Source organism: Pecten maximus, chromosome 14 (assembly GCF_902652985.1).
Source record: "Pecten maximus chromosome 14, xPecMax1.1, whole genome shotgun sequence".
Classification (NCBI taxonomy): domain Eukaryota; kingdom Metazoa; phylum Mollusca; class Bivalvia; order Pectinida; family Pectinidae; genus Pecten; species Pecten maximus.
In genome coordinates, this window is record NC_047028.1 from 27,426,456 (window position 1) to 27,570,634 (window position 144,179).

The 144,179-nt window shown below is 35.5% G+C and overlaps 5 protein-coding genes across 5 annotated transcripts in view; 3 read left to right on the plus strand and 2 right to left on the minus strand.

Moving 5' to 3' along the window:
• LOC117342202 (protein slit-like) overlaps window positions 1-3,823 on the minus strand; it is a 7,774-nt gene extending 3,951 nt beyond the window's left edge. The window contains exons 1-2 of the mRNA XM_033904255.1: window positions 3,670-3,823; window positions 1-90 (exon numbers count right to left, since the gene is read on the minus strand). The exon at window positions 1-90 is cut by the window's left edge and continues 3,951 nt beyond it. Of these exons, the coding sequence (XP_033760146.1) occupies window positions 1-79 (79 nt within the window). The 5' untranslated portion in view covers window positions 80-90; window positions 3,670-3,823. The remainder of the gene's footprint in view (window positions 91-3,669) is intronic.
• Window positions 3,824-11,475: 7,652 nt separating this feature from the next.
• Window positions 11,476-33,248, plus strand: LOC117342516 (glutamate receptor U1-like). The gene is made up of 7 exons (XM_033904695.1): window positions 11,476-11,653; window positions 26,218-26,259; window positions 28,151-28,351; window positions 29,044-29,273; window positions 30,242-30,330; window positions 30,547-31,283; window positions 32,314-33,248. Exons 1-7 carry the CDS (start codon window positions 11,570-11,572, stop codon window positions 32,386-32,388), a joined length of 1,458 nt encoding a protein of 485 aa, XP_033760586.1. The 5' UTR covers window positions 11,476-11,569; the 3' UTR covers window positions 32,389-33,248.
• Window positions 33,249-44,984: 11,736 nt separating this feature from the next.
• On the minus strand, window positions 44,985-50,230 carry LOC117342769 (emopamil-binding protein-like). The gene is made up of 4 exons (XM_033905010.1): window positions 49,949-50,230; window positions 47,304-47,373; window positions 46,614-46,796; window positions 44,985-45,845 (listed from the first exon to the last, which is right to left on the minus strand). Exons 1-4 carry the CDS (start codon window positions 50,126-50,128, stop codon window positions 45,601-45,603), a joined length of 678 nt encoding a protein of 225 aa, XP_033760901.1. The 5' UTR covers window positions 50,129-50,230; the 3' UTR covers window positions 44,985-45,600.
• A 381-nt stretch (window positions 50,231-50,611) lies between these two features.
• Window positions 50,612-66,278, plus strand: LOC117342768 (importin subunit alpha-4-like). The gene is made up of 14 exons (XM_033905009.1): window positions 50,612-50,779; window positions 51,569-51,613; window positions 52,673-52,836; window positions 53,279-53,374; window positions 53,675-53,760; window positions 53,972-54,058; window positions 54,582-54,796; window positions 55,565-55,696; window positions 56,440-56,568; window positions 56,988-57,092; window positions 57,503-57,574; window positions 57,759-57,921; window positions 58,233-58,324; window positions 59,197-66,278. Exons 1-14 carry the CDS (start codon window positions 50,714-50,716, stop codon window positions 59,290-59,292), a joined length of 1,548 nt encoding a protein of 515 aa, XP_033760900.1. The 5' UTR covers window positions 50,612-50,713; the 3' UTR covers window positions 59,293-66,278.
• Window positions 66,279-73,217: 6,939 nt separating this feature from the next.
• Window positions 73,218-95,622, plus strand: LOC117341629. The gene is made up of 3 exons (XM_033903489.1): window positions 73,218-73,411; window positions 90,499-90,576; window positions 95,165-95,622. Exons 2-3 carry the CDS (start codon window positions 90,507-90,509, stop codon window positions 95,389-95,391), a joined length of 297 nt encoding a protein of 98 aa, XP_033759380.1. The 5' UTR covers window positions 73,218-73,411; window positions 90,499-90,506; the 3' UTR covers window positions 95,392-95,622.
• The last annotated feature ends 48,557 nt before the right edge of the window (window positions 95,623-144,179 follow it).

Sequence of the window (144,179 nt, forward strand, 5' to 3'; positions counted from 1 at the left end):
TTCCGGTACAACTAATAACCACACTGGAGGAAATACCAAACACGGTTGTTAGGCACAGCAGTAGGAGCACGGTCGCCATTTTCTTCGGATCTGAAAATAAATGTAAGTTATATATAAACTGTGTTAAGAAGTTCTACAAGTGCATAGTACGTTTATATTAGTTTTGTTCTCCTATCGTCTAAATAGATAAGGCATTTGGCTAAAGCACAGTCGTCTGCTTCTGCTTAGTATCTATAGAAAAAAAATATTAGCCCCTACTCCTACTATATCACTTTAAGATCAGACGATGTATCGGCTGTGACACGGAAGTAAGCTATTGATTGGTCGACAATTAGAATTCGTATTTTTACAGAGCTGTCGACCAATCAGATTGCTCCTTGCATACCATTTTCTCATCTTTAAATCATTGTCTCACGTCCAAAGTTAACATGCATTTATATTTAAGGATTCCAAACCAAGGTACGTTACTGAACTTAGTGTGCATTTGATATTTTAGTCACATTTAACTTAAATTCAAAGTAGATCGAAGCTTACCCCTGACTTCCGAATTTTCAAGTGTTAAACCTTGTTGATATAGCAGGACCAGGGACTATTATTTTGTCTTTGAATATTAACTAGAAGCAGACGCCTGTGACTATAGCATGGGGAAACAACAAATTTATCATACGAAAATTACACATTGTTACTATAGATTAAGCTACATTATAAGTGTCCATGTGTTTACCAGGATATACTGGCGTAGTGACTATATACATGTATATACAGGTAAAATTTCAGGGATTTGACACCAATTTTTTCCTTTCCTTTCCAACGTTTTATGTTGTACAAAGCTATGCGTTGTATATTTAATGCACATCTATACTCATTGTGCACAAGGGCCAGTGCTAGCAATGACTATATGGCTGTGCTCTTACGTAATTTTTGTTATTATTTTTATTCTTATGCTATATAATCGTAATACCAGCCCCTGTGCACCTTGAGGAAAGGTCAAGCTCTTTATTAACTTTGAGTTGTCCGACTCAATATGTCTAGTAGAAATATGTATCGGTTCCCTGTAAGCGAACATTATAGAAAGAAAATACATTATGTACCTTAATTTCAGCGCTATTGATTAAATGTAACTTTACATTTCAGATTTCTTAATTAGATCAGTCTCAAAAAAATCCAAAATAAAGGTACATAATATCTACATTTGTATATCAACATGAGTTCGTACTCATAATAGTACAATATTTATATCAACGTGAACGCCTCGTGTTCGGCAACCCTTCCTATGTCGGGTGGAGATTCACGATTAATTAAGACTCTGATTTAGACGTGAATTATCAGTATATCTTTTTCAATCTTCACAACTTAAATACAATTATTCAAGCAGAAAGAACAGGTCCACATCTCTGGTTTTAAGGTATCGTTTTGCCAATAAGAGGTCTATAATCGTTTTTTTTTTCTGAGGCTTAATTAGAGGCTCAGCAATCTCTCAATTCGAAGTTGGTGAATATATTTACTACCTACACGAATTATCAAAATGATGTCTCAGCGTGATTACGTACCCTATATTACACAAAATGAAATCATATTGAATTTATCTAAATGAAATGTATTGTGTCACAATGATGTCTGATCCTGAGTACCAATACGTACCCAATATAGCACAATTAATATGACATGTTTGAAGGTCACATTTGGTCGACATAACTTATTAATCTTGTCGGGAGTTTTTGTTTAAACTTTATTTCAAAATCATTGCAAAACATGTCATACCAATTGCAACCGATATTCAGCACACCTATTGGCCCGGGATGAAGCGCGCGGGGAATCTTACTCTTAATGTTGGAAGAAACCAGATTACCCAGGGAATATCACGTGGTTGGGAAGGTGACCCAATACCAATTCACGTCCGAACACGGAATGGAATCGAACCTCGGTCGCCCAGGTGAAAGGCAAGTGATCAGTTACCATTGTGCCACCCAACCACCCTTGTTGGAGTTGATAAATCATTTAAAGGTCATCGATGGAAGTTAATAATTGTACAATAAATGTCATCTGTAGGTAGCTTTGGACGGTGAAAGGCAATTTTTCATTTTTGAAATAAGAAAAAATAAAAATAGGGAATTTTAAGTAAAAATGTATAGAAATTCAATAATCATCAATAAATTACTGTCATGAATGTCAATTTTATAAATATATTTTGGGAGAACCCTGTGTTAATTTCAATCATAAACTATCATTTTATTTTACAATTTCATCAATCATAAACTATCATTTTATTTTACAATTTCATCAATCATAAACTATCATTTTATTTTACAATTTCATCAATCATAAACTATCATTTTATTTTACAATTTCAGAATACCTATGTGGGTATTCTACACCATTATTCAGTGAATTAATTGATTAAGCTATTTATATATCTATTCATATACAGTGTATCTCTAATTTTAACTATATCGACCCGGTTGTTATGGCGTGGTTACATTGAATTCTATGATAATGTGAAGCCGGTCCTAAATGGTCAATAAAATCAGGATAACCTGTTTTTTACTTTTTGTAAATGTTAATACAAAACTGAAAAGCATATCTCAACACCTTTCATTGTTCAATATATCACGTGACACAGCAACTTGGTTTTTCCTACATCATAACACAGGGACCTGAGCAGTTGTTACAGTCTAGGTGTATTGAGAACGCAGAGGGTGTCATTTTTATCGATTTTTTTATCTAGCTACCCCCACCCCCCAACTTCATCCCCAAAGCCTTAAATTGTGCTATACAAACTAAGAAAGGTTCACATACACGTAGATTGTAACAAATTCTCAGGTCCCTGTGCTTTAGAATAAAATCTTTGTAAACAGCAAGCATATATTTTAAAATGTGTGAAAGTGAAACTGATCGATAATCAATTACCTTTAAGAGGGACACTGTTGACGGCCATAGGGACATGAGAATGGCCTAGGTTTGCAGGGACATGGTGATTTGTTACAACCCTTTAATCAGATGTTTGGGGGGTGGATTAACGTTCTGTAAAATGACACCTCCTATTCGTTATACAGAACCAACAGGTTGGCATTGTGTACGGCATGAATGTTCCCCTTCAACACGTCCAAAAATGTCACAGGCCTCTGTACGATCTAGGATCCCAAAACAGAGCGACTGGCTGTAGCAAAGACCCAGGGCCCTGTGTACATCCGATTCCATTCCATGTCCGCGGCCAATTCTTGGCAAGAATCAATTATGTGAATGGCCCATTGTGTCCTAATTGTTTAATACATGTACGTATATGTATAGCTTATATATAATATTAGATAAGCACTTGGCCCCAGGGCAGATGAACATACATGGGACACCTATACAATTAGTCTAGACTAGTACTTGTATATATACTTACCTATGACTTCACTGAATATCTCATGTTCATGACACCGTATTGTAACTAGATACCAACTATTAGTCAAGTGTAGCGGAGTCAGAGATCTTAGTGTAATGTATTGTAGGCCGCAGAATATAAAGACTTCTATAGTTATATATTATTTATAAAATCAATATCAATGAGACAGTATATATGGTAACATTCCCGTTTACCAATTTAAAATCGAGCAATATGTGCTCCAAATCACACAGGTGACATCACCCGGTACACAGCACACTTACTTAGCACACCTGTCTTACCTGTGTACACCTGTATGTTGATTAGCCTTGTAAGTATCTTTTGGTTCAGACAGATCTGCAAAACGTGATGCTATAAAGCTACCTGGTAATGGATGTTGTGAACGTGACGTGATGCCTGGTCTCTACATAGCGAATTACTACAACGCAATCCTGCTCGGAGTCGATCAATAAAATGGCGACATCTTCCGGTTATAGGAAAGGGGCCCGCGGAGGGGGAATTAAATGTCTTGTCATTTTGATGTCCCTGTGAAGGAGAGAGTATTTTCTGATTACCCTCCAATTTATACAAGTGGTTCGAATGTAGAAAGTATACTTTACACGAATTCCACGCTAAATACAAAATGTTAAGGGGATAGGACAACTTGAGGAAATAAAGAACTGATTGTCATGAAATTTGACACGAGTGATCTTTGTGCCATCATTTTCTTTGTAAAAAAATGCTTTTCTATGCTGATTTCTGTCTTAACATTTTGTAACAGGGGAAATTCTATTTCAATTGGTAAATTATTATCTTAGGGGCATTTTTATCTCGCTAAAATATGGTAATTTCAACATTTGATGCAAAAAGAAAATATCGTCATGCATGTAATTAGATCCATATAACACTTTTTCTGCAGTGAAAGATTATGACAAATATTATATCAAAACGTTAACAATCTGTATTCAAATGTAGGTCTGACGTTCGGTCGGAATTATTTTTCTCCAGAGATGGCATTTTATGACTTTTTCACATCCCATTAATACGATGGCCGATATCGGACGGGCAAAACAGTCTTACTAGTAGTACGTTTTTGACACAAAATTTGTACGTACATATTTTTTTGTACAAATTTATTTAATACTTCTAAATATCAATTAACATTCTTTCCTATCTTGATTGATTGCCTTGTGGTCGTATGTTGACTGCATCCGATAGAAATACGAGAAAACAATTAACTTTTGTCACATTCGCACGAGGTAAACCAGACATATTTCGGTTTCGTGTGATACCATTCTTCCATGACGCTGGCTGAATATTAAAGCCAAATACTTCAAAAGAAATGATTACATTTCGAGATCTTAGCATTTTTCTGACTTAATATACTGTATATCAAACATTTTATCGCGAATCAAAAACTGGAGGAAAATGTGTATTTATGAAAGTAAATGGGATATTCCCAAAAATAATAACTGGGTCCGACAGACCAAGAGTCATATAATGCAACGGGCGTGTTATCAGTCAATACAAAATGGCAGAACGCCGAATGCTTGAGCCTGCCAAAACACAGACAGATTCTGCCAAAAGAAACGTAAATGGGACTGGAATCGGCAAAACCCGAGTATTTCCTAGGATGTATCACACGTCTCTGGCTTTTGAACATTGTCAACTTCACCGATGTTTGTTTATTTTGTTGAGTTATTACGCGCATATTCTGTTGATATGTTTAAATTAAAGCATTAACAGGCAAAATTCTTCACGTATACTCGATATGTAAACAACGGTCATGTGTGTGCAGTGCACGTTCTCATAGCCTCGTTCTCGGCTCATGACAAATCTTACGATAAAAGAAATGCGGCGAGTTAATTTTATACACAGGTCCTCCCGTCAAGCGTCCAGACCAGTGGTCATTTTAATATGAGAGCGTGAATGAGCATCTTGGACTGCCATTAATACATGTGTGCAACTAGAATTTTAGGTTATTTGGGAGTATGTGGCTTTAAATTCGAGCAGATAATTAATTGGGTTCTGGCTTTAATTACCTTATGAGGCAAAATCAGCATACGACCGCATGGTAATCAATCAAGAATAAAAGGAATGTTAATTGATATTTGAAAGTAGTAGATGAATTTGTACACAAAATATGTACGCTACAGATTTTGTGTCAAAAATGTGTTACTAGTAACAGGTTTTTGACACAGGATTTGTACGTACACTTTTTGTGTACAAATTTATCTACTACTAGCAGTAGATATTTTTGACACACAATATGTACGTACATTTTTCGTTGACAAAAACGTACTACTAGTAAGACTGTTTTGCCCTCACGATATCGGCCATCGTACAATAAACATTTATATTGCCACTTTGATTCTGATGATATTTATTCATTTTGTCAGATTTAATAATTTGAGGATAATTTAGCATTATTTGGAATGAGTGAGGTTCCAATACTCATTGTCACAATTCTATATCAGCAAATACAACTTAACAAACAACAAATATCAATTTGGGAGAAAGTGTGGGCTGGGCGGCTCATGGGGTCCTTGAGCCCGATTGATAGTTGAACCTTGGGTACTGTTGGGCCTTTTCGTTTGAGCGGAGAAAGGGTCATCTATATAGAAGAATACTGTTGAATTTCAAACACAAATGAATATATTAAAATTTGCATAAAACTAGTCATGTTATATATCAAAATGTTTGTCTGAAAATGTAGTTTCTTAAAATTACCAATAGTTCCCTGTTAGATCCTAACAGTTTCTTCTGTAGTTACTTTCTGGTAATATGTAGCATGGAATAATTCTAAGTCACACAAATAACCAAACCTGAAAAATAGCCCAAGCTGTTATGCTCACAAGTATCTATAGTATAGGGTAGGAACATTTGTTTGACAGGATTTGATTTAATGTACGTATATTGTTTTGACCTTGAAATGCAAATGGCGGCTGTAAATGATATTACACAAACATTGCATTAAGAGAGGCATTTCTATCAATACAAATCCCCCTATATCAAACTTTAAAGACACTTGATCATAATAAGAAGGAACTTGTTAAGACAAATTGTTAAACTGGTGAGTTCGGGGCCATTTTCAGAAATAAGCATATTTTACCCCAAACACAACGGTTGAAAACAATGTTTTCTAAAATCAGTCTTCTAGCCATATATAAAGTTCTTTGTAGTGTCTAACAAGAGCATTTGTGATGTTTGAAATACCTCCCTTTTTTATCCTAGATAATACCTCCTTATGTGCCATATTTGTGTGATATCATTCATCACCACCATTCGCATTTCAAGGTTAAATTAAAAGCAATGTTTATACGTCAAATATGGTCAAACCAATGCTCCTATTTTGTGCTTTAGACACTTGTGAGCAAAACGACATGGCTATTTTGTGCAATATATGCGATACAAATCAGCTCATTATGTCCCCCGGAAACATGCATTTTTCGCATGTTTTGATGCAATTTATAAACAGCTTAACAAATTACATGGCTAGTAATGAAACATAGTTACTAAATTGCACCATAGTAGGAATTATTAGGCTTGTAAAACATCACTGTTTTGACTGGATTTGCTGTTTGGATGCCCCTCAAGGCTCGTCTGAATCCAACATATACTAATCAGGTCCGCCCGGAACCCGGCCATGACCATGCGTGGACGGCCATCTTCGTTCGTCTTACGCTCGCTGACACGGGTGAACACATTTTTTATGCACGATTTTCATTTCATATCAAATGTATTGGCCAGACTTCAATAAAAGATAGGATAATATGACATTGTGCCCTAGCTGTAAATGAAAATGAATCCCGGCATTTATAAAACTACAAAAACATGTATATACCGCAGTAACTCAGCCTAACTACATGTATATATATAGCTATCCATTTCACCACCTTGGCCAGTTTACCAAGGTAGTATAGAATCTCCCCACTGCCATGTGAAACCTGCCATAAATCCTAATATGGATGGTCGGGTGGCACAGTGGTAACTCATTTGCCTTCACCTAGGCGGACGGGGTTCGATTCCCTAATCGGAAGTGAAAAAGGTATGGGGTCACCTGCCCGACCGCGTGGGTTTCCACGGCTACTCCGGTTTCCTCCCTTAGTATGCCCCTCGCGCGCAACAAGTGTGATTAATATATGTTGATAAAAAGTTTTTTCGCAATTGTTAAATAAATGAAGGTTGCATAAATGAAGGTTACACTCCTAATGTAAATGTCAATACTGATCTAAGATAAGTGAATATTTATTACAAATTAAACTTCATCACTACAGATAAACACCTAATTAATAGCTTTATTAATTGTATAATTATAATGCTCCCCATCCAAATGTCCCACTGCTCTGATTTGCTATTTAAGACATCAGTTTCGGAATTGGAGGACATCAAGATCTCATGAGCCGTTAAATTGGTTAATTTACAGACTCGCACGGGCCTAACAGCTGGTGTGAAGTTACACTTATACCCTCAGTGTTGGAATTTCGACAACCAACCTTCCCCCTCCCCCCATCTTCATAGAATCCTCTGTACCAAAGTCGCGAATCATCAGTGGGTCTGCGCCTCCTAGCAGGGATAATATATCTGGGTGATTAACTCTGGTTCTCATCTGAGTTGTCAAAGTGAGCTAGTTGGAGAGTAACTCTCAATAGAGTCTATCCTAGCCTTCTGATGATTTAGAGTTTGTCTCCCTTGGTTCACGAGTGCCCTCTGGTCGTCATGGAAGCCACGGACGATGACGTCCCTATGTACTATTCTATAGGTCCCTCCCGACTCCTTCCGGATCTTGTATACAGACATGCTAACATTTGGCACACTAAGGATAGTTTTGGTTCCTTAGCTGATTTGTCAACCAATTAACCACATATACCAATGTTCCTCATCAAAACTTGATCACATACCTCTAAACTCGGGCGTCATTGATATACCGAATTTTAATCTAGCCCCCCAAAACGTCTGAAAATGTGCTATACACACTAGGGGAGGTCCAAATACATGTAGAATGTAACTAATTCATTTAAAAAAGAAATAATTTCCTGTTGATAACCCACACTAAGATACCATCCGTTCTATTTGTGTATGTTGGCATTTGGAAATGTCACTCATGTATATGGGACATCACCGAATTGGTGTTGTTATATAATTCGTCTGTTTGCTGCGGCGAATGTCCAGTATTGACGGTATATTGTGATGAATTACTGCTATCACAAGTCCGTATCTTACATCACGGTAACTAATGGTAACTAATGTCACCGCTTTCGGCTATCTCGTGTTGTCACATTGTCGCGTTAGTTGGGGCGACAACGCGACAAAATCCATCCAATCATCTTCCATGGTCGATATAACAGAAAGAACATCGCAAAACCGGTTTGGTAACGGTAGCATTGGAGGTCTATGAAGTCTATGAAGTGTATTAATGCGATATGAATCACTCATAAATGATACATTACGAGATAAAGGATTTGCAACCGAGCATGATATCTATGTTTTAATACAGTTCCTAAGAGTTATCCCCCTTTGAGCCCTGTACATATAATGTAGTCAAGAGCCATGCCAGTCTGTGCACAGGCGTCTACGTCTAGTTAGAATTCATAGTTCAAGTTTCAAGTTATCTGAGTAATCAAGTTAGTGTTTTTGATTATATAGTGAAAAGATTGGTCGGAACCAACAAAATACTTCGAATTAAACAGGGTCTTCGAGTTATATGATTTCGAGTAAACAAGGTTCAACTGTACATATAAAAATATTTCATACTGCGAATTATTTGTACAGAAATGCAGAAGCCTGTTTGTGGTCTGTGTTAAAATGTTAACTGTAAACATGTTCAGTCGGTATTAATATTTTGTGTCTGTATACGTGTATGTCACATATATCAGCACGTCTGCTCTGAACCAAGGTAAGATCACGGGAGCAAACCTTAAACTCGCAGATATGGCGGCGTTATTGTTGTGTAATGCGGTTTGGTTAGGATTTTTTTTTATCTAAATGTATTTTCTTATATTTACATTATGATTATTTTATATTTTATCTGTTAAAGCCCCCAATGATTAAAGAAACAAACAGTTTTTTTACCCAGAAGTGACGTCGGAGAGAGAACAGCTGTTTTTGCGGGAAATTGTCAGACAGTTCTTCGCACGGTCTCAGCAAACGTCATAACAACAACATAAACAAATTAAAGTTCCATCTACGACACTTATTCTGTGAGAACTTTTTGGGTGATTTGTATGTTTTGAACATTTAGGAGACTGTAACAGCATTGGATTTATGTAAATATGACATGGATCGTGTTTATTAAAAAAAACCACGAGAATAAACAAAACTCCGACGGCAGAGCGTACTAGATTATGTACCCGCGATAACGTGGTCCCCGGCATTACTACACACTATGATGAGGCCAATGCTGTTATGAAAAATGAATACAACTTTCGCCAATGCTTTCAAGCATACTGAATGTAAATATTTTTCTGATTAACTACACATTCCGCCAGTATACATACAATACTAACAACTCAAGAGAAAAAACACACGCATTTGTTTGTTTGTTTGTTTGTTTCTGCCTTTCTTTTCATCACACCTATGGCCAATATATAGATGATATATCACGAGAAGTAGCCAGTGCAATGAAAACATGAAGTTATGACGCCCAACACATAGTAAGATATTGGCAGAGCAACAATAGACAGTAACGGATGGAAAACTAAGAAGCAAAACTCATATAACAGGGCGCAAATTTTCCAGAAGGTAAAAAATCGAGAAAATAAGTGATTCTCACAGATACTGTACATATGCTAGCTAAGGTCGCTGTTTACGAAAAAAGGAAACTAAAGAGAGAGAGAGAGAGAGAGAGAGAGAAAGAGAGAGAGAGACATGGAAAAAGCAATGATACGCTTAGGTAGTGTAGCAGTGAAATTAGACAAAATGCTTCAACCTTGAAAACCATATTTTTGTAAGATATATACGAGAATTATCGTTACCAGGACCAAATAGGCCTATATCAGCACACTAGTTCCACAAGAACGGTCTGAAACTGTTGAGAAGACTGCAGTGACTCATTTGTATAATATGTAAAAGAGATCAGTTATAGCAAAATATACAGGAAACAAACTGGAGGCAGTTTTTGTTCCTAAGGAGAAAGTTACAGCATCTGTGAGGGGAATTATTGAAGACATGTTATATCAGTCAGGGTCGTATGAAGACGGATGTCAAGGAGACAGCAACAGTCAGGGTCATATGAGGATGGGTTTCAAGGAGACATCAAATGCCAGGGTCTTATAAGGACGGGTTTCAAGGACATAGCAGAGGCCAGAGTCATAAGTGGACAGGTGTCAAGGAGACACCAACAACCTGTGTCAGATGAGACGGGTGTCAAGGAGATACCAACAGCCAAGGTCATATGAGGATGTTTGGCTTGGAGACGTCAACAGTCAGGGTTACATGAGGACTGGTGTCAAGGAGATACCGAAAGCCAAGGCCATGTGTGTACATGGGCCAGTGAAACAAGAAGTCAACAATAGAAGGAATCAAAGCACAAAAATAAGAGGCAGAGCAGCGAAGAAAGTGTCTGGAAGGTTGTTTTGCTTTAAATGCATATCAACTTGTCTATTGTTTTCCGTCTTACATACAACTTCACTAAATATTATATAATAACCTATACATTATTTAAATGTGAATGACTAATTGAAAACAGTTCAGACTGCCTTCAAATAATTCCGGCTAAATGATACTGCCTAAGAAGGATACATTGCAATTATAACATATATTGGATTTCTATCGTTTATTATTGTCGCAGGGTATGTGAGAGCACAACTTGTAGTATTCTGCCCAAAATGAAAGCTGTAAAATAAATTCTTGATAGTTTCATCACATGAATCTTCATTGATGTGTTAAATAACTTAGACCGTCATTAAAAAAAATAATAACAATACATTTTCCATGGTGATATACAATATAAGAGATATTTAAGCACCCGAAAATAATGCAGTAAACGACAAAACATGTCTACACCATAGAATCTAGTTTTTGTCAGATCATTGTATTACGTAATAGTATAAGCGTGTCATGTTGTATTTGTCAAGCAGCCAGTCACTGCACTTCGGCTGTGAGCGTCCATAATCTGCATCCTGTCGACATTGCCTTATCGCCGCATCACGTATACGCTATCTGCTCCGCGCAACAGTGAAGGTGTGGTTTCTCCCATTCAACATGGCCAGAGGAATGTCAGCATGCTTGACGGCCATTTTCACATGCACAGTACTTTTGTTAGCTGTCTCTGCCCAAACCCTACAGGTAAGAGTATTTAGTATTCTCCCGGAGTTCTTTTTTTTTAGATTTGTTAGATAACTTGATCATTCTAGGGACTGGTATCACCTGCCCAGCTTGTAAAGTTTTGAAATTTTTAATTCTGTTCTATTTACACATAAATATATCATAATATTTCGACGCGTTGCTGATACCATAAATGTGTGGATGATATAAAATCACATTTGGGCAAGAAAGGATGGTAAACATCCCAATTTTGGACATAAATTAAGGTTGGAAAAGGCTAAAAATAAGATACCGACTCGATCGCTGCAAAAAGTTTAGATCAATTTCAATGCATTGTGCACGTACGCTACATTGTGCCCCGACAGCGTAGCTGGGGTTGTCAACCGGCGTGTGTCGTTCTGACGACTTAAGTGTCACCGATATATGAGAATAAAGTTGCATTTTAAACACGAATAAATATCTACAAATATTGCACTTAAAATAGTCATGTAATATACCAAATGTTTGTTTGGGCATGTAGTTTCTTAAAATCACCAATGATTTGCTTTGTGGTAAGATGTTGCGTGGCATGATTATAAGTCACACAAATGATCAAACCTTAAAAATAGGTAATCTGCTATGCTCACAAGTGACTATAGCACGGGAAAAGAATATTTGTTTGACCGAATTTGACTTTATGTACGTATAAACACATTTTGTATGACCTTGAAATGCAAATCTGGTCAAACCAATGCTTCTATTTTTGCGTTTTAGACAGTTGTGAGCAAAAAAAGTATGGTTATTTTGTGCAACATATGTGATGTAAATGAGCTAATTGTGTCCCCCTGAAACATGCATATTTCGCATGTTTTGTTGAAATTTACAAACAGCTTAACAAATTACATGTACATATCAGCAGCGAGGCCATGGGTTTGCCATGATACATACTAAATTTTTATCAAGCTGCTTCTGTTAAATCACACCATAGTAGGCATTACAGGCTTGTGCAAGAAAAAGGTGTATAACTACCGTATGTCTTTGCGGTAATTAGTGATACCTCGGGTCGGATTAAGAATTTTCAGGGCTTAATACTCGAAGAACTTTGATTTATCTTGAGAGTAATACTGCCGTATAAATGTTAAGATTATCTCTTTTACTACTTTGAAAAAAAAAGTTTCCAGTAAGTTTATTTTTGACGACCTAAACTTTACTAAAACGAAGGAATGCCCCCTTAATGCAGAAATTAGGATTATGATGAAAATGACAATTATTACAAACTCGTTTTCAGGCTTGATTAAACAATATTTACTTGGTAAAAAGTTAAATGGCATCAGTGCAAATTATGAATTAGTTACACTGCAGATTACGAACATAACCCACCAGGCACAGATTGCCGCGTGGAACGAGTAAGCCTGCGTATTATTTCAAACAAATGTACATACTTGACCTAGGTCAGGCGTGGGGAGCACCAGACTGATTCTGTCAATCATAACAAAACATATGTTTCTTTGGAAAGCACAGACTGAATCTGTCAAGCATAACAAAACCCATGCTTTATTTGCCCCATCAAAGATAAATAGACTGCCAGGGTTGGGGAGCTATGGCGTCAACTAACACAATTAATACTCTCGTTCAAAATTAAATGTTCATCTTATTTAATTGAATTTTGCTTGTAACAAGCATTTTCATTGGCTGAGAAATTTATCAGTCCACAACGTAGCAAAATGACGTCGCCGTTTCATAACGTCACTTTTGATTGGCGGATGGAGCAGCGTAATGATTTTTAAGAGAAAAGAGTTCACCAATAAAATGAAATAATTTTTTTTCTGGAATTATAAGGATTAACTTAAATACATCTTTTGTGTTTTGGAGTTATTTAAAAAAAAAAAGAATAGTTTCAAATTTAAAAACAAAATAGATTAAAGAAACTTTCCTGGTATGCTCTCTACATTGTTATGCACTTTGCAAGCCATTCTGTCAGATTTTGGGTCGAATATTGATTATGACTTCCTAAGTGACGTCGATGATTTTAGATTATCCTAAGTTCTTGACACGTTTGGATTTGTGTAGCAGACATGTACCCTGTTTTGTTTGGAATCTTTAATGTGACGTTGCCTAAGGAAAGACCAGAACCAGTACGGGTAACACATAATCCCGATTTAGCCCGCCGGTGAATGAATAAATAAAGTTTATCAATTCAAAAGAAAACTAGAATACCAGAAAACAAACAAACTGAGCAAAACATGTGTGGAACAAATAGACACAAAACAGATGGTGTGCTCCAGATATGCTTACCATGAATGCAATATAGCTGAATCGGCGGTAGAAAAGGGAAGCTGACCAGATTTCTCCAGGAAATAATGATAAAAAAAAACGTCTTGTAAGAGAAGGAACATTTAGTGGGCAAGTTGTCCTAGTCATTAATCTATGTTTTATTAATATTGCAAACGTTTTGGTCTGCGAGCAATTGACGAAAATCGTGGCTTGTGCGAAGAACAAATTTTGCTTGGAAGGACGAGTTGGGAGCTTTGCATTGAATACGAACTTTTCTGGAGGACTCAGTCGAAGCAAAAAATACAAACAAAATGTGCCAAGCATTATTGTGAATCAAGAAATTACATCTACGCTTCTAATCTGCTTGAACTCTATCTCGAAAAAATAGGAAATTGGGAGCATTCTTGAGACGTCCGAACCAGGGAAAAGAAATTATATTTTCCAGTCAGGTTATTGGTGTCAACAAGCACTCGGCTGTTCGAACAATGTAATCCAACGTAACATCGCCAATCATTCTGGGAAAATAACTTGCACCACATCTATTTTCCAAAATTGTGTATATGAGCACAATTGGTTATGCAGCTTGCTGAGTTCAGCAGCCATTGACTACAAGTGGACATCTTCTATTCAGTAAAGATTGATCAACATCCACGAAAAAAAAAAAACCGCGACATGTGCACTTCTGAGGATATCAATCATGTATTGGCAGCAGACGTTACCAAATATGGCGGTGAAATTGACACCAGAAACGTATATATTTGTATACATGTATATGTATTTGAGTGAGGCCGAATATTTTTCTTTTTAGATTTCTTAATATCAAGATACCTCATCGAACTTTGTTCTCTGTTCCTCCCCAACACCTGAGTTCAAACTGGATCTTGACAGTTGATGCACAGGTCAAAAGAAAGAATCTTGTGTTAGCAGGCGAGAAGAATTCAATCTGAGAACAAGTGTGTATTAAATGCAATGTGTTTTATACACATTTGTTAGTTGTAAGTCATTATTCGCCGAATGTATTTGTACCGGACGCGAGAAAAGTGTACAGAGTATTAAGGGAGCAGTTTGTATTTATGTTCGTTGTTCAGGTATTTGTTTAAAATTTGTATGACGTCATCTGCCTTTTTCCTAATAATCAATTCAATAATCAGATGCATTAATTTAAGCAAGACTATAGAATTTCAACAAATGAGCAAAAAATCACACAATGTGTGTCGTAATTTTTTTCTAATTTTTCGATGCAATTCGGTAGGGTGCCCCGAAAAAGTATTGATTATCTATTGATTTCTGTTTACCAGTAGAATTAGTTGAAGTTAACAGATTTACCTATCGTCGTTATAGAGTTTCAAAAAATATCCATACTGAAGGTTTTTTACGTTTATCTTTTGTATGACATTTTTTACAAGGATTACATTTTAGTTGACCATTTTCGAGAAATATGGAAAAAGCTAACCAGCAATCCAATAAACGTCCGTTAAAATCAGAATTGGGGTCTATTCCTTTTTCTTCTCTGGCTAAATTCCAACAAATCAATTATTTTCCTAAGGAAAGCCAGGGGTTTGCAGATTCCAGTTCCTTTTTGTGTTGCTTTTTAGCAGAATCTGTATGCATTTTGATAACCTGCCCGTTGCATTGTGGGACTAATTTGCATAGTCGGACGACCCACTTATTATATTTGGGAATTTACCGTATACCTTCATAAATGCACATTTTTTTTCCAGTTTTTAATTCGCGATAATTTGTTAGGTATGTATTAACTCTGAAATCCGTAAAGAGGCCAATATGTAAACATTTATATAAATATTTCTTTTGGAGCATGGGGCTTTAAATGACCCTGGCTGTTAATAGGATGTTAAACTAAATAAAACAAACCGTAACACTAACATCACTGTTATGAGTTAATGTTAGAAAAGGGCATGTCGACATTCGGTACTAGACATTTTAGCTGTGTGGGTTTGAGTGTGTAACGAAAACACTTCGGTGTAATGTTGGCCAACATCCTCATATGCCAAGCCTACGCGTCTTGTCTCTGTAATTCAAGTGCTTTCGAGCAGACATAAGAGTAAGGTGTTGTATAAACCGGGAAGAATCTTAGATATTGACCTCGAGCTTCATCCTCAGTTAATATTTGATTCTACCAGGTCGGTACATTGCATGACACCATATCAACCTCAACAAAGTTCCATAGTTGATAATTATGTTCCGATGAAGTATTATGATTTATAATGACTGCCTTTTTGTTGTTCAAAAACTGAATTATCTATACTACTTTTTAAGTGGCAAACTTAATTCTGCTTCTTAACTTTAACTTTTATTTTCAATAAATAGTGTTGATTTTTTTCAACCATAAGTTTCTCCATGCTTTAGATAGAGTCTAATTGATTAAGTAATTTTTCCTTGAATAAGTCTGGCCGGCGAATTGATGCTTTACATCAATATTATCTAGTTTGAATTGAGAGCCATTTGGAAACGGAAACATTTCAAATTCGAAACAGATCACAAAATGTCGATAACAATACATGCAATATGAATGAATGGCTACAGTTCAAAATCGACACGAATAACAATTAAATGTCGACAAGAATACATTCTACAGTGACATCTGACTTTACCGACCACAGACTTTAACGATAATATCCAACAAAACGACAACATACTCCTTTGTCATCGCCAACACTGACTTTACTCACCACTGACTTTAATGACATCATGTAATATCCGACCATATCCACTAGAACAACAACATTCTCCACTGTCATTGCCGACACTGACTTTACTGACCACTGACTTCACCGACATCTGACGCATTGCCGCGGCCCTATACAGTGTCGGTAAAGTCAGGTTTCATATATAAATCCATGGTAACCAAGATAGTTAGACTAGCCGGAAATAGCACGGAGGACGGTAAAAGTATGTCCAGCAAAAACGGTACTGTACGTGTACATATTTAGCGAACTCATATTTTAGCTCTCCGAGGGTATGTAGACTTATTAGCGCACTCTTGAATTCGCGCAATCGTCAATATTTTTTCTTAGATTAGCGGCAATACACTTTTCTGTAACAAATACATGCCATCCAAACTTTGAATTCCCTTCAGACTCACATATAACGCTTAGCGAAACAATTGGAGCAATGTCGGAGTATATAGATCATGTTATCATTACGTACGTCAAAAACGTCCAAGATAAGCTGCCGCTGAATGCATCGTCACAGCCTGCTTTATGTATATTTGACCTATATAAAGCTCAATGGGTGAAATATCATATAGCAATTTGTCGTGTATGCACAATGATAGGTCGGAGAAATTTTAGCGCTGCACTGAATTGGCGCAATGACTTGAGCGCGAAAGGCGCTAATATTACAATACCGCTAAAATAAGTACACGTACAGTATACCAAGGTGGGGAAAAGTAATCATGAAATGGATCCTAAAACTGAAACAAATCGGAATCCAAAAACAACATTTAACCACTCGAACACTCTCTGTGATGTTATTGTTGTAAGGAACGACAAAAAGTGAAAAAATATATATTTCAAAAATCACCTTCACCTTCATGTCTTCATATTTAGAAGTTTGTCTTAGGACGAAGACCGATGTTCGTCGCAAAATAAAAAGTTTTCTTTAAGATTACATAAGGTATATCTCTTGGACGCTTCTAGAACATATATGCACATCAAACGCAAAGTACCGTTGGGATATATGGTTTTGTGGTCATCGGTCAAGGATGGGGGGGGGGTCTAACTTAATCATTATGCTTGATGTTTAGATAAAACCAACAAAATATATGTAGAATAGTGACTCTGTATATTCACATCATATACGCTAAGTTCTTAAACAGATGAGAGCTTCGTGGTCATCTTCAAGGGCCAAAGGGAGTTCAGATTTGCTATTATGACAAAACAATACATATGTTTGGTGTAATTTCAAGTCATTTACTACATATAAGCTCACGATCACATGTTATCCAATTGACAGTTTGTGACAAAGGTCACAAAGTATAAGACGAAGTCTTCTTCAACTCTAATAATGCTACAATAAGAAGGTAATTGCGTAACGTCTTCTCTCCCTCTCTGACCTTGGCCTTCAGCTCTTAATCGCATTGTGGTACATATGTCTTAGGCTGTCATGAGTTCCTTCCCTAGTCCTGGGTATCTGTCGTTTGTTAAACGTCCTGCTATGTCCTCAGTTATATCGAAACTGCTGTAAATCTAGTCTGGCCAAATAATGTACAAAGTAAGTCTGTCTAGTCTAAACTCTAGCCTACACTTCAGCTGATGCCTAATAGACGCCTTCCGTGACTGGCAACATTTTATGGCTAGCCCTACTTGACCAGGGCTGTCAAATTATTCCCGATCTTTTTTTATTTAGCTCCAGACATCCTGGTACTAATGGTGCAAAACAATTGGCCTGCAATTTGGCCATAACTGATGATAGATGCCGTGTATCAGAAATTATCCATACAACATTGTGAACAAAACTCATCAGTAAATTCAGTCACATGAATTAACATGACTCATATGAAAAGCTTGCAATATTACTACGCAGTAAATAACGTTTTGTCCCTATGTCTAGTTCCACTACATAGTACAGTACCCTGATAATTCTATAATACATACAGATGTTTAAACATACACTATGCAATAATGTCATTGTTTCATTTGAAATACATGTTTATATATGTAATTAGTGAGCAATCTGTTACCTTACGCCGTGCTCTATGAACTTCATAACACTCTGTAACAAAGCCATTTTACCACAAAAAATATACTAAAACTTTTACCTAGAATAATAACTAACGGTCAACTTAGTATGGTATAGTTATATAGTGTAATATATTCAAATATTACGATAACTGTCAGGACTATAGAGTCAATAAGGGTAACAGATGTCCATTTCTTAGTAAAAGACAATGTGACACGTATATTGCACAGCGCCATTCATATATCTTAGTACCTACTTTCAGACAAGGTAAGCACACTCATTTCATATTAGCCACATAATTACTTCCCGTCAAGGTAAAAACGCTCATTTCTTATTTACGTCTTACTTCCGGTCAAGGTAAACACATTCATTTCATCTTTATGACTTACTTCCGGTCAAGTTAAAATACTCATTTCATGTTTTTTTTTTTTTTTTTTTTAGTTCCAGACAAACATATACATCGATACTCTCTTAATTATGTACATGTAATCAATTTTTATGAATACTCCTACATTTTTGGTGTATTTTAAATCTATTATAATCTACTATTACATTCTTAATTATTGGGCAGTATAGTGTATGTAGAATTGAAAACAATCAACCAATGAATATATTGCCTGGAGCTAATTGAAAAATGGGATTGGGGGATAGTTTGGATAAAAAGTAGAAGCTGATTTTGAAAAGGAAATACAAAGATAAGAGAGAAAGGAAACATAAAAGGAAGAAGAGAAGAGGGAACGAGATTTCCGACGAAAGCAAAGGCAATTTCTGAAAGGGTGACAAAAAAATAACTGACTATTGCTAATAAAAACATTTAATGGAAAAGAAACGAGTCCAACAAAAACACAAGCAAATTGAAAAAATATAAAAATTAATTACGTTGGTAAATTGAAATCTATTTCATAATGAAAGACACTACCTTAATGTAATGGTTATATTTATTTTCTAAAAGCTGAATGGTAAGCACTGAAATCCTCAATAAAAGTAGCTTCCTTGTCACATTTTTTTGCTAAGTATCTCTCGATGTTATATGAAGTTTTAAGGTTACTAATTAGAGTGGGTAAGTACAGAGCTTTACCTAAACACTTTTGACAATAAATATAGTGCTTCATATTTAGTATTATAATATTTTCTGCTCTGTTATTTTGGTGTGGGTTTTGTGACATTTTACCAAAAATGAAATCTTTTTTACATACATTAAATGTCTCATTACAAGTAGCTTGCAACCAAATTTGGAAAGCCATAATTAAATTTTGGACTTTATTACATTCCCAAAGTACATGCTGTATTGTTTCTTTTTCTATGAAGCAGAAATTACACAAATCAGACTGAACAAAATGAATCTTTTTCAAATAAGTGTTTGTAGCTAAGACATGATGATTAATTCTAAATTGCATCCATTGTAGTTTTGAATTTTTATTTGTGTCAAAAGGCAATCTGTATATTTGTTTCCATTCCTCAATAGGTATATTTCCAAATATGGTGTCCCACTTTGCTTGGCCTGTAGGCAATACATTATTTTTATTCAATACATTATACATATCTCTTGTACCTTTTTTACTTTTAATAACAATATCAATATACAGTGGTATCAATGGTAATGTAAGTGTTTTTTCAAAATTCCATCCTAATCGTTTGACTGCCAATATAATACCATTATAATCAAGGAAGTTAGTATTTAAATTAAAAGCTTCATTAAATTCATTCTGTTGAAGAAAGCTGCCATCTTCTTTAAGTAAATCATTTATAAAAATCACACCTTTATCAAACCATTGCTTATAATATACAGTATTATTACCTATTTTTATTAAATCATTATACCAAATTGGTAGAGATAATATTTGTTCTGGCATAAATATTTCAATTTTCCCTCTCAATATATTCCACGCATTAAAAACATCAATCCAAAATTTGTTATGAAGTACATTTTTGATATTATATTCAATATATCTATTTCCTAACGTTAAAAACTTATTTCTATTAATTTTTGTAAAAAGAAGTGTCTGCCAATTTGAACTTTTAAGACAAATATTTCTAATCCATGTTGATTTTAAGGCCATTTCAAAATGTTGGATATTAACCATTTTCAAGCCACCTTCTTCATAACATTTCACAATAATATCTCCTTTGACCTTTGCTATTGGACTTCCCCAAAGGTATTCATTGAACATATTTTGAATCTCTTTCATAGTAGATTGGTTAGGTGATGGTAATCCTATAAATAAGTGTGTAAGTATTGGTAGTAGCAGTGTTTTTATTACGGTTACTCTACCTATCGGAGTTATATATCGTCTATTCCACTGTTTAATTAGTGCCTTTAATTTAGCAATTTTTTCTTTGAAGTTAGACTGAACTATTTTACTGAGGTCAACATTGAAGTTAATTCCTAAAAGATTAAAATGTGTTAAACCCCATGATAGAGCAAGATTATTGACTAATTTCTCTGAACTGTATTTTTTACTTCCTATCCATATAACTTGTGTTTTTGTGTAGTTTAATTTGAGTCCCGATATTTCCCAGAAGTAATTAAGTTCTTTTAAAGCATACCTAAGTGATGTTTCAGTACCATCAACATCGTGAACAAATCTCATCAGTAAATTCAGTCACATGAATTAACATGACTCATATGAAAAGCTTGCAATATTACTACGCAGTAAATAACGTTTTGTCCCTATGTCTAGTTCCACTACATAGTACAGTACCCTGATAATTCTATAATACATACAGATGTTTATACATACACTATGCAATAATGTCATTGTTTCATTTGAAATACATGTTTATATATGTAATTAGTGAGCAATCTGTTACCTTACGCCGTGCTCTATGAACTTCATAACACTCTGTAACAAAGCCATTTTACCACAAAAAATATACTAAAACTTTTACCTAGAATAATAACTAACGGTCAACTTAGCATGGTATAGTTATATAGTGTAATATATTCAAATATTACGATAACTGTCAGGACTATAGAGTCAATAAGGGTAACAGATGTCCATTTCTTAGTAAAAGACAATGTGACACGTATATTGCACAGCGCCATTCATATATCTTAGTACCTACTTTCAGACAAGGTAAGCACACTCATTTCATATTAGCCACATAATTACTTCCCGTCAAGGTAAAAACGCTCATTTCTTATTTACGTCTTACTTCCGGTCAAGGTAAACACATTCATTTCATCTTTATGACTTACTTCCGGTCAAGTTAAAATACTCATTTCATGTTAACGATTTACTTCCGGTCAAGGTAAACACGTTCATTTTATCTGGATGACTTACTTCCGGTCAAGTCAAAATACTCATTTCATATTTAGGATTAACGTCCGATCAAGGTAAATACTCATTATATATATATGACGTACTTTTGGTCAAGGTAGATACACTCATTTCATATTTACGATTTATTTCCGGTCAAGGGGAATACACTTTTTTCATTTTAACGACTGACTTCCGGTCAATGTAAATGCACTAATTTGATATATAAAACTTACTTCCGGTCAAGGAAAATAAACTCATTTCGTATTTACGACTTAATTCCGGTCAAGGTGAATACACTCATTTCATATTTACAGCTTGCTTCTAGTCAAGTATCCACTTAAAAAAAAAAATAACCTACAAATATCCCAACAATTTAAAGGCAACTACTTCCTATTGTAACATGAGTAATCCACAGTCATTGAATCGCTTCCAATGTCTTACGCTAAAAGTGTATAATGTTCGACGCGAGGACACAGTTTAATATCAGGAATTCCGTAACTTAAAACAACACCAAGATAGTTTAAAGTCCATCCAGGGTCGTTTTTAACACTTGTAAACACAGAACAGCTTGTCAAGTAACAACACTGTTCAGATGTCATCTAGGATTCGTTTTCAATTACATTGTTCACAGTTCAACAGGGGTCAATGAATTACAACAACGTCAACATTGTTTAAAGAACATCAAGTATATTTCCATCTCAGTATAGCCGTATAATTTAAACGTTAAACATTTATCATTTCGATACGCAATCTTTATGAACATAACAAAAAAGTTTTGTTTTCATTTCATAACAACAGATCTTCACAATATTATATCAACTTTGTTATCTTTATAACATTAAGGATAGATTCTTAATAGTTTCATTTCGTCATGTCACACGTTTTAAATCTCTTTGAGAAACTTACGGATGTAGGCATATGAATCATGTATTATTACGTGTTCACTTCCTGCTTGTGACAGCTATAATGGACTAATAACTTATTCTATTGTGGACATCCCTTTAAATTCTTTAACAGGTTGATCCAACACGCTAGTCTCGGCGAATTTGCCAGCTGCAGGACATTCTCCTAAAAAAAATACAAAGTTCTGCATTTCTTCTTTTAATATACCGATCTCTCTTATAAATAGCTCTGCTAGTTGTCTCTCGTGCTTGAAAGATCGTCAAGGTCAGATGTGCTATGCTGATGTAGCTATCATCTGTTGGTGAGATCTTCTTTGCTTTTATTCTATGTCCTCCTTCGGTGCTATTTCGCTTGCAGACAATCCAAATCCAAATTTCCTTATTGCACTAACCCTTCACTTCTGCAAATCACTTATATTTCGCGTTGGATTTATTTTCGCGTTTATACGCGAGGAGAGTCAATCGCAAATTCCAATCCTTCTGAACTATTTGTTCGAAACTAACATCTACGAAGTTTGCGATTAAATCTTATAAATTATGTATGTTGGTGTTAGAGCTATTTGGGTATTATATTTTGCATCTGTTACGTTGTAAAAACAGGGAAATAATTGTGTTTGTATGTCTTAGGCGAGCGATGGCCACCATCTTTAGAACTCATTTCAAATTGAAGTGTGCTCCATTTTACAATATCGTACCTATTTAGTACAACTGGTACGAACCCGATAAAGGAAAATATAGTATGTGTAGGAGAGTGAAACCCACAGTAGAGTCGGACGCTTCCGATACTCTGATTTATCACAAATTGCGTCTTGGCTTAATAACCTGTTTTCGCCTTTGCTTCAATTTTGTAAGATTCTAATTTTATTTTTGTTTTTGATTCATCCGAAAACATTGAGGAGGAGATAATGTAAATGTACACACTAGCCTATATCTAATAACGGTATTGATATACGTACAATGGTACTCATACCACAGACATGTGTGGTAGATGTCATTGTCTTGTAAAATGTCCATAGGTCAGTATCAGTGTCAAAAAGGACTGGTATATTTCCGTCAAGGCGACTCTTGCTACACACACTCGACGATACACAATTTAGATTTTTGTTGACGAAAGTTTAGCAAATGGATTTTACAATCTAATGTGACGCCAACATATGTACTGGTATGATGATAAACAGGATGACATATACTTCGGCATATAATGACGATAATTTTGTTAATAGTTTACAAAGTATGTGTCGGATATCGGGCACAGAAGGCAAATGAGTATACACAGCTCCCTCCATCATTGAAAATGATGCATTTAATGCTTATTGTTATTTATTCTAACTATCAGGAAACAGGTTACTATAAATGTACATATTTTAACGGTAGTCTTATTTTAGTGTTTTTCGCGCTGCAGAAGCATTCCGCTAAATTGTGATTTTGCTAAGTGTAGTTTATTTACCTTGGTTTCTATGGCGATTACTGTTGGTGTGCTAATTCATCATTCCGTTAATCTTTTGTATCAGGGGTTTCCTGTTTGACGAATGTCGACAGTCCTCTTTTTGATGGACACCAACTCGCCCTGAAGGGCACCTGACAGTCCGTCCTGACAACTCTGGTCATCAGTTCTTTAAATGTATTCCTAGGCGATTTTAACATGTTTGATGTGAATATATTACAAACAATGCATAGAGGGTGGACTCAAATGGACATATTTATGTGCATAATGCAATTTTCTCGACTCTTAAACATTCAATAGTATCCGATTATCCGATTATCCCCATTTGTGTACATTCGTCACACCCAAGTGGACCTTTTCAACACATTCCGAATCACTGCACACTGATTGTTGTTTTGTCAGTGATATGTTTCCCATATTAACATATACATCATACATCATACATGTTACCTATATCATGTTTTTGTCGATCTCAATCTGATACATTCCAAGAGTAATTTTGTACAAGACACACATTGTCAAGATATGTTACCAAGTAAGGAATACAGTAAACCCAAATATAATCAAGTCAATTACATCATACGGCTGGTTCGTGGAAACAACCATCGTTGTCAACATTGCAGGTTGAAGAAGCAGGAATGATACCATTCAGAAATGTTCGTGCACATGATGTATTGAAAGTACTTGAATTGATCAGTACATGTATTAACATCTCATCCATGACAGAATATTTCGATATTTTTCACTCGTGCTTTGCACTCGTGAAAATATCGATAGTCATACTCGTAAAATATGTTATATTCAACTAGAAACCATTTAATATCTTCTTTATATTTTCAACTTAAACAGTTGATTTCACAACGACGTCAAGTTTACAAATCTGTGTAAAAACGTGACATGCAGCTATGTCACAGCAAATATCAAGGCTTAATTTCTACCAGAGTGTCTATCCCCTTCAATCCCAAAGGAATGTACAAAAGACACACAAGTCATTAGCTCATTTTCGCCTAAATTGATAGAACAGTACATCATACAGCTGTTTCGACCTTCAAGGACTCGTCAGTAATACCAACTGTATAACGTTTTGATATCTAGGAGGGGATGGATAAAACTATTATAGGTAAAAATACTATTGTATGGTGAGGCCCCATTATTAAAGGAATTTCACCCTAACATTTTCGAAAATATAGTCATGCTAAAACATTATAATCTGCGTACCTAAAGATATTACGTTTCCGGACTCTGTCTGTTGTATGATCCGGACTTTGTCTGTTCTGTAATCCAGTCTCTGTCTATTCTGTAATCCGGTCTCTGCCTATTCTGTAATCCGGTCTCTGTCTTTTCTGTGACCTGGTCCTATTCATTCTTTACATTGTTAGGTTTCGTTCTGGTCCAGTGTGTAGCGATGGCTACAGTCTTAATAGCTCTACAGGGACATTATCAATTGACCCTGAAATGCAAGGCAGACACGTTCAGCCAAACACCTCAACTCCTTCCTGGCATAATAGCTGGTGCAAGCGCTTTACATCATTATTTCGGTTACAATTACAGATTTGAGATTTCCTCTCGAGAACCCGCGTGTGGCGGAATCATGGGAATACTCTTATGAGAAAATAGATAGAGGATTATAAAAAGATTTTCCACCTCCAGGCCTACTGATATTTACTCGAAATCCAGAGTAATTCTTCTGAGTGGGAATATACAATGTCTGACCTATATAAGCGGAAAATGAAAATGAGATGAACTTGGCAACAGAGTTGTAAGCTTGGGGTTCCTGAACTGAGTTAAGATGAGATATTGGTTACGTACAGCAATTCTGCATATAAATGTGACTTGTAAACATTTGCATGAAGATAAACCTATACCTGAAAATATAGAATAATATAATAACATCTTAGACATTTCCCTCGCTTAACCACAGATCTCAGCGTTTTGAAATGCTAAAGGTCAAATTTGTTATTTCTACATTTTGGTTTTATCTTACTACATGTATAATAGGTTTTTTTTCTGTTTTTTTCACAGCCGGGTTCTTCCATACCAACATATACCGTCACAACAATACTGGTAAGTAAATATATACCATATCAACAACTTATATAATTACAAGTACAATGTGTATATCATCTGTAGATATACATCATATAACGAAACGAAAAACCACAGCTTAATTGCTATACGTCTCAGTAACGAAAGCCAGTGTTGTGTAATATTGCCTTAAGTGTTCTCAGTGTGTCATAGAGCTACGAAGTTAAGTAGATATTCGCCGTAACAATCTCATGAACTCGGCCTATCCCAGTTCAGGCGTAGTCTGATTCCAAATTAGGACCGAATTGAGTGGATGAATAGCGGTTGGTTTCAGGTTCAACAAGCCTGGTAATTTGAAAGTCCTTTCATGCAATTAATGACATGCAAAACTATCCTATGATATCATCATATATCAGTAGAATTGTAGAATATAGTTTACAAAAAGGTACTTAGTTCTGAAAACAGTGTTGTTGTAAATGTATATTGAATCTTAAAATAACTTTTTTTAACATGTGCTCTATTCTCCATTGCTCTTGTATATGGAATAAAACTACTTTTTATACCTAACAAGCATATGGATATCCTCCTATATTTAAACATAACAAGTTGGTACTATTCATGCACAATATAGTGATTTATGTTATAGTGTCTTAAAGAAACACGAGGGTACGTTTCATTGCACTTACTATATAGATCATCATCTATAAGCAGATTATAGATCGGTAGCATATTTAATTTTTTGTCTGTTTTTTTATATTTTTGTTGTTGTTTTTTTGTTGTTGTTTTTGTTTGTTTTTGTTTTTGTTTTTTTTTTGCTTTGCATGTGAATTTATTATTGTTTTTTTATTTCTTTATTACTTCTTGACATTTTTATTTCGATTCTCACATAAAGTATTCACATATTACAGAAAGAAATAAAGACAACTTTCACACACACACATGCATACATAAACTGTATATACATATATATATATCTTGAATACAAAGTAGGTAGCTTAGCTATAGCTAATAGGTGAATAAAACAACTTTCATAGAAGGCAGCATAATCAGTATGAAATTATGTGTCAGAAGTGATGACAAAAATGCATGAAACAGTTCTTTTCTGTCTATTGATCAAAAAGATTACGAAAAAGCCTCCATTTGTGAGTGAATAAAGTGTACCTACCATCTATGGTTGATGTTCATTTTCCCATATTGTAATAGTCCAGTTTAGTAAGTAAATAGTAAGTATTCTCTTTACACATTCAAATATGAGTTGTTCCCCTTTACCACACTGTTTATCAATATATTGTTTAATAATGGGTATTATAAGGTTATGTTTTCCAAACAATATTGGCTTTTTTGACAGATTTAAATATAAAGAGGTTTTTTTCAAATATCCAATTTTCAAGTAATATCCAAAGCCTCTCAACGTATTCACAAACACAAAACATGTGTAAAAGTGTTTCAATTTATTCTTTATAAAAGGTACAAGAATGATCATCATATATATTTATTTTAGTTAGAAGGCATTTGTTGTCAATACTTTATGTATAACTCTGTACTGGAGCGATCTCATCGAGACATCATTTGTTGTTCTAAACACTGTTATTTGAATTTTCAATTTCACTAGTTCTGCATGTGAATATTGTGAACTATTATTGAATCAATGGGACCCCCATTTCATTTTCGTAGGGCGCTTGTTGAACCTTAAGGAGTATTGCCGACTGAAATGACCGACACCATCGAACAAAAAAGACAAAAACATAATTAAAAATATTTTATAACAAATAACGTATTTGTCCAAGCAAAGAAGTATAATAAAATACCGAAAGTGTTAAGTTAAATGAATTAATATAATTTTGGGGTTTACGAAAAGAGTTTTAGTGTTTGATTATTATTTTCCTTCTGGATAAATAAAGCACTAACATAATTAAAATGTTATTCACAGCACGAGCCCTACATAATGATGAACCCCAAATCTACGGACAATTCCACTAAATACATTGGCATCGTTAAGGATATTCTCGACAGGATCGGTCAGATACTCGATGTCAACTTTGAGTATATCCATGTGGGGGATGACGATTTCGGTCATAGACACCGCGTCTTCGGAAACTGGAGTGGCATGGTGGGTCAATTGATTCGTAAAGTAAGTAGCAAACATACTCCTCCGTAAAGTAGGTTTTATGACCTTAATAACATTTGCATCAAGTCGTTCTTGTAATAGAAAGTTTCAAGCACTTTTTTAAGCAGATGAAAATTCCTTTGGAATGGAGCTCTTCGTAAGGTAGGTACCCCGTTCTTCAGTAAGAAGGTGTTACGTCCTTCGTTAAGTAAGTATAAGTTTTGCATGATTGGCATCAAGTCCCTCGTTAAGTAAGTATTAAGTCATGCGTAAAGCAGGTATCGCGTTCTTTAGTAAGAGGGTGTCAAGTTCTTCGTAAAGTGTTTTTGTAAGGTAGGTATAAAAACGTTTTCAATATTGTAATCAGTTGAGTAATTTCTTCAAACCTGTTGTCTGTTTATATTTTTCGTATGAAATGTACCAGTCTATACCTTCTCATTGTCCTACTGACCTGGCCACATTCAACAACAGCATATATAGAACTAAAACCTTAGTTGCTCAACTGGTTAAGTATTTGTCCGATAGAATAAACGGTTAGTTTTACTTGAAAAAGAGTGATTAACATAAAAAGAGGGTTGACTTCATTGACAAGGTTTGGAAACATTACTATTGGAAGAGATTGCATTGATAACGAGTATGATTACAATAGTGGGAGAAACTTTAGTCCACATTGCGCATGACGTCATTTATGACAGATAATTCCACTTTTCTAATAGGAAGCTGACATCGCAGCGTCACTGAGGGTAACATCTCAACGGGCCAAGGATATTCACTACTCACAGACGTTTGCAACAAGTGGTGTGAGCATTTTACTAAAGAAGCCAAAGATCCATTCCCAAGCACACAACACCGCCACACTTCCATTCCAACCATTCACTGTTGGAATATGGGTGTCCATCATCGTGGCATTCGTTATTGTATCACTGGTATTGTACGCTATTGGCAGGTAGGTTCACTTTGTTCAGAAACGCTTCGGTATTGTAATAATAATAATAAGAATCTTTTACAAGTAAACACATAAATGACATGTTGATTAAGATGTGGTAGGCAATCTCGTCATGATAGAAGCTAGAATCATTCCTTATAGAGGCCACGGTGGCGAAGTGGTTAAGGTGTCCCAACACTGTATCACTAGCCCTCGACCTCCTGGTCGCGAGTTCGAGATACACGTGGCAGTTGCCTGATAATGACCGTAGATCTGTGTTTTTAATCAGGGTACTCCGGATTTCCACCACCTCCAAAACCTGGCACATCCTTAATGACCCTGGCAGTTAATATGACGTTAAACAAAGAAAAACTAAAGCAATCCCGTCCTTACTTGTTATTTATGCCGTTGTATTGTCATACAATTATATATATTACATGGAAAATGCAATGAACGGTCTTGCTATAGTATTAAAAGTCATGATAAATGACAATGATTGTATTGAAACTAATAAATATTACATCCTTAATAACGTATAGTTCTGTAAATTATTAAGATTCGTGTGCGATTAATTTTCGCGTTAATACGCTAGGAAAGTCAATCGCGAATTCAAAACCAATTATTTGTGCGAAAATAAAACCTGCATGGATGGAGGCCAAGCTATCAGTTACCAATATAGGAGTATTGTAGAGTCTATGATTATAAAAGTTCATCATTCTCGAAGTTTAAGTCATTTCTAGATCAACGTTCGCGAAATAATTATTCGCGAATATATCTGAAAAGTTCGGGAAATAAAGTATTCGCGAAATCTGAGTCATTTAAGAACTTCAGTAATGGACATCTTAATTGTACTCAGATATCGTGAGTATTCTCTTTTGCCAATCGTGCATTCTCGGCTGTTACTCTGATAGATCAGAACGCCAGTCCTCTAACTATAAAAGACTATCGCTTAAGGTTAATTTGATAACTTATATGCTACAAATTTGTAGGCTTAATCCGGAGGAGCGAGTTACTGAACGTGGGGAAAATAACATTGCTACCGCCTTCTTCATGACCTTCAGCATGCTGTCATTACAAGGTTAGTAGTAAAGAATTCACATTTTTTTTATTATTATCATTAAAAAATTCGCATATTAGCCTCGCAGAAGACTTCTATGGAGCGCAGATTCATTATTACTTCTCATTTAGCAGTAAAACTTTAATATAATCTTTGTGGTATTTACTTGTTATCTTATTATTTCGAATTAGTTTTCAACTTAAAATGATCTATAAAAGCTGTATATCTTGATTTCAGGATCTCGTTTGACTCCTACCTCACATGCTGGCCGCACCTTGGTGTGTTTCTGGTGGATTTTTGTCTTGGTTACGCTCATTTTGTATGCTTCCAGTCTCACGTCCATTTTGTTTTTGAAGTCCCCGGATGTTGAAAATCCACTTCCATTTTACACCTTTGAACAAATGACAAAGCAATCTAAAATAAAGTACGGCACCGCCAAATCTGGTTCTGCGAAAAGCTACTTCAGGAAGTCCTCTGGAGCGCTCGAACGACAAATATACAAGCTTTGGAAAAGTAATCCAGACCTTTGGGTGCCGTCGATTGAGGAAGGGGTTGCCAGGGTGAAAAATGGTAACGGGGATTACGCTCTGGTCTTGGATAGCGAATTCGCATATTACACGGCGGCAAAAACCTGTGGCTTGGCTGTGACAGGCAAATTGTATTTGGAACGGTCATACGCCTTCGCCTGTGGACCAGACACCGATATTTGTCGTCAGCTCGATCATGCTATTCTCGATATGAAGGAAAACGGTGAGCTACTTATGATCGCAGACAAATGGATGAGTGGACCTTGTGGCAGCTATGCCGACCTATCGACGCCTGAACGCTACATCCCGCCGACGTTGGATGCTTATCTAGACGTGAAACACATGGATATAACACGATTCACGTTGCCACTAGCCAGCATATTGTGTGGAGTGATAATAAGCATTCTGGTAGCTGCAATAGAGAAATTCCGGTCCAAGTCCAAAGGGGTAAGTCGTCAAGCACGCGTAACTTTACCTCAAGAGGCATGAGTTTGTGTAAAGTTCTAATATTACAAAAAATATAATCGTAAAATTTTACCGTTTTTTTCTTAATGTACTCATTTGAATTTTCTGGTGAATGACGTACTGTTATATATGGCGACATTTTATCTACTAAACTTCGGGTTGTCGCAGTTTCTGAAGGCGACAAAGCGACAAGGCGACAAGGATTTTATTTCTTTACTCAAGACACCATCATAAAACAAATTTACATTTTCATCTCGTCTAAATTCATTAAAGAGTGCATATCAAGTATCTGTTTGTTTACATGTTTGAGGCTTTATTCCAATAACCTCATCACAATAGAATATCCCTGTTACTATGACAATGGAAAAATTAGGTATTTACTTACAACACATAATTGGGGGAAACAGAATAAGGAAAGATTGTGCAAACCCGGTCCCGGATGTGGTAGGTGTGTAGGAATATATCAAGGAATCATGTATTTTGTTCGGCGGACATCAATTTACTCACAAATGATGCCGAGCAAAATTCGATCACTGCTGTTGAAATTAATGAATTGTTATAATAAAAAAAAACACATACAATGTATTTGAAAAAAATTAGATTTTTCTCTATGAGAAGAATGATTGTCTGTTAATTTTACCTTAGCCCGAGTTTTCTCTGGCCCTGTCACCATGTCTGGTGTAGGTTGGTGACAGGGCCAGAGAAAACTCGGGCTAATAGTACCTCTGACTGCAGAAAACGTGATTTTGTTTTGAAAAATAGTTCCCTAGTTACAAAATGGAATCATCTCACCTTACGTTCGAGGTTATGTGACTGACGTCACATTCGCGATGTTCCGGGTAGTGAACAGATCCAAAATTTAATTTAAGCTGCAAAGGAGTACTAGTAAAGAAGCCCTCACAAACCTTTTGTTACGAGGCACACGTGTTCTTACAGTAAACATGTTTTATATATACACACATGTATTGTATTTCTATATATTTATATCTTGTATTTTGTCCTTGTGTTGTAGATTGCCCGGGGAGCACGTATTCCTGCACAGGAAGATAAACAAGGCTTCAGCAACAGCCCAGACATCGATATGTAGTGGGCAACCGGGAATCCTCAAAAATGGAACTCTTCGATAACTTCAGTTTTGACAGTATGCAGCTCTCAAACGTCTCCAGTGAACTGTAAACGTCAAAAATATAAAACGAATAGGTGCCTTTTATATGTATATCTATATTTCACAGTCACGAAACATCTAAATATGGTTATAATATGGACACTTTAGTGTATAACCATCAAACTGAAGCAAGGCTAATACTTATTCTTGTTTGAAATTGATTACGTTTTCAACCTTTTAAATAATGTAGAAAACAAAGGTAACTTAGGTTCGGCATGTTTAAACAGATTTATTATGCTGAAGAAGATACACAGTATAGCTTGGTTTGACTGCTCGCTTCGAGTCTCCTTTCACGGCCGAATGCTGTGATCAGAGGAGGCTGGATTTACCCTGCCTTTCATGGGTCTAAGTCTTGTTTGTACGCCATGCTCGAATGTTCCACGGTTTGCTGAGCAGCACTTCTGTTGTCAGATGCCGCTGCAACAAACTCTTCCAATCTTAAGATGGCTGACCTTTACGCGTAACTTGTGTCGCCATATTTGTGATTTGATGACGATGCTATAAGCACCTCCTAGCCTATTGCTGCCGTACATTGCATACCCACAGCGTTAATAGGAGTACAAAAGAGCAGCATGAGTATGAGGCGCCGTTTTACTATCTAATCAGTATTTTACATCAAGAATTGGACTTTCTAACATAAAAATAGAGAGATTTCGGACTATATGATTTAATTGTGAAATTATATTACATAGTGTCATCGTTGCTTGATTTGATTTCATGATTATTTTACTAGTATATGATTTGATTGTATCATTACATTATATGATGTCATCATTGTATGATTGGATATGATCATTATAATATATTATATGATTGGATCATTACATTATATAATTTGATTTTATCATTATATTATATAATTTGATTTTATCATCATATTAAATGATGGCATCATTGTATGATTTGATTTGATCATCATATGATTAGGTTTTATCATTTTAAAATATGTTGTCATTATTGTATGATTTTATTTGATCATTATAATAGATGATTTGATTTGATCATTATATTATGCTGTTTCACTAATACATTTCCATGTATCGTTTTATCGTTATATCCTTCTTTTCGTTATATCATTCTGTCTCAACATTATATCATGCTTTATTCACCATGTGTTTTAGTGTAATCGTTTTCATGGTTATATAATTCCATATTGTATCTTTCTACCATCCCTTCGTCATATTATTAAAGCTTTTATCCATCTTTACTATTCAATCAGTATTGTATATCAAGAATCTGACATTTCTATCATAGAAAATAGAGAGATTTTGGATTGTATGATTTGAGTGTATCATTATATTATATGATGTCATCATTGTATAATTTGATTTGATCATTATTATATGTCATGCCGTGGCGTCCAGCCTCCATCCGTCAACAATTGACTTCTTCTTCTGAACCGCTGATCAGAATTTTACCAAATTTTGTAGGAAGCATTCCTAGGTGGCTGGGATTCAAATTTATACAAATGATGGGGCTGACCCCGTAGGGGCCTTTGGGGCGGGGCCAAAGGGGGTCTATTTGGTAATATTGATATTAATGACTTTTTCTCTGGATCTAAGCAATGTATGACATTGATATTTCAGCGGTAACATCCCTAGGTGGTTGGGATTCAAATTTATTCAAATAATTGTGTTGACCGAACAGGTGCCAGAGGGGCGGGGCCAGTAGGGGTCCATTTGATAATTTTGATATTAACGACTTCTTCTCTGGACCTAAGCAATGTATGACATTGATATTTCAGCGGTAGCATCCCTAGGTGGCTGGGATTCAAATTAATTGCATTTTTGAAACTCAAATGATAAACACATTCATGTTGTAAAAATAGAATCAGGGGTCTTTCCCCACCGTTGAAGATTTGTTTATTTTGTTATGTCTTTGAAACCGTTGAGGTCTTCATCCCAAAACCATATATAGCATTACTGGGCATGAAGAGATGAACATAATTGAGATGTAAAAGTAAGCCCAGGGGTCTATCCCCAATCCCATGGGAATTTGGGTTTCTTTAAACACAATCATGTTGAGTCTTGACATCGTTTCCAGATTATATCTTTGAAGCACCCCGTAATCATACATATAACATTGTTAGACGTTAACAAATATAACATGAACATTATTTTAATGTTTGCTCAAATAAACCAAGTGAGCGATACAGGCCCTCTAGGCCTCTTGTATGATATGATGTCATCATTATATGATTTGATTTGATCATTATATTATATGATGTCATCATTGTATGATTTGATTGGATCATTATATTTTATGATTTGATAATTATATATGATTTGATTTAATCATTATATTATACGATTTGATTTGATCATTATTTTATATTAATTGATTTGATCATTATATTATATTATTTGATTTGATCATTATATTATATTATGTATTCTTTGTATGATTTGATTATTTTATGATATGATTTTATTTAATCATTATGATGTCATCATTGTATAATTTGATTTGATCATCATATGATATGATTTTATTTGATCATTATTTAATATGATGTCATCATTGTAAGATTTGATTTGATCATCATATGATATGATTTGATCATTATATTTTATAATTTGATTGGATCATTATATAATATAATTGGATTTTATCATTATATTATATCATTTGATTTGATCATTATATGATATGATTTTATTTATTCATTATGATGTCATCATTGTATTATTTGATTTGATCATCATATGGTATGATTTGATTTGATCATTATTTAATATGATGCCATCATTGTTTGATTTGATTTGATCATCATATGATATGATTTGAATTGATCATTATTTAATATGATTTGATCATTATATTATATAATTTGATTTTTTATCATTATATAGTATTTTTTGATTTGATCATTATATTATATGATTTTATTTTATCATTATGATGTCATCATTGTATGATTTGATTTGATCATCATATGATATGATTTTATTTATTCATTATTTAATATGATGTCATCATTGTAAAATTTGATTCGATCATTATAATATATGATTTTATTTGATCATTAAATTATATAATTTGATTTGATCATTATATTATATGATTTGATCATTATAATATATGATTTGATCATTATATTATATGATTTGATCATTATAATATATGATTTGATTTGATCATTATATTATATGATTTGATCGTTATATTATGTGATGTCATGATTGTAAGACTTGATTTGATCATTATATTATATAATTTGATTTTATCATTATATTATATGATTTGATCATTATATTATGATTTTATTTGATCATTATATGATTTTATTTGATCATTATATTATATGATTTGATCATTATAATATATGATTTGATCATTATATTATATGATTTGATCATTATATTATATGATTTGATCATTATATTATGATTTTATTTGATCATTATATTATATGATCTGATTTGATCATTATATTACATGATTTGATCATTATATTATGTGATGTCATGATTGTAAGACTTGATTTGATCATTATACATGTATTACATAATTTGATTTTATCATATTATATGATGCCAGCATTATGATTTGATTTGATCATTATATTATGCTGTTTCATTAATACATTTCCATGTATCGTTTTATCGTTATATCCTTCTTTTCGTTATATCATTCTGACTCAACATTATATCATGCTTTATTCATCATGTGTTTTAGTGTAATCGTTTCCATGGTTATATTATTCCAAATTGTATCTTTATACCATCCCGTCATCACTATTAAAGTTTCCATCGTATATATATCTTCGTAGCGATTAGCATATATTATATTCATGTATATATATACATGTTATGCACGGTCAATTATGTCAGAGTTTATACCAGTAACTGGTAATTTCAATACATATTTTATGTTATGGAGTCATACACAAAAAAACAAAACAAAAAAAACAACAACAAAAAACCGAAAGCATACGCATCATAAACAGCATTATGGTTTATTCAGAGTACACTCCGGTTTTTTTTTCTATTATACCGTCATAACATAAAAGATATATTCAAGTTAATCCTTAAAAAAAAAATTAAAAATGTATTAATCCATTTCTGTTGTTCAGTGTGTTAAATATTTTAACGATTCGGTCATGAGAAGGGAAGCTTATCTACACCTGACTTACTTCATGATTTTCAGATGTCTTCATCAAGATATCATTTCTGCTTTGGAGAAAGTACCTGAATATGGTTTCGTGAGCTTCTTATAATACTGAAATACGAATTACATAAACCCAACAGGCCAAATAATAGAAAACAATAATTAATTACATGTAGTTAATAAATTCCATTGCATGAAAGCAACACCTCTTAAAGAAATACATCAGCCATATTTCAATGCAATTATTCCAAGCTCGTAAATTATTATCAACGTATTTTTTAGTATTAGTCAATATATTTATGTAAGTCACAGTTAAATGACACTTACAATAAATGCGGTCACACTAAATTCAAAGGCAGCACCACCATGAAGAAAAGCTGACAACTTTCTGTATATTGTTCCGAATGGTTCCTGCAAGCCACAAGAATCAAGCTACGACAAGCTCCATGGTTTAACGGACTATAAATGTCAACATAAACTACAGGAAAATATTATCTAATGTAATATTTTTAACAAATATGTCATAAAACAAAGGCTTTTCCTTAATTAGGAAAATTAAAAATGTCCCCAACAATATTTTTAAATACCCAGACCAGTGCATAACATTGTTTACAAATATTATTCGAGATAAACAGTGCTTTAAAACCAGAAAACATATATTTACAAAACACGATATATGCTGGTGTATCGTTATATCTTATCAATATACTATTTCACTATTTATAAGAAGACATTGTCGTTTCATGAGTATGAAATCTACAGTTATAGTCGCTTTATTGACGACCTAGAATGTTGTTACTGAAAGTGTGATGGTAGAAAATTCAAAGAGCTATGTACTTAAATTCAGATCGGTTAAAAGAAATCCAAGACCGTGGTGGCCGACTGGTTAATGTGTCCCGACACTTTATCACTAGCCCTCCACCTCTGGTTGCGAGTTCCAAACCCACATGGGGCAGTTGTCTGGTACTGACCGTAGGTCGGTGCTTTTTCACCGGGTACTCCGGCTTTCCTCCTCCTCAACAAGAGCTGTTGGAGAACAGCATAGCTCGTCTCGCAAATGTTTGTCAATAAATAATTAAAATATATTAATTGGAATGGTTTCGCAAATTGCATTAATAATATTTATATTGTTTACTTGATCAGATTATGCTTTGTGAATTCATGCAATTTTCAAAACCATACCAATTTATATATATATAAATTATTTATTGACAAACATTTGGGAGACAAGCTATGCTATTGTAGATTAAATGAATATATTAAATACAAATGTAATTGCTTTTGGACATATTTCTTCATTTTTTTGACAAAATATTATCCTAATGAGAGTTGTCTCCCTTGAAAAATGTGGACCGGTATAAATATGTCTATTGTGAGCATTTTCACATTGTTTTATTTTCAGTTTCACCCCAAGAATGGATAGTGTAACTCCATAGGGACTCTTTTACCAAATATCAGCACCCTAGTACAATCATAAGGTGATGTGTTAAATAGCTTTCAACATTTGCACAAAAATTAAAAAAAAAAAATGTGTTTTTTCCCCAAAAAAATATTTCAGTTGAACTCGGGCAAGGGATAGTTTAACCCCCACAGGGAACCTAATACCATGTATTACTATTCCTTTCAACACTCACAATATAAACTTAACACAAAGTCCAAAGATTTAAAAACAAAAACAAAAAAACAGATTTAAAAAGAAAAATCCAATTTTTTTTTTAAAGTTTTACTCCAGGAAGGGATTGTCTTACTCCATAGGGACTCTATTGCCAAATATCAGCACCCTAGTACAATTATAAAGTGATGTATTAAAACCTCTTAACACTTAACCAAAAACTTGACGCAGAAATATTCTAAGTCCAAAAATTTGAAAATTCTGGTTTTTTCCCAAAAAAATCTTTTAGTTTAACTCTGGCAGGGGATAGTCTAACCCCAGAGGGACTCTATTGCCAATTATCAGCACCCTAGTACAATTATGAAGTGATGTATTAATACCTTTCAACACTTGCACCAAAAACTAAACGCAAACATTTTCTAAGTCCAAAAATTTTTCAAAAATCTGTTTTTTTTCCAAAATATCTTTTAGTTTAACTCCGGCAGGGGATAGTTTGACCCCCACAGGGACCATATTACCATAAATTACTATGCCTTTCAACACTTGCACCAAAAATTTAACATTTGGAAAACCAACGCCGACGCCGTAGTGACGACATAAGCTCTCACTCTTCTTCGAAGAGACGAGCTAAAAACCTGGCACGTCCTTAAATGACCTTGGCTGTTAATAAGACGTTAAACAAATTAAACCAAACCAAACCAAGAAAAAACTATCGTATCGCTTTGATGAATCTTGGATCTACCATTCCAAATTTAAATAGCTTTCTTTACAAAAACGTGCAATCAAAAGAAAGGCAAATGATGCTATGTACATGCACGTGATTGGAAAGTGTGAGGGTAGAAAATTTAAAGAGCAATGTACTTTAATTCAGATCGGCTAGAGGAAATCCAAGAGGTTGTTCGATCAGCGATTGTGGGAAGATTTGTTGAAATATTCTCGAAGAAATTAACATCCGTTAACCAGACAACTTCAATTCCTTGTAGAAAGGCACAGGTACTTGGCATGGACTCCTAACCAAGTCCCATTATAATACATAGTTAGGGATGTCATGTCCCTGTGTTACACTGGGACTGTTAAATATTGCCTTGTCTTATCCATTAGCGAGCGACTGAAAGCATGACCTGATGAAAAGCAGCAAAGAAAGTAGATGACAGAGAAAAGATGAGAATCTGCCGAGGTATGCTATTGACATACTTGTTCTTTCACTCAATGTACAAGGGATGTTATTTGTGATCTAATAATTTGTCTTCATAGTCACTTTTTGATATTTTCTGAAAGGGAATCGTTGATGAAGAGATACAAACCTCACAGAACAAGCTCTACTGTGGTTAGCCAAGAAATGGTTAAAACATCTACAAACAATATCATATATTTCATCATAACAGACTTGTATATGAAACGAACAAGGTGACAATTGCAATGACAAGCCAAAGCAGTTAATATATTTTTCAAAATATTTTAATTCTTAGAAGAAAATGTAACACATTCTTGTTGTTTTAGAGAGGTCAGTGTATTCAAAATCCATTTATAATAAATTTACCAGAAATTTTCATATAATACAAAATTTCCCGAATTTTATCATAATGTGAAACCTTTAAAATCGTCCAGAATCAAATATTTGGTTGATTAATCATTTCCTTACTTGTGGATCCTATTAATTAATTTACCATTTTCAAGCCTCCAATTTTGAGACAGTAACAACAGTTTGACAATGGGATTATCACATTTTGTCGATGCAAATGGTGAAATGTCAATTACGTTTTAGAATATCAACTTAAAATTGGTGTTTTTTAATCGTCCAATTGCTGCAAATGTGACATATATTTTTTTCTGTAAATTACATAAGCATGCATCCATAGGTGTCAGTGTGTGGAACAAGTATACACTTTTGTCCACATTTTATATAAAACATGCACATTGCTATTAATGAGACTAAGGCAAATTACATCAAGATTCTGTTAAAATACATAATTAAAATACAACTCTCATCTAAGTTTAGAAATAAAATTCAGGTAAAAAAATATCAAGTTTGTTGAAACACATCATTAAAATATTTATCAGAACTAATTTTGATTGCTTTTCAACCATATATTCAAATTATTTTGAATAATTAATTTTGATTTGTCATAGCGATGAAGAACTGCACAAGAAACATGTGAACCTTTTAGTAAATAAAATGAGACTGAAGCTGTATCAAAAACTGTTCAGTGAAGTTAGAGACCAACAGTGTGGAAATCTGTAAGACATTTTAGAAAAAAACAAATGTCGATACAAAAGTTTAAATATTAAAGCAAGCTACAGTGATATTAAAATTCCATTGATTTTGTAAATTATGGGTAGAAAATTATATCAAAGTAAGTTAATGTCATATACTTCTGTAAACAAATTAATTTATCTAATGCAAAAATAAAAAAAACAGAATTGTGCATTTTGATGAAGTTTTAGAAACATTTTTTTTTAATTTCATACTTGTGAAATTTTTGACACAAGAATATACAATTTTTTTTTACCTGGTGTCCAACTGCCTACATACAAATATTCAGAGTTGCTTCCAACTACCTACAGACAAAAGTATTTAAAGTTTGAGGATTTTTCACCTCTACAGGACAATGCGCAACATCATTATCAACCTTAGAGTGGGATGGACAGCCATCAACTACAAGTCTTCTGGTAACTGTTAAGATATTATAAAGCCATAAATTTTAAACTTCCTAATTCTTCTATACTAGAAACTTCCTAATTTTTTCTATATGAGAAACTTCCTTATACTCTACAAGAAACTTTCTAATCGTCCTAAGCTAGAAACTTCCTTATTCTTCTATACTAGAAACTTCCTCATTCTATACTAGAAATTTTCCATGTCTTTGATGCTAGAAACTTCCTAATTCTTCTATACTACAAATTTCCTTATTCTTCAATACTAGAAACTTCCTCATTCTATACTAGAAATTTTCCATGTCTTTGATGCTAGAAACTTCCTAATTCTTCTATACTACAAATTTCCTTATTCTTCAATACTAGAAACTTCCTCATTCTATACTAGAAATTTTCCATGTCTTTGATGCTAGAAACTTCCTAATTCTTCTATACTACAAATTTCCCCATCATTTGTACAATTCTGAAGTCCACAGTGTTTACCAATAACGCAAAAATGACCCCTTTTGGCCCCGCCCCAGAGGCCCCCAGGGGGTCAGCCCCATCATTTGTACAATTCTGAGTCCCCTACCCATAGGGATGCTTCTGACCAAATTTGGTCAAATTCTGATGTGTGGTTATGAAGAAGAAGTCAATTGTTGACGGACGGACGGACGACGGACGCAACGGTATGGCATAAGCTCACCTTGGTCCTTCGGACCAGGTGAGCTAAAAACGTGCAATCAAAAGAAAGGCAAATGATATTATGTACATGCACATGATTGGAACGTGTGAAGGTAGAAAATTTTAAAGAGCAATGTACTTTAATTCAGATCGGTTAGAGGCGATCCAAGAGGTTGTTCGATCACCGATTGTGGGAAGATTTGTTGAAATATTCTCGAAGAAATTAACATCCGTAAACCAGACAACTTCAAATTTTACAATTACTTGTAGAAAGGCACAGGTACTTGGCACGGATTCCTAACCAAGTCCCATTATAATACATAGATAGGGATACCATGTCCCTGTGTAGAAACACTGTTAAATATTGCCTGGTCTTATCCATTAGCGAGCGACTGGAAGCATGACCTGATGAAGAAGCAGAGAAGAAAGTAGTTGACAGAGAAAAGATGAGAATCTGCCGAGGTATGCTATTGACATACTTGTTCTTTCACCCAATGTACACTGTACAAGGGATGTTATTTGTGATCTAATAATTTGGCTTCATAGTCACTTTTTGATATTTTCTGAAAGGGAATCGTTGATGAAGAGATACAAACCTCTATAAGAACAAGCTCTACTGTGGTTAGCCAAGAAATGGTTAAAACATCTACAAACAATATCATATATTTCATCATAACAGACTTGTATATGAAACGAACAAGGTGACAATTGCAATGACAAGCTAAGACAATAAATATATTTTTCACAATATTTTAATTCTTAGAAGAAAATGTAACACATTCTTGTTGTTTTAGAGAGATCAGTGTATTCAAAATCCATTTATAATAAATTTACCAGAAATTTTCATATAATACAAAATTTCCCGAATTTTATCATAATGTGAAACCTTTAAAATCGTCCAGAATCAAATATTTGGTTGATTAATCATTTCTTAACTTGTCAATCCTATTAATTATTTTACCATTTTCAAGCCTCCAATTTTGAGACAGTAACAACAGTTAGACGATGGGATTATCACATTTTGTCGACGCGAATGATGAAATGTCAATTACATTTTAGAATATCAACTTAAAATTGGTGTTTTTTAATCGTCCAATTGCTGCAAATGTGACATATATTTTTTTCTGTATATTACATAAACAAGCATCCATAGTTGTCAGTGTGTGGAACAAGTATACACTTTTGTCCACATTTTATATAAAACATGCACATTGCTAAAGAGGCAAATTACATCAAGATTCTGTTAAAATACATAATTAAAATACAACTCTCATCTAAGTTTAAAAATGAAATTCAGGTAAAAAAACATCAAGTTTGTTGAAATACACCATTAAAATATTCAACAGAACTAATTTTGATTGCTTTTCAACCATATATTCAAATTATTTTGAATAATTAATTTTGATTTGTCATAGCGATGAAGAACTGTACAAGAAACATGTGAACCTTTTAGTAAATAAAATGAGACTGAAGCTGTATCAAAAAATCTTCAGTGAAGTTAGAGACCAACAGTGTGGAAATCTGCAAGACATTTTAGAAAAAAACAAATGTCGTTACAAAAGTTTAAATATTAAAGCAAGCTACAGTGATATTAAAATTCCATTGATTTTGTAAATTATGGGTAGAAAATTATATCACAGTAAGTTAATGTCATATACTTCTGTAAACAAATTAATTTATCTAATGCAAAAATTAAAAAAACAGAACTGTGCATTTTGATGAAGTTTTAGAAACATTTTTTTTTAAATTTCATACTTGTGAAATTTTTGACACAAGAATATACACATTTTTTTTACCTGGTGTCCAACTGCCTACATACAAATATTCAGAGTTGCTTCCAACTACCTACAGACAAAAGGATTTAAAGTTTGAGGATTTTTCACCTCTACATGACAATGTAGGACAACAGGACAACATCATCATCAAGCTTACAGTGGGATGGACAGCCATCAACTACAAGTCTTCTGGTAACTGTTATGATATTATAAAGCCATAAATTTTAAACTTCCTAACTCTTCTATACTAGAAACTTCCTAATTTTTTTCTATATAAGAAACTTCCTTATTCTCTACAAGAAACTTCCTCATTCTATACTAGAAATTTTCCATGTCTTTGATGCTAGAAACTTCCTAATTCTTCTATACTACAAATTTCCTTATATTCTATACTAGAAATTTTTTAATATTTCTAAACTAAAATTTAAATGATGTCTACACGTATGGGTATTACAGTTTAACCCTAAACACAGCCTGGAGTTCTAGGGAGGGGTAACAGTTTCACTTGAATACCTCTTATAAAGCAGGAAAGGTGTAAATATATTGAGCCCTATATTAAAACCATACCGGTATACATGTATATAAAAACATTTCTAGTAATATTATGTAAATGTGCAAACAATGCTTCAAAAAATAGAATACTTATTATCCATGTAAAAAAGTTTCATGTGAAAATATATTCTTTCAATGACAAGGAATAAAATGTAAATACATGCTCACAAAGCAATATTTTTACTTTGTGGCCTCAATTGTTTTCACAATCTTGAATGACATCACAACACAATACAAAAGAGATATACTACATCTACTTGAGCACAAATAAACAAAAGTTATTGTTATATACATTACTGCCAAGAGCTGGTGTGATAAGACCCAGGTAATATTTGGAATTAGTCAGCATTATTGGTTGAATGTGAGTTAATAAAAATGATCAATTTTGAATATTTTTCATTTACATGAAAAGCCTTTAACACATTCCTATGACCAATAATGAAAAAATTAACCACAGAGTCCGACCCCTAAATCATTTATTACTGACAATGATCAAGGGGTTGAACCCTCTGGCTATTTGCTTTATTTTGATTCATAGGAACATGCCAAGCCCCTGTGCATATATATATATGAACTCCAGATTTGGAAGTTTGCCAAGTCCCTGTGTTTGAAACCATCAATAATGGATGTCAGTTTTAAAGGGGCATTCCTTCGATCCAATAAAGTTAATGTCATCAAAATGGAACTTAATGGAAAATACATATTTTTCCCCAGGTAGTAAAAGTTATAATCTTTACATTAAGGCAGCAGTTTTACTTGCAAGGTTAATCAAAGTTCTTCAAGTACTGTGCCCTGCAAATTATTAATTTGCCCCGAAGTATCACTAATTACCGCAAATACAGACAGTATTTGGGAACAAATCGTCATTTTTCTGTACATTTCGGCACTAATTTCATTACTAGTAGCTAGGCACAAACACTCATATAATCCTTGTTCGGACATAGATTTCATCAATAGAAATTTTGCATGTTTCTAATGTCTGAACGAAGGAATGTCCCTTTAATAACTGAGTATGGTGTAAACCGAACAATGATAATCCCAAAGAACAAGTCCAGGTGTGTGCTCAACATCCTTATAACACTACCACTACACCTTAACACTACTTCATGTACAACTACAAAATGAGAGAGAAAAAAATCTTTACTTTTTCCAAACAGAATTAAAGAAACTCTAAGTTGTCTGGTTCTACCGAATCATTTTCCTCAAGCAGCTTTACATGGTATAGTTAGACACTTTGATGCTAACTTATATTTCAATCTTTATATTCATGTCAATAATATTTAATAATAAATTATATTTGACAATTGCTAATGGATTTCAAAATCGCCATATCTTAATTGTTGAATAAAACAAAATGTTTTTATTTATCACGCAATTAGCCTGTTCTACATATTTAATATGGCCATGTTATTAATGTCTACATACATATACCCTGGGTAATAACACTTTAGTGACATTGTGAATAAATTATGTCACATGATTGTCAAGGTAATGAAAAAAGTACTTTCTGAGTCCGAAATTTAAATTACTGTTTTCCTATGTGATATTTAAACAGAATCTTTTATTCATTCCAATTCAATATAGAATCTTTCAAACTCGTTCAATAATTTTATAAGATGCTAGCCTAATGCCTGTTAAATATTACAGCTGAATTTGTTTAACACTCAATGGAATTCTTTCTTTACAAAATTCTAAAATCAAACAAAATCCATACACAGTTGACAAAAATAATTTTGTGAACTCCTAAAAGATTCATTTCAACCATCTTCAATCTTTTTTCTTGGACCTTGTATTATAATTATGCGTGACGAGCTTGGTTGTCGTGGTTTCCGTGATGACCGTTTTCTGTACCTCTGCATAGTAGAGATCAAGATAAGACTGGACGAGCATAGCAATTGGGATGACCACCCAAAGCATGTTGAAGAAAACAAGGTAGACCCACAGATACAGGAAGCTGTCTGTGCGAAGATTGGGGCTGTCCTTTAGCCATTCTGGACAAAATGTCATCCAACCTGCATAATAAAATATTTCATGGTTTATTGATAAAATAGGCAAAGTAACACCTTATAAGGCCGTGACGAATTTCACTCAATACACATTTCTGTGAACTTGGCGTATATCAAAGCAAAATCAAAGACTCGGGATAAGTTGTTTGGTTTCTCAAATTCCAAAGACAAAAAGGAAACGGACAATATCCAACACCAATGTTTTAACTATGGATGCAGTGAGAAGCCAGTTCTAAAGTAGAAGTCAATTTTTAAATGTATACAAATAAGCCTGTTCCATCTTTATGAAGACTTTAACAACTGTTTCCAGTGGGATCCTGGAACCAAAAATAAAATATCTAAAAGAACAGTCGAACACTGCACCTCATCATAAGACTTTTTTTGGTGAAACTTGGAAAAAGATACTTAACATGCCTGTCTGACCCTATGCAAAACTTTAACTGAAAAAACTGCCCCAAAAAATCCCTGAAACTACCAAACATGTCAAAACTAAAATTTGAAAAAAATAAAAAAAAAAAAAATAAAAAAAAAATTAAATCCATGACATTGTAACCAATTAATTGAACAATAACATTAATTTATGCCATAACCAGGGAAAATTAGGCCCAACACGTTATCTGACATAACTGTACACAAGAAACTTGCCACAAAATTTTCACCCGTTGCAGATGCACAGAAGGAAGGGCGAACGGACGGATGGATGGTTAGACTATATATACTATCCAACAAAAATTTGACAGGGTTATAAAAATTCAACAGTGATGTTTTACTTGCCTCCATACAATTCACAAACGCACAGAATGATCTGTACAAAGTGTCGATATGGTCTGTCCTTCACAATAGCGTAGCACAACAGCAGGGCAAGGGGTCCAGCGAGTGCCACAGTGAGAATCTCAAGTGACACGATAGTAGGATCGGACACACCCCAACGCTTGTCTGCAATGGCGTACTCCTTCCCTTAAAAACAAGAAGAGTTATTAATACATATATACTACATAATTAATGAGTATCACTATAGTTATATACAAAGACAATGCATCAATTGATATAGATCTTTTATATTTTGTTTGTTTTTGTTTAACGTCCTTTTAACAGCCAGGGTCATTTAAGGACGTGCCAGGTTTTGGAGGTGGAGGAAAGCCGGAGTACCTGGAGAAAAACCACCGGCCTACGGTACCTGGCAACTGCCCCACGTAGGTTTCAAACTTGCAACCCAGAGGTGGAGGGTTAGTGTTAAAGTGTAGGGACACTTTAACCACTCGTCCACCGCGGCCCCTTTTTTTATATACCTGGTAAATGTCAAGTTGTTTTATTATCATTATTATTTTCTAAGATCATCCCAATCTGCTAGGACTAAAACTATAGGGTAAATAAAACAGAAAATCTGTTGTTATTGTGTCAGTGGTCATCTTCATGTGTTATAGTATGAAATAGACAGAGTATTGAATAAACATATGTACTTACAAATCGTTGCTAAGAAATGGTCAGTGCTGTTGACAGTTCCTCTCAATGAGAAGCAGACAAAGGCTCCCTCCTGAAAATAATGACATACTACTATCATACTGTAACAGTTCAACGTCAAATTTTTAAATAACCAAAAAAACTTGCAGTTCCGGATCCATTGCTCTTCTACTGAATGTCAAAATACATTATTTTATAACTTGATCAACAGAAGTGAACACAATGGTGACATGTACCATTACAAGTATATGATGAACCCAACCTCATTAAAATCAGATGTACATTTGCACTATGCTACTCTCTTTATGTAGTGCAATGTACATCTTATGCTGAGAGTAGCATAGTGCAAATGCAGGGATCATTTTGGAGGGAGCCATGGGGCCATTGGCCCACAATTTATCTAAATGACCCACATGATTCAGAAAAATCCTTTAAATGTCTATAGATGGCCCATACATTATATTACCGATAGGCCTTTTTCTTGAAAATGACCCATCCATTTGGTAACCCAAAATAATCCCTGCAAATGTACATCTGATTTTAATTAGATTGATGATTTACTGTCTCTGGTACTTATACGACAGTTCTTGGATCACAGGCTTGTCGGCTACATGTACCAGAGTTGAGTAATGTCGCACAGGTCGTGATTGTGATCAGCACTTGGATGGGTGACCTCTCTAAATCTGTTGTACCTTGGGACATGTTTAGCTGTGATGTACATGAGCTCTGGATGACGGACAGACAGACGATTTCTAACAGATGGTCTGTGTAGACAGGGTATTATTATTCGTTCTAGTGCATGTTATTTACTAGAATTATCCAACATCTTGGAATTTCCCTAGGTGTAAACATTTAAACTTTCAAGTCTCATGATGTTCAATAAATGAAAATAGGATGTCGAACTCCTGTGCTAAAAAATATTTTTTAAACTGCGGCTGGTTGGAATTTTGAAATGAGACATAATATTTGACAGAACCTGATGGAAAAGACACTATTGAAGAGAGTGCTCATGTACTGTACAAAAGGACCATAACTGTGGACGCCTATACATGTATATCCATAGCCTAATGCGTAAGGGACAGTATTACTATTAACATGACCATTGCATCATACCAATTTGGTTGCAATTAAGGCATTTCTGCTATGTCAAATTTGCCTGTTATTGGGCCAATGGCCAAAGTACAGTATACATGTATTTCTAAACCTTATGATTACTTCAGCATATTTTCTTTGGACATTGCTTTAAATTTTTTTCTGAAACTTAGTTTTTGTGAATTTTATCGTTTAATTATATACTTTTTTAGTAATTAATATCTATATTAGCAATACTTTCGTAAACAGCTACAGAATTACAGCTATATAATTTTCACTCCAAAATGATATAATAACATCTATCAACACCTCTGAAAGTACAATTATTAGCCTTAATTTTGCTGAAAAACAAAAAACAATTGCTGCTTTAATTTAAGGGTTTGCACCAAAAGTTCAATTGTGACAGCCTTGTATACGTAGTAGTAGTGAAAATGGACAAAGCCAATCATCAGTGATTAATTATAAGCTACCCAGTCGCTGACCACTTATAAGCTCAATATAGAGAGAGCATCTGACCAGTTTTCCGAGGTCCCAGGTTCGAAACCTGGTCTAGCTGGCCGTGTATTTTTCCACTCCTAGCTCTTACAGTAGTTGAGATATATAACATTAGTGAATACAATGCAACACATGATCATGAACATTCATGACGTACAAATGTAATTCAGCTAGAAAATCCAATAATTATATAAGCTGTACCTTTTTTAAGTTTCATAAAATTGTATTCAATATTTACAGATAAAAACGTCATTCAATAATTGAAAAGTAATATGGAATCAACATTGTAATTATTATCAATACATAACTCCTTAAAAAAAAAAAAACATTTTAAATACGGTAAATAAATAAAGCACAAAATAATCGATGTAATTATAAAAGAAACAGATCGGATACCAGTTTACCCTCGTGGATGGAGCACCATGTCGATCCCAGGGAGCTGTCCAGCCCTTTGGACATATAAAGGCTAATATATAGGCTACAAGTATTTTCAGTGGTGTTTATAATATTTTGGAGTGGAAATTATAGTGTTGCTTCGCTGTCGGCATGCACAAATATATATGACAATCACAAGTCAAAAGCGTTAATCAGATTTACAACATAATTATATTAATATTAATTGTGTATATGAAAACATTATTACAAGCATGCATGCAGTTGTCATGTTGCCTATCTTTGACCAGACAGGCCTAGGGGAGATAATTCTGAAATTAAATGACAAAAAAAACCCATCAGGGTACGTAGTGTTAGTTTGAACATTGCATGGTCTAAAAATCAATTTACGTAAAAGATTCAGTGGTAAAAAAAGCAAAAATGACTTAAACATGGCCGTGGGTACCAAATTTGAAAAATGTCTTGTCAAACATAAGTCAAAGACCGACTATAATCGGCCTTTGCCAACGTGCTAAGCGCATTATGCATCAAATAACTGTCAGGGTACCAATCTTATGATTCGGCCAATTAAAGTGTGGTTGATAACTGGTACAAATATTGTGTTGTTAAGCTAAAGTCTCTTTTCCACTATAAAATAAGTAAAGGGTTTATTTTTTTGTATAACTCACCAATACAAAATGTGTTAGGGCATTGTAAACAAGCCAAGTAAGAGTCCATTGTTGACCTCGAGATTTACCGAGAAAAAATCCCGCTACAATCCCGATTAGTGCTAACGTGGCAGCAAATGATAGTGACAAAAATGTCACATTTGAAAGGAGCGATTGTAACTCAAAAGATTCGTTTCCCATGGTGTGGCCAGTCGTCCTGGTTTAGTAAACAATTTTTTCGTGCCCCGCCGTTTTTTTAACGATCTAGTTCACTGTGATGTTTGAGATTTGAAACGCACAGGCGATCCGCAGCTGGAAATACTAATTATTTTCGTATTTATTTGGTAAAATCTCGATTGTAATTACAATATCGTTGACTTTAAATGAACTCACAAACATATAAAACGTCATTTTAACGGCCTCTGAACGCATGTATTTGAGAGAGAACAAATATTGTACGAAAACACGATTACGACAAAATCTGTCACGTCACTTTTGATTGGTCATTTGGAAAATTAATAATTGATGGTTTTACATATTTGACATTCTCAAATTTAAATAAGATATATATTTGTAGTAAAATGCAAAATTTATCTCGTGTTTTATACACTTTAAACACAGAGAAATATAATAATTGTTGTATGGCGTAATTGCGGGATCAGAATTTTATCCAATCAGAACGTCCGTACTAAAACCTGCTTGACTCAAAAAGAAGGCCGGCATTTTGGGGAAATAGAAATTTAGCTTGAGTCAAAAAACGAAAAACTACAAGCAACCCTTTGCACAATGACGACAGAAGTTGGTGTTAAGGGAAGAACACACCTGTTTAAAAATAAGGGCAAAGATGCTGAGGTATGTTTCATTTGATTTGGGTTCGATCTTAAAGCCAAAACATGAGGTGCAGCCATGTGGTCGATTGTTCGAGATCCCGTCTCAGTCAATTTCAATCAAATGTGAAAGTAGACGAATTTCCTGATTGAACAACGTTTTTGTTGCATAGCTCACTATATGTATAAACATACAAGATAATTGGCATCAAAAACTTTCCATACACAACTATTAAATCACACAGAAAAAATATCATTTGAAGCAATGCACTCCTTGATGATTGAAGGACACGGCCCACGTAATCGTTCACTGTGACCATTGTCCCTTTTGTTATCCACACTGTATACTTTAAACATAGCAATAGATATTCAACTAAATTAAGTAGTGCATATGTGATATATGCTGGATTTTTCATTTGATTATCCGGGCTATGTCGAGTTTCAACTCATCCATGCATGCAGTAAAATCAATATAATAATCAATGTAAATTGCAACAAAGGAGTTGGGAATGCTATGAACACACGAAATCGTACTAAAAAGCCAGTGCAATGCTAATCAAATAAATTATCAATTATATAAAAAAAAAATTGTGAAATGGGGAAATGGATTCTTTCCCCATTTGCATTCAAATAAGTACTACCAAATTTCCCTTAAAATGCAGAGATCTAGACAGCATAGGTTATGAAATCATTGTATGCTACTGTGCCGTCAAATTATGTTTGACAAGATATTTTAAAGAGGGATTGAAGCATAGTTAAAGAAACTAAACATATGTATGAATATACCCTCAATTGTGTTTATGTTTACTTGCAGGAAATGCGAAGGAGAAGAACTGAAGTTACTGTTGAACTAAGAAAGGTAATCGAAGAGACAAATCTTTATAACATATATTAAGTATTTTTGTTTTTGTGTATATATATATGTCATGTAGAACTTGAAATCAAGGATACTACAGATTATAGATGTGCTGTTCAAAGGAAGACAGTTTTTGATTTTTTTTTTTTTTGCATGATGGCTGAATACTCCAACATCAGACAAAGAATATTTCATAATTTATCACAGCTATATTTAAATTTGAAATCCACAGGTTTCGTCTGATCTTATTGAGCAATGACACATCCTATTGCAGATTCCAAGTAGTGATGGAAATCAGTTTCACTTTCAGAATCGATAATCAGAAACTTGAAATCAATTGATTATTAATTAATTGGTCTTCTAAATTTAGGACATATTTAGGACAGAATCGCTCTTTTGTAGAAAATTTATGTATGTCTCAAGTACATTTATTACACCTCTTATCAATATTTTGAATACTGAACACAAACAAAGCATTTAATGGTTAATTATTTAAATCTCCTTACTCACTTTTAAATGACCAATGAGTGTATCAATAAAATACAAGAAATACTTCTTGGTTCGGTAACATTATAAAAATAGAAGAGTTACAAACAAAAACATTACAAAAACCAACATTTGCAACATTTCCAGAAATTTCTCATTGGTCGCCTTTTCAAAATCATTCATAATTATTTTTCCCCTCCCCTCAACTTATTTTCTATCAGATGCATGTCATTACACAATTACTTTTCAAAATTTTGGCATCCCGATGAGGGGACTTCAGGGCTAAAAGTGGCACCTATTTTGGTTGCCATGGTGCCGTCAATGCTAAAAAAGACTTTCACAATTTAAAAAGTTACAAAGAGATGTTATACTGAACTAAAAAAACTTGGCTGGGCGACTAACTTTTCCAATTGGCGTCAAGATTTTATGACTTGGTAGCCAAATAGTCCACCTGGTAAAACTATCCACTTTGAGCCCTGGACTTGAAAAGTGTGCTCAAGTAGGCAAAATCCCAACTTTAAAAGCCTGCAGTGACTGGATGTTAGTAAAGTTACCAAATGTGATGATATTTTACAGAATAAACGAGACCATTATGTTCTAAAGAGAAGAAATGTTCCTGCTCAAGACAGCACAGATTCTGAAGATACTGAGAAACCCACACACGATTCCCTGCAAGCTATAGTGGCAAATGCTTCAAGTCCAGAACCAACAGTCCAACTAACAGCAGTACAAGCAGCCAGGTAAAATGTGATACACATACAGCTGATCCCACTTATCATATCATATTCATATTTATTTAGAAGAAAATGTTATCATTACCAGGATATTATTATAAAAGAAAAAAAAACCACTACTACATCAGTTGTCATGAACAGAAAGGAAACCTTCCAACAATCTTCAGATCTATGCTAGATAGTATAGAGATCAGAAAATTTGTTTAACATTGTCATTTATTGAATATAAAAAAAAACCTTGACACTGTAATGCTACATGTTTAGAGCTACAAATTGATCTCTCACATTTTGGCAATTTTAGAAGTTAAATCACAAATATTTATCATATAACTTATAAGACTTGCTATGAACCAATTCATTTGGCAAAAAATGCTACAATAACATGCCTATTTGTTTTGATCAAACAACATCTTACGCAATAATATTAGTTTTTACTATTTCTTTACAGAAAACTTTTGTCCAGTGACCGTAATCCACCAATTGATGACTTGATTTCGTCAGGAATCCTACCAACACTTGTTGATTGTTTAGTAAAAGATGACAAGTATGAATGATTTATACATATAACCATCAGAACATGTCATTATCACTGCGAAATATCACAAAATGGGTAGTTTTAACATATCTAAAGTGACCAATCACAACATATTTCTTCATTGAAAAACAAAAAGTGCTTGTCACTGTTTGGAAAGCAAACAGTTACGAAACTTGACACAAATGGTTCTTTTCAAAGGGCAGTGATGGCATTATGTAATTTAATTAAATCTGACAGTTAGTAGTTTATATGGATCCTGGTAAACAATATGTTTTACTCATGCAGTAAGATCTAAACATTGTTTTTCAGTCCTTCCCTACAGTTTGAAGCTGCATGGGCCCTCACCAACATTGCGTCAGGGAGTTCAGAGCAGACGCAAGCTGTGGTTAATGCAGGTAACATCCATTTTTTTTTTACAAATGTCAACTTGTCAATCCAGTTAATGGTGTCACAATATATTAATGATTCCTGCATAGTTAAATTTCCTGAACATGGGATTATTATAGCAAATTTATTATTAAGAACATTTTAGTTTTAAAAAAAAGTATTAGAATTTATAATTATAATTATCAAAGCTCTTAACTTTCTTATTTTGTGTCTATTTAGGTGCTGTGCCCTACTTCCTTCGGCTCCTCGAATCACCACACCAAAATGTCTGTGAACAAGCAGTGTGGGCTCTCGGCAACATCATAGGTATAAACATTACACAGCAGTTTGCTTCTCTAGAAATCAAACATCTGATTGGCTGTTAAAGAAATAAAACAACCTCTGATTGGATAAGAAATCAAACACTATGAGGGAAAACAAGAAAACATCTGATTGACAAAGAAGTAGAAAGGGATTTTGATTGAACTTCACACAGTGATACAGAACTATATTATCTCTTTGAAAAATTTGAGTTTCAGGGATTTGGGGTCAAGGTCACTGTTACTATTTGTAGCAGTCGGGTAGGGGACATGAATTACCTTAGTAATACCCAGTGTATGATTAGATAGTCAGAGAACAAATCATTAGATAGCCTTGTTTTCTGTGCCTGATCATGGCCAACTATGTCAAAATTAATAGCAGAATGAAATGTCTATAGTTAAAAAATGTTCAGTGTTTAAGTAATTATGGAGAATTAATTGCATACAGTTTACTCTTTATAATTATAAAGACCCATTATTTTAAAGATAATTTCTTATAGTGACATTTTCAATCATTATATCATTACCAGGTGATGGCCCACGATGTCGAGATTATGTGATACAGCTGGGAGCAGTAAAGCCACTTTTATCCTTCATTAACCCCAACATCCCACTTCCCTTTCTCCGAAATGTTGCCTGGGTCATTGTCAACCTGTGTCGTAACAAGGAGCCACCCCCGCCCCTGGATACCATTCAGGAAATCCTGCCTGCTCTCACGCAACTCATACACCACACGGATATCAATGTATGTATATCAAAAAGTGCCAGTTGAATATCCTACAACATTATTGAAATTATGAAATTAATTTTTTCATGCAAGCAACATATATGAGAAAGTAAGAAAGCAAACATTGGTGTTACTTTTGAAGTAATGGCAGTGACTACAGCATAAACATGTCTCTTCTTCACACTGTTAAAATGATTGGTTTAGAAGAAAAAAAAGTAGCATACAGGATTGTGTGATACATAATACAGTCAAACATTTTTATCTCAAATTCTGATAACTTGACTACTCTGACGTTAAGTTGAAACAAAAATTTGTTTTGACAGAAGGGGCCGCGATAACTCAGTCAGTTAGAGAGCCGGCCACATAACCTCAGGTGAAGGTCCGAGGTGTGTGGTTCGGCACTCCCTACCTGTGTTGGATCTTTATTTCTCATGAAGCTGAGAAATGGACTGGTCTGTCTTTTCTGTAATTGTTTTGGGTGGCATGCGACAGGCCTCCAATTTGATGTTAATTGAGGTAGTCACCCGCTGCTACAAGGAGACCCAGCCTCAAAATGACCCTGGCTTTTCACGGGGCGATAGACCCAGCAAACAAACATTTTAGCAGTAAAATTACATTTGATATCTTGAATACCCTGGATTTTCATGACCCACAGTGACTTGAGATAATAATGTTAGACTGTATATAAATGTTATACTCATTGTTGTCATCATAGCATAGGAAGCTTGTATAAGACAATAAGCCTATGGGATATGGTTTATGATACCGTGTTTGTTTAATTTGTAGATCCTTGTGGACACAGTTTGGGCCTTGTCCTACCTGACCGATGGAGGTAACGAACAGATACAGATGGTGATTGACTCAGAAGTAGTGCCCTTCCTGGTGCCCCTATTGAGTCACCCTGACGTCAAGGTCCAGGTGAGTCTTCATCTCAGATTGTAAACATTACAGTTTAACTTGAAAACATATTAGGCCGTAGAAAATTAATCAATTGGTTCTCAGGCCTGCCAGCATCCAAAAAAATTTAGCTGCAGCAATTATCGCAAAATAATGAAATAAAATTGCCCCGATATGTCCGTAATTTTGCGGGGAAGGGGGATATCCAAAAACTTATTTCGCATTCTGGTTCGCGCTTTAGTCTCGCAGATATTTCAAGCGTTTGAAGGAGAGAAGTTATTAGCACTAAAGAGACCTAGCTAGTTGATGCAAATGACTGACCATCTCCATGTGGACGATAGCTTTGCTATCCGTGCACACACACCGTGTAGATTCAGAAAGGATCAACAATACTGCCATCAAATATACTTGGGAGATTTTCGGGTACTTTTACAATGGCAGAACTATACACTTTGATAAACGATGAACTGGACAAACTGAAACAATGGCATGTTTCATTTTTGTGGAAATTTTGCTGTTTCTTGTTGAAATAATGAAGACAGAAGTTGCTTCAAAGCATTTATGGAAATATTTCATTAAAATGTGAATGAAAAATTAAAAATAAAGATAGCTGTTTTGTATCCAATAAAATGATTATAGAACACATCCGTCCCTCATATATTTTTTCAAACATTGGCCTCAGAACTAATTAATTTTATATGGCCTAAGATATATTTTGTGTTGGTAGGATGTTTAGTCTAACTGAAGTTTTTCTGGTGTTGTAGACTGCTGCTTTGAGAGCTGTCGGAAACATTGTTACCGGGACAGATGATGAAACGCAGGTCGTTCTAAATTGTGATGCTCTCTCACATTTCCCAGCTCTCCTTACACATCCCAAAGAAAAGATCAACAAGGTAAGATAGCTGTTAAAAGTGGAATATTGATGTACTTTTAAATCCCATCCGGAAATGGTCAAGACAATTCCCTGATCATAATAGCTACTGTTTCTTTGCCTTTTATGGTAGTTGTTTCATGTTGCTCTTCCCTCGCAAAAATATTTGTTTCTATCTAAATCTGAAAATGCCATATATACCAGGATGAGATCTTGTAATACTAGCGTAATGCATGTTACTTTTCCCTTAGAAAGGTTTCAAGACTGTTTCTATTGAAAGATTTCATCTGGGTCAGCATGAACGATAAATTTGTGAAAACAAAAATCTTATGGATGCGTTAAAATGAAATCTTTCATGAAATAAGTTGTATAGCTTTGAAACAGAGTAAAAGTTAAATGAAAAATATGTTATATTAATAAGGCTGTTTTCTTGGTTTACAGGAATCTGTTTGGTTTTTATCCAACATCACTGCAGGCAATCAGCAACAGGTGCAGGCAGTAATAGATGCTGGACTCATCCCACTTATCATTCACCATCTAGTCAGGGTAGGTACAACTCGGCCCACTTATCATTCACCATCTAGTCAGGGTAGGTACAACTCGGCCCACTTATCATTCACCATCTAGTCAGGGTAGGTACAACTCAGCCCACTTATCATTCACCATCTAGTCAGGGTAGGTACAACTCGGCCCACTTATCATTCACCATCTAGTCAGGGTAGGTACAGCTCAGCCTACTTGATATATGGGAGATATGCCAGGCCACAAAGCTTTATTATCTAACAATTCTGTCATTGTATTTGAAATAAGCTTTCATAGCTTAGAGGCAAGCTCTAAAAAGAGCTGAAAGTAATGAATATGTACTTATACAATTTCTGAGAAATTATAATGGCTGGAAAACATTTTGTTGGCATTGATTTTTCAAAACTAATGATCTATCGCTTATGTTTTAACAGGGTGACTTTCAGACTAAGAAAGAAGCTGCCTGGGCGATAAGTAACCTCACTATCAGTGGTCGAAAGGAACAGGTGAGTGAGCAAATCCAAGTTAGGGAGGAGAGAATGGAATTCAATATTTTTTATTTATCATGAAATTGTGTTGTTTGTGGTTTTGGATTTGAATATGATTGAGTTTGTAAAGAAAAGAAAAGAAAAAAGAGTTTTTTTTTTTTTTAATGATCACGAAAATATTTTTACTTCCATAATTCCATAGGTGTCATACGTTGTGGAACAAGGAGTTATCCCCCCTTTCTGTGACCTGCTCAGTGTGAAAGACACACAGGTTGTGCAAGTGGTGCTGGATGGAATCAATAATATCCTGAAAATGGCTGCCGATGAGGTCGACTCCATCTGCCAGTTAATCGAGGAGTGTGGAGGTCAGAATTGGCTCATATTATGATTCTTTTAAAAATTTGGTTTGAAATACATGGAACTGCAGTCATAAAAAAATACACAAAAAACTGAAGAATTTTTGTTTTAACTGTAAACAAACTTTTATCAATTGGTGAAATACGACAAATGATCAAACCTGATAAATAAAGTTGTCATTAAAATTATTCATGTTAAATTTAATAAGATTGATTTATGATTTTCATTGATGGACATCTTCATGTAACCATATTATTATACAAGAAATGATTAGTAATTAGGTTGTCTAAGGTTAATGCTATTTTCTTCTTTTATCCAGGCTTAGACAAGATTGAAAGCTTGCAGAATCACGAAAATTCTGACATCTACAGATTGGCCTATGAAATTATAGATAACTACTTCTCTGATGACGTAAGTTGTTTTGTACTCAAAAACTCTAAATGCTTAAATGTTTCTTGGATAAATTGCTTTCACAAAAGAGGAAATTTAGAATACCAAGTTCAGGTGTGCTGAAAAAGAATAGAGTAAGCAAACCAGTATTCTTAAATCAGCGTGATTTTTACAAATTGAAATTTAAAAGTAAGAATATTCATACAAATGAATGTGAAATCACATTTTATGGATAAGATCACGAACAATTGTATTCCAAACAAATAAATTTTGAATGAAGCTAATACCATGAGTTACTTGAAGGAGAAATGATGAAACAGAGATTGTACTAGTTCCCTGGTCTGGTGTAGATGTGTGAGTACTAGAGCTGACTATCCCTGAGAGATACTCGTCGTCATATGAGGGACATTAGGCTATCACTTGTATAGATGTTAACACATCCGAGTTGATCGTAATGTTACCGATGATTGGAAACTGAATCTGAAGTCTCTGTAAGCAAGCAGCGTGTAAAGGATAATATTTTTTGTGTGTGTGTATTTGGTTGTGTGAGTGAAAGTTTATTGTGTCAGAAGTTAAACTTTTAAAATCTCTGCCCAACCCTGTCCCTGTAGGAGTGACATAGCGTCAGGGAGCCATGAATATTCATGACTGACAAAGGAGTGCAACTGAGACCTTGGCAGTGGGGTCGATGATTAAAATCTTGAAAGCTCCGCCAATGTCACTGTTTTACAATCTCTCTGATGTTACTTGCTTTACATAGTTATAACATCAGGGCTCTGATCTCCAAGTCAACTTCTGGAATATAGTTTTGATAAAAAACGAAAAAAAAAAATCATATTAGTGCAATGGAAATTGAGTAAGTTTGACTTTTCAAGTGCATTTTTGTCTTTCAGACGGAAGAAGATCCGTCTGTGCTTCCAGAATCCACAACTCAAGGTTTTCAATTTGACCCCAATTCAACGGTTCCTTCAGATGGGTTCAAGTTTTGACAACAGGACAAGGACCACGACGTTGACTTTCTCTCGTGGTACAGTCTAGGCGCTTGTTAGTACACCCTGTGATTGGGATTGACAGACTATTCAAAATTAGATAGCCAACTGTCTCCTCCCAGGAAAAAAATCTTGTGTCCCTTCATTTCATAACTCCGCCCCTTGGGCATCGACAGGAGACCCTACAACACAGGACAAAGTCTACTGTATAATGGACAAACACTAACCACAAGGATATCTGGTCCTGTTCTTCCAGGAAACACTCTACGGACAACTCCTGGAAGTGAAACCGGGACAGCTCCAGGAAAGATTCTGGGCCGATAATATCAAATCACAAACTTCCAAGAAAAGCTCTTTGTGTAGGGCAAGGAAACTCTTGACAGACAATATCAAGAATTCTTTGGGGAAAACTCTTGTTGAATGTCTCCCTTAAAAAATTCATTGAGAAGTGAACAATAACGGATGGTTTCACAGGACATGGTGTTCAGACCGTGCGAGTCCAGCCTCCAAACGATGACGACTTAATTTGTTGAGACAGACGAACTGAGGATCAGGAGGTCAAACTGACTTGAGAAAATGAACTCTGACCTTGACCTTTCCCTCAACAGCGTCATGTTTAATGACTTTTGACACAAAGCTGTATCCACAGTTATTGACCCCAAATTGACCTGTCGACACCAGTGAACTTTGACCTCTGTGACGAAGCAAAGTGGTGTATAAATACAGTATATATCTCAATTGACAATTAACCCCAATGGGCAAACCAGGAAAATTAAGAGCCATGTTGGCTTTGCTGGATTTGTGCATTTCAAATAAATTTTGTGTGTGTATTTTGCTTAAAGTTACACTATTCATATGAAATATGGCGTCGCACAATAACAATATAAGTTTGCTGTTGGTAAAGGTGAACCTGCTCATATTTATATCTGTTTTATCTTTTTTAACTAAATATCGCAGTCACACTTTTCTTTTACTGAAGAAGCTGGCATAATTCTGTGTTATATTTGTATTTAGTAAAATTTGTTACCTTCGAAATACCAAGACTTCATGTGCTAGGTTTATAGATATAGTGTAAAAACAGCATTTTTCCCCCTCATTCCAGTATTTTTTTATTTTATTTTTTTTTTTTTTTTTTTTTGAGAAATTGCTGTGAATAAATAGAAATTATTTTAAAATGTTTTGTACCGCATAAGTTTGATTATAATTCATTTTTATAGATGATGCCTGACTAGAGGTCTCTTCATGTAACTTTCAAAGTATAATAACTCATTTATGCAAACATTTCCAATATACAACATCTGTGTAAATTGACAAAAAATTGCATATAAGGATGTTTAGAAACCTCAGGGCTTTATGCAAAATGTATAATCTGGACAAAATTCTATATTTTGTGTTTTTGTGTATACTAAATCATCTCTTAAAATGTGGTCAGTAAAATAATAACAGGTGTTTTAAACTTGTTTCAAATATTTTTATAATGAACAAGGATCTATTTTATCATTTGGTGACAAAATAAACACTTGTAATTTCTTTTAATCTCTCTTAAATCCATCAGACATTTTATTAAGACTTACTGATGAAAGCATGTCTGACAAATTGGTTTACAAAAACTGAAGGATAAAATTCCTTTGATAATTATAAAAAAAATCTGTAGTAGAAGTTTTGGCTTTATGATTCAAATGAAATCCAGTGTCTATATGGAATAATGGATAAAATACATACTGGGGTTTAGATTGTCTTGAAAACAATATTTGAAAGGATTTCTTTGACGGTCACTCAAATTTTCAAACATCGATCAAGGGTTTAGTATCTAAATTGGCATACAAATGATTAACAGTTGTAAACTGGCCTCTATAGCAGCTGGAATAGCGTTTAGTCAATTTGACAGCTTGTCAAAGCCTTAAGCTTCCACTCTTCACAGCTTCAGTATGTTTTTTTTACGATATTTGAATAAATTTGAAATGGTTTCTATTACTATCTTTGTGTGACAGAAGAAAAGATTATTATGGGATGTTGATCAACAAAACAAACAGCTGTAAATGATAGCCGTATAAACTGTTTATATTGAGAGCGAGTATGAAGAAGTGTAAAATGGTTTTATAATTGTGTGTAAGCTTGCTATTCTGATTGAAAAATTAAAACAGAAAAGATAGATTTGATTCAGTAGACATGATAATCTAAGGATTATTGGAATATTTTTCTAAAGAGAAGAAATCAAATTCTTTGTTTTACCTTTTTAAGAATGTACTAGAAGAAATGACCGGACAATAGATACAGTGTAAATGTGATGAAAATGAGTATGTGTTATGAAAATGGGAAATATTCATATGCTATATATTCATGCTACTGGTAATTCTATTTTCTGTCATATTTTGTATGACTTTTTGATTGAGGAGGTTGGGGTGGGGAAGGTGTAGTAAGGATTGATAGCACTTCTGCAGGAAGAAACACCTTGTAAATAATAGAAAAGTGAAAGTAATTTTTTCAGCTGAAAAATGAATATTCTAATGCCGATTATAAATACCTGATAAATATGTTTCAAATCCAGTGTATTTCGGCGAGATGTGATTTAGAGTTGAAAAGCATGTGTACTCCGTCTTGTTTGCAAGTGTTGCCATTAAAGTCGGATGATTTACTCTTTATGATGATGAATGAATTATGTGAATTCATTTCAAAACCACTGTATGGTGTTTCGTGAAAGTGCCAGTGGTTTTACGTAATGTTTTTATGCTACTTCAGAAGTAGGTTTAATGTAATTTTTTTTACTACAGTAATTTATTGTTTATTGAAACTATGTATTTGTGATATATATTTCAGCAAGAGTGCCAAGGCCTGAAATCGGTTTTACTTACCATTTTAGTGAAACTATGTGAGTTTCACTTAACAAAGAACATGATATTCAATTTTTGTGAATGTAATCTTAAACCTTCCAAGAAAAAGAAGTGTTCCATATATATAGAACACCCCTTTATTACTGATCTGAGACTTGTGTATAAAGAAATCATGAGTGAGGATTCTGTATTTATTTTAGGATGGCAAAAGGTAAATGCTGTCTGACCAATGTGCAGCATATGTTTGCTGTATGTGGACTGATTTTGCTGCTAGAAATGATAGCTTGATATAGAAATGCTCATTGTATGGAGATATGTGGCCCCGTGGTCTTTTGTACGGATGGCCCCAAATGAACGTGTTGTTTATTTTTCGTTAGTTGCTCTCCATGGTGTTTTATGACAAATAAATATGCAGCGAATCTTCAAGGATTTGATCTTAATAGAGAGATGCAAGCCTCTCATATTACTATTGTATGGTTTTCTTGGATTTGTCCAGGTTGCCATGGAAATGATGTGTAAAAGTATTGCTATTTGAGCAACTTTTAATACACATGTCTTGATAGAAATGTTGGCTGTTGACCAACACTAGACGCATTGCCATGCATGTGTGCAATACATTAAGGTGTTTTTGTGATAATGGTTTTATAGTATTGGTGATGATTGTGTATTATATTGTGGTGAGATGGTAACTGTGTGGATTATATAATGAGATTGCTATTGTGTGTATGATGAGATGGCCACTGTATGTATGGTATGAGTTACGACATAGCAGGTGAGTGTACAGATTTGAAAGTTCGGAATGATAGATCGCTGATGTGTGTGCCATGGGTAACAACTGATGTGTGTGCCATGGGTAACAACTGATGTGTGTGCTATGGGTAATAGCTGATATGTGTGCCATGGGTAACAACTGATGTGTGTGCCATGGGTTAAAGCTGATGTGTGTGCCATAGGTAATAGCTGATGTGTGTGCCACGAATGATTGATAGCTGATGTGTGCCATTTTGCTGAATGAATATCCAGTATACCAGTGTGTTGTGCGAGAATGAATGTGGCTTTACAGCGACAACATTAATATTGACAACTAATTTGCATATATATCCAGTAGTAGTGAATTTTAGATTTTAGCTTGGAATGCCGATTATTACAATGCTGATGTATATAACACGTTCATTTGAAGCAAAAATTAGCCAAGTGCTCAAGTGACAGTGTAAAGTGTGAACTACAGAATCTTCCATATGTTTTTGTATTTCATTGTGAGATTGTATATTACAATTTTCAAGCAATATGTTCTTCTGCTGTGGAGAAAATCTGATATCTTGTGCACATTGGCATACCAATTTGCTCCCATTTTCAAACCTGTCACAAACTTGGATATTAAAGTAAATCATTCCTACTTTTTTAATGCAAGCTGAAAGCACTGTCTCCAATAACAGCATTCACAATATTTGCTGGGACATATTCACCTTTGCTATAAGTGTGTATCCTTCTAGTCTGTTAATTGCCGGTTTCTTAATTGCCGGTTTGAATTTTCCTGTTTGGGTTAATCAGTCTGTCTTGTTGTAAAGACATTTTATATTCCGGGCATTTCATGTAAATTTGTTATGCAGTGTCATAAGAAGGATCCTGACATTTCTTCGCCTGTTCAACATTCTATTATAGTAAGAGCGTGATTCCAGTCACGTGTGCGTTTGACATGGATATACATATTACTGTACTATATAATAGGCCTGACCTACTGACCAAAGAAGTGCTGGACAAGACCTTTTACGGACCTATGACATTCATTTTTACATTAACTACACGACCAGATTCAAGACAATTGTGTAAGCTAGCACTGTCTAGAATCGGTTGGTAATTGGCAAATGTAGTTGCCTGCTTCCTCTACAGAGTTTGATGTAGGTGAGTCTTGGGAATTTAATTGCTTGTATTCTATACATTAAATCCTGTCATGTACAGTATTTACGAGTTACTTCTGAAGGTCATTTGATAACCCTACTACTGTAATATTAAGAAAAAATTGAAAATATTATTTTGACCCTGTGAGGTGTTGATTAATATGCAGAGTAAACTTAAAAAATGAACTTTTAAACACACTCAATAAATATGATTGTGTTCATAAAAGTCATGAGTTCTTGTCTATGATTCAAGATATACTGTTAATATGTCTGGTTTTCATTCATGATGATACTAATCGCATCACATGATTATGAAGCATTTATCAAAATAGCTCAAGTAGGCATTTATTATCATTATAGCATGAATTTTTGAACATTTTTTTTCCCAAAGGAAAGTATTGGTTTTAGTTAAAACCGTTATTAAGTATCCAGTTGTATGTTCAAACTTGCTTGGTCATATCCTCTCGGGAGCGTGGGAGCGTGTTTGTTCCGTGCTTATGTCACCTGTACAGTTAATAATATTTGTCTATTCCCATAATGCATCTTTATGAGATATTCGGAAAATTTATCATCAAAAAGAATGTTTGAATTTTAATGTTCATAGCATTTTATTGTTATTTTGGTTATTTTTTTGTTATTAGTGAATATTTTACCTCAGTGCGTTGGGGATAGGTTATTGGCATATGACAAGCATGGCGTCAATTATAAGTATATCGTAAATATTACCTGTTTTTTCAATATCATAAATAACTATGTATATATCTGGAACCTCTTGAAGTATTCCCGATCAGAGCGTTTGCTATCTATTTATCAAATTCTCTGTAAACATACCTAGTTGGACAGCGTCCATTAAGCTAAAAGCTGGATTGTTCTAAATCATACATTATGGCTAGCTAGCAATATAATTGCACTGTGGGGTGTTTTGCTAATAGTACATTGAATGTTTTCCTGAAAGTCTAGCTGCTTAATTTGTATATATACCCATCTGTTCTATATGAACTGAACCGAAAAAAAAAAGACAGCTTTATTTTTGTATGGTAAAAACACCAATATATTCGTCTTCAGCTAATGGCAGATTTTCTTATAATTCACCTCGTACCAATGTGATATATGCGACATATTTGTGCTGGAGGTGTCTACATCTCCTGCACATGTGCAGAGTAAATGAAAAATTGGGTTAGTGAAATACCCGTCCAAACTTAAATGCATAATCGGCTGCGGCTTATATTTTCTTCACCGTTAATACACATTCAAATTGCCAAATCCAATTATTTTTTTCCTGCGCACAATAATTTTTGCTGTTAATTGGCCTTAAAAATGAGGAATTATAAAATATTGGATATGACATAAGCCTGACTAGTTAAGAACCGGAAGTGGTCGCTGTATAATTACATTGTTTATCATTGTTAGTCGTCATTTATTTATTTATTTACTTCCTTAACAGTTCACAGTTATCTCATTGACACATTCTAACTGTAATTGTTGATGTTAATATCTCCCCTGAATTCTTTGACTCCATTTTCGCCTCATCCATAATTATTATTATTTCTGTGTATGAGGTTGTTGGATTTCTCTGGCCCAGTTGCCTCCCTTGATATGACAGACATATCCTTGGACATAACTATACTGGACGCTTTTTCTTTTACCATAGGATTTATTTCTATATGGCTAATTTGTATATATTGTACCATAAATTTGTAGTGATATAACTTTATAAAACGGGCCATTTTAACAAATATTCTAAAAAAAGGAAAAGAAAAGTTGAACTATGGGCAAATTGTTTTACAATGACAATCGGCTCGGAGCAAGTCGCGATATTGTGCTAACTCATTATTTTTGTGATAATTAATGATTGTCCTGAAATTGCTGTCACTGCCGAATATTTTTATTTGATCTACATATTAATGCTGTTAAGATGGTCCAAATATATCGGTCTACACAGTGTGTCATGTAATTGAGAAATGCTTTAGGTGATGTCAACAGTACCGTTCAAGTAGATAAAAAAAAAAACACTAAAACACGTGCACTGCACGTTATACTAAGGTATCATTGATATTTTATGCAATCTTGCTATTTTTTTTTATTTCTTAAGTGAATCTATTCGATGAATTTAATAGGTTCGGTTCTGAGATTGCTAAACTTTGATAAAATTCTACTATGATGGAAACGCGATACTGGTGACATAACGTCTTGATCAATAAATTCTCGTGACAGGAGCCTTCCGCATCCCGGGGCTTCTGTCACTGTTAAAGTGAAATCTTCAGCGTTTGTTATTTTGTTTATAATAACCCACTTGTTCATGTTGGTCTATGATTTGTTCCACAACTGATCACAATCATGAAGGAAGTAAGAATGTTCTTAATGTACTTGTTTGTAACACTGTTTTCATTACTTTCCAAACACTGGAGTTTCCTCATTCCTTAAAATGAGCACAGAAGTCATAGGGAACTGCATTAAGAAGATATAGTTTCACAGGTTGTCAGTAACAAAATTCATTGGATTATAAGATCGAATTTAAACCAATATTCACAAGCGGAAAATCTTCAGCAGCCCTTTCCTCTCTCTCTCTGAAGCTTAGCTAAATTCCCCAACCCCGCCCTCCTAAAAAAACGAAAGCAAAAACTGAACTACGGACGAGACGCGCCCCAGACAATATTCTGTAAGCGTCTTTATTCTGACGCTGAAATTTTAACATATACAGTGTAACTGAATTTGCCGCATTCACAATACTAGCCCGAGTTTCCTTTGGCCCAGACGCCATGTCTGGTGTAGGGCCAGAGCGCACTACTATAAGAAAACGTGGAATTCACCGACACCGTTTGGTGTCGCTAAGATTTTGGTGCAGACACAATAAATTTGGGCGTGACATAACACCTACCTTACAAAAAACGGGGAAAAAAACAAAAAACAAAACAAAATGAACTGAAAAAAAAATGGCTAAATCAAATATGACATGGTGTCAGGGTCAGAGGAAACTCGGGCTATCACAGTACTTGCTGTAAAATAATATACAGTACCTGTAATTAGTGCAGTCATAATTTAGTGGAACGCTAAAAAACTCTAAAATAATATTACCGCTAAATCTGTACGTCTACTGTATACCTGTCAAAAATGAAATATACATATCACCAAATACATTTTCAAATTGTATCTACTTGTGTTTGTAGTAGTGTATTTCACATATAATCGAAATGGTCCTATAATGTGATTGGTGACAGTATCGCAATTTACGTCTGTGACACGTTAATTTTCACGGATCTCGACTGTTGCAATGATGTAAAACCCTGATTCAAATTAATTTATTCATTATTTGGAACAAAAAATCTTAATCTGTTTGAAATAGAACTTCCATCAGCTAAGGTGGGTATGTATAGTGACTGTGCCTCGGTACCCTTTATCATGCCAAGAAGAACCATGGACGCGTTTCTTGCAATTATGTAAAACCTTGATGCGTATTAATATACCCATTATTTGGAACGAAATCTTAATCTGTAAGACAGCTTTCATCAGCTTAAGGGGCTTGTGCCTCATCACACTTGATGATGCCAAGACGAATCACGAAAGCGCAAATACAGTCTGATGTAGCCGGTCAAATATCAAGCCAACAACAGGCTGACGCAACAAGATTAAGATGATAAAAGTACACGCACATTGTACTTACTACTATTGATAGAAAAAACTTGGCAATGTTTGCGAACATGCCGCTGGTTAAAACACCAGATATTGTACAAAAACATAGATAAATAGCACGGATTCATTGTTGTGCATATTGTGCACGCGGATCAAGCAATGTCGTTGCTGAATATATCTGGAAGCTGTTTCTTCGTCGTGAAATGTTGAGACACTGCTTGTATGTTTGTTTGCTGGGTTTATTGTCCCATCAACAGCTAGGGTAAATCTTTCACAATTTTATTACGTTTGCAATAGGAAAACATATATGGAATATTGCATGCCCAAAAATGTGGTTACAAAATCGCTAAAGAATTAACGAAGTGGGGCCAATATCAGTGTATTTTTTTATGATGCTGAGTCTAAGGAATAAATGTGAAATTGTTCACGTGCTAGCATGAGTGTATATGGGTCTTTGGTGGTGTTCTGTAATGTAATACATACAATGGCTGTGGATATGCAGGCTAGCAATGTTTCCATTACGATCTCTTTAATAAGACAAGGGATTATAGTCAAAACGTTATCATTAAAGAGGCATTCCTTCGTTCGGACATCAGAAACGTGCACAATTTCAATATGTCCGAACGATGATTATATGAGTGTTTGTGCCTTCAATGAAATAAACACAGAAATGTACAGGTAAAGACATGTCATATACAAATACCGCATATCTTTGCGGTAATAAGTGATACTTCGGGTCGAATTAAAAAAAATCATGACTTAATACTCGAAGAAAGGTTTATCTTGAGAGTAAAACTGCCGTATTAATGTAAAGATTATAACTTTTAATACTTGGAAAAAAAATATATCTTTTCCAGTAAATTTAATTTTGACGACCTAATTTTATTCAAAGAAGGAATATCCCTTTAACGGTCTTATTGTCCGCAAACTGTATGCTGTACATCTACTGACGGTGTAGCAATATTCTGGTTCAGGGTTCCACTGCTTTTCTATGGTAGAAGTCGACTGCAGATTTGAGGATTTTGTTCTGCACAGAGGACATTGAATAGTTGCTATATATTACATTTGATCCTTTCTTTACTGCACGATCTTTCCTCCTCTGCTGTTGGTTAATCAAGCCGGTAGTGCTTGTAACATAGAAAATAGATTTGGGAAAGTTTCTCGGTATCTGAAAGTATGAAAAATCATTATAACTAGAAATTAAGCTAAATCAGTTTTCTTATTGAACTGGGATTAAAATTCTCTATACACGGGATGCAACTAAAGAAAAAACATTTCTGTTGAAATTTCAAAGATAGAAAACGTTACCAGTTAAAGAGGCTTACCAGCAGACGGACCGGTAAACGGCACATCTCCGATCACTAAATAAACTTCAGTACACGTTTCTATGTGACAAAATTAGAGGCTTTCCGACTTTATTTCTTGAAAACAATTACAGAATATGTATTTAAAAGACGTTTTAAAACTCAACCTGAGAGTGAAATGTATGGAATATAACGGCAAATCTTCTTTGTAAATCGCCGCTGCCTTAGAAGTTATCACTGTGCGGCACTGTGCACGTGCTTGTTTCTTTGATGTGTCAATCAAATTAGACTCCACTTTATAGCGGGGACTTATTGCGGGTTGCGATTAAATAAATAATATTTTTAAAAAAAATGAGGTTTTAATATCACTTTTCAGCGTTTTATAAGGAAAATAAAATGAAAAACTCAACAATTCCAACAATCTGTCATGTGTAAAAAATCTTTTTCTATTAGCCAATTTTTCGGATCTCTCTGCGGGCAAGCCTCTTTAAACTTTACATAGCAATGCATCCATCCATTTCTGTCGGATTTTTTTCAGATATATTTCATTTCAAACCATTGTTACTTTTGCAAATTATAAAAAAAATATCAAGTACAGCTTCTATGCTATGCAATATTTGAATAAAGAAACAATACTCTAGCAAATACAATTTCAAAATAACACAAGCAATTAAAAGTTTCCTTAGCACGCGCAACTTCCTTGTTTTTAGACTGGCAATAATTCCAAACAATGGCTTTTGTTTTGTTTTTCAAAATGCAGTAACGATCGCATTAAAAATAATAGATATATTATTATGTATGTATTGTAGTTTTCTTATTTGTTATATCGATATACTTTTGGGTATATTCAAAACACATTTTCCTCGTGCCTTGTGTATTGCGAAGTTGACCCTGACTGTGACCGGCAGATTTCGGAGCTTTCCCTTATAATTTATTATTTCAGACGTTTCCTTGGAGATTCTAGCGTTACATTTGTATTAGAGGACCTGTACTAAGTTTTCTCGCTCATGGTTTGAATTTATATCCCATCATTAAAACACAGATCTAATATCCATTGGAGATCCGCTTATAACCCAGCGCCGTTATATAAATATATACATGTAAGTGTTATATAAGCACTCCCGACACTGTTAGGGGCGTGGTTCACTTTCGCTGTCAGCGTCACGGCATTAATATATATATGAGAACTATAAATTAATTCTTTTGGTATTTCAAAACAAGAAGCATATTATCAAATAATGCATTTGATGTTATTTGTTAACATAAACGGGACTTGACGGATTTTATTTTTTCAGCCAAAGCGGACAACGACCTCTCCAAGTTCCTGACAGTACTCCAGCCACTACCTGATACTTCTGAAACACAGTCGCTTGGCATAAATTCTTAACCCACAGTCCATATAAATATATATATAACGATATTTTTCGTTGTTAACCTAAATTTGTAAAGCTGTTCCATGTTCTATGTCTATATGTGATCGTTTGTAATCTACTTGTGTCTTAATAAAGGGGTAGATTGTCTCGAAAATTCGACAATTCCCAGTACTTGCCTGTACTGTCGTTGGGGCCGCGGTGGCCGAGTGGTTAAGGTGTCCCGACACTTTATCACTAGCCCTCCACCTCTGGGTTGCGAGTTCGAAACCTACGCGGGGCAGTTGCCAGGTACTGACTGTAGGCCGGTGGTTTTTCTCCGGGTACTCCGGCTTTCCTCCACCTCCAAAACCTGGCACGTCCTTAAATGACCCTGGCTGTTAATAGGACGTTAAACAAAAACAAACAAACAAACAAAGTACTGTCGTTATTACTACATGACCAATTAAACATGGTTCAAAGAAGCAATATATACTGATTTCCTGGATTACATTCCGTCATTGGATCCTTGCATTATTGCTGTGCTCCGAGACTCAAAATTTGGTCGCCTCCCGTCATCAGATTTTTCGGAGGTTGCTATGCTGTAATCATAGTTGTCATCGTATGTACAGCTGCTAGATAGAATTGCAATTTAGTAGATTACGTCTATCAGCATATACTCTGTACATTGAAACTGGTCGATATCAAAATATTGCAAGAAGTGAACGTTTGTGTGTTTGCCACTCTGATGACGTAGAAGATGAATATCACTTTCTCTGAATTTGTCCAAACTTTCAAGCCTTAAGATCAAGATGCATTAAGACTTATTACTGGAAATAACATCAGTATTTAAGATGATCCAATTAATTAGTACAACAAACTCAAAAGATTTAACAATATTATGTAAGTGTGTATATGATGTCACGCAATTAAGGAAAAACTTAATATAAAGTTTATTTTTTTCACAGATTTGTCCATACTCTACATATATTGTTACTGCTGTGACCGCAAATTTATTGTATTATATATATATATGTTATATGTTATATGTACTGATGAATTGAATTGAATATATGTGCCTACCCAGTATTCCGAAGGCCAGATAGTCGGAAGGCACTATAATCCGAACGCCCGTTATTCCGAAGGCTCGATAGTCCGGACGCCCATTACGTCCGAAGGCTCGATAGTCCGAAAGCCCGGCATATGAATCAAGACCACAAAGATAAGAGCCTGTGGACCAAGAATTGTTTACCCTTAAGTTTTAATGTAGGTTAATATTATGTACCAGCAATGTTTTGTCCTTTTCTAGTCGTTTGTTGGTTGAATGCTACACATTTTTTTTATTACTTATGATTCATATTACGCGTTTTGTTGACAGCTGTAATTTTAAAGATCTAGAATTATCAACGTCTAATACGACAATTTAAAAGCTTCATAAACTTTTATTTATCACCATGCAACAATCTTCCAAAATAATAACAACGGGCCGAATCATGTATTTAACAAAGAGGTCTGTTTTATTTTATTGTCATCTTATTACTTTTACGAATTTTTCAGAGTTTTTTGGATGATTGCGATGCATTTGGTTTCATGCGTCATCCCCTCCCCTACCCTTCCCCAATAATTAGATAATTCTTTTTCGATATCAAGCTTGTTCACAAGTTCGCTCTGTATTACCAGAGAGAAGGTTTTGGAATATATGTATATTAAAAAGTACTCTCCCACACAATTACGAACATATATTTACCGAACGAGAAGATTGCAAACTTTCATAAAAAATGGTTAAAATGTCAACTAACATATAAAAACTACAGTGTATGTTTAAAATATTAAAAATTTCTTTTCCTTGCAACAGTTCCTTTTAAATAGTCATGCATTCCATACACCTGTCATCTCTCCCGGTACCCATTCCTAGTCACCTAAATACAATGTCCTTTGTCCACTCTCCAGGAAATAGTCACTGGTTACTGGATACGTCAATCTAATTAAAATTAGACTTGTAATTCCCGCTCCTCTACGATACACTGCAATACAAGATCGAACAACAAACAAACAAAGAAAGAACAACAACAAAACATAATCACAAACAAAACAACTACAAAAACACAACTGAAACCAAAATTAGATTACTACTTTTTCGTCACCAGATATATTTCAGAATTAGTACCAATAAATGCCCTCCCTTACCACTGCCTATTGCTTTCTATCCTTTAGATGGTTCAACCGATTCATCCAGCCACCCTTTGTCAGACATCCGAGGACTAGCCGCTCATTACACACGCCTCCTTCTCAAGGTTTCAAGATATTCTCACTTTATATGTCTGTTTTCCTGACTAACTCCGATAGCTCAGTCGGTTAGAGTACCGGCCACGTGACCTCAGGTGAAGATCCGAGGTGTGTGGTTCGACGCTCCCTACCCGTGACGATTTGTGTGACGGGCCTCCCGTATGTTCAGCGAGGTAGTCACCAACTACTACAAGGAAACCCCGTCTTAAAATGACCCTGGTTTTATTCACGGGGCTATAGCTTGTGCAAAATCCTTTGTACCATTTTTAGACAATAATAATGTTTAAAGCCAAAGTCACGGGGCGATACCCCCCCCCCCAAAAAAAACAACTCAAAAAAACAACAACAAAAACAAAACAAAACAAAACAAAAACAAAAAACAAATCCAGATTAGCTTATATTACAGGTACATTAATATACCCTCCTTAATCCCGAACACATCTGTTAATTCCGCAGTGTGTGCTTTCTTTCAGAATACCTTCTATCTAACGCAAGAGAAAGGTTACTAATTGGACAATAATTGCTCTGTTTCCTTATGACCCAGGAACGGTGCTATCTATATCAAAATCTCCTCCCTCTAACAACTCCCTCATCCATAAACACGCAATGTTAATGAGACGAGCATTATTGCACGGTGCCATCTCTCTTGGCGATACAAGTTGAACTAGATAAGTATTACCCTACTGCGAGTCGCTTCAATTCCAAGCCGGATCCGTAACCCCGTACCCCAGTCGGTATATTACAACGTGTCGACACGCCTCTCATTCTAGCATTACCTGGACAAGTAGCCGGACGGTGGCGCGTGCGTTTCAGTAGATTAGGTAAGTACATACAGTGTGCCTTTACTATTTTCTTTCTTTCTTTTTTTGTTCAGTGTGTAAAAACATACATTTTAAAACTTATTCCAGTATCAGTTTAGTACTTAGTATACAGTTCTTTTATGAATATTTTCAAATTATAAGATAAGCTAAATGAGAATAAAAAGTAACTTTATATGACACGAACTTATTAGCATTTGCAATTTGATGGGGTTTACAGTAATATTTTCTGTGAAGGTATATGGAATCGGTATCGGTTCACTGAAACTAAACATTCACGTACCGTTTATACGACACACAGTTGGCGTAAATGATTGATATTGATAGTTTATGTTATCTTGAACAGAGTTGGATGTTCACGTACATAAACATCCATTACAGACACCAGCAAATCCTGCTCACTATAACTGTTTAAATATTTATTCTTTTATTTGTATTTGTAAGTAATAAGGTGAGCATTGCCAAGATATAATTGTATTTCATTTCAAATACATTGTACCAGTCAACAGTAATGTTATTGAGGATCAAGGAGAAATCAGAAATAATTTCGTTACTATTACATGTATATGAAGAGGATGAACAACTTATACTAGGTAAAGAGATAATTTTTAAAACAAAAATATCAAATTTAATAAAAACAATATTTATGTAAACTTAAGCAATTTTCAATAACATGTAACCACATTTACAATGTAGATCACAATTACAATGTACTTCAAAATTACAATTTAGATTACAATTACAATATACATCATAACTACAATGTACATCACAGTTACAATGTACATCACAATTACAATGTAGATCACAATTACAATGTACATCACAATTACAATGCATATCACAATTACAATGTACATCACAATTACAATGCATATCACAATTACAATGTAAATTAACAAATTCAATGTATATCATAATTACAATGTAGATAACAATTACAATGTAGATAACAATTACAATGTAATCACAATTACAATGTACATCACAATTACAATGTACATCACAATTACAATGTAGATCATAATTACAATGTACATCACAGTTACAATGTACATCACAATTACAATGTATATCACAATTACAATGTACATCCCGATTACAATTAACATCACAATGACAATGTACATCACAATTACAATGTACACCATCACAATGTACATCAAAATTACAATGTGCATCACAATTACAATGTACACCATCACAATTACAATGTACATCAAAATTACAATGTGCATCACAATTACAATGTACATCACAGTTACAATGTACATCACAACTACTTTCACCGTCAGTTATCATGAACCTGTATGAAAGTATGTGAGTGTAAACAAAATAAACCAATTCGAGAGATACAGATTGAAAAGTAGTGTTTGGCGGGAGGAGCTCAGATATACTACACCGCAAACCCAAACACCAGCCCAATCTGTCAGTCAAAAATCTACGCTTTTCTTCCAGTACATTTCTATATATAAAGCTTATTCCTTGCCGTATACGTCTCAATCATGTCTAAAAATAGTGAAATACCGTAGTATTGAAGATTTGGATTCTAAAAATAAGTTTAATTGCCGTAATGAGGGCTTTTCATACGTGACACCTGCGATAAGAACTTCTTGTATGGAATGGAGGTGTATATGATGTTTATAGATCTTAAATGTGATTCAGTTAGTTGTAAATGTCAAAAATTGTTAAAAATATAATTGGAACCATATTTTCGTTCATATCTGAAATATAAGTAGGTTATTAGAAATCTTTCAACTGCTTGAAAACACTATAAGAAACTTTGGCATTAAAATGTTTATGGCTCAACCAAAAATAAAGCCTGCACACAACTTTGCCAGCTAATTGATCTCATCGGTCTAGAAAAGAAAGCATGGCTGGGAAAATTGGAGAAGAACTCCTTTAAGCCAAATAACATTACCCTTGAGAATATGACATGCCGAAATAGTAACTTCAAACACAAATCCTCACAAGGCCCTTTTCGCTGACTTGTATTCAAATGCAATGCCCATAAGGGCAAAAGATAAAGGGTAATTACTAGGTCATATAGATGTGACAGCGACATGACATTCCAGTGTCAGTATAATGGACCGGAAATGATGTCATAGCAATGTGCCTGCGACATGACATTCCGGTATCAGTATAATGGACCGGAAGTGATGTCATATCAAGGTGCCTGCGATATGACATTCTAGTGTCAGTAAAATGGACCGAAAGTGATGTCATAGCAATGTTCCTGCGACATGACATCCCGGTGTCAGTATAATGGACCGGAAGTGATGTCATATCGATGTGCCTGCGACATGTCATTCCGGTGTCATTGTAATGGACCGGGAGATGTCATTCAGATGTGCCTGCAATATAACTTTCTAGTGCCAGTATAATGGACCGGATGTGATGTCATATCAATGTGTCTGCGTCATTACGGTTTAATGGAATGGCAAGATAAAGTGACTCGTTAGCTGGATAAGTTTAAAATGCAGTCTGTAAATGACAAACTGTATTGTTGGGGTAAAAATGAAACGTGTATGAAAATTTGCGCCTGTTTCTCGAGAATGATTGAATAGCAATTTTTAGTTGGAGGAGCTCAGATCTACACAACGCAACATATCCGAACATCAGCGCGATCTGTCACGATGTAACGTTATTCTCCCACCACATTTCTATAAATAAACCTTATTGATTGCCACACACACCTTAACCATGTCTAGAAATAGTGCAATGCTGTACTATTAAAGATTTGGATGCTAAAAATAGTTGAATCATTGTAGAAAAACATTAACCTATCCAAACGATAGTGAGGACACTCATACTGGAGGAAAATAAAGAAGATTTGTCTGTAAATGGGGCACATGTGATTACGTTTTGTATAAAAGAACACTTGCGTATGCTTTTGATAGATCCTTAATGCGAGAATTTTACCTGTGAATGTCAAAAATTCTTTAAAATATAATTGTAACCATATTTAAGCTCCTGTGTAAAATATAAGTATGTAATGAAATGGCGATGAAAGAAATGTTTAAACACACATCCCAGTGTTTTGGTTACTATTATAAACTTTGGCATTGGAATTTTATATTGCAACCACAAAGTAAACCCAACTGCGCTAATTGATTTCATCGGTCCAGAAAACTTATCTGCTTCACAGAACTCTTTGTCAAAATGGTGAAGAGTTCTATTGAGCCAAGTAGCAATACTGTTGAGAATATGATGTGTTGAAATACTAATTTCGTGTTCATTGTCATAGCCCCGGGTGCAGCTGCCATGTAAGATCATACGCCCGGGCTTGCTCATCATTTTTCTAAGTATGACTATTAAAGTTAAGAAATTGTAACATTCGACGTTTGTTCTTAATACTTGAACTTTTAAGTCAACAGGTCACGTGTAGTAGATGCATGTTTATAATATAAATCGACTCATCCGGAAAAAAATGTCGGTATCAGGGTTTAGTAAACTTTCTATTAGAATGATAATTGTGTTTCCGTGGAAAGTCTTCTGGCTGAAAATTATGGATGACCCTTCATCAAATAGAACGATAGAGCGGTTCGCTACAGATAAAAAAAGAAGGGCCAATTTTTGATATTGACTCTAAACAGAGACCTATATAAACTGTTATGGCTTCTTAGCTTTTTCCTGACCTAATTAGCTGGATCACACGAGTTTTCCAAATACGACCAAATATAACAATTTGAAGTCCAAATTTCATTTTTTTCACGAGTTGCCCCCTGAACCTCTCTTCGAAAGTTTACTCGCGCCTGCGGCACTTGTTCAAACCCTCCGGCTACGCGCCTGTACAGTCTCTATTCAGACTTCATATAAGTGGGCGCAATTACATTCAGTTTGGCTTCTTAAAACATCTCCAACTATCCACAGATACGAGGCATATTTTTAACTTTACTTGAACTTCCCTGTATCTTGGTAGAATACATTAATGAAGAATTTTTTCCATTTTTGACTTTAAACTTAATCATTGTACAACACTTACGAAACAATTTCTATAGACTTATTTAATTTATTGCTCTTGTTGGTGAGGATGGAAGCGAGCGAAGAGTCTTACTGTGGGAGGAACCCGGATTATTCGGGGGAAATCCACGTGGTCGAGCGGGATGACCCGATACATTGTCACGTCCGATGTACTTAGGGTTGTAGAGCGTAAGAATTGTATTTGTGTACACAATGCGTGATTTGTTTACGCAATTGTTGGAATCTTCATCTCGTACCTTCTGTCTGATGTCTCCCTTGACACTAATTCACCTCTGGTCCTTAAGTTGAGCGTTCAGTCACGTGAGGAAGGCTGTGGGTTAAGTTCCAAGGCCGTGACACATCACAGACAATTAACCGTGGTGCTCTGTGTTTGGTGCTCAGCAATTGCGATGCACAATGAAACACATCTTGCGCATTCCGTTGTCGGGATATACGCCTACGATGTGTTATTGCAGTGATTAGCACTATAGAAAAGGGCCCGTTCGTTTACCCAGATCAACTTAACACAATCCCTGAAAAAAATCATGGAATTGATTGGTTGCTTAACAATGCAAAACGAAATATACAAACGTTGATGCGTTGCGGTACGGGGAATGCAATGTATACATGTATGTTTGATTAAGAATTGCGTAGTTGTGACTCTGGGAAATCATTATACATTATACATTATACATGTATCTGGTATATTTAGACATTTCTTGGTTATCTAAGCGAGTTATAATACCTTTGTAAACTTCATTTATTTTAAAATATTGCGAAACAACTTATATTAATCACGCTTGTTGGCCCGGATGGAAGCGCGCGAGGGGTTTTACTGTGGGAGGAAACCGGAGAACCCGGGAAAACCTATGTGGTCGGGCAGGTGACCCCATACCTTTCACGTCCGATCGGGGAATCGAACCCTGGCCGCTTAGGTGAAAGGCAAGCGAGTTTCTGTTGTGCCACCAAACCACTCTTTACCTTTAAAAGAGTTTTATGAGCAAACATAGAGATTGGAAGCTTATTAACATCTGAAAATAACCATGCTGCCTAATGTCAACCTCGTGAATATTAAAATAATTTTACGGGCAAAATGACTCGTGATTTCGTTAAGAGATAGTTAGATGAACTTGAAGTTCTATTAACGAGAGGAAAACTAAATTTTATAAAGATACCAAAGGTGTTTTCTCCATCTACCGAAAGAAATTTGCCGTAGGAAAAACAAATAGGTAGTTTCCCCGACGTCGACTGGACCCAAGCCCAAGAATATATAATGTTGTATGTAAACATGGCCATAGGAGGCGACCGAAGGACCCGCTGTAGATTAGCGCATTTCCTTCTGTGCTGTCTGTTCAGGGGAGACTGACGATGCCGAAATGGAAATGCTGCACCCATTGCAAATATTGGATTATAAATCTTTCCAATTCCGGCTTGTTTGTCTTTTCTTTCTGTGTGTTGTTTTTTTCTGTTTGTCTCATCTTAAAACCTGTCCACACATTGTATACCGTACTACAAATCCAGATGTGTACATGTGTAGTGAAACCTGTTTTCAAGCCTCAGTTGCCTCAACAACACAAAGGCGCGAATTTCACGCTTCGTCAATGTTACTTAATAATGATGACAAAAACTAACTTGTTTCTTTGACTTTCACATTAGCCTTTGTTTTTAACAAACATAAAAGTTTCAACGGTAAGCGTACACAAACATCGTCTGTCGGAACCAGAGGCAATTTCCGCTATGATTTATCTCTGCCACAGTTAGCGAAATAATGGAGGACACACCTTAGACGTATTGGCTGAGAAACATTTGAAATACGTATTTTGTAGACACAAAACGAAAAGTTTCCGCTCATTTGGATACCTCGTGCATATTTCCATCGCGATGATTGTAAATACAGGCAAACAAAAATGAAATTTTGAACATTCCCTGACAGCTCTTTCTCCACGCCCCCATCTGCCGTTCAGCTGTTATACGAGGTAACATACAAAAAAACTGTGTGATTAATGTGTTAACCGATTGAGACACGCGCTCATGCACGCGATGAAGTTGCAATAAAACAAAAACTACGAAATATTGCAGAGATAAGAAAACTGAATTCGTTTGTTTGTTTGTGAATGTACTTTCCGTATTTGTGACGTCACATGAGATAAAAGGTCAACGTACAACGTGTTCCTGCCGGGTGGTCACTGGGGGAATTGGCGCTGTAATGAGAGTCAATGTCCGCAGCGCCAATAAATGGCGGCGGTACGCTGTTCATCTGCGCATTCCATCGAGTATAAACGTTTTAACATGGGGGAAATGTCAGCATGATGAGAAAGAGAGAGAGAAGGGTCAGAGATAGGCTGTAGTGATATGTCAAGACAACCTGATTTACAGAGTACTTAAGAGTGTGGAAAATATAATAAGTCGAAGTCCTCCCTGTCAAATGTATGCCTAAATCTCCAACATCATTATACAGATAATGGGGAACTTTAACCAAAAACTTGGACCAACCAGCAAATATAAACAGAAATGTCAGTAGTGAAAATTCATTATTTTCAAAAATTACAATGCAGAAGTGGTATTTTGAATTTGTGGAACAGGAAATTACACGGATACGGCTCTTCCCGACCATATCCACTAACATGCGCAATTATAACTTCTATTCCGGTCAATATATTTCAAAATCACGATTTAATCCCGTACCATTAGCTTTTAAATCACTCATTAGGGGAAGGAAATAATGTTACGAAGAACACCAATTGGCTTTTTCTATTTACATTATTAATTTTCCATGGTAAGAGTTACATCACGTGTCTGTATCTATACACCTTATGTTACCATGGTAACAGTAACATCACGTGTCTGTATCTATACACCTTATGTTACCATGGTAACAGTAACATCATATATCTATACACCTTATGTTACCATGGTAACAGTTACATCACGTGACTGTACCTATACACCTTATGTTACCATGGTAACAGTTACATCATATATCTATACACCTTATGTTACCATGGTAACAGTTACATCACGTGACCGTACCTATATACCTTATGTTACCATGGTAATAGTTACATCACGTGACTGTACATATACACCTTATGTTACCATGGTAATAGTTACATCACGTGACTGTATCTATACACCTTATGTTACCATGGTAACAGTTACATCACGTGACTGTATCTATACACATAATGTTACCATGGCAACAGTTATATCACGTGTCTATCTATACACCTTATGTTACCATGGTAACAGTTACATCACGTGTCTGTATCTATACACCTTATGTTACCATGGTAACAGTTACATCACGTGTCTATCTATACACCTTATGTTACCATGGTAACAGTTACATCACGTGTCTGTATCTATACACATTATGTTACCAAGGTAACAGTTACATCACGTGTCCGTTTACATTTACATTGATAGCTACAAAAATCGATAAACCCGTACTTTGCTTGGACATTGATAGGGATATTAATTGTAATGTCCTACGTAAGTATGGCATTGGCAAAAATAAAGAAGAGTGCATTTAATTTGTTGTCCATCACAGAATCCATACCCGCTGGGCCTATTTTAGTTATGGCTCGTTTCATACAGTGTTGTATTGTCGAATTCGGATTAAGATAATGTACAGCATGCAAAACTCGTGATCCCTCCACGTGCAATGTCACGCTCGGCCTGCATTACATAACAACCTACAGATGCGACTCCAATTCATTTAGATAAGGCGTCACAGACATGTTTTGTGTACTCCAGGTATCTGTTTTACAAGTATAGGAATTATCCAACAAGTGAAAGGTTTCAGTTTTTCATTTTTCATATTTTTTCTACGAACAAGTGAACAGTTTACTTCATAGAAATGATAAGGAAACCCAGATAGTTAGACTTAATGAACACATTCACTATGAAATAGCCAGTATTCAAATATCAAGAGAGTAAAGATATGAAGACCTCCCAAAAATCTTTCCGGTTCTGTTGATAACTAGATTTATATACGTATAATGGTATACAGGATCCATGACCGAGGCACGTAGCATCGAGGAGGTGTTGAGAGAGAGGAACCAGCTCCTACATTATATCCACATTACGTTTATCACGTGTTAAATTCATGAAAATATCGAGTGTTTGGTGGAAAATAGTTTCTTATGACCCAATAGGTCATTTTAATCTTTGGCAATCACCGAGAGTTGTTAGAGTTTGCGAGTCTCCCGGAATGCCATTGGATGGGTTCACTTCATTAACATGAGAGCGAGGCATAACTGGGTTAATTGAAATTCCAGATTGTTGTAATCAAGCGGAACATGTTTTCTCTGAAAATAGATAAATATTTTATCAATAACCCAAAATATTATTTCAGACATATACACTATATACACCTCTTTTTTCCCCTCAAGTTTAATCAAGGCGTTGTTTATTGAACAATTAGCGTATTTAAAACAGGTTTGCTTACACGAGAATGGTATATATAAATAAATAAAAAGCGTTATAAATAAACACAAGTGCGGGAACACCTGCTGAAGGAATGGGATTTAAAGAACGATAATATATATCGAATATCACTTTGAAGATATACTGATGATAAGTTCCTTAGCAAAACGATACGTGTACGAGTTTAAATAAATAGACAGCCTTGCGGTACTGTATGGGTCAACACTAAATTACCAGGCAGATGTTAATAAAATTCTGTAAATCGCGAAACCAGGATTGTTTTGAAATATCTATTTAAGCAACTAAAAAATAAACAAATGAATAAATTCTCTTTCTTTTCGATATCCATTTATTTCCATTTTCTCTTTCATTTCTTTATTCTCTGCCCCCTTCTGCTCTTCTAGCGTTCTTTTTGTTTGTCCTTTCTTCTTTCTCTCCCTTAATAATTACATTCCTGTGCTGTCATTATTTTTCATTTCTTATTTCTTCTTTATCCAATAATGACGTTCATTATCTGTATCTTTGATCACAGGGACTTGACACAAACTCCCAGCCTCGTGGTCCATAAGTATTCAGTTTAACTATCTGTAATACAATGTACTGACTACGGGATTGAAAATTTGTGCCAAGTCCCTACGCTTTTACTACCCATTTACCTTTGAATGGTGATTAAGGGGAACTCTTGGCTATATGTAATTATAGTGATGATGAATGATCGTTATGGACGGAGTGAACAAGACACGGGACACATGAAGAGGAATGATGAGCTTATCCCTCAATACTCACGTCCCTATGAATTACATAGTGATATAGACGTGACGCACTTAACGCTGACGTCAAAACGAAAACATGTCAGTAAAACGTATTTAGGAAAATTAATGCGAGTTTGAAGAGATTCGAGAGTTTTGCACCGAGCTATTCATACCAGAATGAAATGGCATCCGGAACTCCTCGGATTTGTTTTCTTCAAAATACAGCCAACCCGAGGATGATCCGAATGAATGATAGGTGAAGCAGTTTTACTATGATATAAACTCCAAGTTCCCGTGCGATGTGTACTGTACGATTCCCATTCGGTGTTGTTCCTGTCTAAAAGAATAACCTAGCCGGCCGTTAAGACTTCCGTGAGCTCTGAAGTTCACGTGCCACTGTTCCCCGCTGTCACGTGCCACAGAGACTGTTGAACCTCCTCGGTCTCGTAAAAGATATGCCAAACCTCCAGAAAGTGTATCGATCCTTCTCCTCAAGTTGGGAGAAAAGAAAAGATAGCTCGAGAATTTTGATTGAGAATACATGTACACTGCTTTATGGATCTAGATACAGATAATGCTATTTATCGATGGGTCAATTTTTGGGGTTAGATCAAAGCTTTGAAACAAAAATGTGTAATTTTCTTTCGCGAAATCTTTAATACGGGCTATAATTGTCGAAAATTATTATTTTCAATAATAATGTATCTTTATAAATTTTCAGCTATTTTGCTCCATTCTCGAAAATTACCCGAACAGAGCTCTTTGCAAATAACGTTGTTTATAATAATCAAGCCAATCAGATTAAATAATCTAAACATACATATTTGCCAAACATTGGCAAGTGGATTGGGCACAAGTTATAACAACATCAACGCCCTTTCTTAAGATAAATAAATAAATAGATAGATAAATTTAGTTAAAACTTATCTTATAATGTATGAAGTGTAACAAGTTTCAATTTAAATTGTTCAGATAAACCCAACTTAAATGAGATGGAATGCCGAGAATGTATATCAATCTTATGTTTAAACAATTGTTTACTAAACATTTTGACGGCGATATATTTAATTAGCCACGTGGATAATATTCTACAGAGAAAAGTTTACGTGTATTTCCCGAATACTCCCCGTTTGTATTTATTTTAAAATTATTTAAATGTTGAACAGACTAACTATCAACACTTAACTGCCCACTCGCTATGCTGGGGACTACGTTTGGCACACTACAACAGCTTTGATGTATGGGAAGCAGTTGAGTATCCTAAATATTTTTAAACATGGAATCTCAATTTCCTTGTAAATTTGTTCCATACAATCAATTAGCATTTACCGTTTATGCTTGCTTTAAGGGCGCGCGTGCGCTTGTATGTACGTCACGTTGAAAAATGTATGGAATGGAGAATTCTGTGGGCTCATTTTCCCAGTTTGATTATCTATGTTAATGTGAGTTTTACGAGAAGATAAATACCAGCTACGGACGTCTGTTTAACATGTCGTTCTGTTTGATATCTTTGTGTATACTCATGCTGCTGTCAACGTTTCTGAATAGATATATTATTTATTGCTTATCTCAGATGACTTAAACACCAATTTACTAAAATTGGACGATTTTACGATAACTTGATATAAACTTTCTTTATTTATCTTATTTTTATTAAGAAAAAAAAGTCTACATGATAATTCAAGCATAAATCGTCTATGATGACGCAAAATATAGACAAATATGAAGATTATATGTTGTGCAGGCTACGACTAGTGCCAAAACCGAAGATTACAAACTTGCATGTAGCGGATCATTTTAACTTTTCATAACAGGCAGAATGGGAAATATGTGTAGATTTTGAGTATTGCAAGGTTAGGTATTAACGAAGTTATGTTGCATCTCTTTCGTAAAATCACTTGTTGTCTATGGGTCCTAAACATTGGGAGACGTTTTCACGTTTTCTCAATGTGTTTTTGTGGAGTTTCGTCCAACCAATATCGTACCTGGTAGATGCACATTGATCGACGACGACGACGATGACGATGACGACGACGATGACGACGACGATGATTTTTCGGTGCCGTTAGGTCCAACAGGGTCACACGGCATAACCATAATTGCTTTTCAGCACTGTGTGGTCAAAGAGAGATACAGGGCGTATGTCATGATGGGATACTGTCATAGAAATCTTCTTGGTTGGCGAATACCATCTTCGCTAACCAAGGGTTACTCTACGCTAAGCTCCACGTAGAGTAACCATTGGTTAGCGAAGATGGGTGAAAACAGGTATCGGAAGAGTCGTTTCGCCCCATCATTCAAAATTAATCTACGCACGGACAAAGTTAAACGAAGAAAAAAAGTTTTTTAGTAGAAAGGGGAGAGACCCAGTCATTTCAGCTGATAGAAAGGTAAATTTTAGTTTCTTAAATGACTTTTGAGCCGCCGGCATCCCATAATTTGTACGCGTATGTTCCACAGTTAGATAAATATGCGTTTTGTGTTAAGTATCTTTATAAACAGCATCATAAATGTATACATATACGTGTATTGCAATGCGTCATGTTTTATTTTAGATGGCTCAAATTTTCGCGGTTTCTTCAAAATTTTGAAGAAAAGATTATGTATCGGGATGTGTAATTTCATGTACATCTAAGTGATTTTGTCTTTATTATTTGCTTTTGGGGTATAATCATCTACTTTTGCGAGTTCATTTTATTCCCGAAAAAAAAAGATAACGAAGAGACGGAGAAAGCCTCGAAAATGTTAACCCTTTCATTAATGGATTCCGTGCTACCACTTTAAGGATCATTTTGAAAATAGATAGACGCTCTAATCAACACTCTCTCAGCAAAAATGTGTCATTTTGGTTGTAAGCCAGTTCAAATCGATTTATTGCATGGTCAAGTTTTGTCCAATCCATGACTGTATGACTAAATCTTCTCAGTTTTGAAAGGAATGGGATATCTTAGTTTGGTAGAATGCACAACTGCTGAAGATGCATTTTCTTGTAACCTTGGCATATGAAACTAGTCACTAGATATATCGCCATTTAACATGACATTTGCTGTCAAATTCAAAACACTACATTCCAAAAAACCCATGTTCGCTCGTTAGGTCGCGAGATTTACATGCAAGCCTGACATGTATCCACGGCAAATCTCGCGTTAACTCGTCACCACACTGACACGAGAGAGGCAACATTTACACTCGCTCGTGATTGGTTAATCTGGTGTCTGACGGATGAAGGAATGACAGTCATAGCTGCGGAGACGCCCAGAACGAGGCTAGTACAAACATTCTCAGAGCGTAAGATCTAAAAACGTTTATCGCAGTTTCTATAACGGAACAACACACAGGATTTTGCGATATTTGAGATGGCGAACGAGATTATGACGCGATATTGTGCAAGAATTGTCCTCTGTCCATGTTTCGGGATTTTTAATGCGGCTTACTTGAGACGAGTAATGGCGTCTATGGGAACGTTGTCATTTATAACAGCATGCATGTAATTACTTTATGTCACTGTAGCAGCGACTCAAGTGAGAGCGTGTGGGTTTTTTAGAAACAGTATGTTTAGATAAGAATTTGCCTCGGTAGAGAATAAAAGTAGCTCTAGATCCGGTTTTAGTATCTCGATTTAATTTAAGATGACGATGTGATGTCTATGTGCAGTGCGCGTCCATACGGAGTCGATTCTTAAACATACATTATTGTATGTAGAAATAAAATATTATAACTTCTTTGTCTGCGTGGCATATCGCTCCCTGAACAGTTATTTTACTTATGTTACACATTGTAGCTGGTGGCTACCTCACTGAAAAACAAACGAGGAACCCGTCGCATTTGGAGCAATAAAGTTAAGATTTTGAATCCCATTGCTATTCATTCGTACATACTCGATGATAACGAATAGTTAACACCTACCTCGAGGTAAGAATAATACCAGTATATATCAAGATTGTGTTTATTATGTAATGATATTGTAATAAATTTAATCAAGCGGATCCGTCAGAGATGTTTAATGATTGTATAATGTAATGGTTTAGACAAATTGGAAACTAAACAAAAAACAATGTGTACATATTCACACTTAAATAAGAAACCCATACTCGAGATTTTCGCGTAATCGACTGTTGCTAAGGTATTCTGCGGAAAAATTATATAAATATATCTGGATTTTAATAATATTATAATGCCCAGAAAACTGTAACATTTTCTGTCGGTTGGAGATAAAAACACTTGTAATCATCACCACCACCACCGCCATCATCATCGCCATCATCAATCTTCATTTTCTCAGTATATTTAATTTCTGAGCAAGGCGATCCAGATGCCATTTTACCTTCCACGTACAATTTGGATCTAAAAGCAGTAACAGCATTATACCGGCCTTGAATTGAGTTTGATCGATGTTATTAAATACAAAAGTGTACATTGATGAGGCCCCACCCTTTCGTAATTAACCAGTAAATTACTTTGAAACTCTCTCAAAACGTTTATGCAGCAATGTGGAACAAATTCGGTGAAAATGTAAGCATTTTGGTTCTTCTTCTTTTTTTAATTTATTTATTAATTTAAAAAAAAAAAAAAAAAAATATTATTTTAATTTTTTTTTTAATCATTGTTCTCCAATTCTATGTCTCCACAATTATATATATATGTGTGGCTTTATTCAGAACATTAAAACAATGAAACCAAACATTGCTTGTATAGTCATGAACCACACAATATTTAATTATAAATCGTAAGCAGCACATGGCCGCTGTTTCATCAACATTCCTTAACACCCCTTAAATTATAGGAAACCACTACATGATATAAGAATAGCTCCTAAATTCTTCATTTAACACCAATAATGCTCTGCGATGGAATTAAAAAAAATGAAGTTCCCTGATAACACGCAACGTTAATTAAACCACCTGGATAAAAGTGTTTTTGTTACTAATTGTTTTATTTTCTATTGTTCTGTGGTTGTTGATTTTTTTTTTCAAAAATAAATTTTGGTCACCGTCAAGATGATGCTGCGCTATATGTATCTAACTGGGTCGTCTATGATAGAGTTTATGATACCCTATAGTGCTAGTTCTACCACAGTAGGTGGGGTAGTCCGAGTTTCCTCTGGCCCTGACACCAGACATATGGTGTCAGGGCCAGAGGAAACTCGGGCTATAGGTGGGATTGTTCAACTCCCAAGGCATGGAATAATCATTACAACTGTTGAATAAAGATCATATTATTCCACATGTGGAATAAACTTTAAACGCGTTTTGATTGGTTGACACGGTGACCCTTGACCGAGACTATTTTAGTTAGTTATTTTTCGAAAGTTACCAAAAAGCAAAACTTTAAAAGCGTTTTGATTGATTGACGCGGTGACCTTTGACCGGGACTAATTCTTAGTTAGTTATTTTTCAAAATTTACAAAAAGCACTCGCTAAAGCTAGTTCTTTGAACGTTTGAAAAATGACTCGCTCGAGTGGGGAAAAAAAATCAAATACAACGACCATTCGTGGTGTAACCTATTTAAACCATTACGGACAGACAATATGTACGAATTATATTTCCATGTGTTAATATTGAAATCCATAAAAAAGGGCGAAATAGTCTTCTGAAAGAGCACCGACAACTTTACTTTTGTGAGTATGTACTCAATGTATGACGCATCGACAGGTATTCATCTCAGTTGATTCAGTCCTAGATCAGTAAGAACTATGGCTGACTTTTCTATATATTTTTAATTGTCGGGTCCGCTGGTGAATTTTCGTTTTCTTAACTTTTTATATTTATACAAACTCCTTTGATTCCTATGAAGGTACTTTGGTAGACAGAAAAATAATCTCCCTAGATAAATCCGTGGCGAAGTTTGTTTATTTTTACGCGAGTTGTTAAATTTTTTCTCCTTCAGAACTGCAGAAGATATTTTCTGAGTTTCTACGAGATACGCGTGTGATTAGAGTATATAATCTGTTCCCGTATGCCAGAAAAGCTTAAATATAAGTTTTTTCTCTCCTCTTTCTTTGAGCACAGCTGTTGTGCAGAATCAAGTTATCAAAACAGACGGGTTCGATCTGTTGCTAGTTGCTTCCCCCGTTCTACAACTCTCGATGATTCTGCGACCTGCGAGAAGGGAGATTTTAAGGGCCGACAGTTCAGAGCATGACCTGTATAGTGGTACAAGTGTAAGATACATGGGTATATATATAAATACAACGGTTAGTATGGATGATTGACAACTTCCGAAATTTCGAACTGACAGATTGTTGAAGCGGAATCGTTTTTCATCGTTCAGACCTGAAAATGTCTACAGAGGTAGATGCTTCATTAGTAATGTAATCTAAATATGGATATTGAAATTTTGCAAACGATCAAAAGATGACATAATTTTTCACAAACAACAATAGTGTGACGTCACAATGATTTATACAGGTACTTTTTTGCTATTGTTTTATAGCGTGGTAATGTATGTTCAGTCACTGTTGAAATATCCTATATCATCTTTATTATGTATATATGGCTGGCGCGTCATAAGTGTGAATGACGTAACGTCATTTTATAGCATTCAAGCTTAAGGTGTATTTGAATATAATCTTCTGAGCAAATTTCTGAGACTGTTGATGATTCATTTGATGAGGTCTAATTAAAAGAAATATATGGAATATGTATTGAGTTAGTGATATTCCGTACTTTTGTAATAGAGTTATCTGCTCTTGTGAGCAGGTATTGATAGTTATGTCATTTTGGTGTGAAAGTTACGTCATAATTTGTGAGAAAACGACGTAATTTTCTAACACACAAACTAATGACGTCACATTGAATAACTCACAAGAACATGTTACTCTGCATTACAAAAATCTATAATACAGTTTATGTTGTTCGTTACGTTGCTAAGGCAGGATGACACAGTAAACTGTTTCAGGAAAAAAAGATATTTAAAATCTGCGTTATTGATTTGTTTTGAAATTGATTAGCTCACGAATATGATACTGACGAAAAATCTACTGGAAATATAAGGAATAGCAGTATAGGTCATAAATAACAAAGCAGTTGAATGGACACGTGTGAAACATTTGAATTGACACGTGTGAAGCACATAGTAGTGAATTTGACAGCTATGTTCTCCGTCAAACAGTTGGCTTAATCTTAACAAGACTCACATGCGCGCTTTTTTTTTTTACACAAATTTTAAATTAAGTAAAACAGCTGTTCTGTAGTGAAATGCCGATAGCTCAGGGCTGCCTTTATGTGTATTTAACTTGTCATATAATCGGGCATTTGAAAACAATCAAATTTTGTTCAACCTAAGGTTAGTTGTTAGGAAAGTGGAAAGGATTATGTATTTTTTTCTTTACAACGAAAACAAAATGCATTGAAACCTGACTTAACCGACACTGTATGGAGCCAAGTCAATGTGTCGGATTAGCCCGAGTTTCCTCTGACCCTGACACCATGTCACCAGACACGGTGTCAGGGCCAGAGGAAACTCGGGCTATGTTTCGGATATGGCAGTGTGTCGTTAAAGTCTGTGTAGGTAATGATAGTGGAGAATGCTCCGATGGATATGGTAGGATTTTACAAGGTGTCGTTAAAATCAGTGGTCGGTAAAGCCAGGTTTCACAGTATTATGTAATATGTACATTTTGTAAATCATCTTAAACGTGCAAAAGTAGAGATGACAATATCATCTTACTACAAGTGTTCAGGCTGGGTGGACTTTCCTTTAAGCCTTATGATAGTGTGTTCAGAACAGAAACCGAATTTTCTCTAGCCTAATGATAGAGTATTCAGAACAGAGCATAATTTCCTTTTTCAGCCAAAGGTTACATGTAGCGTGCGAGAAAAGAGAGGTCACTATAGCAGACTTGGACGTTACTTGGAGCCCCAAAACAAACATGTTAATTTTCCATCACTTCTTACTATAGAACTTGTAATTTTACTTCATTAATTTAATGTTGTCATTAATTACAGATTCAAACATGGACACCTTGATTGATGCACTTGACGGCGATAAGTGGGAGGAGGTTGAGGAGTCCAGTCTAGGAGAAGGTAACTCTGGTCTATACAATATATAGTCAAACCTCGATGATTCGAACTTCGTTGATTCGAATTTCTAGCTGTATCGAACTTTTTGCTTGGTCCCGAATTTCCTCACTATATAACGCTACTAACGAACCTATGTATGATTCGAATTTTTATAAATTGATGTATCGAACTTTTTTCATGGCCCATTAGCTATGATATTATAGGTGATTGGCATCTCATGATTCGAACAAAAAAAACCCCTTTACTGACCACTGTACAACACAACATAACGGCATACCAACGGCACAACACCTCAGACTCGATAACACGAGGACAAAATACAAATGAAATATATGGACCCGTATGGAGACCATTATAGAAATACTAGGGGAGGAAGACCAGGAGTTCAGGAAGAGTTAGCGTCTTCTGCTCCATCGGTTAAACACGCCACGCAAATCTAGGTCAAATCCGGGGCAAGTCACACTCTCAAAATCAGAAATAGGGCCGTAGCAATGGAACCACTAAGCATATCAACAATCTTTGAAAACATTTGACATAAAATCGCACAAACTTGATGTCGACCATATAGCTTTTCATGGTCTTCATCTACCTGTTTCTTTGGAAACACTGTATCGTTATTTTTGCATCAGTAGTCGAAATTTGTTTGGAGCTAAATTGCTAATAAGTCCTTGATTATCGAATCAACTGGGACATATACACACTGTAGGGAAAGCTGGGATGTTAGTAATGTGACCATCTAGAAATGGAATATTAACAATTGGCTTAACATCTAACTTAGTTATAAGATGTCCTTGCTGGTTACGTTGTAAATAAAGATCGAGGTAAGCGGCAGATGTTGAGAAGTCTGTAGTGTCCTGATTTCAAGTTCAACAGGATCTAAATCGTAAAGTTGTTTGTTATTTATAGATAACACGCCGTTAATTTGCAAGGTCTGATAAGCGCTTCAATATATGTATGTCTATAACTACCTGCTGTATTGTACGATAATAAACAGGGGTCTGGCACGATTTCAAACATCGCTGTCGGTATTTATGTATATATGTTTGTCTATAACTTCCTACTAATTATAAATTGTAGTAAAATACAAGTTAACACACCACAATCCGCATTAACGAACCTTGTTTAGTGACCTTTGGCAGGCCCCTTTGCCAGATTTTGGATAAGAATCGTGTCCGCTATACAATAGATTATTAATCAAACAAGATCTTGGTTCTCTGAGCGAGAAGATAAAAGCCTTTGTTGTGTGTTAAGCTTCTATTCTAGTTAGAGGGCGTGTCCACGACAACGTTAAAGGAACATAAGCCACGTGGTAGGAATAAAACGTTCATTGAAGATTCTGGCATGACAGTGATTCTAGCCTCCGTTTTGTGATTTAGAATGTTACACTTGACAGTGATTCCGACTTCCGTTTTGTGATTTAGAATATTACACTTGACAGTGATGTGTTCAGATCAAAGAATAACCAGTCGTTATTATGTCACGGCGTGAAGGAAAGTGAGAAAATGAAAGTAGACTTAACATATGGCCTCACTTAAAGTGAAAGTAGACAACCCATATAAACTAACTGTCACAACTTAAAAGCCTGTTACTGTAGATTTAGCTTTTTGGTACTACTTTGGATAGAATTGATTTAAGGCGAAAATACATTAACGTAAATCAATTAGACTATGGTAGAGTTGAATCTGTCATTCAAAGCTCAAGTATTAAGAAATGGGCGGGTCGTTCACCTGGAAAGCGAAAGTAGATACCTACGCTAAAACGAATGTATACCAACATTTCCAAAACGAGGTCTGCAGTAGTCCAGTCTATCAACCCCTCTAATAGGTACGAGGCAGCACCGCTAAAGTTGTCGAGGGTCTGCTAACGAAATTGTCAATGATTCACGCTTAACATAACAATGTACTTATAACTGGCTTTTTAATAATTGATATGTACTTTTATACTGACATCCCTATTGAGATAAATCGACTACGTGTCTTATCGCATGCGTCTTATGTTACGTGTTGTGTGGTTGTGACGTCACAGCACCATCTTCCTTGACACGTTATATAGCTGTCACGTGATGCACATTAACTATGTCACATGTTGCATTCTCAGAATCAGAAAAGGTGTGGTATTCTTAATAACGGTAATTGTTTATGAATATCATTATTGTTTACTTTCACTGTAAAATCCTTAGGCATAAACTTTAAATTGCCACTCCCTTCCCACCTAATTGGAATGAAGACTCCAGAATATAATGTTAATATCAAAAAATTTCCATCTAATCAAAAAGAAAAAGTATCTTAAACTATTTTAAAATGATGTTTAAACTTGTAAGAAGGTCTGTAAATCTGCTTTTAGGAGGCTTGATATTTTGAAAATCTTCTCGATGGAAATTCCAAGATTTTGGCAAGTATGCTCAGGCGAAATTGGTATTATAAAACGTGCAAAACATCTAAGAAAAACCAGCTACTTGAATAAACATTCAATATCAGAAATACTAGGTACATAGGAGTAAGCTAAATCTATGGAAAACAAACATTATACATGACTTGGTGATCAGATTTTCTTTTAAAGGACGGTGGGGGTTCGATTCCCTGATCATACTTGAAAATTGCCATTCCACATATACCAATTAAATTGGACAATGTCCAATTTATAACTATAAGTTCAAAATGTAAATGTAATTTAGCCAATCAGAGATATAGTCATCATTTAAAATGACGTCATACGCGATTGGGTATTAAAAAACCCCACCTAAAATGGTTTACTGATCCTGTAGCCGGGGTTTCTACTTGAATTGTCATTGCTAGTTCGTCATCTCTAGGAGATGGAATCATTAGCATTTTTGTTAAATAAATAAATCGTATGAAATCCACATATTTTCAGGCAACTCGCAACTCAGAGGTGGCGGGACACCTTAACCGTTCGGCCACCGTGGCCCCTTATTTTTCGAAGTCTCTGAGTTTCCTTTTTTCTTACTTTTCATTATAGTGATTATCTCATTACCAACAGCTGTTCTGTTTAATTATCTTAGCGATAACTACATCAAACAATAGGAAAAACACACTACACTATTCAACAATTGGCGAGACACTCAACTGACATCGTACACAATTAGAAATATTATATCAGCTGCCCATTACATATAAATTAAAATGGAAAGACTTAGGTTTTTAAATTCGCTACATCAAAACCGTAGAAAAGTAAGGGAATGTATTAAGGGGTTATGTGTGTTTTATTACGTTTGTCCTATAAGATATATCCCATCTGTTTATGTAATACATCATCACAAATGTACTTATAATTCATTCTATTCCTTCATCACGTGCGTCGGATTTGTACTTAAAAATGCCGGTATACGCTGACGCCAACACCCCAAAATGTTATGTGAAGATTTGTTATCTTTCATATGCTTATAGTTTGTTTTCATTTCCATAATTACCCTGCATGTACGCGAGTTTTACGATAATATTATTGCCGCCTGTCATGAATATGCTTGCGTTTCAAATGTAATTATTTGTGTTTATGATAACATTCTTTAATTCATCTATACGTATATATATGTTAAGTTGACAAAACTTGAAATACCTGGTACGAGTCTAACTCAATCTGATTTCTATAAATATATTTACATCTTTTTCTCTTAATGCTATCTGCTGAATTGATAAATTCCTACGATATTCCTTTCCCGTTGAGTCTAATGAATTGCTGGCTGTACGATTATGCTATAAAAAGGAACATTATATAGATAGAGGCCCGAAATAGTATCTTACGTAAAGTTATTTTTTTTTGTTATCAAGACAGGTCAAGATTTAAATTAATCTTAAAATTCATTTGATAGGAAACATTTTGGTAGTTGATTTGGCAAGCGAGCTACCTTGTCTTACCGCGATATACTGTTTATTATGCGTTTCGATCGTCATGCAGGCTGGATTATATTTAGAACAAAAATACATTGATCTTTATATTCATGATCTATAGCACTGCGTCTATGTTACGCCAATGCTTCAAGAAAGACAACTCAGGCAAGACACGCTATAGCTTGACAGCAACCATTCAAATGATTATGATTTCAAGGTAGTTCTTCCTTTTAATGCCGTCTTAACATGCGGAAAAATAGTCTCGTTCATCAAGGGACTTGAAAATACAAACGTGACAATTGTCTCGTTCAACTAGGCGCTTGATCATACAAACGACTATAACAGAACATAGTCTCGTTCAACGTGATGCTTGGTTATATTCTAATTACTATTTATAGGTTAACATGAATCCCTATATAATTTGATGAAATAAATACAACACTACATTTATTTGAAAATAATCTTTTAAATGAAGATTTAATTCTACCATTTAGCTATGGAAAATATTGGACAGCCGTCTGAATTATTTTTGTTGTCAATATATATGAGCATGACAGACACACAGAAAGAATGGCGTCCATAATGACGTCAGTACAGTATAAGGTAGATATTCAAAACAGGTCTTTCACCTCATTTTATTTCACGAGGTCTATTATATGTAAATTATAACATATATAGTATTACCAGGATGTGTTTGCGAAAGCGATCTGTTTCTGATGACATCATCATTTTCCGTGTACTTGAAGGTTTTGTGACGTACCACGTGAACCGGAACCACAAACGCCTTGATACCAGTAGCCTTACAATGTTGATAGCCGAAGAGGAGGGAGATGGGAAAAACGTGACCCTGGCAGGCACAAAGGCCAACAAAGACCCACTCAAAAATATTGGACAATGTGACCTGAAACTAGATACCGAAGGCAAGTTCATCATCGGCATCAACCTGGACGGCGACTGCGTCGTGTGTAAATAGACCTGCGCAGTCTAGTAATTTAATCGCAGAATATTATTTTTCATGAAATGAATATTTAAGATGTTTAAACAGTGTTTTGTGCAGTCATTTGTTTTGAAGTATTATGATGTCCAGATTTTTCTAATTAGAGAAAAATGTACATCAGAACTCATAGGACAGAGTGTTGCTGTTAATAGTAGTTCGAGAATGCATTGCTCTTCAATAAATACTTATGTATATACGCTCATTTGAGCTAATTTTCCTTGTTCTTTTTTTTCTGCATTTCATTCCCTACTATGACGCTCGCCATTGCTGGCAAATCGTGCAGGTGTTATACAGTACACAATACAGCTTCCAGTGTTGTGTCCGTTCTTGGTTCGAGACATTAATTATGTTTAAAGCGACTATAGCTGTAGATTCCATTATAATGATGAAACTGGGTTGAAGATATAACGTTACACAGGCCTATACCGTAAAAATGCTCTATAAATATACGTGTTATAGGTTTTATAACATTGTTTACCACTTTGATGTTTGAAAACAATGCTTTACGGAGAAAGCCGAATGGAGTCACGTGGGTGTCCACGTATTCATGAGTCCGTGTACCATTACATCACAGGGGCATAATATAGGTATTTCTGGCTATATTTTAATGTAAGACTTGACATGCCCCTGTGATTACATAATGTATTTTTCCGTAAAATAAAAATGGATTACGAGGTATGTGTAACACACACGTGGAAGATGCTACTCACTGTCCAACCTACATGAACCTTGCTATGTATTCCCAACCGGAGAATATTATCGCATTTTGTTCAACAAGTATTGGGTTTTTACAATGTAACGGATCAATGCGCTATTACTTTCGTTTTCATTACTATAACATATTTCATTCATAAAAAATAATTTTAACAATGGATTATTACAACTGCATGATTAATATTGTAGCCTCCTTCCGTCATACATTTACAAATGTACTTTATACCGAGACGTGACAACACTGTACAGCCTCAATTGACGGTAACGTTTACTGGGCTACAAGAGGGGTAATATTCTGACTGAGTATGCCCAGCGTTCTGCATACGAAATTAATGTAAGCATTCTATGATTAAACTTAGAAAAATATTACGCCTGACGATCTTCTGAAATTGTTTTGTAAAAGTTGTGTAGGCCGTCGCCGATGTAAATATTAGCCTGCGTACATTCGAGGGTTCATTTCGTATGATTATATACTAAATAATAAGATGTAAAGCGCCAAAAAATGTGACGAAAACTTGTTAAGAACAGATTGAGTCAACAATATCTAAACTATACTATATGCAATGTAAAATGGTACACAGGCAATATTCCTTCAGGTGAATTTCACGTGAATATTTTTTTCATGTGAAATTCACGTGAATTTTTTCACGTGAAATTCACATGAATTTTTTCATGTGAATTTCACATGAATTTCACGTGAATATTTTTTTCACGTGAAATTCACATGAAAAAAATTCACGTGAAATTCATGTGAAATTCACGTGAATTTCACGTGAAGGAATATTGCCTGTGTAAGATATAAGAAACTACATTGTTTACCAAGTTAACCGGAATGAACGAGCAGCCTTGGATATTATGCGGGAAGAGTTCAGTGGTCTGATGACCTGAATTCTTCAATAGACTCAAAAATACTGTGGCGCTATGGTTCAACCGTTCATCATAGAATACCGTATACATAATTACCGAAACACATATAATTGATTGAAATAAGGAATATTTGAATTGTTCCTGAAGCTACATTATTGAATAAGGAAGATGTGCTTAATTAGGTTCTAAATACTGTAAACGTAAATAATTTAGCGGAAATAATATTTTAGCGGTAATCATATGTTCGCGCTTTCCGCTCTTGAAGTATTGCGCTAAATTATGATGGCGCTGATTACATTATCAATATGCTATTCTTACATTAAATATGATAATGTGTTTATTCTTCATTACGCTAATTTGTTATAATTTGAAAATTCGCGAAAATTTGTGTGCGCCAAAATTAATACGTTTACAGAATCAAAGTTCTCTTTGGTTCTAAATATTCTTTGAATAAGGGAAGCTATGTTTAATTGTGTCCCCGAAATTCAATTTGGTCCAAAGAATCCATTAATGAATAAAAAAGAGGGATTTAAATTAAGTGATAAGTCTTGCATACACCATAAACTGCGTACGATTTATTTCCCTTGAAGACGGGTTCATTTCATAATGTAGGTTAAGCTGACGTAGTAAACAATTTCATGTGACAAGGAAAATTATCAGTTTTTAAAAATATCAATGGTTTCCCCCAGATCTTTATAAGTCAGAAAATTTATTAAGATAATATTAACTTAATTAACAATTTAAGATACAAACATGATCACGGGAGTTAATTTGAAGTGAAAAAATACTTTTATAATACATTCATCCAAAGTCTATTACAAAATCTGAAAATGTCGTGTTCTAAGCTAGATGAAATCATAAATACTAGCAAATCTTACATGCTTGCCTTACCTGTAACCGTATAATTCAGGCTATTTTTGAGCTCACTCCAATTTTCCCGTTAAATTCATGTAAAAAGATTAGTCCTTGAAATATAAAAATAAGACTGTAGTTCTTAAAGATATTATGCTCTCTCACCCACATTATACAGTACTTCACACACAGCTAAAATTAAACAGAGTTCTCGTTCCTTACACACAATCTATTAGGAAAGACCACCATAGGTAGACATTTCATACACTGAAGCACAATCTCCATTACATCCTTCCATCAAAAACACACACGTTCTAACTATAACAGAAACTTGAGAACAAGAGATCTTTCAGAACTTACAAGGCTTACAAGACCAGGTGTTCCGGGAGGATAAACGTCCTCTGCTTCATTCACACATTCTCTACTAAGGGTTGAACAAGGGAATCATCAGCAAACATCGGGCCGTATGAGTTGATGTCGTAAAAGAAAATGTTAATTTCCAAATGAGATCGTGATGTTCACCATTAAACTTCTCCATGTCTTCACCAACCTGCATCTCTCGAAACATTTTGTTATTTTTCCGTCAAGTATTCACCATATATGTCAGGAGAATTGTTATTGAATATCGAATAAACTGGGAACGGGACACAGGCATGTTACTACCGAGAAATGGAAAATTAACCGTTTGTGTTTGATTTCAAATCCAATTACTATTTTTCGATTTCATTTACAAGGACTTTGGAATCGGTGTTAATTTGCAAAACAAGACATTCTACATTTTAAGTTTAGATAGAAATGCATCAGGATTTGACCTCGCAAGGAGATGTGGTCTATCAGGTGCGCAGTAATTATAATAACATGCCTATGGACAAACAAATATTTAGTTAGAGAGATACTGAGAAGTTCAAACAGATGTCACACCTGAGTAAATAAGTTCCCGCTTTGAAATCCATTCTTTATTTTCTTTAGTTTATTATAAAAAAGGGCCTCGTAAAACTTAGCAATATTTGTCTTTATAGTATAGAGGGGCCGCGATGGCCGAGTAGTTTTAAGGTGTCCCGGGACTTCATCACACTTTATCACTAGTCCTTCACCTCTAGACTGTGAGTTCGAAACCCACGAAGGGCAGTTGCCTGGTAATGACCGTATGTCGGTGGTTTGTCTCCGGGTACTCCGGCTTACCTCCTTAACCAGGTACGTTCTTAAATGACCCTGGCGGTTATCTTTACCACGCTATCAGGATAGGGAATTTTACGTTTATTTTACTCCTTTCATCGGTTATCCCCGTCTGTTCCCTAACAAAAGTAAATTGGTGGCGTTGAATATCACTGGTCAAAGCATTCCACTAGTGCTCACGAGAATATGAAAATTATCTCATATTGATTAACAAGAGTGGACCAAAGAAAGCAAGCTGTTCCTCCAGGGTCAGATGGCACACATCGAATGTCAATAAATGACAACCAACACGTTTTTCATCTATCAAGGGAGACAAGTGAGTAAAGTTGACCGTTCCTGTTTTACTTCATGGAGCATGGCTGCATAAATACGGAATATCTTAAGATGTATCTAAAAAAAAAGTTTTCATATGCGACTTTGCTTAACAAATACACGTAAAAATTAATTGAACAAAAGTTAAGCTTGCTGATGGACTTGACATGCAAAATCTATAAAATGAATTTCGGCATTATAAAAAAAGTAAATAGAAGTATAAAGTATGATATAACTTTTTTTTTTTTTTTTTTTTTTACTACGGTCATATTTTTTTTCTTTCAAGATCAAATCAATTTGACCTACTTATCTGGAGTGGCTCATTAAGTGACGATACTCTCTGTTCTAGGGGTAAGCGAACAAAGTTACACCAAGATAGAGCAATTTTATTTTACTGTTTTCATAAAATAGGGGACCATTTCGTATTTGTTCACGGCGAATAAAATAATCATATCCTTGCACACAGGTAGAGTATTTCCAGATAATTATCACAAGAAATGATTACGGCGGATTATCCAACGCAATTTATTATACATGGAAATCATATGCGGAATAATACCGCGGTTCAATAAAACGAAATCGTAATTATAATTCGAAATTGATAAAACGAAGGTAAGAAGGGAACAAAAATATAGTTTTATAGATCGACATGGAGACTCGAAAAAATACAAAAATAACAAGACCACGTGTTTTGGAAGAGTGAGCGTCTTCTTTAACGACGACACCCGCCATGCAAATCTAGGTTAAATCTGAGTTATAAATCACATTCTTAAAACGAGAATTAGGTGGTGGCAACTAAAGCTGAGTTTAGATTAGAAAGAGAAAGCTGAGTTTTCATTGGACTGAGAAACCTGAGTTCGGATTGAGCTTATAAAGTTAAATTTGGACTGAGAGGATAAAGTTGAGTTTGGACTGAACTGATAAAGTTGAGTTTGGACTGAGCTGATAAAATTGAGTTTGGACTGAGCTGATAAAGTTGAGTTTGGACTGAGCTGATAAAGTTGAGTTTGGACTGAGCTGATAAAGTTGAGTTTGGACTGAGCTGATAAAGTTGATTATGGATTCGGGCTGAGAAAGCTTGGTTTGGCCCGAGAAAGCTGCGTTTGGATTGGCCTGAAATAAACGGAGTCTGGTTTGGCTTGAGAAAGCTGCGTTTGGATTGGCCTGAAATAAGCGGAGTCTGGTCAGGCTTGAGAAAGCTGCGTTTGGATTGGCCTGAAATAGGCGGAGTCTGGTCAGGCTTGAGAAAGGTGAGATTCGATTGGCTTGAGTCATATTAGTCTAATGTATCCATAGTTCCGACAAGATGATCAAGTGTGATCTGTAAGTTGTTTCATTTGCCTCATGGCAGGAACAGTGTGGACTCATTGACCTTTAATGAAAACGTGGGTCGCTTTGTACATTTCATTTCCTCCTGAGTCTGACATAGTAACTTTAATCTATTGTGATATCACAGAAGTTGTGTATTTTTATCGTAAGATTCTGTTAATATGTTTTCTTATGAATACGTCATTATTTATGTTTTCATAGAGTTCATTCAACAAGTTAAGACCTTAATCTATTTGTATCTAGTGTTGTGTGTTGATTAATAGTAGCTATGGTACTCAGTGCAAGCTGATGCAATATCATATACGTTGAATGATAAGCGAATCAACATCTAATCCTTGAAAAGTGACAAATTAGCTCGACATACAGATAGATAATTGCTTGGCAATCAGGCTCATTGGACAGCATCTAGCGGATATATATTATTGATTACAAAGTGACCGTGTTAACTCGGTTAGGGAGAGAAAATTAAATTTCTCAATAACAAATACTGACACAGCTGTCGTTTATTGTTCGCTACAAACCAAACTGGGACAGTATCGGACAACACGTGTCTCTCGTGTCATTTCGAAAGTATATTTAACGTCGGAGAAGTAATAAATATTTCTGTACAATATGTTTGGCAGAATGAGAAGACTGTTCTATACATCCCCGATAAAGACCGGCTTCCTAGGGCTTGTAGTGTCCGCGGTCGTATTAATGCATTTCTCAAAAATATTTCATACATCTGGTAGGTACGCTTTTTATTCATTTTAATTTGTTAATTGAAATTATCTATGTTATATATATGGGGGCTGCGGTGGCTGAGTGATTAAGGTGTCCCGACACTTTATCACTAGCCCTCCACCTCTTGGTTACGAGTTCGAAACCTACGTGGGGCAGTTGCCAGGTACTGACCTGTAGGCCGGTGGTTTTTCTCCGGGTACTCCGGCTTTCCTCCACCTCCAAAACCTGGCACGTCCTTAAATGACCCTGGCTGTTAATAGGACGTTAAACAAAAACGAACAAAAGTGTTACATATATCAGCATTGTGTTGTTCAAGTACATGTATATATCGCGTTGTTAGACGTCTACAACACTGTGTGTTTCCCGTCTCAATCTATTTCTAAATCTAATCGTCGACGATTATTATGAGAAAATTTGTTTTAGTCTCTTTACGGAGGCACTGTCTAGTTTTAGGATACAGGGCTAGGTGACCGAAGGGTCGCTAGTTCGAGTCCCGGCATGGGCATTGTGTTTTGTAATATGGATGGAGTGTAAGCTTGATTTTCATTGGCCAATTTCCTGTTTTCCTCAAAAGGACCTATCAGTGAGTAGACCTTTTCGTGCCAAAACAACTCAGCTGGGAAATTCCTAAGGCATTGCGAGACTATTCGTGTTCGGCGTCGATGAACAAACTCTTAACCAGGTTCGTATAGTCTCGTGCACACCTCAACAAAGGTCAATAATTGTATAAGTAACCTCGGTTGGTTAACCATTTCAGGAATGATAACGGTATTTATAGTCAATCCAGAATAACCTGTCGCGTTGACCTTTTCGTGGAGTAGTCAAAGTGGGTAGTTCCATTTGTGCACAGGTGTGTTAACAAAACATGTTGATTAGGAATACTATTGTGTCCAACAGGGTGCTGTTTTTGGACCATTCGTTTTTGTTACAATTTTATATTGACAACACAGGGATTGCATCATTTATTTTTGATGCTTGGTTTACACATATTCAAGCAACTATGTGATCAATTGTTCACATGTTAACAGTTTTGTCGCTAAATCTAGACCAGTATAAATACAAATGATGCAGCTGATGATAAGGTTTGTTACATTATAAACTACTGGTATAACAGGTGGGCGTGGTCTGACCAACGGAAAGAAGAGACAGCCAATGGAAGTCGCCTACTCCAGTCCTCGTGTCTTTCACGTGGTTGACCATAGTGGTCAATCGATACAAGCTTGATAGTTAGTACGTAAAATTGTGATTTTTGAATGGTATCGGTATATCAATTTTCCATGTTGAAGGCAGTTGTGTATTTGATTCCGAAATGACTGCCCCAGTGATAGGAGACAAAGTTTACGTTTGAGAAATATCCGTGCTACGTGTTTTGTCTACAGGAAGGCTATCATGATCACGTGACGAATTTTGATTTCCATTATTAGATAACAAAATTGAAATGTAAACTTTATCTTTTTTACAACAATTACGAAACAATTTAAATCGACTGATATCAATCACGCTTTTTAGCCCGGATGGGTCTTACTGTGGGGGGGAAACGGAGTACCAAGGGAAACCCACGTAGTCGGGCAAGTGACCCCATACCTTTTCACGTCTGATCGGGGAATCGAACCCCGGCCGTCTAGTTGAAAGGCAAGTGTGTTACCACTGTGCCACCCGACCAGTTATTAGATTTGATGATATATTGGTTGTTGTCACTTTGTTGTCAGTATTATTTCCTTGTAAATGACCACATGACGAAGTTTGGGTTAAATAATGGCGTGAAGATATTTCATCTATAAAAGGCATATACTGATCATGTGATGCGTGTAATCTCGTGTTATGAAATGTCATTTTTATACTTTCTCATCAGAAACGAGCAGGATTGTTGCAAAATCTGAATCAGCTGTCCGAGAGAAGTTATACCGACCGTCTGAGCAGGCGCGGACAGCGATTGGATAGATTGCATTACGGATGCTTATCCGAGTGGAACTAAAACTTCACACTTCGATACAACCAAACAACGACCAGGTTTGATTACTCCAAGAAAGCTAATCTCTCTGTATGTAGTGTTCCGAAGGCGGGAAGTACTTTAGTCGCATTGGTTCTACTTGCTTTGGAGCTTCCGAAGGGAACAAATATTTCTACGATATTTCAAACGCAACGAAGTCAAGTACATGCCAAAGCCAGTGCTTTCTTGCGAAAGACTGCCAAGGATGACACATTGCCAAGACTTGTCATAGTTGCTAGAGACCCATACCGTCGTTTGTTTTCCGCTTATGTCGATAAGGAAATACTGAGGCTGCCAGTTCCAAGTACCAATTCAAGTAAGTTGATGTGTGGTAAACATTTTACATTCAATCAATTCCTAAATTATGTTTTGGCCAATGGAATGAACGGAAAATATGTAGACCGCCATTTTGCTCCGGTAACTCTTCTTTGTAAAGCGTGTGAAACGAGCTACGAGTTCGTCGCGAAACAAGAAACGCTGTCAAAGGATCTCGAGTTTCTTATAGAGAATGTAACACACATACCAATCAGCACCTAGGGCAAGCAATTTTGAGTCTTTTAAATGGAGAAGTAAACGAGAAAACCATCATTGGTGTGATCGAGACGTTGATGACACGGGCTTCAAGTATTTGCAGTAACATGCTTGATTTCATTTCATTGTTGTGGTCAGTTTTCCAAATACAAGGTATCATTCGAGATGACGCTGTGTTTCCCCTGGAGTCTTTAGAACAGCTGGAAACTGTCGACGTTCACTCTGTGACGTCACTAATCCTGAGAGCTATTGCCTCCCACCCTCTCTCCAGTGAGGAGAGAGATCGACAGAGACAGGCCGCGGTGGTAGCTGCCTACGCCGGGGTCTCGTCTCAAACAATCCGTGGTATACAGGACATGTACTTCAAAGACTTTTTATCATTTGGATATGATATTCTGCCGCCTTCATAGCATTTGGGAATCGCTCATTATTAGCATGAAACATTTCCAAATATTACATTATAGACATTTAGATATTTATTACTACCAGACATTAATAATAGAGAAAGTTACATGAGAGAGAGAGAGGTTTATTGCATCAAGGATTGAAGGCACATTTAGAGATCTTAGATTATGAGATCTATACATTGTATTATACCAAGGATTGAAGGCACATTTAGAGGTATTAGATTTTGACATGCGTATTAAACCAATGATGGAAGGAACATTTAGAGATATTAGATTTTGACATGCGTATTAAACCAAGGATGGAAGGAACATTTAGAGATATTAGATTACGATGTGTAGTATCAGATATGGAAAAAGTTATAATCAAATCAGAGACATTTATATTATACCAATGATGGAAGGAACTTTTAGAGATTTTAGATTACGATTTGAAGTACAGATATGAAAAGTGGTAATTAAATTGGAGACCTCTATATTTTACCAAGAATTGAAGGATAATTTTGAGATTTTATATTACCATGCGTAATATCAGATATGAAAAAAGGTGGTAATTTATATCATATCAAGGATGGAAGGAACATTTAAAGATCTAAGATTATGATGTGAATTATCACATATGAAAAAGTGATAATTAAATTAGACACCTCATAACGAAAGGTGGAAAGATTAATTAGAGATCTTAGGTTAGGGTACGAGTTATAAATTTATTTTCCACCGTAATTTGAGTTATTGTGTTATATATGAAATGTTAAGAGAAAAGTATTTAGAGAACGGTTTATAATATGACAGATGGAATATTTAGAGATCTTAGCTTTATAATGTTAGGTGTCTTATATGAAACATACAGAGGCAACTACATTCGAGACATGTACAAGAAATATCAGATATGGAGATTGATATTTGGCTAGATATAAATCATTTAGAGATAATTCCATTGGAGACATGCAGAGATAATACCAGGAATGGAACATTTAGAGAATCATATCTTATATCACTCAAATATCACAGACGGTCAACACGCTTATGTTAATACAATTTATATACTTTGTATTGTAAATATTTCATTAATATACCTAGATGTAAAATATGACTTGAAAGATATGTTCAGAATGTGAGGTAGCTAAGGAACAGCGTACCACTGTATCAGTGCTGTTATAAGGAGGGCTCCATCTCTGTGTTGGTTTTCGACTGAAATAGTCTCCCTTTTATCTTGTGCTTTTTGAATTGGTGTTTCATGATTGCTGAAGTGTTCATGTTGTTTTAAATCCTACATTGCAAAATCGTAATGTTTAAGAGAAGTACTTGATGACAGCTACTGACACAGGAACCTGATAATTTGAAGCACATTTTAGATTAAAATTTGGTAAAAATATTACCAATCGATGTTCATTAATGATTCGATGAAAATGACACCCTCGGTAGTCATTAAATTAAAATTCGGTAAAAATGACACCTTGGATAGTCATTAGATTAAAAAGATTCGGTAAAAATTGCGGACGCCCCTCGCGGTGTTCATTTTACCACCGGCTCGATAACCACCAAGGGGACATAACCAATGCTATCCCATAGAAATAGTGTTTCGTTCAGGCATCCACAGAATTTCTCGCTTTAGGTTGCTTGGTTTCTGATGTTAGTTACAACAGTCCTCGGATTAAAATCACACACAGCCGAGAAAAAGTATCACAATATTCGATTATACCACACCAAACTTAGTTGTAATTCCTTGGAAAATATATCAAAACATTACTGATTTTTTTAAAAAAAAACCTGCACATTCATTTGGGGTGACCTGAAACTAAACATTGACGGGATTGTCATTGTCGGTGATATTGTCAATTTTATTTACTCCATGAAATATTTTTTATGAAATCAACATCACTTGTAGATTATACTGGTATTGGAATAAACAACCTATTGAAAAAAAAACAACAACAAAAAAACCCAAACAATTGTAAACAGTATACTTAGGATATGTGTATTGTCTGTAACGTCATAAGTGTTCAGGTGTACAAGGACACACTAGCGATCACGTGACATTTCAAGGGAATGCATCGTGTATATCCGCATCCTTTAAGATCCATGACCTTCGTTGACCTTAAGTGACTGTCCTAACTCGTCATTTCAAATGGATCAATGTAAAGTCGATGTTTTTCGTTAGCAGTCTTCTTCATCCATTGTTGCCCCAGAGGAATGCTCGAGGGTGGTTGAGTCGCACATAAGCTACAGCAAGTTTGCTACAAATCTGTAGAAAGGTCCATGCTATGGTTTCCTTCACTTTAGACTGAAATAAATACAGACCACAAATTAAGTTCAACATTCGAAGGAAAAGTTATTAATTACAATTTCATTAAGTTAAATTTGAGTCCTTTCAAGTAGTTTCCCATCGTATATACATTATACATGTAATAAGAGTGTGGGGTTAATCAGCCCAATACTAAATTTGACATCCACAGAAAAATATTGTAATTAGAATCAAATGCGTTTGAAATGCTGTACTATATAATACGTTTATTTTGTTTAACGTCATATTAAAAGTCTAGTAGGGTTATTAAAGGACATGCCAGGTTCTGGAGGTGGAGGAAAGACGGAGTACCCCGAGAAAAACCACCGGCCTACGGTCAGTATCAGGCAACTGCCCCATGTGGGTTTCGAACTCGCGACCGAAAGGTGGAGAACTAGTGAATAACTTACCAACACAATAGCCTCGACAGTGGGACACACGGTCGGGATCTGTGACCAAAAGATGTAACTGCTCAAGATCTGTCCGTAAGAAGGATCTGGTTCCACACTGGAAATAAACACCAATATTTTATTAAACTGCAAACTAATTTTCGAATAAACCCTCCTGTCATAAAAGTCATGTTTCACGAAATTTCTTCTTTGATAGTACATGGATCACGGACAAAATTGTTCATATACATCTTATTGTGGCAGGACTGAATTTTATTTTTTAGCTAATGTATTAAAGTGATATGGCGTCCGCTAGTTTCACACTAAGAGGAGCGGTGGACTGGCAAACTGAGGGTTGCGAGTTCGATCACCGATAGAGACCCACTACTCGATTCCCTGTTACATGATAATTCAGAACTTGAAAAGAAAAAAAATTACAAATCTTATAACATTAATTAATATTTACTTGTTTTACACAAAGTAACTAATTTTGATTGAAAGTGAGGAGGGATTTTTTTCATGACAGTAATGTGGTCAATGGTGTTGGGAATCAAGAAGCTTTAAAATCTACTGAAATTCTCGCTTCAAACATGAAAATGAAATTTATGCAAACATGATGTCCATTTCAGTACAGCTTCACAACAAAAGAGTTCTATATAATGCAATCACTTTGAAAACATACGATGGTCCTATATCTCGTACATTGTATTTACCAAATCATGGACCATTTTCATTACACATCGTACTTACCACCACCAATAGTCATAACACCCAGTCACAATCTTTACGATGATGGTTATGATGAGCTCGACAATGAAGGATTGGGTATCCATAGTGAAAAAGTAGTTTATATTCAGAGATGTAGTATAGATAGTTATGAGAGTCAGCTTCACATTAAGGATTGCTAGGCACCCAACAATTAAGAAAACATGACGTCATAATACCCATGACGTCATAATTCAACATGCGTCATAAAAACTATAACATGTGACCCGGCTGGAGGTCGATGCCTGGTAGATAAACTCATACCGCTAGCAATTATATGCTTTTGATTTATAAGTCATAGCAATAAGAAAATTATGACTAGTATCTACAGAAAATTGAAAAATGCTACATGTGTCTTGAAAGTTCATTTTAGATGATAATCTGCTGAAAATTAAAGGGAGGCTACCTTTGAGCTGCGAACATTAAATAGCGATTATATTGGAATTTTAGTTTGTTCATCTTCAAGACGTTTTGCCTAAAACAGATGCAATTAATTTTTTTTTTCACGTTAAATTCAAAAGATAAAATTAAAAGCCCAAACATTGCATTGTGTCACTAGCGTAATGTATGAAACAGTTAGTATTGTATAAAAATTCAGACGGTAGATTTGGTTTTTACCAAAAATGTTATGTTTTTTTCACAAATAAAATTTTTCAGCTCGGAATATGCAATCTCTAATAGGCTACTATCAATATGTTTTCATTTGATATAATTTGTTTTGAAAAGAATAAGATAAGAAGGTGATTTTTCTCAAAAAAGTGATCCTCCCCCCCCCCCCCCCCCCCCCGATTTTCCAAATGACGCTAAATGGATATTTTCCAATTTAGATTCCACAAATCTAGCATCATCACAGAAACGATATCATACCTTTTTTTTTTTTTTTTTAACCTGAAATGCCCCTACATACCTCTACATGACCCTTTTGTGAGTTGTTGTTTGTCTTTCTAGATATACGTACTTATGGGAACCAGTATTATTACGAATTAAGAATATATCTAATCTAAGTACACCTGATTCCTGATATAAGATATGATTCCGTCGATGGAATCGGTAACACCTGGTAATGAGGTCTTAATTCATATCATCATTCCATGTCCAAATATGATCCAAACCAGTCATTGAACGAAGATGTATCCTCACAATGTTGGGTGATATCTAATTATAGGTTCCTAAGGATTTACTTGTAATTATTTCTGTAATAAGGTGAGGTCGTGATCCTACACATCTAATTATACTATGTGAGTTTCCAGCTCTGATTTAACTGTAATATACAGTTGTTGACTGGGGTTGAGGGCAACAGATGGTCTGTTAGACCTGAAAGCAAAGTGTTGCCCGAAGCCGAAGGCCGAGGGCAACAGTTTGCTTGAGGGTCCAACAGGTCATCTGTTGCCCGAAATCACAGTCGATAACTGTTTTGTTATATCCTTCTCAAACATCAACTATTTTACAGAAAATAACAATAATAGAATTTATAATAATTTATTAACATAACAAGAAAATTGACAATGCTTTAAAAAATTGACAGTGTGTTGATTTGTTGATACATTTATTACATGTATAATCTTCTTCATGCAGACTAGATTACAATGAAACATAATTATATGAATTCATTAACAATGTTAAAAAATTAAGGACTTTTTAACATACATGGTTCCATCTTGTTTACGAACGGCGCAGTACACAAACTTTCTCAGCAAATCGTTCAATCCTCAGTTGAATAATCATTGATCAGCGTAAGAGATCTAGAGAGATCGCATTTCAACAGAAAGTCGGTCAAAATGTTTTCCGCTGTTTTCACTACATTTTTCGTATTTTTTTTTCTAACACGGTCATCCAAAATTTGCTGTATTTCGTCTTCAGACGCTAGGGCAAACCTACACAAAAAATCTGCACACAGTGGCCCTTTATGTTGACTGGTGTTAGTAGAACATTTACACAGTGGCCCTTTATGTTGACTGGTGTTAGTAGAACATTAACACAGTGGCCCTTTATGTTGACTGGTGTCAGTAGAACATTAACACAGTGGCCCTTTATGTTGACTGGTGTCAGTAGAACATTAACACAGTGGCCCTTTATGTTGACTGGTGTCAGTAGAACATTAACACAGTGGTCCTTTATGTTGACTGGTGTCAGTAGAACATTAACACAGTGGCCCTTTATGTTGACTGGTGTTATTCCAACATTGACACAGTGGCCCTTTATGTTGACTGATGTCAGTAGAACATGAACACAGTGGCCCTTTATGTTGACTGGTGTTAGTAGAACATTAACACAGTGGTCCTTTATGTTGACTGATGTTAGTAGAACATTAACACAGTGGCCCTTTATGTTGACTGGTGTCAGTAGAACATGAACACAGTGGCCCTTTATGTTGACTGATGTCAGTAGAACATTAACACAGTGGCCCTTTATGTTGACTGATGTTAGTAGAACATTAACACAGTGGCCCTTTATGTTGACTGGTGTCAGTAGAACATTAACACAGTGGCCCTTTATGTTGACTGGTGTCAGTAGAACATTAACACAATGGCCCTTTATGTTGACTGGTGTTAGTAGAACATGAACACAGTGGCCCTTTATGTTGACTGGTGTCAGTAGAACATTAACACAGTGGCCCTTTATGTTGACTGGTGTCAGTAGAACATTAACACAATGGCCCTTTATGTTGACTGGTGTTAGTAGAACATTAACACAGTGGCCCTTTATGTTGACTGGTGTCAGTAGAACATTAACACAGTGGCCCTTTATGTTGACTGATGTCAGTAGAACATTAACACAGTGGCCCTTTATGTTGACTGGTGTCAGTAGAACATTAACACAGTGGCCCTTTATGTTGACTGGTGTCAGTAGAGCATTAACACAGTGGCCCTTTATGTTGACTGGTGTCAGTAGAACATTAACACAGTGGCCCTTTATGTTGACTGGTGTCAGTAGAACATGAACACAGTGGCCCTTTATGTTGACTGATGTCAGTAGAACATTAACACAGTGGCCCTTTATGTTGACTGGTGTCAGTAGAACATTAACACAGTGGCCCTTTATGTTGACTGGTGTCAGTAGAACATTAACACAGTGGCCCTTTATGTTGACTGGTGTCAGTAGAACATTAACACAATGGCCCTTTATGTTGACTGGTGTTAGTAGAACATGAACACAGTGGCCCTTTATGTTGACTGGTGTCAGTAGAACATTAACACAGTGGCCCTTTATGTTGACTGGTGTCAGTAGAACATTAACACAATGGCCCTTTATGTTGACTGGTGTTAGTAGAACATTAACACAGTGGCCCTTTATGTTGACTGGTGTCAGTAGAACATTAACACAGTGGCCCTTTATGTTGACTGATGTCAGTAGAACATTAACACAGTGGCCCTTTATGTTGACTGATGTCAGTAGAACATTAACACAGTGACCCTTTATGTTGACTGGTGTCAGTAGAACATTAACACAGTGACCCTTTATGTTGACTGGTGTCAGTAGAACATTAACACAGTGGCCCTTTATGTTGACTGGTGTCAGTAGAGCATTAACACAGTGGCCCTTTATGTTGACTGGTGTCAGTAGAACATTAACACAGTGGCCCTTTATGTTGACTGGTGTCAGTAGAACATGAACACAGTGGCCCTTTATGTTGACTGATGTCAGTAGAACATTAACACAGTGGCCCTTTATGTTGACTGACGTCAGTAGAACATTAACACAGTGGCCCTTTATGTTGACTGGTGTTAGTAGAACATGAACACAGTGGCCCTTTATGTTGACTGGTGTTAGTAGAACATTAACACAGTGGCCCTTTATGTTGACTGGTGTTAGTAGAACATGAACACAGTGGCCCTTTATGTTGACTGGTGTTAGTAGAACATTAACACAGTGGCCCTTTATGTTGACTGGTGTCAGTAGAACATTGACACAGTGGCCCTTTATGTTGACTGGTGTCAGTAGAACATTAACACAGTGGCCCTTTATGTTGACTGATGTTAGTAGAACATGAACACAGTGGCCCTTTATGTTGACTGATGTCAGTAGAACATTAACACAGTGACCCTTTATGTTGACTGGTGTCAGTAGAACATTGACACAGTGGCCCTTTATGTCGACTGGTGTCAGTAGAACATTAACACAGTGGCCCTTTATGTTGACTGGTGTCAGTAGAACATGAACACAGTGGCCCTTTATGTTGACTGGTGTCAGTAGAATATTAACACAGTGGCCCTTTATGTTGACTGATGTCAGTAGAACATTAACACAGTGGCCCTTTATGTTGACTGGTGTCAGTAGAACATTAACACAGTGGCCCTTTATGTTGACTGGTGTTAGTAGAACATTAACACAGTGGCCCTTTATGTTGACTGGTGTCAGTAGAACATTAACACAGTGGCCCTTTATGTTGACTGATGTCAGTAGAACATTAACACAGTGGCCCTTTATGTTGACTGATGTCAGTAGAACATTAACACAGTGGCCCTTTATGTTGACTGGTGTCAGTAGAACATGAACACAGTGGCCCTTTATGTTGACTGGTGTCAGTAGAACATTAACACAGTGGCCCTTAATGTTGACTGGTGTTAGTAGAACATGAAAACAGTGGCCCTTTATGTTGACTGGTGTCAGTAGAACATTAACACAGTGGCCCTTTATGCTGACTGGTGTCAGTAGAACATGAACACAGTGGCCCTTTATGTTGACTGGTGTCAGTAGAACATTAACACAGTGGCCCTTTATGTTGACTGATGTCAGTAGAACATGAACACAGTGGCCCTTTATGTTGACTGATGTCAGTAGAACATTAACACAGTGGCCCTTTATGTTGACTGGTGTCAGTAGAACATTAACACAGTGGCCCTTTATGTTGACTGATGTCAGTAGAACATTAACACAGTGGCCCTTTATGTTGACTGATGTCAGTAGAACATTAACACAGTGGCCCTTTATGTTGACTGGTGTCAGTAGAACATTAACACAGTGGCCCTTTATGCTGACTGGTGTCAGTAGAACATGAACACAGTGGCCCTTTATGTTGACTAGTGTCAGTAGAACATTAACACAGTGGCCCTTTATGCTGACTGGTGTCAGTAGAACATGAACACAGTGGCCCTTTATGTTGACTAGTGTCAGTAGAACATGAACACAGTGGCCCTTTATGTTGACTGGTGTCAGTAGAACATGAACACAGTGGCCCTTTATGTTGACTGGTGTCAGTAGAACATTAACACTGTGGCCCTTTATGTTGACTGATGTCAGTAGAACATTAACACAGTGGCCCTTTATGTTGACTGGTGTTAGTAGAACATTAACACAGTGGCCCTTTATGTTGACTGGTGTCAGTAGAACATTAACACAGTGGCCCTTTATGTTGACTGGTGTCAGTAGAACATGAACACAGTGGCCCTTTATGTTGACTGGTGTTAGTAGAACATTAACACAGTGGCCCTTTATGTTGACTGGTGTCAGTAGAACATTGACACAGTGGCCCTTTATGTTGACTGGTGTCAGTAGAACATTAACACAGTGGCCCTTTATGTTGACTGGTGTTAGTAGAACATCAACACAGTGGCCCTTTATGTTGACTGGTGTTAGTAGAACATTGACACAGTGGCCCTTTATGTTGACTGGTGTTAGTAGAACATTAACACAGTGGCCCTTTATGTTGACCGGTGTCAGTAGAACATTAACACAGTGGCCCTTTATGTTGACTGGTGTCAGTAGAACATTAACACAGTGGCCCTTTATCTTGACTGGTGTTAGTAGAACATTAACACAGTGGCCCTTTATGTTGACCGGTGTTAGTAGAACATGAACACAGTGGCCCTTTATGTTGACCGGTGTTAGTAGAACATGAACACAGTGGCCCTTTATGTTGACCGGTGTTAGTAGAACATGAACACAGTGGCCCTTTATGTTGACTGGTGTCAGTAGAACATTAACACAGTGGCCCTTTATGTTGACTGGTGTTAGTAGAACATTAACACAGTGACCCTTTATGTTGACCGGTGTTAGTAGAACATTGACACAGTGGCCCTTTATGTTGACTGATGTCAGTAGAACATTAACACAGTGGCCCTTTATGTTGACTGATGTCAGTAGAACATTAACACAGTGGCCCTTTATGTTGACTGGTGTTAGTAGAACATTAACACAGTGGCCCTTTATGTTGACTGGTGTCAGTAGAACATTGACACAGTGGCCCTTTATGTTGACTGGTGTCAGTAGAACATTAACACAGTGGCCCTTTATGTTGACTGGTGTTAGTAGAACATTAACACAGTGGCCCTTTATGTTGACTGGTGTCAGTAGAACATTGACACAGTGGCCCTTTATGTTGACTGGTGTCAGTAGAACATTAACACAGTGGCCCTTTATGTTGACTGGTGTTAGTAGAACATCAACACAGTGGCCCTTTATGTTGACTGATGTCAGTAGAACATTGACACAGTGGCCCTTTATGTTGACTGGTGTCAGTAGAACATTAACACAGTGGCCCTTTATGTTGACTGGTGTCAGTAGAACATTAACACAGTGGCCCTTTATGTTGACTGGTGTCAGTAGAACATGAACACAGTGGCCCTTTATGTTGACTGATGTCAGTAGAACATTAACACAGTGGCCCTTTATGTTGACTGGTGTCAGTAGAACATTAACACAGTGGCCCTTTATGTTGACTGATGTCAGTAGAACATGAACACAGTGGCCCTTTATGTTGACTGGTGTCAGTAGAACATTAACACAGTGGCCCTTTATGTTGACTGATGTCAGTAGAACATTAACACAGTGGCCCTTTATGTTGACTGGTGTCAGTAGAACATTAACACAGTGGCCCTTTATGTTGACTGGTGTCAGTAGAACATTAACACAGTGGCCCTTTATGTTGACTGGTGTCAGTAGAACATTAACACAGTGGCCCTTTATGTTGACTGGTGTCAGTAGAACATTAACACAGTGGCCCTTTATGTTGACTGGTGTTAGTAGAACATTAACACAGTGGCCCTTTATGTTGACTGGTGTCAGTAGAACATGAACACAGTGGCCCTTTATGTTGACTGGTGTCAGTAGAACATTAACACAGTGGCCCTTTATGTTGACTGGTGTCAGTAGAACATGAACACAGTGGCCCTTTATGTTGACTGGTGTCAGTAGAACATTAACACAGTGGCCCTTTATGTTGACTGGTGTCAGTAGAACATTAACACAGTGGCCCTTTATGTTGACTGGTGTTAGTAGAACATTAACACAGTGGCCCTTTATGTTGACTGATGTCAGTAGAACATTGACACAGTGGCCCTTTATGTTGACTGATGTCAGTAGAATATTAACACAGTGGCCCTTTATGTTGACTGGTGTTAGTAGAACATTAACACAGTGGCCCTTTATGTTGACTGGTGTCAGTAGAACATTGACACAGTGGCCCTTTATGTTGACTGATGTCAGTAGAACATTGACACAGTGGCCCTTTATGTTGACTGGTGTTAGTAGAATATTAACACAGTGGCCCTTTATGTTGACTGGTGTCAGTAGAATATTAACACAGTGGCCCTTTATGTTGACTGGTGTTAGTAGAACATTAACACAGTGACCCTTTATGTTGACTGATGTCAGTAGAACATTAACACAGTGGCCCTTTATGTTGACTGATGTCAGTAGAACATTGACACAGTGGCCCTTTATGTTGACTGATGTCAGTAGAATATTAACACAGTGGCCCTTTATGTTGACTGGTGTCAGTAGAATATTAACACAGTGGCCCTTTATGTTGACTGGTGTTAGTAGAACATTAACACAGTGGCCCTTTATGTTGACTGGTGTCAGTAGAACATTAACACAGTGGCCCTTTATGTTGACTGATGTCAGTAGAACATTAACACAGTGGCCCTTTATGTTGACTGATGTCAGTAGAACATTAACACAGTGACCCTTTATGTTGACTGGTGTCAGTAGAACATTAACACAGTGGCCCTTTATGTTGACTGGTGTCAGTAGAACATTAACACAGTGGTCCTTTATGTTGACTGGTGTCGGTAGAACATTAACACAGTGGCCCTTTATGTTGACTGGTGTTAGTAGAACATTGACACAGTGGCCCTTTATGTTGACTGGTGTAAGTAGAACATTGACACAGTGGCCCTTTATGTTGACTGGTGTCAGTAGAACATTGACACAGTGGTCCTTTATGACATTACTGCACTCCAGCGTGTAAATTCATCCTGGTATACCGACTTATCTGGAAACACTTCGAAATTATATGAAGGGATGGCTGTGATTTATGTAGGGATGTGTTCAATGATGTACAGACGAATGGGAGATTAAAAGTTACCTCGTTGTCTAGTAAAAACACAAGATATGAAGTTTTGAATGTCGTATGTCGAATGTTGAGCGGCTGAACATTCAAAATCTGAATGTCGTATGTCGTATGTTGAGCGGCTGAACTTTCAAAACCTGAATGTCGTATGTCGTATATCGAGCCGCTGAACATTCAAAAGTTCCCTCGTTGGCTAGTAAAAACACAATATATGAAGTTTTTGAATGTTGAATGTCGTATGTCGTATGTTGAGCTAACTTCACACAGCCAAAAAAAAAATCGAAAAAAAAAAAAATCAAATCAAATCAAATAAAAAACTGCGGTCTGCACGTTGGAGGCGGATTCGGTAACACGTTTCGAACACCTCTATAGGAGTTTTATTCCACATTGTTAAATTATGGGTTGAGGGATAAGGCAAAGTTTATGGTTTCCCAACGCCAGGTCTATATCTCAAGGCGAAGCCGAGTTGTTTTATTATACAACTTTACAGGCCGGAGAGATATTTTTGAACCAGGTCCATTTCAGGTAGACAGAAAAAATGTATACATTCTGTATGTCGGATGGATAAACATCGACTTAATTTGAGGTTTATTTTTCCGTTTTTTTTTTTATTGTGCAGCAAATAGATGTTTAGCTTGGCATAAAGAACATATGCTGTTATTAGACAAAAAGGAACATGGCGGTCGCTATACTTTGTTTTATATGGCTAAATATTTAATTTAAAGCATTGAACTGTGACCAGATGCTAGACTGATTTAATTTACCGCTTACCGAAATACTAACGCTATCAAGTTCAATTCCCCTAAAAGCAGCCGCTATATCCGATTAATTTTTACCAATTGCCCTTTTCTTGCTATTTTTAATAAAACCTGTCATCGCGAATTGATATATGATTTAGCCAAGAAGTGATGAGAGAGTGTTCAAATGGATTACATCATTAGTCTCGAGTGTTTCCACGGAAATGATTATGTTGCCATCGACTTTATTTACGCTATTTTCAGAAGAATTTCTCGTTGGAAGTTATAAATAACGGTATTTCTGTCATTAGGTGACAACCATACCAAATGCATTTCGTTTGAAACAGACTCTATGTTGAGTCGGCCAGATCAGCGTTGCTAGCAGGCGACATTGACGAAACTGTATATGGCGATTATAATAATTTGTCTAAACTTCGATTTTGACATAAATTTATAATGTCATAATCTTATAATTAAGATATGCTTTGATTTTTCTTGACTTTCTTTATAACTGAAAGCGGACAGCTCCTTATATTGAAAACGGAAGTGACCGCCGGCCATGTTTTTTTCCTACACTGACCAATTATGAAATCCAACCAGGAAACTCGAGATTCAGTTTATTACGGCTCGGGAAATATGACATTCGAACAGATAATATAAAACCAGATCACTTACCTAAAGCATGAGGCCTAAAAACAAAATAAATAATATGAATACCGCACGAAAATTTATGAAATCAAATAACCGGAACATTTTTATATCCAACAAAAAAGTAATTAAAACAACGCCTGCATTTATTTTTAGAAATATCCTCTGCCGTGTGGCAGGTGAACCATACAGATTTCGCTATTTGCTGTAGGAGTTGTCAATTTATCCATGCGACTTTATAATACCCGCAAGAGACTTTACATTACTCGTGAAAATCCTTAAACAAATCTTCCTTTGTGGTATGCCAAATTATGATATTGGGCATCCACATGTAGATGAATACTTGCCGCAATGTACTGGTTGGCAAGAGAGAGCGATCGGTTGAGCGTTAGACTGATATTGCTATTCGCCTCCAACGCCTTGAGTCCATCGAGAACAAACTCAATACTGTACAGAGTTCATTAGACTCACTAACACTGAAAGTGCATTACATCGAAAACGAAAAAAACGAGTCTGAAAGAAAAGAATGTTGATCTTGTGAGCTGTAGAACAATTAATGACATGTTTGATGAAATGAAAATCACAGGAGAAAAACAAACTAAACAAATAAAAACAATTCAACGCACGATAGCATCACCATCACAAACAGACACTAATGAAAGTGAACGAGTTAGAACAATCCGTCAAAGAACCAAAGGCTGAAAAAGAAGACATGAAAAACAGTGTTACAGAGCTTAAGTGACGCTCAAAGAAAAACAATCTAGTGATCAGTGGTCTATGAGAGGATAATGGTGAGGACACGGAATCAGAACTTCGGGATTTCCTCAGTATTGAACTCTGTATCAACTGGGTGGAACTAGGTAATGTTCATAGGTTCGGAAAGTTTGTGCGCGGGAAGAACGGACACCCTTGCCAAGGTTATGTGTACCAACTTCGGAATGGATCTGATAAGAAAGGATGTCCTCCACGTACAGAGTTAGAGGTAAGTCCTAACTTTTGGTTTGGTTTATTTGGACTTTATAGAATTGTAGACATGGTTACTTTGTATACAGTTTTGGTGCAGCATTAAAGTCTTTTGGACTATTTCGGCTGAGATGTGGATAATGACAACATAACTTACCAGTATATGGGTGATAGTTGCGAGGTTCTTGCTTAATCAAGATAGGTCCAATGTTCTAAAAAATGCAAAACAACTTTAAAAGGAACCACATTTAACATCAATAAACAATTCCCATCTGAAATTGAAGATTAGAGGAAATTGTTGTATCCCAAACTCAAAGAACTGGGATGCAATGGTTTTCGAGCCAAATTAGTTCGGGATAGATTGATCGTAAACGGAAGTCTGTATACGGGTGACACCGGTACCGCTGCGAGAGGGGGCCAGGCAAGAAGTGTTCCAAATGAAAGAGTTAGTGTTCGGAATGATCTTGCGACTTCCAATAATAGATCGCGCAACGACAGACTATCTGTACGTAGGCCTAATGGTCAATCCGTAAGCGACAGTGACACTTCTCGTCCAATAATTACACAACACCGACCTGTAAGGAACCACAGACGACTGCTGGTTGTCCACACAGATTGACACTACCGGCAAAACTCGTACGCATATCTAGTCACGCTCGATCCAACTTCTCGGGCGACTTTAGTCGCAGAACCCCCCCCCCCCCCCCCCCCCCCCCCCCCAGTTACTGATCAAGACTAATCCGACGAGGACACATTTGTTAAATCATTATAGGGACACGCGGAGGGACAGTCGTCAAAATGTCCACAAGACAATACATTTGAAATAACTAGTATTATTAAGCATTGAACGGCTTTCAGTTGGCATTCATATTGACTATGAATGCCAACTGAAAGCCGTTCAATGCTTATATTTACCATCTGCGATTTTTTATTTGTCGTGCGATTTTTTTTTGAAATTTTCAAATTCAAATTTCAGTTTGCAGTTCATAAGCTGGTGAACTCGCAACTGAATTGGTAGGGTTATATAGTGGCAGTGCCATACAATGGTAAATATATAAAGAATGAATATGTAAAATATGTATATCAAATAAAAACAGACAATGATAATGTACTATGGGTTAAAATGAATAATTTTATTTTCAACAATGATGGCAATTTATTGTTTGGTGTAACATAAATACCTCCTGCCAATTCAAATTATTCTACGCTTGATTGTTTTGAAGAAATCCAATACGAATAATTAAACTCCAGTAATGATGTTAAATGTATTTGTCTTTTAGGCGATTTTAATAGTTGAACAACAACTTCTAATATGGAGGGCGTTCGTAAGACATGTGCAAACACTGTAGGAATGGGCGAAGACCGAGATGTCGGTAAACTAACTTGTAAGAATGCCAGTGTTGTAGACTATTGTATAGGAAATTTTGAACTGCTTAAATCAGTTGATGAACTTTTGTCAGATGTACACTGTCCAATGTACTTAAGTCTATCAAAAAAATGTAATACTACAAACGATTGTTATTATGAGGTTTACGAGAGATGATTGTTTTATTCCCAAACCCAAAAAATGAAATGATGCTGAAAAGCATAAGTTTGTACAGTCAGTATCTGAAAGATACTCGTATAAAGAGAACATTGTACATAGCATGTGTATTAATGAAATTGAAAATAGAACTTTTATCAATGAAATTTGAAATACTTTGAGTAATTTTTTTGTCGATGCCGCTAAACATGCTTTTGTTACTACCGAACCTATGACAAAACATAAAAAAAGCTATGGTTCACTAAAGATTGTAAATCAGCAAGACAGAATTATAGAAAAGCCGAAAGATTATATTAAAGGTATGGTGACTAAGTACTTAAAGAGGATTTATACGATAAGGAACGCAAGTATCGTAAAACGCTGACGTCAGCGGTTACCGCACATAAAACTCAGATTGAAACGAAATTGAACATTTTAAGGTCTTGGAGCTCAAAAGAATATTGAAAAGTATTAAATAAGGGTAGTTCTAGTAAGAAAAAAATATGTAAGGCTGATATCGATGATCTTTACAATTATTTGTGTAAATATGTTAACGCTAATGTCGAGGGAACTGATAATCACATATTTTCCAGTGAACAGCTCCAAGAGTTATCGAACCTGGGAGCCAATACATGTTTAAATATACCTTTATCTTTATTAGAAATATCAAAATGCATTTTTTGGATTAAAAAGCAATAAGGCTTTTGGTGAAGATCTAATATGTATAGAATATATAAAATCTAGAGCTGATATCATGCTCCCATTATACGTCAAGACCTTTAATGATATACTGTATTCGACACTGGTAATATCCCAGATGTGTGGTTGATGGGCAATATTATACCAGTTTTTAAAAATAAAGGAGATATCCATTATGCTAATAATCACAGACCAATTACACTTGTAAGCTGGGTCTGGTAAGTTATTTACAACCATTATCAACGGACGACTCAACAGTTATGCAGATAATATTGAACTTATACTTGAAAGCCAAGCGGGATTTAGAAAACATCATTCTACGATTGATCATATCTTTTCACTCTATTCTTTCATTGAATTTTCAAAGCAATTCAAAAGTAACATGTATTGTGCATTTATAGATTTTGAGAAAGCTTTCGACAGTGTCTGGAGATTAGGGCTGCAGAACAAATTAATTAGCAAGTAATACAGGTGAGGAATGTTTTAAAGTCATAATTAATATGTAAAATGGAATTAAGGCCAAATGTGGTTCTATCTCTAATATCTTTAATTGTAATTCCGGTGTAGGACAAGGGGGAGATTTGTCCCCATTTTTGTTTTCAATCTTTTTATACGATCGAAAGCATTTCTTAATATCACATGACTTTAGAGGTTCATCTAATTTGGCGGGAAAACTAGAGACAGAGCTACAAGTTTATCTAAAGTTATATGTAATTCTGTATGCCGATGATACCATTCTACTTGCAGAGTCAGTCGAAGATTTACAAACACAACTTAACGTATTTCACACCTACTCATAATTGTGGCATCTTAAAGTTAACATTGACAAGACTAAGGTAATGGCTTTTGGGAGAGGGACGGTGTCCTAAATATACATTTCACCTATAATGGAAATTATTTAGAATTTAAATATCTCGATATTTATTTCACTAGAAATAGTTTTACACATTTATATATCAAACAATTATATAGAAAAAGTCGTAGGGCCGTGTATGGTGCTATTGCAAAATGCAGAAATCATAATCTGTCCATCAATTCTAAATTTCATATTTTTGATAAAGCAATCAAACCGATTATATTATATGGCTGTGAGGTTTGGGGGTTTTGAGACACCAAACTTAGAACGTCTACATATGCAATTCTGTAAAGATATCCCTAAATTGAAAACATTCACACCAAACTTATTAGTATATGGAGAATTCGGAAGGTTTCCATTAAGTATAAATATAAAAGTTCGTATGATTTGATTTTGGGCCAAAATGATAGAATTAACTCATAATAAACTGAGTAACAAACCTTTCCAAATATCAAGAAATTATAAAAAAAAACAATGGTCAAACTATATCAAAAAGATTTTTGACAAATGCAAGTTATTACATGTTTTTGAAAACCATGAATTTACTAGTATACGGTGTTTGAAAAATACTGTTTTTCATACTCTAAAAAACATGTTTATTTGTAATTGGAAAAATGATGTTTTCAATTCTCCGAAAGGAACAAGTTACAGAATTTATAAGCATGAATTAGTTCTAGAAAAAACATCTACTTGACCTCACTCCAAAGATGGATTATGCTTATAGTAAATTTCGAACTTGTAACATTAAATTACCAATTGAATACGGAATAAAATCACATCCCCAAAGAAAATAGAATCTGTAGTCTTTGCAACCTGAACTGGTTATAATCCCAGATGTGTGTGGTTGATGGGCAATTTTATACAAGTTTTAAAAAATAAAGGAGATATCAATGATACTAATAATTTAATTACAGAACAATTACACCGGTAAGCTGTCTGGGTAAGTTAATTACAACCATTATCAACGAACAACTCAACAGTTATGCATATAACATTGAACTTATATTAGAAAACCAAGCGGGATTTAGAAAACATCATTCCACGATTGATCACAATTTTTCACTCTATTCTTTTATTGAACTTTCAAAACAATTCAAAAGTTAAATGAATTGTGCATTCATGGATTTTGGGAAAGCTTCTGTCAAGGTGTCTAGGATTAGGGTTACGGGAAAAATTAGTTTCAAGCAATATAGATGGGAAATGCTTTAAAGTCATAATTAATAGGTTATTAAGCATTTAACTGTTTTTATATGGTATTTATGATCTATTTGAATGCTAGAGCTTTGCAAGCAAACAACATAATGCGCGTTGTAACATTACATTACCAATTGAATACGGAATAAAATCACCCCCCCCCCCCCCCCAAACAAAATAGTGGTCACGTGACTGAGGTAATGGCTACACGCACCTGAGAGAGCTCCTCGACGAAATGTGGTGTTTCTAATTATTTCTGAGTAACCTACAACGGGAAAGTTGACAAACCACGCACAAAAACATGACTATGTTTTAGTGTTGTATTCAACTGACAACATATTTGTGATATATGCTGGAAATACGAGTTTAACAACAACGGCCACAGCTGGAATGTGAGTACTATTTCACCTGTACTATCGTACCTGTATACCTTTGTACGTGTGCATGTTCATCTACACACACACATATTAGCCGTCCGCTATAGCCCATGGCCAGCTCTTCTGCCACCCCTGTAGTATCGAAACGCAAAATTGAAGACATTATCAGTCCAGAGTCATATAACGCCACTTTACCTTTATCTTCACGTAGAAGGTCTCTACCAGATATACCAAAAATGGACACCCTAACCACTACCCAAGGCGAACCCATCAATCTGTCTCAACCAATTCATGACGTTGTATCTTCATCTGACTTTATCAGTGAATTGGTTCCCAAATTAGCTAAAGAGTTAGGGTCTACCATTAGGAAACAGATAACTGAAGCAATGTCTCCTTTCACCGAACAAATTCAAACTTTAACTGACAAACTTGAAACTGTCACAAAATCCAACGATTTCCTACAGGGGAAAGTTACAGTCCTTGAAAATACAGTGAGAGATCTCGAGTCCTCACTGGAGAACTTAGAGCAATATGGTAGGCGCACCAGTCTCAGATTCCACGGAGTAACCCTGGCTGATAGTGAAAAACAAGTCACCGACGACAAAGTTGTTGAAATCTGTAGGAAAATTGGCGTTAATTTATCTAAAGATGACATTAACAGGTCACACATAATTGGTGAAATCCGTCACGGGAAGGCCCAAATCATTTGCCGATTCCGCAACTGGAAATTAAAAAACCAGGTATACCAAGCGAGAACCCAATTAAAAAATCTGCAGTCAAACAGTGCGCGTGTATTCGTAACGGAAGATCTGACCCGAATTCGTCAAAAAATCATCAGTGGCCTGGCGAGAGCAAAGCGAGAGCGAAAGATCCACTCATTCTGGACCAACGACGGTCGGATATTTTACAGAACCCAGCACGACTCCCCAAAAGTACTAGTCAAACAGTACGACGACATCGCCAACCTGTAACTTTTAACTCTAAACTGTAAAACTCCAAAAACTGAACTTGTATATAATATAAAACCATGTACTATGTTTACTATGTGTACTATTTAAACTTATAAGTGTATTGCCTAGTAACTACAGATATAACTCACAAAATACTGTCATACACTAACGAGAATTACCATTATATGTTCTTAGGATTTTTTTACAGATGACATGTAAAAACAGTTTTTTTATCACCTGTAAATTGTTAATAACAACGTAATAGGGTAAAAAGTGCGTGAATCATTATTTTTACACAACTATACTTTTCTTTTGTAGTCAAATTACACATTATACCATGCTAACGAGGTTATTCTGTTTGATATTTGTTACCAATTAACAACAATTATACCTAAACCAGTAATATAATTTCAAACGCCGAATGCCTATTTGAATTACTGAAATGATGCTAATGTGTTTATAAGTATACACCTGAATATGATGTTATGAACATGTACAAGCATATAATATAGTATACTTTGAATACTGAATATGAGGTCAAAATGAATATGTACATTTGTACAATGTTTGATAGTATATATACAAACATATAATATAGTCTACTTGGACTGCTGAATACGATGTTAAAATGAATATGTACACTGAACAGTAGTATATATGCGTATCATATATAATTATATATGATTTATAATTTATATTGTATATCAAAATACGGTGTATGTCACCGGTGCTTAATTTTTGTACACTATAATAGGTGATATCTATATACCCAAGGTAACACATTTTACTTCTGTACTCTAAGTACGTATTTTATCATGCAGGACATAAATGTTCCCCTTACAAAATTACAGGTAAAAAAACTACAAGTACACGCACATAGTACACGACACAACGCACAGCTAATCGCTATTTTGAGTTTGTGTAATAAACTGATCGCGAATGGAATGTACACGTGCAATGTATGTTCGGTAGTCATGGTTGACTTGCGCTGTGTCGTAGAAATGTGTGTGACTTTAGCAGGTGTTGTCAACGATACTTGCTTGTAAATATACAGTTCATATTATTATAAAGTGATTATATATGAAGACTACATGTTATTGCAGAAAACATACAAATAAAATGGACAAACGTAAAATAGTCCATTGATTATACTGAATAATGTATAAAAATGTACATGTATACGCATGTATAACACATGTATAAAGTAATAATGACATATGTAACATGTGTAGAAGGATGCTCACCCAGTTTGTCACAGGTTTGTTCTTAGAACGCATGCTATATAAAAGGTAATTACTATACCAATATATGATATACGATATGTTACATATGTATATACCAGCACATATTATGTAGTACTTATATAAGAACCTACAGTTTATATTTATGTGCGTATGTTCCATCTACGAAGTAGCTGTATACTGGAATGGTAAATAAAAGTCAAATTCGTATAGTGATACTTTATGATTTAACAAGTTATATATTATCCGAACATAATCAGAATGTGACAAACTGTGAACATTAAAAATAAGTTAATATCAAATATAATATAGATAACAGTTATTATATATTAATAGGCACAACATTTTATTTTTCAATAGCAGTCTCTAAATTTGATAGTCATGGTAGCCTTACGATTTGTTGGGAAAATGTCCTGGATGTATACGCAATGCTTATATTCTTATTATGTTTATAAACTACAGGCTGTTATTCACACACACACAAAAAACGTGACAGTACCGGCCAATTAAATAATAGTAATAAAATAAGACATGCTGTTACTGTGTTTTAACATTTGCTTTTGGAATCTTAAACATACGTGTATAGTTGTATGAACCAACAAGTCTGAGAAGGTAACCATGGTTAACTTGAGTTATGATGTAAATTATGATTTGTATTTGTGAAGTTGTTTGTAAATTAGAATGCTCACACTATTACTATGCACTTCTTCATAAATTTATATTGAACTTTGATGTCCCGATTGTAAGTATATGTATGAACCACATGTAACATTTTGATAATTTTTGTTGCTTCAACGTTATTCTCCTCCTCTTATGTCTCTTTAGTTTGCTGTAAATACGTCTGTATGTTATTTTCCTTGAATTCTCTGTCCCCAATCAACATTCTTCTATTCATTTCTATCTATAATCCGCCTTCTCACAAGTATACTCGGCAACCTGGCCATTTGAAAATTGATATCGCTTTATTTCTTATGGAGTCCATTAGCAATCTCCTTGTCGAAACTCTATACTATTTCTATCCTCCATGACAGGATGCTCTTTGTCTGCATGGAGATGTGCTATTGGACTACATTATTTTAAACAGTCTAGTTTAAAGTTAACCTACAGACTTAGCAACGATACATACTCATATCACGATCTTATTTATCTAAACTTTACACTTTTGCCTATTTTTTTTTACCCTTTTCATTTTTCTACATATTCATAAAAACCTTAACAATATTGCTACTGTACTGATTCTAATTCTACTCCTGTCTGGTGATATACATACAAACCCAGGACCAGCGGCTAGCTCATCCTCATCTAATACATCTGACACTGAATCGTTTTCTCACCCTGAGAATTCACTTCATATAATGCATTTGAATATACGCAGTGTTAGAAATAAAATTGATTTCCTTGATAGCTTTACTGATGACATTAATATCTTGTGTTTAACAGAGACACATTTAGATCCTTCAGTCCCTGATTCTGACCTTTCACTTGCAAACTTCACAACCATATTCAGAAAAGATAGGAACGCTTTTGGTGGTGGAATAATGATCTACACAACTAATGAAGTGCTACCCAAACGCAGATTTGACCTTGAAGCCCAAAATGATGAAATAATGTGGATTGAATTTCAAATTGACAATAATAAATATCTCCTTTGTGTACTTTACAAACCCCCCTGGCAACATTCAAATTCAGGCATCTGGACAAGACTTAAACACTCCCTTGATCTAGCTTTTAATTACACTCCACATGTTCTACTGACAGGCGATACTAACACTGATCTACTACTAGGTAATAACAACGATCTTAGCATACTTACCCAACTATATAATCTAACTAACATTGTCACCAGCCCAACACGGGTAACTAATACAAGTCAATCCCTAATCGACCCATTTTTCACTAGTGACTCTATCAGAACCGATCTATCCATGGTTATACCTGTTTTAGAAACCATAAGTGATCATAGAGCAGTTCTTGTCTCTATATCATCCCCTTTGCTCAAACAAAATTCTGTTAAGCGAAAAATTTGGCTTTTTAACAGAGCAGATATTCTGAACCTTAAAACTGAAGTTGCTCACGTAAACTGGAATAACCTTTTTTCCAATGTTGAAAATGTAAGTGAAAAAACTGATATCTTTACTAATACCCTTACTAGAATTTTGGAAAAGCATATTCCTAAAAAAACTATTACTGTGAATAAAAAATGACAAGCCATGGATGAACGGAGATCTACGAAAGGCAATAAAGCGTAGAAACAGACTAAGGAAACACTTTATAAGAGTTAAGTCACCACAATCTGAAATTAAATTCAAACGTGCAAGAAACAAAGTAAGTAACATGCTCAAACACGCTAAGGCTCTTTTCTACGAGAATATTGATGGACAAATAAATGATAAGTCAGCTAACCCTAGAACTTATTGGAAACTAATGCGCATGCTGCTGAAAGGTAATACAATCTCTGATCTTCCTCCTTTGCTAAATCCAACAACTAACTGCCTTACTTCAGACAACTTTGAAAAATCAAATATTCTTAACAACTTTTTTCAATCTGTTTCTAACCTGGACAACCCCGATGATGATACACCCTACTTTGAAACCCAGACTGACACATCCCTTTCCGAAATAATTATAACTGAACAAGAAGTGTCTGATACTATCAATACTCTAGATACTAACAAAGCCGCTGGTCCCGACGGTATTAGCCATAAGATGTTAAAAATACTTACCCCGGAAATAGTTGCGCCGCTTACTCTTATATTCAACGAATCTCTTCGTACTTCTGTATTTCCCGAATCATGGAAGCTTGCCTATGTCACTCCCATTTTCAAAAAAGGTGAACCTGAACTTGCTAATAACTATAGACCCATCTCACTTCTTAGCTGTCTTGGAAAACTATTTGAACGCATTGTCCACAAGCACATCTACAACTATCTTTTTAGTAATGAACTTATCTATAACTTACAGTCTGGCTTCCTACCTAACCACTCTACTACTCACCAACTAATCGAATTATATCACAACATACTTCTTGCCCTGGAGAATCATGAATATACTGCTATTGTTTTTTGTGACTTTTCTAAAGCTTTCGACAGAGTTTGGCATAAGGGTCTCTTAATAAAACTAGAAAAATATGGGATAAAAGACAAACTTCTGGATTGGATAAAAAATTACTTAACAAACAGGCGTCAATCAGTTGTACTGCAAAATTCTATTTCTTCACAATTATCCATAAAAGCTGGAGTTCCTCAGGGATCAGTATTAGGGCCACTTCTCTTCCTGGTTTATATTAATGATATCTCCAACACACTACTTTCTGTTACAAGACTATTTGCCGACGACACCGCACTAACACACTCTTCCAAAAATTTACTCGATGTTGAACAGGTAATAAACTTTGACATGGAACAAATGAATCTCTGGTCGAAAAAATGGTTAATGACTTTCAATCCCACTAAAACGGAAATAATCATGATTTCTAATACCGCAATTCCTTCTAACCCTAAATTTCTTTTCGATAACACGCCGATCCCTATTGTAACCAGTCACAAACATCTAGGTGTAGTCCTTAACAGTGGCGGTACATGGAATACCCATATCGAAGACAATATAAACAGAACCATAAAATACATAGCAACTTTACGAAAATTAAAATACATTTTAAAAAGGAAAAATTTAGAAAAAATATACCTTGTTTTTATTAGACCACTTTTTGAGTATGCCTCTGAAGTATGGGACAACTGTAATGCCACTTTAACTAACAAACTTGAGAATATGCAGTTCGAAGCTGGTCGAATCATAACCGGTTTACCTATCTTTACTAAGAAAGAGTTTATATATAGTGAACTAGGGTGGCAGTCATTAGCTGATAGACGGAAAAATAGAAAATTGTGTATGTTTTATAATATTCGTAATGATAACTCTCCTTCTTTCCTAAAGTCCCTACTCCCACACACAGTGTCTAACTATACTAACTACAACCTAAGAAACAGAGATGACTATCAAAATCCTTACTATAGACTGCAAATTACAAAATCATCTTTTATCCCAAACACAACTAATTCTTGGAACAACCTACCAACTGAAGCAAAATCATCGCAATCCATCAGACAATTTAAGACCTTTCTAACTCACCAAGATACTAATCCACCACAAATTCAACAATTCCTTGAATATGGTTCAAGAAAAGCCAATATTTTACATTGTCAATTACGTAATCGCTGTAGTCCTTTAAAGCACGACCTTCATAAAGCCCATCTTTCAGAAAACGCTATCTGTGACTGTGGACACTATTGCGAAAATTCTTCCCACTTCTTCCTACACTGTAAAAACCATGAACAGTCCCGTAACAAAATGATTGATTCCTTGAACTGGTATAACAGAATCACCGTAGAACATCTTTTGTCTGGGGACCCAAATCTAGACACTAACCATAATATTCTTATCTGTAGGTCTGTACAAACGTTTATTCTAGATTCCAAAAGATTCAACATATGGTATCTACTTGCTTGTTTCTACTAATAAGATATCTACCATTTGTATCAAAAGCCGGGTTGTTAGTGCTATTCTTATGTTTCTTCCTTTCTTTTTTCTCCTTACTGTTTTCTCCCTTTTCAATTATTTTTTTTAATAAATCTAAACCTCTTTTTCGAACACCATAAGTATATCATAAGTATCCTAAAGTATCATTTAAATCATATTACTTTATCATGAAATTACATATATAGACTGCATCGTGTTTCAGTGGTCCTGCCGGCGAAGTAAGGTTAAGTAATTAGGTATTCCATGGAGTGATCAAAGATGGACAACGTCAGACTGGAGAAAGCTTCTAAGCACAGGATGTGACGAACTCTTAGAAAGTAGAAGGATCGGAGTGTATGAACAGTAGTGTTTTACTTGCGCCGTCAGGGCCACTGAAACCTCTTGCATGTATAAACGATAAACATTATATCATACTTGGTGTTCACAATCTATTTCGCTGCTTTACATTTTCCAACCTTTTGTTTAAAAAAAAAGTTTAATAATTATGTCACGTGAAACATTGTATATACACATTTGTTACGGAAAGGACGTTGGTAAGTTGCATAACTTTTGTCCAATCCATTTGTCATTATGCAATAAAATTGATTTAAACTAAACTAAAACAAAATAGAAGAAAATAGAAACTGTAGTCTTTGAAACCTGAACTGGTAATATCCCAGGTGTGTGTGGTTGATGGTATGATTTTCTGCCATTGTCATCGGAAAGCTCGAGATCTCAGGTTTGATCCATAGCAGGAACAATGGATTTAATCTAATTAATCACGCACTATTTTACATCTGTGCCCATTTACGGACCTGGCGATCGTTCTCATTGTAACTTGTGAAAGCATCGATGTAAACCCTAAGAAGTCGAGGACGATTTCTCTTTAGAGCAGAGTATGAAGCTCTGTTAAATACAAACTGTAATGAGACTGTTCGACAAGAGACCTTTCTCATTAGCTACAGACACCATCGGCCACGTTTACCTTATGATTAGCCCTTGTCCATCCTCCGGATCGTGTTTCAGATACAGTTTCTAATAATAAGGTTGCTATAACAACTACCATATGTGACCAGGTTTTCTTTCTGAAGAAGGTGAATAAGTTATCGCATGCTCACTTCTCAAGCCACAGTCTCAATTCCAACATTGGCATGTTCATGAAAATGGAGGCTAGACAGCGGAAAGCGATTTAACCGTGCATGAAATTTGTTTCTGGTGACAATTGTAACTAAGTCATAACTTAAAGTATGATTAGTATTTTTTTATAAAATAAAAACAGAAATATAATGTTAACTGACAATGCTTTGAAGGCAAAGTTATCTTTTGCTCTACCAAAACTACCATATTATGATGTCTATATACAGTCATTAAAGAATCCGCGTGTTCGTGTATTACAAGAGACCAACCAACCAATTGTTTTCCCATAGACTTTAGTGTTAACGTTTTGGGATATTTCATTCAAATTCTTGAATTCAATATGACAATTATGGTTTATAACAAAAGTTTAGGGTCTGATATGACACCTAATCCAAAAAAAAAAGTTGGGTCCTTCAGCTCAAATTTGTCTCCAGGGTAGCCATTTTGAAAATAGGTGAATTTCGCAGTAAAATTCTCAAAAATCTTAAATGTTTACTTGTTTATTATTATTATTACGTGAAATTTTGGGAAAAAAATCAATCGGGCATACGAGATTTATATCAACATTTCTTATCTAGAACTATTAGAATAAAGTGTCTTGACCAAGGACACAACCACAGCATCAGAGACCGACCCGCTTCCCGAGAAACACAAAACGACAAGGGAAGGGAGAGTAAAACCGCACACCTCAGATCTTCACCCGAGGTTACCCGGCCAGCGCTCTAACCGACTGAGTTATTGCAGCCCCCAGAACATTTCAATGTAAACAAAATGGCGGCTCCTTATCAAATTGATTGAAGATGGTAAGCTGATACATTTGTCCTTTTATCTTATTGTGAGAACTTTACGGTCTTGGATACGTGATATGATTGGAAAAAATGTATACACTAAGCTGAAATAGAATGCTTTGTTTTGTGTAGCTCAAAACCGTAATCTTACTCAAAATCGATTGCTAGATGAAAAAAAAACGAGATTAAATAATTTAAAAAAAGATACTGCTATTTCCAGCAATAGTAAAGATGAAATATTATCTTCGTACAAAACAGTCTGGGGCATGCATGTAAATGATGTCTATATTTATATAAGTACTTTCACAGTTTCTGCCCAGATATAAAAAAATCAGTACATGTGGTTGTTATTACAACAACTCTTTTGTAGTCTAGACTACAGTGTTTAAAACCAGTTACATACTATATCATCTAAATAGGTTATTGTTGAAATGTCAACCAATCAAATAAATTAAAAAAAACAAAAAAAAACACACAAAAAACAACAACAAAAAAACACTCTGATGACGTCATATGTCTACAGACCAATATTGATGCATAACTTTAAACGAGAGACTTCCTATTTCTATATTGATCAGAAGATCGCATGACATCTGACCTATGAACAAAAGTAACATATACCATCCTTTCACATATTCGACCAGATTATCAAATATGTTTATAGCTGGCCCACATAAGTAGTATTCTGTTACTAACGGGCCTGCGATCTTTAAATGGACAAGCGGTCATATTCGCCATCAACAAAAGCAACGTGTGTACACAGTATGGGCATGGTATTGCAAAAAGATAGAAGTTCAACATGCATTTGATTGCAAAATTTAGGTATAAATAAATCGATATTATCTAAGAATATATTCTTCCCACGGGGTGCATCCTCAATCTAATTAAAAATATTCTTGTAATTACCGCTCATCGACGATACACTGCAATACAAAGAGACGCAACCGAAGGCTCATATAACACTCTGTGTCATTGGTTGATTAATGACGTCATTGGCCAGTTTTCATTAGCTTATATTCGAATACCGGATATTTGTATTAATTACCATGCAGTAGCGATGCTGGATATAGCTACTGATTACCGTGCAGTAGCGAAACCGGATATTGGTATTAATAACGGTACAGTAGCAATACATAATATTGGTTTAGATTACCGTGCAGTAGCGAAACCGGATATTGGTATCAATAACGGTACAGTAGCGAAATCAGATATTGATATCAATTACAGTACAGTAGCAATATCGGATAACGGTGTCAATTACCTTGCAGAAACGATACCGGATAATGGTATCAATTACCATACAGTAGCGATACCGGATATTGGTATTAATTACCGTACAGTAGCGACATCGGATATTGGTATTAATTAACTGCATTAGCGATACCGGATATTGGTATTAATTACTGTACAGTAGCGATACCGGATATTGGTATTTATTACAGTACAGTTACGATACCGGATATTGGTATTAATTATCTACAGTAGCGATACCGGATATTGGTATTGATTACCGTACAGTTACGATACCGGATATTGGTATTAATTACCTACAGTAGCGATACCGGATATTGGTATTGATTACCGTACAGTTACGATACCGGATATTGGTATTAATTACCTACAGTAGCAATACCGGATATTGGTATTGATTACCGTACAGTTACGATACCGATTATTGGTATTAATTACCTACAATATCGATAGCGGATATTTGTATCAATAACCGTACATTAGCGATACCGGATATTGGTATAAATTACCTACAGTAGCGATACCGGATATTGGTATTAATAACCGTACAGTAGCGATACCGGATATTGGTATTAATTACCGTACAGTGGCGATACCGGATATTGGTATAAATAACGGTTCAGTAGCAATACATAATATTGGTTTAGATTACCGTGCAGTAGCGATACCGGATATTGGTATTAATAACCGTACAGTAGCGATACCGGATATTGGTATTAATAACCGTACAGTAGCGATACCGGATATTGGTATTAATTACCTACAGTAGCGAAATCGGATATTGGTATCAATAACGGTACAGTAGCGAAATCAGATATTGATATTAATTACAGTACAGTAGCAATATCGGAAAACGGTGTCAATAACCGTGCAGAAACGATACCGGATAATGGTATCAATTACCGTACAGTAGCGATACCGGATATTTGTATCAATTACTGTACAGTAGCGATACCGGATATTGGTATTGATTACAGTACAGTTACGATACCGATTATTGGTATTAATTACCTACAGAAGCGATACCGGATATTGGTATTAATTACCGTACAGTTACGATACCGGATATTGGTATTAATTACCGTACAGTTACGATATCGGATATTGGTATTAATTACCGTACAATATCGATCCTGGATATTGGTATAAATTACAGTACAATATCGATAGCGGATATTTGTATCAATAACCGTACAGTAGCGATACCGGATATTGGTATAAATTACCTACAGTAGCGATACCGGATATTGGTATTAATAACCGTACAGTAGCGATACCGGATATTGGTATTAATAACCGTACAGTGGCGATACCGGATATTGATTTATATTACTGTACAGTAGCGACATCTGATATTGGTATTAATTAACTATATTAGCGGCACCGGATATTGGTATTAATTACCTACAGTAGCGATACCGGATATTGGTATTAATTACCGTACAGTGGCGATACCGGATATTGATATATATTACTGTACAGTAGCGACATCTGATATTGGTATTAATTAACTATATTAACGATACCAGATATTGGTATAAATTACCTACAGTAGCGATACCGGATATTGGTATTAATTACCGTACAGTAGCGATACCTGATATTGGTATTAATTACCGTACAGTGGCGATACCGGATATTGATATATATTACTGTACAGTAGCGACATCTGATATTGGTATTAATTAACTATATTAGCGACACCGGATATTGGTATTGATTACCGTACAGTTACGATCACATCTGATGATTTGTTGTACTATACTATTACAACGACGAGGCAGAAATCTATTTTCTTAACGATTCTACAATAAATGTAGCAGTGTGACGTAGTTTTGACGGATTCTTGAAAAAGTGGTATGTCTTACAGAATTGAACATAGCAGGATAATTGTTTAAAATACCTATACATGTGCTTATATTTAAAAACTACATCACAGCTGCAATTGTAATAAAAATAACAAAACAACAGTAAATAACAACGTTCTTCATACAAAGAGGTTGAAAATGAGAACTGTCCTTGTGATACATTGCTTATTTATTCACTTAAAATATAGGGGGGGGGGGGGGGGGGGGGGGGGGGGGGTATTGTATTGTATAAGATATACAACATACTTTTTTTTCTTTTCAATAATAATTACATCTAGATGTAGACTTTAATATACATACATATTCCAAATATCTGTAAATTGGACTTTTTATTGATCTCGCTATCTACCTCAGTTCGACATTAGGAGGTTAAGTGCGTTTTACGAAGATGTTGCGTATCTCTCTTCTGAATGCCGGGAGTCTCCATGCATAGAATAGAGGGTTAAATATGGCATTTGAACCTGCTAGAAAACTGATTAAGGTTTTGAACGAACGACTGATTTTTACAAGTGACAACCCTTCGATGAATTTCGTAACAACAAATGGGCCGGTAAGGAGAAACAGTGCTGTAGCTATAAGTCCAATTGTTATAGTGATTTCACGTTCATTGAGCTTAATACGTTGGTTGACCACTTCTGTAGTTGTTGGAGGTGCACCGGAGTCTTCGCGACCATCATTGGCTTCGGCAACAGTGATGCTCCTGACTGGTTGACTTGTTGAAGTTTGTACATGTATTTTCCTCATGTGTCTTCTTAGATTGATAGTAAAACTGATGTAAAATGAAACAGTTATGATCAGCATTGGTAGACACACTATCGAACCACCTATCATGTAGTACCTTCCGTTTGGAAAGGCTTCGATTCCACAATATTCGATCGTGTCCACTCTGAGGAAACAAGCCGCCATTATACCAATGTAAAGGCTTACCGTCATCCATGATCCAACGATGAGAATATATTTCGCCTTTTTCCTGAATAGTTGGAAATTGGTTTTCCTGACAACAGCCAGATAACGTTCATAACACAACAGAAAAGTATGTGCAAGTGACAGTGTTACTCCAGAATAGACAGAGTAAAGGGTTAGACAGCAAAACGAAGGACTGGTAGCCAAAGAATTGAGAACGGTGGTTAGTAGGTACATAACCGAAGTAAATCCAATCATGATGTCACTGACACAAAGCCATAGAATAAATTCAGTTCGGTAGTTTTTTCTCAGGTTTGACCTTCGCAACAACACAAAAAGGACAAGGAAATTGGGAGCGAGTACCAGAAGTGACCATATGGACATGATGGCCACCTTAATTATAAAGAAAATCTGGTTATATCCGTCCGAGGTGTCTCCTGCGTCCGTCCCATTCGTGAAACTTTCGTTAAACACTTCCATAATATGTGCAATAAATTACACCAGGACCTCTTGATATCGGCCTGCAAAACAGTAAATCCAACTGATAAAAAATGAAAATAGATAGATAAATAAATGAAATAATATAAACAAACAGAATCGTAGAATAATCATAGGTCATGTCAAAATAAGCAATACGATAAAGATGAAGATGATAGATTTTATTCAGCTGGCAGACAAAAACCTGACAGAAATGCCTAATTCCTTTCTAGCTTACTCTTTCTATGAATACTTTTCCAGACCAACCAAGTTTTCATTTTGTGTATATTTCTTGGAATATTTCTTTCAAGACGAACATGCCGAGATCTCCCACAACACACGCAGTCATCACATGGAGTCCTCAAAATTAATAAAGCTATTGATAGGACTATATGAGTCGCCTAGCTCTTACGACATACAGTGTGAGTATACTGAGTATGCTGTATACAGCAGGCCTATTCTTTCTCGAACTTAAAGCTGCAAAACAAATTTGGATTAAATCTAATTAATTAAACATTAAAGCTCCCGGCATTTAACTTGAGCATATATGTATATCAAATTCAAGTGATGGTTTAAAATCACTGACAACTCTGACATTTTGTTCAACAATTGAAACAGCCTGTAGTCGCATGCAGATTGGTAAACAAAACAATGCACGGAAATAATGAAAATGGAATAAAAACATAAGTTTTTTTTATCATTATTCATTATCAAGAAAATTATGTTAAATATATTACCTTGTGTTTTATTAAACAACGATATGACCCGGAACAAATTTTGCGCACGGAAAATTTCACATTTGCATACGAATCAGCAAAGAAACGTTGCGTAAACTTATTCATCTACTGAATCAAGACATGACGACACTTAACAGTTGATTTTTAGACATTTGTCAAGAACGCGGTCCGAATGATCAGGGATATCGATGTGAGCCTAAAAGTTGCTTACGGGGCATTGAATTCGCTTGAACTGCATGTTGACTCAGTCGTATGAAAAGCCATATGATAGCGACGTACCCTTGTGGTACGGTCTTAGTATACAACCGAATAGAAAAACAATACATTTTGTGTTTGGATATAATAATATACTCCCTTTTGTGATATTATTTACAAATTGGAATGGTTCTTACAATCAACTCCATTGGGAACCGTCGAATTTTTCGGTTCTGTTCCATTAATAGAACTCAACGGTTAAATATGCAACCAATTTCCAAATATTAAAAAAAACATATTTTCATGTTATTTTCTTATTAAAAGAAAATGACAAAAAAAAGGAAAAAAAAAGGAAAAAAAAATCCCCTTGGAAAATCATTTTAGAATTTCAAGTGTATGGCAGAATTATCATTACATTTTCACTTTTGGAATTTTACATGATATTCATAGAAAAAAACCCTACTTTTATCATATTCCATATTTATGACATGTGGTTTCGTCAAGTACTACCAAAGTCATAAGATTTTTTTTATATAATTTCTTTTAAATAAGGTGTATACATGTTAACATTAAGACCGTGAATAAAAGACTGTATAACAGTTGTTTCGTGTTTTAAGGACTAGCCTGCGAAAAAAAAAAGAAAAAAAAAACATCAGAAGGCATGAAGACAAACAAATGTTAAAATATAGTAAGGGGAGGCGCATTCACTCCATTTTTCATGCGTTTTATAATATTTTGATATTATTGATTTTTTTCAAGAGTTCCAACGTAATAGTTTTCAAATGATTCAAATGATTATTAATTCAGATTTCTTTAGAGATGATCTGCTACATCGGTTGTTGTATTGTGAGGACATCATTCTTTGATCTTCAATTTTGTCTGACGTAGTGTATCTTACATCTCGCATTTACTATGTCACACTATGGTGACTGTTAAAACATAACATACTTTATAGTGTACACTGTATAAAATATCAAAAGATGAGTTTCTATATAGAATACGTAGTTGACTTTTGCATATTCTAGTTTCCATTAGATATTTAAATCACATACTTTTCTATAGATGAATTAATCACACGAAGAAGAAAACTAAACACCTACCTTTCCTGTCGCCGTGCTCTCCGTAATGAATTAATATATTAATACTTATTATCACATGTTGGTACAGCTTTTATAGAGTCTTCATGTAATTATGATTTTGTGGAAACCAGCCTATTACTGATCAGTCAACTCTGAGTTACGATCGTGTCCTATTGTCCCTACGCTGGTCTCCATGGCATTCTCAGCGAGTGAATGACATTGCTATATAATCCATTTTGTACTTTTCTCTGAGCGTCAGGCAGATATTTCAATACGCAAACTGATCTCCTTAACAATCAACGTAAACTTATTGTGGAATATGTAAATATTTTGTAAAAATGTATTCTGTGATCGGATGATATTTAACCAAATCTTGTTGTAACTAGGTTTTTTTTCTACAATGTGTGGCATTCATTTGTTCCGCTAGTGTGTGTATGTATGTATGCTTTGTCGTTATTGTGTTATGTTCTGGTCAGCATCAGCTTTCCCTAAAGGTTATAATCAACAAAATATAAAAAAAGCTGTGTAAGTGGCTAGAAAATCAGCTATGCATATATGTATGGCTATGTGAAATATGTTATACAGATAAGGCTATATATTACTGATATTTTGTATTTTTGTATGCAATGTCTATGAAATAAATAAAATACTGTTTAAACTAAGGCTAAAGATATTTCAGTAGTACATTAACAAAAAACCTCCTTACTTGAATGGCGCTTAAATCGTGGATGTCTACTGCACAATCTTTTAAAACAGCAATTACAGCGAGGAATAAAAAGTATAACAAAAATTTTGCCATAAATGTTTATTCTTTACACATTTCTACCTCTATCTTATTGTCAACAGGTATCAGTGCTTAGAACACGTCAGAATTAAATCTATTTTGAAAAAGGTCATGTCATTGCGTGTCGTTTAGATGCTTCTTAAAAGATGATATTGTTAGGTACCAATCCATCATTCAACGTAGAGATCACATACAAACATTCGGTGTTTGGGTTATCGCACCGTAGTTTTGACCATTTTGAGGCAGAGCCTCATTTTCACACGTGTAAAGGGGAAAGCACTGATAGTCATTCCGAGGCTTCAGGCTATAGTCAAATATCGCGACAAAGAGGAGAAGGAAGTGATATTTATGGCGTAGTTTGCGAATTTGCAAATGTCCTATGACATCGCGAATAGCCATACAGAATATCGGATATATCGATCTTTAACACTCATTTGCATAAAAGACACCCACATACAAATCAATGGTTTAGTGTTTTAAGATCGGTATCTACAATCCACAATCCACGAAATAGATGCCACTTCCCTCTTCCTTTGTCGACATTGTTGACTTAAGTCTGGAAAACAGTTTGGCGTTGGAATAAAAGCCGGTACTTTCCTTTAAGTTATTCACCACAGATTTTTCGGTTTATGTTTCAATAGTTCAATAGTCCGACTCTATTGAGCCGCCACAATATCATTGACATTTTATAAGAGATGGAAGAAAAAGATGAAATAAGTATGGTACATTTTCTGTATTGTATAACTGCAGCAATCTACATTGTTCATGTCATGGTAGTCATGACAACATTAGTTTAGAAGAAAAGAAAATATATTGACATGAAATATAGCAACATCTGTATTTTCTACAGTAAAATAAACCATAATATAGATTATGTCAAGAGTATACCGGAACCACCGAATAAAACAACCTTTTAGCATATGTGTGTTAATGTAACCATTCATTTAGAAAATATCACGATGATCACTGTCTTGCAAGAAAATCGATAAGTCTCGTATCCATTATGGCTTTTTTTCTGCCATTATACAATTCTAGCAGTTAATGTCGACAATTCTATGGTTACTTGCAATTTGCAACAGAATCCTTTGCTAAACAGCCTACACATTTTATGCTTTGATATAAAATGCTTGTATAATGTTCCTCCATGACGTGGTCTGTATATGGTAGCGTGCCTCGTGTTAAGTCTCCGCACTTTCCCTGGCCATGCAAACACACCGTCCTTATTACATAGTTGTAACAGTGTAAATCTCAAACTGATCAATATATAGAATAATCATTCTAGCTTCTTCTGTCAAATTCACTAAGACTTTAAAATGGATATAAAACAGAACTGGATATTCATATTAAATCTTCAGACGCTAGGGTTACGTGTCCGCCTACATGTTTAACACTATGTAACATCAACAATGGCGGCTTGACTGTCTATTATGACGTCATAGAGATGGGAGATGTCTATGTTATATCTTTATGAAGATCTTTTCAGTTTTGGCTTTTAATGGCTTCATTTGCAATTTCTCTTTCTCAATCCTTTCGATAGTGATTTCTGAAAATAGTTCACGAAAAGAAAACATCTTAAACGTTTTTGGTCAACAAAGATCTGTTTACTTAATATAAATTCTAATTGTTTGTTTACTCTAGCTTTCATTACATCCCGGTCAAGTTATGACATCATTTGTGTTTTGACATACCATATCAGCGTTGATGGTAAATTCCTTTTACGCACACTCTGGAAGTTCTTTCTCGTAGATAGACACATGTGCTGTATCGTGGATCTTAAACACTTCGAACCTTTGAAACCTGTTTTCTCTTCAAAATTCGACTTGCATGATAAGTTAACTGTTGATAAATTGTTTGTCTACCGTTGATGAAATGTTTGTTTACTGTTGATGACTTGTTTGTTTACTGTTGATGACTTGTTTGTTTACCGTTGATGAATTGTTTGTTTACTGTTGATGACTTGTTTGTTTACCGTTGATGAATTGTTTGTTTACTGTTGATGAATTGTTTGTTTACTGTTGATGACTTGTTTGTTTACCGTTGATGAATTGTTTGTTTACTGTTGATGAATTGTTTGTTTACTGTTGATGAATTGTTTGTTTACTGTTGTTACTGTTGATAAATTGTTTGTTTACTGTTGATGAATTGTTTGTTTACTGTTGTTACTGTTGATAAAATGTTTGTTTACTGTTGATGACTTATTTGTTTACCGTTGATGAATTGTTTGTTTACCGTTGATGAATTGTTTGTTTACCGTTGATGACTTGTTTGATTACTGTTGATGACTTGTTTGTTTACTGTTGATGACTTGTTTGTTTACCGTTGATGACTTGTTTGTTTACTGTTGATAACTTGTTTGTTTACTGTTGTTACTGTTGATAAAATGTTTGTTTACTGTTGATGAATTGTTTGTTTACCGTTGATGACTTGTTTGTTCACCGTTGATGAATTGTTTGTTTACTGTTGTTACTGTTGATAAATTGTTTGTTTACTGTTGATGAATTGTTTGTTTACCGTTGATGGATTGTTTGTTTAATGTTGATGAATTGTTTGTTTACTGTTGATAACTTGTTTGTTTACCGTTGATGACTTGCTTTTTACAGTTGATAAATTGCTTGTGTACTGTTGATGAATGTTTACTGTTGATAAATCGTTTGTCTTCAAATACACCTTTCACATCTTATTTCAGTAAAATGTTCCAAGTGATAACTGTTAGCTGATGTTTCGATTTTGTGGATTATGAGTTGTTGTTCACGGTGTTATATATCATGTTTGTATCCTTCATCTCTGGGCTTAGGTGTAACAGGTTAGCAGAATTTTCCTTTAAGACTAGGATGCTTACCTTGAGAGCGCGTGATCACTAGTTCGAGTCCTAACGCGGCCAGTACATTTTTCTTAACTCCTTCATGTACTTCCTTACATATTTTCGGTATTATATAATCTTATAAAGTTACTTATTCTTTCTTATTCCAAAAAGAAACTACTTTTTTTAATCATTTTCAATTTCAAGGTAAGATCTTTTACATTCGATAAGACATTAGGAGTTTTTATTATTTCTGCTAGTTACACTACTTCCCTAACTATGCTACCATTTTTCTACTAAAATTAACCATTTCATGACAAACATTGTCACTAATCCAGGCAGTGAATATCAACACTACGTACAAGATCCTTGGAAAATATATAATTGTCATCCCCTAACACGGTTTATAAAGACTCACAAATACAAGAGGCCCATGGGCCTTAACGGTCATCTGACAAACACTTACACTTACAGCAGGGACACACACCCCAATCCAGCATTATTACCATAAATTATTTATTGCAGCCAGTTATGTTTTAGATCAAATTTGATTTTTATCCATTTAGCTTGTCCAGGAAGAGCAGCATCATAAAGCAAAATTTTAGCCAAGTTCCCATTTTTGGGGCATGCCCCTCTGTCCCAATGGGTCAGACAAGACTCATTTATATCAATTAGGATTGCCTTTCCCCAATGATGTTTCATACTATATATGGTTGTAATCAATTCAGGCATTAAGGAGGAATTGCATTTTTAAGAAATGTTTAACCTAAGCGCTCCTTTTGCCCCATCTTTTTTTCCCCAGGGGTCAAACCTGTCTCATTAAAAAATATGATTGCCGTCACCTTATGTTTCACATCAAATTTGGTTGTAATCCACCAAAAGGTTAGGGAGGATTAGGATTTAACAGCAAATATTCACCAAAGTTCCCCTTTTGGGGCCCTGCCCATCAGGCCCCAGGGGTCACACTAGCCTCGTTTATATAAAATATGACCACCCTTCCCAAAGGATGTTTCACACCATATTTCGTATTAATCCACCCAAGGGTTAGAGAGAAGTAGGATTTATAGCAAAAATTCACCAAAGTTCCCCTTTTGGGGCCCCGCCCCTCTGGCCCTAGGGGTCAAACCAGCCTCATTTAAATAAAATATGATTATCCTCCTCCAATGATGTTTCACACCAAATTTGGTAATAATTCACTATGGGTGTTAGGAGGAGTAGGATTTTATAGCAAAATTTCATCAAAGTTCCCCTTTTGGGGCCCCGCCTCTCTGACCCAAGGGGCCACACCAGCCTCATTTATATAAAATATGACCACCCTCCACCAATGATGTTTCACACAATATCTGGTTGAAATCCACCAAAGGTTAAGGACGAGTAGGATTTTATAGCAAAATTTCATCAAAGTTCCCTTTTTTGGGCCCGTCACTCTGGCCCCAGGGCTCACACCAGCCTCATTTATATAAAATATGACCACCCTCCCCCAATGATGTTTCACAACATATCTGGTTGAAATCTACTAAAGGGTTAAGGAGGAGTAGGATTTTATAGCAAAATTTCATCAAAGTTCCCCATTTGGGGCCCCACCCCTCAGGCCCCAGGGGTCACACTAGCCTCATTTATATAAAATATGACCGCCCTCCCCAAATGATGTTTCACAACATATCTGGTTGAAATCCACTAAAGGGTTAAGGAGGAGTAGGATTTTATAGCAAAATTTCATCAAAGTTCCCCTTTTGGGGCCCCGCCCCTCAGGCCCCAGGGGTCACACCAACTTCATTTATATAAAATATGACCGCCCTCCCCAAATGATGTTTCACAACAGATCTGGTTGAAATCCACTAAAGGGTTAAGGAGGAGTAGGATTTTAGAGCAAAATTTCATCAAAGTTCCCCTTTTGGGGCCCCGCCCCTCAGGCCCTAGTGGTCACACCAGCCTCATTTATATAAAATATGACCGCCCTCCCCAAATGATGTTTCACAACATATCTGGTTGAAATCCACTAAAGGGTTAAGGAGGAGTAGGATTTTATAGCAAAATTTCATCAAAGTTCCCCTTTTGGGGCCCCGCCCCTCAGGCCCCAGGGGTCACACCAACTTCATTTATATAAAATATGACCGCCCTCCCCCAATGATGTTTCACACCAAATTTAGTTGTAATCCACCCAAGGGTAAAGGAGGAGTAGGATTTTATAGCAATATTCACCTAAGTTCCCTTTTTGGGGCCCCGCCCTTCTGGCCCCAGGGGTCAGACCAGCCTCATTTATATAAAATATGATTGCCCTCCCCCAATGATGCTTCAAACCAAATTTGGAAGTAATCCACCCAAGGGTTAAGGAGGAGTAGCGTTTTGAAAGAAAAAGTTTACGGACGGCGCACGGCGCACGGCGGACGATGACGGACGAAGCACGATGACTA

What these genes read in the sequence shown, in the direction of transcription:
- LOC117342769 (XM_033905010.1), bottom strand. Translation starts at nt 50,128, where the DNA reads ATGGGAAACGAATCTTTTGAGTTACAATCGCTCCTTTCAAATGTGACA. An exon ending in CCCTAACACATTTTGTATTG is followed by an intron (nt 47,374 to 49,948) that starts GTGAGTTATACA and finishes CATTATTTTCAG; the next exon opens with GAGGGAGCCTTTGTCTGCTT. An exon ending in CCATTTCTTAGCAACGATTT is followed by an intron (nt 46,797 to 47,303) that starts GTAAGTACATAT and finishes CTTGTTTTTAAG; the next exon opens with GGAAGGAGTACGCCATTGCA.
- LOC117341629 (XM_033903489.1), top strand. Translation starts at nt 90,507, where the DNA reads ATGGACACCTTGATTGATGCACTTGACGGCGATAAGTGGGAGGAGGTT. An exon ending in GGAGTCCAGTCTAGGAGAAG is followed by an intron (nt 90,577 to 95,164) that starts GTAACTCTGGTC and finishes GTGTACTTGAAG; the next exon opens with GTTTTGTGACGTACCACGTG.
- LOC117342768 (XM_033905009.1), top strand. Translation starts at nt 50,714, where the DNA reads ATGACGACAGAAGTTGGTGTTAAGGGAAGAACACACCTGTTTAAAAAT. An exon ending in TTACTGTTGAACTAAGAAAG is followed by an intron (nt 51,614 to 52,672) that starts GTAATCGAAGAG and finishes GATATTTTACAG; the next exon opens with AATAAACGAGACCATTATGT. An exon ending in CCAAAGAAAAGATCAACAAG is followed by an intron (nt 56,569 to 56,987) that starts GTAAGATAGCTG and finishes CTTGGTTTACAG; the next exon opens with GAATCTGTTTGGTTTTTATC.
- LOC117342516 (XM_033904695.1), top strand. Translation starts at nt 11,570, where the DNA reads ATGGCCAGAGGAATGTCAGCATGCTTGACGGCCATTTTCACATGCACA. An exon ending in CAGCATGCTGTCATTACAAG is followed by an intron (nt 30,331 to 30,546) that starts GTTAGTAGTAAA and finishes TCTTGATTTCAG; the next exon opens with GATCTCGTTTGACTCCTACC. An exon ending in TCCGGTCCAAGTCCAAAGGG is followed by an intron (nt 31,284 to 32,313) that starts GTAAGTCGTCAA and finishes CTTGTGTTGTAG; the next exon opens with ATTGCCCGGGGAGCACGTAT.